Source organism: Heterostelium album (assembly GCF_000004825.1).
Source record: "Heterostelium album PN500 unplaced genomic scaffold PPL_contig6, whole genome shotgun sequence".
Classification (NCBI taxonomy): Eukaryota; Evosea; class Eumycetozoa; order Acytosteliales; family Acytosteliaceae; genus Heterostelium; species Heterostelium album.
The window spans coordinates 1-138,708 of record NW_008805083.1 but is presented as its reverse complement, the minus strand read 5'-3'; the positions used below and the strand labels follow the sequence as shown (position 1 = coordinate 138,708).

At 31.3% G+C, this 138,708-nt stretch overlaps 57 protein-coding genes and 3 non-coding genes across 60 annotated transcripts in view; 34 read left to right on the top strand and 26 right to left on the bottom strand.

Moving 5' to 3' along the window:
- Window positions 1-56, bottom strand: part of PPL_03598 (uncharacterized protein) — a gene marked incomplete at both ends in the record, with an annotated part of 2,039 nt that extends 1,983 nt beyond the window's left edge. The window contains one exon of the mRNA XM_020574525.1: window positions 1-56. This exon is cut by the window's left edge and continues 51 nt beyond it. Coding sequence (XP_020435567.1) covers window positions 1-56 — 56 coding nt within the window.
- A 1,321-nt stretch (window positions 57-1,377) lies between these two features.
- PPL_03597 (uncharacterized protein) lies at window positions 1,378-2,235 on the top strand (the record flags this gene model as incomplete). The annotated part of the gene is made up of 1 exon (XM_020574524.1): window positions 1,378-2,235. One exon carries the CDS (start codon window positions 1,378-1,380, stop codon window positions 2,233-2,235), a length of 858 nt encoding a protein of 285 aa, XP_020435566.1.
- A 170-nt stretch (window positions 2,236-2,405) lies between these two features.
- npl4 (NPL4 family protein) lies at window positions 2,406-4,494 on the bottom strand (the record flags this gene model as incomplete). Its single annotated transcript, XM_020574523.1, has 4 exons — window positions 2,406-2,519; window positions 2,628-3,001; window positions 3,097-4,414; window positions 4,492-4,494. The coding sequence occupies 4 exons, from the start codon at window positions 4,492-4,494 to the stop codon at window positions 2,406-2,408; spliced, it is 1,809 nt and encodes a 602-aa protein (XP_020435565.1).
- A 996-nt stretch (window positions 4,495-5,490) lies between these two features.
- Window positions 5,491-8,777, top strand: PPL_03595 (uncharacterized protein; the record flags this gene model as incomplete). The annotated part of the gene is made up of 7 exons (XM_020574522.1): window positions 5,491-5,516; window positions 5,599-5,725; window positions 5,867-5,917; window positions 6,031-6,752; window positions 7,064-7,838; window positions 7,906-8,238; window positions 8,355-8,777. 7 exons carry the CDS (start codon window positions 5,491-5,493, stop codon window positions 8,775-8,777), a joined length of 2,457 nt encoding a protein of 818 aa, XP_020435564.1.
- Window positions 8,778-8,948: 171 nt separating this feature from the next.
- PPL_03594 (bS18 family ribosomal protein) lies at window positions 8,949-10,537 on the bottom strand (the record flags this gene model as incomplete). Its single annotated transcript, XM_020574521.1, has 3 exons — window positions 8,949-9,368; window positions 9,464-9,778; window positions 9,965-10,537. 3 exons carry the CDS (start codon window positions 10,535-10,537, stop codon window positions 8,949-8,951), a joined length of 1,308 nt encoding a protein of 435 aa, XP_020435563.1.
- Window positions 10,538-11,155: 618 nt separating this feature from the next.
- Window positions 11,156-11,743, top strand: PPL_03593 (B-box zinc finger protein; the record flags this gene model as incomplete). Its single annotated transcript, XM_020574520.1, has 1 exon — window positions 11,156-11,743. The coding sequence occupies one exon, from the start codon at window positions 11,156-11,158 to the stop codon at window positions 11,741-11,743; it is 588 nt and encodes a 195-aa protein (XP_020435562.1).
- A 204-nt stretch (window positions 11,744-11,947) lies between these two features.
- On the top strand, window positions 11,948-12,739 carry PPL_03592 (uncharacterized protein; the record flags this gene model as incomplete). Its single annotated transcript, XM_020574519.1, has 1 exon — window positions 11,948-12,739. One exon carries the CDS (start codon window positions 11,948-11,950, stop codon window positions 12,737-12,739), a length of 792 nt encoding a protein of 263 aa, XP_020435561.1.
- Window positions 12,740-13,158: 419 nt separating this feature from the next.
- On the top strand, window positions 13,159-14,718 carry PPL_03591 (uncharacterized protein; the record flags this gene model as incomplete). The annotated part of the gene is made up of 1 exon (XM_020574518.1): window positions 13,159-14,718. The coding sequence occupies one exon, from the start codon at window positions 13,159-13,161 to the stop codon at window positions 14,716-14,718; it is 1,560 nt and encodes a 519-aa protein (XP_020435560.1).
- Window positions 14,719-15,585: 867 nt separating this feature from the next.
- Window positions 15,586-15,658, top strand: PPL_03590. Its single transcript has one exon. It is a non-coding gene; the product is annotated as a tRNA-Arg (tRNA).
- A 279-nt stretch (window positions 15,659-15,937) lies between these two features.
- PPL_03589 (uncharacterized protein) lies at window positions 15,938-17,305 on the bottom strand (the record flags this gene model as incomplete). The annotated part of the gene is made up of 2 exons (XM_020574517.1): window positions 15,938-16,949; window positions 17,031-17,305. 2 exons carry the CDS (start codon window positions 17,303-17,305, stop codon window positions 15,938-15,940), a joined length of 1,287 nt encoding a protein of 428 aa, XP_020435559.1.
- Window positions 17,306-19,018: 1,713 nt separating this feature from the next.
- Window positions 19,019-20,228, bottom strand: racD (Rho family small GTPase; the record flags this gene model as incomplete). Its single annotated transcript, XM_020574516.1, has 4 exons — window positions 19,019-19,552; window positions 19,769-19,878; window positions 20,004-20,067; window positions 20,166-20,228. The coding sequence occupies 4 exons, from the start codon at window positions 20,226-20,228 to the stop codon at window positions 19,019-19,021; spliced, it is 771 nt and encodes a 256-aa protein (XP_020435558.1).
- An 882-nt stretch (window positions 20,229-21,110) lies between these two features.
- Window positions 21,111-24,955, bottom strand: PPL_03587 (SH3 domain-containing protein; the record flags this gene model as incomplete). The annotated part of the gene is given in 5 exon segments (XM_020574515.1): window positions 21,111-21,163; window positions 21,755-22,202; window positions 22,278-22,377; window positions 22,469-22,936; window positions 22,956-24,955. The coding sequence occupies 5 exon segments, from the start codon at window positions 24,953-24,955 to the stop codon at window positions 21,111-21,113; spliced, it is 3,069 nt and encodes a 1,022-aa protein (XP_020435557.1).
- Window positions 24,956-25,349: 394 nt separating this feature from the next.
- On the bottom strand, window positions 25,350-26,669 carry PPL_03586 (SH3 domain-containing protein; the record flags this gene model as incomplete). The annotated part of the gene is made up of 2 exons (XM_020574514.1): window positions 25,350-25,420; window positions 26,180-26,669. 2 exons carry the CDS (start codon window positions 26,667-26,669, stop codon window positions 25,350-25,352), a joined length of 561 nt encoding a protein of 186 aa, XP_020435556.1.
- Window positions 26,670-28,627: 1,958 nt separating this feature from the next.
- Window positions 28,628-30,299, bottom strand: galK (galactokinase; the record flags this gene model as incomplete). The annotated part of the gene is made up of 3 exons (XM_020574513.1): window positions 28,628-29,599; window positions 29,679-29,930; window positions 30,093-30,299. 3 exons carry the CDS (start codon window positions 30,297-30,299, stop codon window positions 28,628-28,630), a joined length of 1,431 nt encoding a protein of 476 aa, XP_020435555.1.
- A 1,847-nt stretch (window positions 30,300-32,146) lies between these two features.
- On the top strand, window positions 32,147-33,434 carry PPL_03584 (uncharacterized protein; the record flags this gene model as incomplete). The annotated part of the gene is made up of 3 exons (XM_020574512.1): window positions 32,147-32,277; window positions 32,534-32,579; window positions 33,162-33,434. The coding sequence occupies 3 exons, from the start codon at window positions 32,147-32,149 to the stop codon at window positions 33,432-33,434; spliced, it is 450 nt and encodes a 149-aa protein (XP_020435554.1).
- A 340-nt stretch (window positions 33,435-33,774) lies between these two features.
- Window positions 33,775-36,098, bottom strand: PPL_03583 (myb domain-containing protein; the record flags this gene model as incomplete). Its single annotated transcript, XM_020574511.1, has 3 exons — window positions 33,775-33,975; window positions 34,064-34,386; window positions 34,457-36,098. 3 exons carry the CDS (start codon window positions 36,096-36,098, stop codon window positions 33,775-33,777), a joined length of 2,166 nt encoding a protein of 721 aa, XP_020435553.1.
- A 134-nt stretch (window positions 36,099-36,232) lies between these two features.
- On the top strand, window positions 36,233-38,145 carry PPL_03582 (lipase family protein; the record flags this gene model as incomplete). Its single annotated transcript, XM_020574510.1, has 6 exons — window positions 36,233-36,238; window positions 36,359-36,398; window positions 37,031-37,186; window positions 37,269-37,616; window positions 37,709-37,914; window positions 37,999-38,145. 6 exons carry the CDS (start codon window positions 36,233-36,235, stop codon window positions 38,143-38,145), a joined length of 903 nt encoding a protein of 300 aa, XP_020435552.1.
- Window positions 38,146-38,403: 258 nt separating this feature from the next.
- PPL_03581 (uncharacterized protein) lies at window positions 38,404-39,645 on the bottom strand (the record flags this gene model as incomplete). Its single annotated transcript, XM_020574509.1, has 4 exons — window positions 38,404-38,809; window positions 39,301-39,352; window positions 39,444-39,468; window positions 39,508-39,645. The coding sequence occupies 4 exons, from the start codon at window positions 39,643-39,645 to the stop codon at window positions 38,404-38,406; spliced, it is 621 nt and encodes a 206-aa protein (XP_020435551.1).
- A 393-nt stretch (window positions 39,646-40,038) lies between these two features.
- On the top strand, window positions 40,039-41,900 carry eRF3 (translation elongation factor EF1A family protein; the record flags this gene model as incomplete). The annotated part of the gene is made up of 2 exons (XM_020574508.1): window positions 40,039-40,423; window positions 40,597-41,900. 2 exons carry the CDS (start codon window positions 40,039-40,041, stop codon window positions 41,898-41,900), a joined length of 1,689 nt encoding a protein of 562 aa, XP_020435550.1.
- A 1,799-nt stretch (window positions 41,901-43,699) lies between these two features.
- On the top strand, window positions 43,700-46,114 carry PPL_03579 (pantothenate kinase; the record flags this gene model as incomplete). The annotated part of the gene is made up of 4 exons (XM_020574507.1): window positions 43,700-44,528; window positions 44,829-45,068; window positions 45,183-45,766; window positions 45,878-46,114. The coding sequence occupies 4 exons, from the start codon at window positions 43,700-43,702 to the stop codon at window positions 46,112-46,114; spliced, it is 1,890 nt and encodes a 629-aa protein (XP_020435549.1).
- A 268-nt stretch (window positions 46,115-46,382) lies between these two features.
- PPL_03578 (uncharacterized protein) lies at window positions 46,383-47,551 on the bottom strand (the record flags this gene model as incomplete). The annotated part of the gene is made up of 4 exons (XM_020574506.1): window positions 46,383-46,416; window positions 46,534-46,792; window positions 46,851-46,879; window positions 47,451-47,551. 4 exons carry the CDS (start codon window positions 47,549-47,551, stop codon window positions 46,383-46,385), a joined length of 423 nt encoding a protein of 140 aa, XP_020435548.1.
- Window positions 47,552-47,890: 339 nt separating this feature from the next.
- Window positions 47,891-54,884, top strand: PPL_03577 (uncharacterized protein; the record flags this gene model as incomplete). The annotated part of the gene is made up of 5 exons (XM_020574505.1): window positions 47,891-47,905; window positions 48,012-52,810; window positions 53,039-54,165; window positions 54,244-54,354; window positions 54,421-54,884. 5 exons carry the CDS (start codon window positions 47,891-47,893, stop codon window positions 54,882-54,884), a joined length of 6,516 nt encoding a protein of 2,171 aa, XP_020435547.1.
- Window positions 54,885-54,956: 72 nt separating this feature from the next.
- On the bottom strand, window positions 54,957-56,464 carry PPL_03576 (B-box zinc finger protein; the record flags this gene model as incomplete). The annotated part of the gene is made up of 3 exons (XM_020574504.1): window positions 54,957-54,979; window positions 55,093-55,564; window positions 55,622-56,464. 3 exons carry the CDS (start codon window positions 56,462-56,464, stop codon window positions 54,957-54,959), a joined length of 1,338 nt encoding a protein of 445 aa, XP_020435546.1.
- Window positions 56,465-56,588: 124 nt separating this feature from the next.
- On the bottom strand, window positions 56,589-58,946 carry PPL_03575 (uncharacterized protein; the record flags this gene model as incomplete). Its single annotated transcript, XM_020574503.1, has 8 exons — window positions 56,589-56,752; window positions 57,061-57,369; window positions 57,558-57,644; window positions 57,719-58,054; window positions 58,137-58,220; window positions 58,313-58,665; window positions 58,762-58,808; window positions 58,836-58,946. 8 exons carry the CDS (start codon window positions 58,944-58,946, stop codon window positions 56,589-56,591), a joined length of 1,491 nt encoding a protein of 496 aa, XP_020435545.1.
- A 1,696-nt stretch (window positions 58,947-60,642) lies between these two features.
- Window positions 60,643-60,714, bottom strand: PPL_03574. The gene has a single exon. It is a non-coding gene; the product is annotated as a tRNA-Ala (tRNA).
- Window positions 60,715-61,333: 619 nt separating this feature from the next.
- Window positions 61,334-62,386, top strand: PPL_03573 (lipase family protein; the record flags this gene model as incomplete). Its single annotated transcript, XM_020574502.1, has 4 exons — window positions 61,334-61,598; window positions 61,669-61,899; window positions 61,965-62,170; window positions 62,243-62,386. 4 exons carry the CDS (start codon window positions 61,334-61,336, stop codon window positions 62,384-62,386), a joined length of 846 nt encoding a protein of 281 aa, XP_020435544.1.
- A 489-nt stretch (window positions 62,387-62,875) lies between these two features.
- On the top strand, window positions 62,876-64,489 carry PPL_03572 (uncharacterized protein; the record flags this gene model as incomplete). The annotated part of the gene is made up of 1 exon (XM_020574501.1): window positions 62,876-64,489. One exon carries the CDS (start codon window positions 62,876-62,878, stop codon window positions 64,487-64,489), a length of 1,614 nt encoding a protein of 537 aa, XP_020435543.1.
- A 461-nt stretch (window positions 64,490-64,950) lies between these two features.
- PPL_03571 (FAD-dependent oxidoreductase) lies at window positions 64,951-66,308 on the top strand (the record flags this gene model as incomplete). Its single annotated transcript, XM_020574500.1, has 2 exons — window positions 64,951-64,961; window positions 65,036-66,308. The coding sequence occupies 2 exons, from the start codon at window positions 64,951-64,953 to the stop codon at window positions 66,306-66,308; spliced, it is 1,284 nt and encodes a 427-aa protein (XP_020435542.1).
- Window positions 66,309-66,907: 599 nt separating this feature from the next.
- Window positions 66,908-68,274, top strand: PPL_03570 (FAD-dependent oxidoreductase; the record flags this gene model as incomplete). The annotated part of the gene is made up of 2 exons (XM_020574499.1): window positions 66,908-66,924; window positions 67,011-68,274. The coding sequence occupies 2 exons, from the start codon at window positions 66,908-66,910 to the stop codon at window positions 68,272-68,274; spliced, it is 1,281 nt and encodes a 426-aa protein (XP_020435541.1).
- Window positions 68,275-68,411: 137 nt separating this feature from the next.
- PPL_03569 (ABC transporter G family protein) lies at window positions 68,412-72,721 on the bottom strand (the record flags this gene model as incomplete). Its single annotated transcript, XM_020574498.1, has 6 exons — window positions 68,412-70,087; window positions 70,157-70,887; window positions 71,074-71,593; window positions 71,677-71,836; window positions 71,910-72,371; window positions 72,446-72,721. 6 exons carry the CDS (start codon window positions 72,719-72,721, stop codon window positions 68,412-68,414), a joined length of 3,825 nt encoding a protein of 1,274 aa, XP_020435540.1.
- Window positions 72,722-74,225: 1,504 nt separating this feature from the next.
- Window positions 74,226-75,044, bottom strand: PPL_03568 (uncharacterized protein; the record flags this gene model as incomplete). Its single annotated transcript, XM_020574497.1, has 1 exon — window positions 74,226-75,044. The coding sequence occupies one exon, from the start codon at window positions 75,042-75,044 to the stop codon at window positions 74,226-74,228; it is 819 nt and encodes a 272-aa protein (XP_020435539.1).
- Window positions 75,045-77,087: 2,043 nt separating this feature from the next.
- On the top strand, window positions 77,088-78,710 carry PPL_03567 (F-box/kelch-repeat protein; the record flags this gene model as incomplete). Its single annotated transcript, XM_020574496.1, has 6 exons — window positions 77,088-77,095; window positions 77,245-77,329; window positions 77,404-77,740; window positions 77,811-78,110; window positions 78,175-78,330; window positions 78,397-78,710. The coding sequence occupies 6 exons, from the start codon at window positions 77,088-77,090 to the stop codon at window positions 78,708-78,710; spliced, it is 1,200 nt and encodes a 399-aa protein (XP_020435538.1).
- Window positions 78,711-79,252: 542 nt separating this feature from the next.
- bzpG (bZIP transcription factor) lies at window positions 79,253-80,455 on the bottom strand (the record flags this gene model as incomplete). The annotated part of the gene is made up of 3 exons (XM_020574495.1): window positions 79,253-79,919; window positions 80,042-80,135; window positions 80,188-80,455. The coding sequence occupies 3 exons, from the start codon at window positions 80,453-80,455 to the stop codon at window positions 79,253-79,255; spliced, it is 1,029 nt and encodes a 342-aa protein (XP_020435537.1).
- A 1,389-nt stretch (window positions 80,456-81,844) lies between these two features.
- wdr61 (WD40 repeat domain-containing protein) lies at window positions 81,845-83,313 on the top strand (the record flags this gene model as incomplete). The annotated part of the gene is made up of 5 exons (XM_020574494.1): window positions 81,845-81,957; window positions 82,044-82,138; window positions 82,254-82,330; window positions 82,401-82,982; window positions 83,221-83,313. The coding sequence occupies 5 exons, from the start codon at window positions 81,845-81,847 to the stop codon at window positions 83,311-83,313; spliced, it is 960 nt and encodes a 319-aa protein (XP_020435536.1).
- A 717-nt stretch (window positions 83,314-84,030) lies between these two features.
- PPL_03564 (class C G-protein coupled receptor) lies at window positions 84,031-87,480 on the top strand (the record flags this gene model as incomplete). The annotated part of the gene is made up of 7 exons (XM_020574493.1): window positions 84,031-84,038; window positions 84,301-84,341; window positions 84,898-85,997; window positions 86,064-86,293; window positions 86,435-86,902; window positions 86,971-87,139; window positions 87,466-87,480. 7 exons carry the CDS (start codon window positions 84,031-84,033, stop codon window positions 87,478-87,480), a joined length of 2,031 nt encoding a protein of 676 aa, XP_020435535.1.
- A 177-nt stretch (window positions 87,481-87,657) lies between these two features.
- Window positions 87,658-87,992, top strand: PPL_03563 (uncharacterized protein; the record flags this gene model as incomplete). Its single annotated transcript, XM_020574492.1, has 2 exons — window positions 87,658-87,775; window positions 87,898-87,992. The coding sequence occupies 2 exons, from the start codon at window positions 87,658-87,660 to the stop codon at window positions 87,990-87,992; spliced, it is 213 nt and encodes a 70-aa protein (XP_020435534.1).
- Window positions 87,993-88,437: 445 nt separating this feature from the next.
- On the top strand, window positions 88,438-89,060 carry PPL_03562 (uncharacterized protein; the record flags this gene model as incomplete). The annotated part of the gene is made up of 2 exons (XM_020574491.1): window positions 88,438-88,822; window positions 88,987-89,060. The coding sequence occupies 2 exons, from the start codon at window positions 88,438-88,440 to the stop codon at window positions 89,058-89,060; spliced, it is 459 nt and encodes a 152-aa protein (XP_020435533.1).
- An 89-nt stretch (window positions 89,061-89,149) lies between these two features.
- PPL_03561 (uncharacterized protein) lies at window positions 89,150-89,335 on the bottom strand (the record flags this gene model as incomplete). Its single annotated transcript, XM_020574490.1, has 1 exon — window positions 89,150-89,335. The coding sequence occupies one exon, from the start codon at window positions 89,333-89,335 to the stop codon at window positions 89,150-89,152; it is 186 nt and encodes a 61-aa protein (XP_020435532.1).
- A 3,198-nt stretch (window positions 89,336-92,533) lies between these two features.
- Window positions 92,534-93,313, bottom strand: gtf2e2 (transcription initiation factor IIE2; the record flags this gene model as incomplete). The annotated part of the gene is made up of 1 exon (XM_020574489.1): window positions 92,534-93,313. The coding sequence occupies one exon, from the start codon at window positions 93,311-93,313 to the stop codon at window positions 92,534-92,536; it is 780 nt and encodes a 259-aa protein (XP_020435531.1).
- A 678-nt stretch (window positions 93,314-93,991) lies between these two features.
- Window positions 93,992-94,288, top strand: PPL_03559 (uncharacterized protein; the record flags this gene model as incomplete). The annotated part of the gene is made up of 1 exon (XM_020574488.1): window positions 93,992-94,288. One exon carries the CDS (start codon window positions 93,992-93,994, stop codon window positions 94,286-94,288), a length of 297 nt encoding a protein of 98 aa, XP_020435530.1.
- A 990-nt stretch (window positions 94,289-95,278) lies between these two features.
- Window positions 95,279-97,735, top strand: PPL_03558 (uncharacterized protein; the record flags this gene model as incomplete). The annotated part of the gene is made up of 6 exons (XM_020574487.1): window positions 95,279-95,303; window positions 95,349-95,481; window positions 95,552-95,718; window positions 95,805-95,996; window positions 96,138-96,401; window positions 97,587-97,735. 6 exons carry the CDS (start codon window positions 95,279-95,281, stop codon window positions 97,733-97,735), a joined length of 930 nt encoding a protein of 309 aa, XP_020435529.1.
- A 1,216-nt stretch (window positions 97,736-98,951) lies between these two features.
- Window positions 98,952-99,949, top strand: PPL_03557 (uncharacterized protein; the record flags this gene model as incomplete). Its single annotated transcript, XM_020574486.1, has 3 exons — window positions 98,952-99,127; window positions 99,212-99,520; window positions 99,925-99,949. The coding sequence occupies 3 exons, from the start codon at window positions 98,952-98,954 to the stop codon at window positions 99,947-99,949; spliced, it is 510 nt and encodes a 169-aa protein (XP_020435528.1).
- A 477-nt stretch (window positions 99,950-100,426) lies between these two features.
- PPL_03556 (Hsc70 protein) lies at window positions 100,427-102,468 on the top strand (the record flags this gene model as incomplete). The annotated part of the gene is made up of 2 exons (XM_020574485.1): window positions 100,427-100,472; window positions 100,553-102,468. 2 exons carry the CDS (start codon window positions 100,427-100,429, stop codon window positions 102,466-102,468), a joined length of 1,962 nt encoding a protein of 653 aa, XP_020435527.1.
- Window positions 102,469-102,661: 193 nt separating this feature from the next.
- Window positions 102,662-104,538, bottom strand: gtpbp3 (tRNA modification GTPase; the record flags this gene model as incomplete). Its single annotated transcript, XM_020574484.1, has 2 exons — window positions 102,662-102,893; window positions 102,983-104,538. The coding sequence occupies 2 exons, from the start codon at window positions 104,536-104,538 to the stop codon at window positions 102,662-102,664; spliced, it is 1,788 nt and encodes a 595-aa protein (XP_020435526.1).
- Window positions 104,539-106,457: 1,919 nt separating this feature from the next.
- On the bottom strand, window positions 106,458-110,549 carry PPL_03554 (uncharacterized protein; the record flags this gene model as incomplete). The annotated part of the gene is made up of 3 exons (XM_020574483.1): window positions 106,458-106,506; window positions 107,964-107,994; window positions 110,528-110,549. The coding sequence occupies 3 exons, from the start codon at window positions 110,547-110,549 to the stop codon at window positions 106,458-106,460; spliced, it is 102 nt and encodes a 33-aa protein (XP_020435525.1).
- Window positions 110,550-110,690: 141 nt separating this feature from the next.
- On the top strand, window positions 110,691-112,031 carry PPL_03553 (Kelch repeat-containing protein; the record flags this gene model as incomplete). The annotated part of the gene is made up of 4 exons (XM_020574482.1): window positions 110,691-110,938; window positions 111,049-111,187; window positions 111,327-111,540; window positions 111,622-112,031. 4 exons carry the CDS (start codon window positions 110,691-110,693, stop codon window positions 112,029-112,031), a joined length of 1,011 nt encoding a protein of 336 aa, XP_020435524.1.
- Window positions 112,032-112,430: 399 nt separating this feature from the next.
- On the top strand, window positions 112,431-114,743 carry PPL_03552 (AAA family ATPase; the record flags this gene model as incomplete). The annotated part of the gene is made up of 3 exons (XM_020574481.1): window positions 112,431-112,491; window positions 112,579-113,226; window positions 114,715-114,743. The coding sequence occupies 3 exons, from the start codon at window positions 112,431-112,433 to the stop codon at window positions 114,741-114,743; spliced, it is 738 nt and encodes a 245-aa protein (XP_020435523.1).
- A 359-nt stretch (window positions 114,744-115,102) lies between these two features.
- Window positions 115,103-118,815, top strand: PPL_03551 (bromodomain-containing protein; the record flags this gene model as incomplete). The annotated part of the gene is made up of 3 exons (XM_020574480.1): window positions 115,103-115,461; window positions 115,574-118,580; window positions 118,663-118,815. 3 exons carry the CDS (start codon window positions 115,103-115,105, stop codon window positions 118,813-118,815), a joined length of 3,519 nt encoding a protein of 1,172 aa, XP_020435522.1.
- A 550-nt stretch (window positions 118,816-119,365) lies between these two features.
- PPL_03550 (uncharacterized protein) lies at window positions 119,366-120,294 on the bottom strand (the record flags this gene model as incomplete). Its single annotated transcript, XM_020574479.1, has 3 exons — window positions 119,366-119,662; window positions 119,766-119,884; window positions 120,126-120,294. 3 exons carry the CDS (start codon window positions 120,292-120,294, stop codon window positions 119,366-119,368), a joined length of 585 nt encoding a protein of 194 aa, XP_020435521.1.
- A 1,194-nt stretch (window positions 120,295-121,488) lies between these two features.
- aprt (purine phosphoribosyltransferase family protein) lies at window positions 121,489-122,088 on the top strand (the record flags this gene model as incomplete). Its single annotated transcript, XM_020574478.1, has 1 exon — window positions 121,489-122,088. The coding sequence occupies one exon, from the start codon at window positions 121,489-121,491 to the stop codon at window positions 122,086-122,088; it is 600 nt and encodes a 199-aa protein (XP_020435520.1).
- Window positions 122,089-122,199: 111 nt separating this feature from the next.
- On the bottom strand, window positions 122,200-123,195 carry PPL_03548 (transcription initiation factor IIB; the record flags this gene model as incomplete). The annotated part of the gene is made up of 2 exons (XM_020574477.1): window positions 122,200-122,675; window positions 122,775-123,195. 2 exons carry the CDS (start codon window positions 123,193-123,195, stop codon window positions 122,200-122,202), a joined length of 897 nt encoding a protein of 298 aa, XP_020435519.1.
- A 622-nt stretch (window positions 123,196-123,817) lies between these two features.
- Window positions 123,818-124,263, top strand: hspL (Hsp20/alpha crystallin family protein; the record flags this gene model as incomplete). The annotated part of the gene is made up of 2 exons (XM_020574476.1): window positions 123,818-123,911; window positions 124,007-124,263. The coding sequence occupies 2 exons, from the start codon at window positions 123,818-123,820 to the stop codon at window positions 124,261-124,263; spliced, it is 351 nt and encodes a 116-aa protein (XP_020435518.1).
- An 82-nt stretch (window positions 124,264-124,345) lies between these two features.
- Window positions 124,346-125,635, bottom strand: PPL_03546 (uncharacterized protein; the record flags this gene model as incomplete). Its single annotated transcript, XM_020574475.1, has 2 exons — window positions 124,346-124,847; window positions 124,923-125,635. 2 exons carry the CDS (start codon window positions 125,633-125,635, stop codon window positions 124,346-124,348), a joined length of 1,215 nt encoding a protein of 404 aa, XP_020435517.1.
- Window positions 125,636-126,420: 785 nt separating this feature from the next.
- Window positions 126,421-128,896, top strand: PPL_03545 (phosphatidylinositol 3-kinase 2; the record flags this gene model as incomplete). Its single annotated transcript, XM_020574474.1, has 3 exons — window positions 126,421-126,846; window positions 126,934-128,347; window positions 128,421-128,896. 3 exons carry the CDS (start codon window positions 126,421-126,423, stop codon window positions 128,894-128,896), a joined length of 2,316 nt encoding a protein of 771 aa, XP_020435516.1.
- Window positions 128,897-129,070: 174 nt separating this feature from the next.
- PPL_03543 (uncharacterized protein) lies at window positions 129,071-131,313 on the top strand (the record flags this gene model as incomplete). The annotated part of the gene is made up of 4 exons (XM_020574473.1): window positions 129,071-129,218; window positions 130,012-130,088; window positions 130,381-130,567; window positions 131,132-131,313. 4 exons carry the CDS (start codon window positions 129,071-129,073, stop codon window positions 131,311-131,313), a joined length of 594 nt encoding a protein of 197 aa, XP_020435515.1.
- Window positions 129,112-129,183, top strand: PPL_03544. The gene has a single exon. It is a non-coding gene; the product is annotated as a tRNA-Asp (tRNA).
- A 146-nt stretch (window positions 131,314-131,459) lies between the features above and the next one.
- On the top strand, window positions 131,460-132,709 carry PPL_03542 (uncharacterized protein; the record flags this gene model as incomplete). The annotated part of the gene is made up of 3 exons (XM_020574472.1): window positions 131,460-131,723; window positions 132,295-132,410; window positions 132,598-132,709. The coding sequence occupies 3 exons, from the start codon at window positions 131,460-131,462 to the stop codon at window positions 132,707-132,709; spliced, it is 492 nt and encodes a 163-aa protein (XP_020435514.1).
- Window positions 132,710-133,038: 329 nt separating this feature from the next.
- On the bottom strand, window positions 133,039-134,661 carry PPL_03541 (uncharacterized protein; the record flags this gene model as incomplete). Its single annotated transcript, XM_020574471.1, has 4 exons — window positions 133,039-133,591; window positions 133,658-133,896; window positions 133,966-134,263; window positions 134,336-134,661. The coding sequence occupies 4 exons, from the start codon at window positions 134,659-134,661 to the stop codon at window positions 133,039-133,041; spliced, it is 1,416 nt and encodes a 471-aa protein (XP_020435513.1).
- Window positions 134,662-134,758: 97 nt separating this feature from the next.
- On the top strand, window positions 134,759-136,798 carry PPL_03540 (uncharacterized protein; the record flags this gene model as incomplete). Its single annotated transcript, XM_020574470.1, has 4 exons — window positions 134,759-134,835; window positions 135,556-135,575; window positions 135,756-135,925; window positions 136,790-136,798. The coding sequence occupies 4 exons, from the start codon at window positions 134,759-134,761 to the stop codon at window positions 136,796-136,798; spliced, it is 276 nt and encodes a 91-aa protein (XP_020435512.1).
- A 170-nt stretch (window positions 136,799-136,968) lies between these two features.
- On the bottom strand, window positions 136,969-138,344 carry PPL_03539 (uncharacterized protein; the record flags this gene model as incomplete). Its single annotated transcript, XM_020574469.1, has 2 exons — window positions 136,969-137,003; window positions 137,963-138,344. Coding segments are annotated over 2 exons (417 nt in total), but the record flags the coding sequence as incomplete, so codon positions are not given.
- Window positions 138,345-138,708: the final 364 nt, after the last annotated feature.

The window sequence follows — 138,708 nt, the reverse complement described above, 5'->3', positions numbered from 1 at the left end:
ACACTATATGAAATTAAAGATAATAATGATAAGATGAGGATGACTGATTTTATCATTTTCTAAGAGTCGTTCTTTATATAAAGAATTATATTATAAATATATATATAAGTAAGAAGAGTGGTTTAGGAAAATGATTAATGATATCATAAAATAGTTTGATTTATGTTTGATCCCAAACAGATATTAGTTTAAAATTTTATTAAAAATCATCAATATTGAGATTTTTTAAATAAAAACAGTAGATTTTTTAAGTAATATCATCTTGATCTTTTCGGAACTTGAGGTTTTTTCGCAAATCATCAGCTGATTTTTTTGCAAAAACCACCTTGATCTTTTCGGGGAGAAAACTATCACCCTTATTGTAGACTAAACAGTTGATGATGTCGATGATTTTGATTTGGTGAGAGAGCAGGTTATATTGAAATTTAAGATTGGTGTTATTCAAAACGACTTCGAGAACTAAAAAGTTTGTTTTTTTTTAAAAACAATTGCGAAAAAATCTTGGAAAACTTAAGAATGATGGTGGGAATAAACCTTTGTCTCCTTCGAGAGGAGCCTGTTTCATTAAAAATCTAATATTTCACTTCGTATAGTAAGCTGTATCCGTAAAATATTGACGAAGTGAAATAAACACGAATGATCTTTCTCGTGAAGTGTTGGAAACTTCCAAAATACAAATTCTCGCAGCATAGAATAAAAATAAATACAATATATTCTTTGAAAAGGTACGTCACCCACAAAAATATTTATTGTAAATTATAAAATAAAATAAAATCCTTATAAATTAAAAACACCAGTTCTGATCATTAGAACTTAACTTAAGATGACCATCTTCAATAAGATTGAAAATAAATTTCTAAAGATATTTCCTATTCATCTTCCTTTTTTTTTTATTCGCTTTTTAATATCTACGATCCATTCTTTATTTTATTCTCAACCCGAGAATAGACAAATGGAACTACCTTTTTAGAAGTTCTCGTAAGATATTGAAATAATTATTATTTAATTTGTGTAAAGTGAACAATAATGAAATCTTTTTTATTATTTATTATCCAAAAATTTAACACAAATTAAATAATTAAATTAAAAATGATTTATTTGATTATTTAATTTAAATTTTATTTTTTTCTTTTAAAACACAAATAAATAAAGAAATAATCTCAAACATTATTTACAAATCTAAATGAGTTGAGTTGAGGTGCGATGAGTTAATGAGAAATTTTGTATGAAGAGAAATTTTAAGGGCAGCAAAAAAAAAAAAAAATTAAAATTAAAAATAATTTTTTTTGCAAAAACGAATAAAACGAAATTTGATGATAATTTTTTAAGTAATGTTTAATTTAGTATTATTATAGATATAAAGTTTTTTAAAAAAAGATGGATATTGAAGTTTTAAAGAGATCAAAGATTTCCAATGAGAAAGCTTTAGAGTTGTTATCAAAGTTCAATGTAGAGCGTAAACAACAAAACGATCACAAGTTGTTCATCACCGGTAACGGTGGAAACGACGACTTCTTCCAGATCATATCGAACAATCTACAACACTTTCAAAAGTATCTCTCAAAATCGATCTACGGTGACACCGATGCCAACGAGCAGCTCTCGCTAGAGAATGCCGAGGATGGCGGTGTCGAAGCGAGCAACCAATCGATGATGGAGATCGAGGGAAACGACCCGGCCGGTGGTAGCGGTGTCGGTGGTGACGCCAACGGAATCGGTGGTGCCAACGGTAATCATCATCACCATAGAAAGGGTAGCGATAATACACCACCCGTTCCACTGGACGAACTGGTAACAACACCACTGAAATCCAACAACTACGAGACAGACGACGGTGACATCTCAGAGAGAAACTCTGACTATGGCGGTGGTAGCTACAACAAGAGAAAGAAGGAAAAGGCACAAAAATCTGATTCAGAGTCAGACTCTGACGAGAGCGACGAAGAGAACTCATCGGCTTCCACATCGGGTGCATCCAGTGACACCAAGAATAAAAAGATTAAATTAGACAATAGCAATAGTACAGATAGTAAAAAGAGTAAAAAGGAATCATCAGATTCAGAGTCAGAATCAGAGTCAGAGTCGGAGTCATCAGAGTCAGAGTCAGAGTCAGAATCAGATAAATCATCAAAAAAGAAAACAAATAATAACAACAGTAATAGTAAATCAAAGAAATCATCATCATCATCTTCATCTTCTTCAGAATCAGAATCATCAAGTAGTGAAAGTGATTAAAATAAATAATAATTAAAACAATAAACTAAAATAAAAAAAAAACAAGAAATAAATATTTATATTAAAAAATAGTAAATGTAATAATATTATTTGTGTTTTGTTTTATTTATTTAGAATATCTGTTTATTTGTTTATTTGATTGATTATTGATTTTTTTATATATAAATGATCTAATGATCATGACCAATAAGTTCACCAACATGAGCTTCAATCAACTCATAGTAAATATCTAAACTATTTGATGTTCTCGATCTAACATTATCGCAGATAAGTGGGAGATCAGTCTAATAATAATTTGATGATAAAAAAATAGATAATAATAATGATAACATTGTTAGTTTCTTAAGTATTTAGATTAAACTATTAAATTATTTATAAATAAAAACACTTACATTTAAATCAAATATACCATGCATTAATAAATAAACAAGGAAATGGAAATCTGAAAAGAATGTCAATTTGGATTGATCTTGATTGTCAATCTTGTAGGAAGCGAGATCAGAGTCAGAGGTTGGTGGATTTCTATTGTTGACTGGGAATACACAATTCAAGACAGGTTTGTCTTCTCTTGCCTTGACAGGAACTGTGACTATAAAGAAATTGTTGTCTGCATTCAGAGTCTCTGAACCTTCGACGAGTACCGGTGATTTTAATTTACAAATGGTTGGCTCCGATTGATTCGATTGGAACTCTCCTGTTTTCTCTAGCTTCATCGCTTGATCAGAGACTTGGAATGCTTCTAAATTACTATTACCTTCACTATTAACTATAATAATAATCAAACCAAATATTAATGATTAGTATTGTTTATCCTATGTATATACACACTTGACTGAGTTTTGCAAAACTCTCTTAACTTACCAGATAGAATTAATGTTACAAAAGAGTTACCAAATTTATTTTGGTAGTTGGCGGCTTGCAAGATTTCCGAGGATGACATAACATATTTTCTTGAGGGATGCGAGAATATCCATCCGACACGAGTCATTCCCAGCAAGCTGGCGAGTGATTCGATTTTGTCAATTGATTTGTCCTCGAGAAGAGTAACCGATTTCTTGTCACCCTTTTGTGGTGGTTCGTATATTACATCGACAGAGACCGATCCATCCTGCAAAAAGTTACCGTAGAGGAATCCAATGCGTTGCTCTTCAAACTTGCGACTGCTGACGTAGTGCTGGAACTCGTTGGCCGGTGTGACGGCGATTGCTGCGCCCGGACAATGTGCAGCGTCCTGACTCTTCAACTTCATCTTGAGTGACTCACGCCACTCGATACACTCGATGCAGCTACCGTGGATACCGTGGTTTTTGCATCTACGTTTGGGTGGTTCGGTGTCGTTGGGATCGTCTTTTGGCAAGCAGTTTGTACACTTTGCGTTGGCGCCGTGCAAGCACTTGGTGGCTGGAGCGGCAGCCGGCTTCTGCTTGTTGGCGAATGGCGACTGCTTCTCGACATAGTTGTTGTTGTTTGCATCCAAGTTGGGTGGAGATGAAGGTGCCGAAGAACGATCGCCGGCCGGTGAAGAAGCGCCGCTATTACCACTATTGACGTCGCCACTGCTATTGCTATTTGTTACTTTATCTATACAATTGGAACATACTGCACTGGGACCGTGTGTACATTTATACGATACTTTCTTTGGTACTCTGAGACAGTTGCTGCACTTGCCACCGGGTGGATGATTGCACAGCCACTTTAACTTCTTACCGGTGAACTTCTTGTCCTGACAGTTTGGACAGGTTGCCGACTCGGGATGAGTGCACTTCTTCTCACCCAAACTATCTGAGCAAAACACACACTTGTCACCGGGTGCATGTTTGCAAGACAATGATTTTCCACTTGAAACACTTGAGCTATTTGAACTTGAATGACTTGATGCAGGTGATGAAACTGTATTATTATTATTATTATTACTACTACTACTACTATTATTGTTGTTATTGTTACTACTATTTGTTGTTGACTGTACAGATATTAATAAAAGCATATCACCATGTTTTATACCGGATTGACTGATTGTTAATTCCGGTTTCATTGGTGGATCACGTGGGGAAATCGATAGATATGTTCCCTCTACATTGACACCCATATTCTTTAAGCTTTCGTAGATCGATCTGACTGTTGATCCATCTGGTACTTCCACTCTTTTTGTACCTACAGGTGTTCTAACTGCGATAATCTTAAAGATAAAAATAAACAATCAATTGGATTAGATAATGAGATAGATTGTTTTAGATTTCACTCAAATTCACTTACCATTGTGTTGTTTTTATAATACTAATATATTAATGTAACAAATAAAAGGTGTCTATACAAATTTGAGAATATATTGAAGAAAAAAAAATAAAATAATGATGATGTTTGTTTAACTTTAACTTTACACTCTAATATATATTAAAATGATAATAAGATATAACTAATTCTAACTAACTTTATAAAATAAATATATATTTATCGATTTATTAAAATGAAAAATATGAAATGAAATGGTTTTTAAACAAAATAAATTAAATTTATAATTTTTGGTGAATTCACACAAAAACAATTAAAATTAATGATTCATCAAAAATAGTGACAAAAAAACATATTTTTTTCAACTTCAAGTTACTCAAATTTTTAAAAAAATAAAATAAAATAAAATAAAAAAAAGAATTACCAAAAAAAAAAAAAAAAAAAAAAACTACACCTACATAAAGTAATTACTTCTTTTAACAACATGTTGTTCTCGAATAATAAAATAACTAAACTATGAAACTCAAGTTTAAAGAAGAAAGAAAAAGAATCAAATACAAATAAATAATATTATGTTGTTTTATCACAAAGTAATTTTGTTTAGTTTTAGTGTTTTTAAATTTTTGCTGATAAGGTGAACCAAACCCTCCACAAGTTTGAATTTTTTTTTCTCATATAAAATAAATTTTGTGTGATTTTTTTTTTTTTTTATTATAAGCTCCTTTTTTTTTTTTTAAAACTGGTTATTATTTTTTTGTCAAAAAAAAAAACATTCATGACAACAAAAAAAATAAGGAAGAATAACAAAATAGAATAGATTTATTATTTTAGATCTTTTGTAATTGTAGATATTAATAGCAATTGTAAAAGTTAACAAATAAACATCACATTATCAGTTAGGTTATTTATGTAGGATTACAAATCATTCGAAAGAAAAACAACAAACAAAAAAAACTTCTTATTTAGAGAGCAGCAACTTTTAAATATAAAATATATAATATATAATTGGAAGACTAATTAATAATGTCTACAACATCAATATCAAATTGGTAGGTTGTCGATTGATAGTTCATCCATCTGATAGTTTACTTATACTTGTCACCTCTATTGTTATAATGATTTTTAATATAGTGATATTACTGTCAAAGTGTTATTGGTTGGTGACCCATCGGTTGGTAAATCATCTTTGCTATGGAGAATGTGTGAGAATATACACCCATCAGTTGAACAAGCAAATATTACTATAGCTCAAACTCATGTACGTCATTATTAAAGATTCGTTTAAAGAATCAAATCATCTATTTAAAGTAATGGCAACAACCACACAGCTTACTAACTAACATTAACTTTGCTACTCACTTCTTCATACATTACTGAACTTGCTTTGCTTTTCTTTTAGAAAACAAAAGCGATACCATTTAGTGGTAAAAAACAAATAGTTGTTAAATTTGTAAGATGTTGTTTTAATTACAATTATTTACCACATTGTAAAAAAAAAAAAAAAGAAAAGTTGTTAACACAATATGTTTTTTTTTTCCTTATATATCAATATTTATCTAATAGATTGATACAGTGGGACAAGAAAGATTTAGAACTATATCTAGAAGTTTGTATTCGAATACGGATGTGGTGATTCTAACGTTCGATCCAACGAATCGATCGTCGTTCGAACGTCTGCAGCAGTGGAATACAGAGGTGGAGAGATACGCACGCAACCCCAAGCTATACGTGGCATTGGCCAGCACAAAGTCAGATTTAATTTCATCGTCTACCACGGCGACGACGTCAGGCACCACCGCTACCATCTCGACGACAACCACCGCTACATCATCGAACAACAACAACAACAGCAGCAACAGCAATAACAGTAGCATCTACAACAATAACAATACTGGTGGCGACATTGTCAGCGTCGCAGAAGCGCAGCAATTCGCACAATCCAAAGGAATCATCTATATACAGACGAGCTCGGTCAGTGGCACCGGTGTCGAAGATCTGTTGTATACGGTGGTGAAGGGTGCCGGCGAGAAGTTGTACGCCGACGAAAACTGGACAAAGTTCAAACCGAAATCGACAGTTCGTTCACCCACTCTTTTAGGTACTTTTAGCAGTAGTTTTCAAAATAGTTTTAATGGTAGCAGTAGCAACACCAACAACAGCAGTAGTAATAATAATTCAAATAATAGTAACAACAATAATAGTAATAGTAATTCACCTCAAAATAATTCACCAAATAATAATAACACTACTAATAATGAGAAGAAATCCTCTTTTTGTACAATATTGTAAACCGTTGTATTGTTTTTCATTACGATGGTGGTTCATAGCAATAAATAATTAATATATATTTTTAATTAATTTATCATTTATCAATCTTAAACAATCATATATATTTCTTTTTCTATTAAATGAGTCAGTCAAGTGTTATGCATAATTCCAAGAATAAACAAAACAAGTCGACTTATTATTTTGAGCGCCAAAGATAAATTAATGTTTTTTTTGTTTAAAATTTGAAAAAAATAAAATATAGATAATATGTTTAAATGATATATGTTTATTGTATTGTTGTTGGTTATAGTTTAAAAGTAAAGTAAAGTAAAGTAACAAGTTGTAGAATGAATAGTAATAATGTAATATCATTGGATGATGACGATGATGATTTTAAAGTAGATAATAATAATAAGAGTAATAATAATAATGATTATAGTAATACAAATAATGGATTTATAAAGAAGAAGACAACAACAACAACTACAAATGCTAATAAGAGTAATAATGTAGCAATGTCACTTGAAAGTAGTTTAGATGCAATTGATAACGATGATTTTGAAGACGAGATTGAAATGACATTCACAAGAGATGAACCGAAAAAGAGAAAGAAGACAACGAAATCAACCGCTGCTGCTTCCACTACGTCACGTGGTAGACAAACAAAGAAACAGGCAGTCAATACATCGTCAACCTCGATATTAGATTATGAAGATTCGTTTATTAGTAAAAAGAGTAACAATAGTGCATTGGACTTGGATGACTATGACGATGATTTCAAAACACCTGCACCAACAACTTCAACATCGACATTAGCAGCAACAGCAGCATCAAAGAGAACAATGAAACCAACAACAACTACATCGACAACATCGACAACCAGAGGAAGACCACGACAATTGCAATTGGACGATTCAAAACCGGCAAAGAAGAAATCAAAGAAAGAAGCACTGAAAGAGACATCGATTCATTTCGATTCGGAACTGCCGCCAGCAGAGATCGACGATCTTCTCAGTATGATGACAGAGAAATGTAGTGATATCATCTGTTCCGATTTGAAACAAGAGAAACTATCGATCGATTGTTCAATTCAATGGAAAAGAGTGAGTTTTATTTATAGATATTTTGATTATTAGTTAGTTGTTAATCAAACTTTATATTGTTGTCTAGTCATTGAGCAATGGAAAGAAAGAAGATCAAGATATTATAGTTTTAAGATATTCACCGGAATTTCTATATAGAATGGCGGAAACCAATACTTTGATTACTACCATATCTAATCTACTTGATAACTACCCAACAAAGAGATTCATCCTCTTGATTGAATCATTGGATTACTTTTTGAAACAAAAGTCACAAATGAAATCAGCTGATATCACATCAAAGTTGAATGGCAGTAGTAACCAAACATCAAGTACCACTACTAATGGTAGTTCATCTGACGTTGTTTGTAAAAAGTTCTTTTCCAGACACGAGTTTGAAAAGATATTTTTAGAAATACAGGTAAATTTAAATTTATCAATCAATATCTTCAGTTAGTTAGATATAGTGTTAGTTATTTGTATATCAAATACATACTAACATTGTTATTATTATTATTATTATTATTATTATAATAGTATAAATATTCAACTATAATGGTTAGAATTGTAAATAATAGAAGTGAAAGTTCATTGTTTTTGGTGAAATGTACAGAGTGTATCAGTATGTTGCCTTATCGCGAAGACAATTCCAAGTTGTTTCAGGGTTTCTGTCCGGATGCCATCAAAAAGAAATACAAGAATTCCAATGAGATTTGGACTTCACAGCTTTGTATGATCAGTGGTGTTTCAAAGAGTGTGGCATCTTCGATTATCATGCGGTATCCAACCATCAAATCGTTGTACGACGACTACTACAAACCTGGAATGACCGATCAACAAAGAGTTTCACTTCTCAAGGATCTAAAGATAGAGTCATCCAACAAGAAGTTAGGTCCGGTACTCTCCTCTAGGATCTTTCAAATATTCTGTGGTAAAGATCCCAACCAATTAGTTAAATAAAAACAAAACAAAAACAAAAGCAAAAACAAAACAAAACAAGATAATTTAAATATAAATTTATTATTTTAAATTGATAAAAAGATTATATTAATGTTATTGTTATAGTTGTTATTATTATAGTTATTATAGTTATTATTATTATTTTCGTTATTATTATTTTTATTATTATTCTTATTTACTGTCAGTATCTTTAATCTTAAAGAATTTACCAGCCAAGATTTGATCTGCTTCATGCTCACTGACACCCATATCCAACATGATAGACTCCTTCTGTTTGAGTTTCTCCTTTTCAACGTCGATTGGATTCTCAAAGTCGTCGACCTCCTCGATAGATTCATCTCCGATCCAATCCTTGTCTGTAAAGTCACCACGGAACCATTTGTCGTACTCGACATCCTCCTTGGGTGTTGGTGGCACTACATTTGGATCGTAGATAGTGAAAGTACCCTTCTTATATGAATACAATCCAAGATGTTTCGCTTGTTTAATAGTTCTAGCGATCTTCTTTTGATGCTTCAAACAATTTCCTGTAATATATCTCGGCAAAATATCACCGTCATTATTTAAATAGATACTTAACAATGGAACATTCTATTAGTAGTAGAAGTAAACATATAAATAAATAGTTTTAATTAGTTAAGTTAGTTTAAGTTAGTTTTAAACATTCACATTGTTGCTTTACTTACCATTGGTTCAACTTTCCATCCATAATCAAAACATAATAGACATTTGGGGAACTTCTTGTTTCCGACGACCTCTTTACCGGTGGTTGGTGAACGTGTGACTTGATCATCAAAGACACCTTGTCTCTCTAATTTGGTGATGTGTCTTAAGAGATACTCTGTCGATGATTTATCCTCGACTGCTTTGGCAGCCTTTTTGGCACGCATCTCTTCGAGCATCGGGTTGACACGATACTTTTCGATGTTTTCAGCGCCGACCTCCTCTGCCTTGGCCAACATCTCTTCGTGTATTCTCTCTTTCTCTAAAATGTCCAATCGCTTTTGGAGCAAAATTTGTTTTCTCTCCTTGGAGAGCTGTGGGGTGTGGTGGTGATGCTCGCCGTCGCAGTCGTCGTGTGCCGACTCAAACAATTCCTCAGTTGGCAAATCGTGTGACTTGTTCGTCTTGCTACGCAATCCACGATACTTTCTCATCAGATGCAAGTACATGTCACGGCTAGTTACATTCTCTGGTGGAATGACCTTGCCGTCCTCGCCAAAGACGGCGCGCTCCAGTTGCTCCACCGACAGCACGTCCGAGTGGAACTTGTTGTCGTGTCCCGATCCGAAACGACCGATTGACTCCAACTCATCTTCGATCGCCAGCTTCTTACGACGCAACTGTAGTTTCTCTTTGATGGCGGAACGGTCGAATGCGTTTTCGTTGTCGTCGTCGTCTCTGTCGTTGTCCTGCTCGTACATCTCCTCGTCGTACTCTTCGTCCTCTTCGATCTCCTCTAGTTCGTCCTGTTCGAATTGCTTGGCTTCCTGTTGCTCACGAGCGTCCATCTTCTTTAGGAGATCGGCACGACGCATCTGTATTGGATAGGCAGCGGCATCTTCGACCTCCTCGAGATCCTTTGCCGATGTTCCCATGCCATGATGATGATGTTTCTTCTTGTGACTACAATATCCATTGGTTTGAATCGAGTTGCCATTTATATAGCCAACCAAATAGGTGGATGACGATGTGGTTGATCTACTTGCAGACAAACATTGTCTTGTGAATCTATTTAGAATTGACAATGAAGATTGCATCGTTGTTTATTTATTTACTATCTGTTCTGTTTCCTTCTTGTCTATTATAAATCGATAATATAAATATATATTTCTCTCTTTTATCTTTTATAATGTAAAGTTGATAAAAGAGATTATAATAATTGATTTAATTTAAATCTAAATCTAAATTAAACGAAAAACAAGAACAACAATGATGAAAATATAGAAACTGCTTATTTGTCAGAGTAGTAACACACAATGATCAATCGAATGATTTCAACGTTTTTTTTGAAAATATAAATCAAAAAAAAATTTACAATTTTTTTGATCAAAAAAATTTTTTTGTTATGCTTATTTATTTGCACAGAAATTCCATATGTTTGATTCATTTGAATTGTCATAAAGGCAAAAAGAGTTTAAAAATTACTAAAAAAGATATGAAAATATGACACAATCTTTAAATGAGATAACAAATAAAATATTGTTAAAGCGTGAAGGTAGCTTTTGTCCCATAGACCCAAGTCAAAAATTTCATCATCAAACAAAAAAAAAAAAAAAAAAAAAAAAAAACGACATCCAAATTTCTATTTAATCTAAATATTTATGTTTTGTTTTGTTTTGTATTTATAAATATATAATTATTTATATATATATATAATGAATCATTGTTCAGTACATTTTAAAGAGTTTATATTTTTATGTTCGACTTGTTCGAAATTAGTTTGTAAACAATGTTGTGTCAGTGATCATAGCAAACATCAGTTTGATGATTTCGATTCAATCAAAGAACATGAGTTGAAGACAAATGGTTATCAAGACAAGATTTCGAATCTTTTCGATCGATTAAAGACAATCAAATCAACCATTGACTCTTTAGAGTCGACACTTAGCGAAATAACCAAGTTCTATGAAGATATACACAATGTTCTCATGGTTGAAGAACACAAGAAGAAGAAACCAGTGGAAGAGCAGTTGGAGTTGGCAAAGTCACTTATTCCATTTGTGATCGAGGAGATTAATTCACTCAAGGTCATTACCAATACAATCCACCACAACGAAAATCCAAAGAACCCAAAGGGTAGATCAGGAAAGCAAGTAACTCAAAGTCCAGACAACTCAACTATCAAAGAGCACAAACAATACGATAGCAAAGAACACAAACAATACTATAGCTCTCAAGTTGACAATCTCCTCAAGGCCGTCGAACAGTCAGTTGACTATAAGAAAGTTTTCCAAAGATTCTAGAATCTCTTTCCAATTGTTTCGATCGCCAATCCAGCAGATACAATGGACTTCCTTTCCTATGTTTCCAAGCAAGGTGGATTAGAAAAGACCAACTCACATGTCATTCCTTCTAAATACGTGACAATGTTTGACAAAGATCAAACCAAGATGATCAAAGATGGCTTAAGCTCCATGTGCCAATTAGAGAAATCCCAGGACAATGACATGATCGTTTATCATAATGGATCAGAGACAAAGTTTTTTGATTTGAAAACTCAAACAATTATCAAGCCAAACAGTTTGAAAGATATAAAGCAGTCTCATATGGTTCAAGCTGGAGATGATATCTTCTTCTTTGGTGCTGGTACTGAATATATTAAATATTCAATCTCACAGAAAAAGACAACTAAATTCAACTCTTGTGTTTACCAAAGGGGCACAATGTACTCAGCATGTTATTACAAAGAGAAAAACCGGATTTATATTTTGCACAGATACACCGACCACTATAGCAAAAGTTCACAAATCGAAATCATCGATCCCATCAATCTAAGTGTCCAAGTCAAAACAGTATCAATCTCACATATTACAAATCCGCAAATTCTTGCAAGTAATGGTTTGGTGTATATCGTTGACACATCCTATATTCACACGATGTCGGATAACTGCCAAATTACGTCTACCATTGGTTTATACAATTTCCAAATGAAGCTGTGTGCAATTGGAGATGGCCATATTTATATATTCACCACCCAAAGCACCATTGAAAGATTTGATCTGGAATCCAAAAGCTTCACGACTGTGCCTGATATTAATCAATTGTTTAGATATCCGAACAACAGCACAATCTCAAAAATTGTATATGTTCCTTCAAGTGGTGTATCTTCGAGCAAATTGTATTGTTTCTCCGCCAGCAGTACAACTGTCAAAGTTTATGACCTAATAACATATATGTTCACTGATGTGGTTATCGAAGTTTCTAATCATGCAGTTTTTATTAAAAGAAATAAAGATTAATCGCATACTATAATAATCTTCAAATAAATTAAAAAAAACATTCTTAGTTAGTTGCGATCAATGATTTTTTGATTTTGTTTTTAATAATATTTGTCTATTGTTGTTCATATATAAATCTTAGTTCAAAAAATAGATCTTATTATCATTGTTTTAGGAATATTTAACAAATATTTTCTCTATTGAATATGGGAGAAAGTAATTTGAATCGGAATCTGTAGGTTCAACAATTGAAATTCTAATTAGGATGATATTTTCTTTGGTACACTACTTTTTTTTGGTTTTGGGAGAAATGATATTTAACCTTCAACAAGCACCTTTTTCAAAAAACTTTAACTCACATATTTTAGTTTCTGTAACACTATTTTTGTTTTTAAAAAAAAGTTATAAAGATTAAAAGTAATTATTTATTTATAAAATTAATGAATCATTGTTCAGTACATTTTAAAGATTTTATATTCTTGTGTTCAACTTGTTCAAAATTAGTTTGTAAACAATGTTGTGTCAGTGATCACAATCAACACAGGTTTGATGATTTCGACTCGATCAAGGAGCAGGTGTTGAAGACAAATGGCTATCAAGACAAGATTTCGAATCTTTTCGATCGATTAAAGACAATCAAATCAACCATTGATTCTTTAGAGTCTACACTTGATGAAATTACCAAGTTCTATGAAGATATACACAATGTTCTCATGGTTGAAGAACACAAGAAGAAGAAACCAGTGGAAGAGCAGTTGGAGTTGGCAAAGTCACTTATTCCATTGGTGATCGAGGAGATTAATTCACTCAAGGTCATTACCAATACCATTTACAACAACGAAAATCCAGAGAATTCGGAGAGTTCAGAGGGTAGATCAGGAGAACATGTATCCGAAAGTCCAGACAGCTCAAATACCAAAGAACACCAACAATATAACGCTATTGGTGATCTCCTCAAGGCTGTCGAACAGTCAGTTGACCACAAACAACTTTTCCAAACATTCCAGAATGTCTTTTCAGAAGTTTCGTTCGCCAATCCAGCAGACAAGATCGACTTCCTATCACATGTCTCCAAGCATAAAGATATGAAAAAGACCAACTCCCAAATCATTCCTTCTAAATACGTGGCAATGTTTGATCACAATCAAATCAAGATCATCAAAGATGGCTTTGACACCATGTGGCAATTAGAGAAATCCCGGGACAATGATATGATAGTTTATTACAATGGAGTAGAGACAAAGTTTTTTGATATGAAAACTCAAACAATTACCAAACCAAACAGTTTGAAAGATGTAAAACCTGCCCATATGGTTCAAGTTGGAGATGATATCTTCTTCTTTGATTCTGAATATATTAAATATTCAATCTCAAAGAAAACGATAACTAAATTCCCACGTTCAACACAAATTAAGAGTACGATGGAGTCAGCATGCTATGACAAAGAGAAAAACCAGATATATATTTTGCACAGATACACCAGCCGCTCTAGAGACTACTATTCTATCGGTAGAGAAATCGAAATCGTTGATCCAAATATTTTAAGTACCCAATTCATATCAATATCAATCACATCTATTTCCGAAATTCTTGCGAACAATGGTGTTGTTTATTTAGTTGACTCATCCAATATCTATACCTTGTCGGATACCTACAAAATAACATCAAATGTTGATTTCTCCAAAAATTTTTCAATGAAACATTGTGCAATTGGAGATAATCACATTTATATATTCACCAACTTCAATACAATAGAAAGATATGATCTGGGATCAAAAAGTTTCACGACCGTTCCTCATATGAATCAATTGGTAACTAATGCGCAATCCAACCCAATTTCAAAAATAGTATTTATTCCTTCAAGTGGTATATCTTCGAGCAAATTGTATTGTTTCTCTAACTCCAGTAAAAATGCCAAAGTTTATGACCTAGTGACATTTATGTACACTGACATTGTCATTGAACCGTTGACTGATGCAATTTATATTAAAAGACATTAAAGATTAATATCATTGTGTTAAAATAATAAAAAAAAATTTCTTATTTTATTTCTCTATTATTAATAGTGTAAATCTTTTTATAATTTTTATTAGGCATCATGAAAATAAACTATTTTATAATGTACAATTTTAAACACATGTCAACATTCAATATCTTATCAAATTTGATTATTTTTGTGTTGATATTAAATTATGATTGTTTTTAGATTAAATTATGAACAATTTTTTAAAAAATGTTGGATCATTGTTACATACCTTACTCCCACTTAAAATTAGATAAAGTTCACAGGATTTGTTTTATCATTGCAATTAATTTATTTCTTTCAAAATGAAAGTTGTTTATATCTTTATTTTAGTTCTTAGTTTTAATTTTTTTATTGATATTTGTTTAACAAAAGTAGGTTTAATTTAAACTAAATGAAAAAATATATTAAATTTTAACAATTTTATTTTAGGACATTTCTGATGACTTGGTAAACAAGATAAACTTCAACAATTTAACTGAGAATGAAAAATTACTTTTAAATATTCTTACATGGGCAGATAAAATCTTTGGAGAAAAAAAAATTCAATATGACAATGAGAACACATATGACGAGGCAAGGATAACTGGAAATTTTGGTGATTATCTTGGCAATTATTTTGGGGGTCCACGTACAACTGTCATTTATTTTGGATAATTACTTATATAGGTAGTTATTTAAACAATTAAATCTTTTATATATTTTAATTCTCACTCTAATTTGTGAATAAAAAATTTAAGTTGTTGCTAAAGTCCCTTTACTGTTTCGAAAATAAAAAAGATTTTAAAAAAATCTTGGTTACTTTTGATAAAAAACTAAAGAATTGTTTCACATTCTCATCAATGGGACTTTAGCTCAGTTGGAAGAGCGATTGGCTACGAACCAATAGGTCGCAGGTTCAAGCCCTGCATGTCTCAAATAATTTTAATACAATTTTGTCCGCCTGCGGGATTTAGTATTGTAAGAAGGTTGAAGTAACAGTAGCCAACCACAGGTAAAAGAGAGGTATCTAAAAAAGTTTAAAGCAAATAAAAAAACCATATGCTAAACTAACTAATCAATACAAAAGATAATAAATAACTACTAAAAATTTTTTGAAAAAGTTAAAATTGTCAAAAAAAATATTGTTGATTTTATAAAAAAAATATTGTTGATTTTATAAAAAAAATTTTATTTGAATATGTAAATAATTATGATTAATAATCATCACAATCATAATTTGTATTACTATTATCAAAATATTCATATGGATTATTTGAATCTTCCTCTTGTAAAAGTAAACGTTTCAACTTTGATGTATTAACAAAACCACCTATGAATCGTGATGTCAATGCCAATGTTTCATTCGCACTGAATCTCCTTATGTTTACATAATCTATTTGAAGTGATACCAATATGTTTGTAACGGTTATCGGTAGTGATTCCAGTGGATTGAAATCAAAGAACTGTGGTGATACAATTAGACTGGTGATCGATGGACAAAGAACACCGCTCGGAATAGTCTTTATAAAGCTACCGCCAAACGATATCGACACCAACTTGTTCGGCAATCTGGCTATAGGTTGATTGAAATCGAAACCAAACGATAGCTGTGTCAATGATTCCGGTAGGATACCATCGATCTTTTGATTGAATCCATCGCCAAACAATATACGCTCCAAACTCTCTGGTAGTACACCTTGTCTTATCGGTTGATTAAAGTTGGTACCAAAGGAAAGCTGGACCAGTCCCATGGGCAGTGACCCTTTCTTTAGTGGACTATTAAAGTTGTTACCAAACACCAATGTTTTTAATGATGCTGGTAAGACCGATGGATGCAGCGTTTGATCAAAGTTTGATCCAAAAGTCAACGATGTTATAGAGTTTGGAAGCTGACCCGCATGTAACTGTTGATTAAATAGCTCTCCGAAACATAGCGATTCCAGAGTGTTTGGCAATGAGTTTGGAATCAACACTTGGTTAAAGTTGGATCCAAACTTGATCTCGGTAACCTTTGAGGGTATGGTGTTGAGTGGCAACGATTGATTAAAGTTGTGGCTAAAAGTGATACTGAGAACAGACTCTGGAATATCATAGGGATATAAATGTCGATTGAAATAATAGCCAAATGTGATGTGTGTGGTAGAATCCGGTATGACATTGGCAATAGGTTGATCAAAGTGTGAACCAAACACCAGATGCTTTAGATTTTGTGGAAGCGAGCCTGCACTCAGTTGATGATTGAACGACATTCCAAAGGTAAGGTGTGTAGCAGACGGAATAGATCCAGGTATAATTTCAGTGTTATACTTGTCACCGAAATAGAAATGAGTGATTGTACTTGGAAGTGTACCAACCTGAATGCTTTGGTCAAAGTAATCCGATAGTTTAAACCCCTTAACACCAGAGGGAATTACATTTGGTAAAATCGGTCGATTGTAGTCTAATCCCAACTTTAATACTTGAATGGACGATGGCAACGAATGAGGCTCCAGCACCTGATTGAACTTCAAGCCCAAATCCAACAAAGTCAGAGTATCGGGTAGTGTTCCTCTCTCGATCGGTCTATTAAAATCATCTCCCATTTCCAATATCTTTAGCTGCTCTGGAATATTCTCCAATGGTTGATTAAACTTGGCACCAAACACCAGATGTTCAATTGATTCCGGTAGGTTCGCTGGCAGCGGTTGATTAAAAGATGTTCCAAACTCTAAATACTTGAGATTTAAGTTCTGCTCAAACACATGATCGTCTATCAACTGATTGAAATTCATTCCAAACTCTAAATGAACCAGCGAAACAGGGAATATCTGAGTGTGAATCTGCTTGTTAAAAGATATACCCAATTTAAGAGTCGTCAAATACTTGGGAAGTGTAGCACTCTCTATACACTGGTCGAATTCATTGCCAAACGTCAGTTCACTTATCGAATCTGGCAGATCATTGGGTAACTGCTGATTGAATGAATTTCCAAATATCAAGTGGGTGACAGAGCTTGGTATGAATCCAGGCGGTAGTCTCCTATTGAAACACAGCTCCAAGTGAACCACCGATTTCGGAATGGCAAGTTCGCTCGGTAGCACTTGATTGTCGTCGCTATCGTATTCATCGTCATCTGGATACTCTATTTTCAAGTGAGTCAACCAGCTGGGTATCGTTGGCAGTGGTTGATCATTGTAGAGTTTCAACCATAGTGAAGTACAAATCTCCTGTTTAAAAGAGTCAAGGTGTACACCCTTGAAACTCTCAAAGTACTCAATAAAGTCATAGATACGACTTTGATTGAGAGGTCCAACTATCCTATGTCTATCATTATACAACTTCTTGCAAGTCAAAATAAAGCAAATCTTATCTATATCAGAATCAAGAAAAGATCTAAATATAATTGTCAAATTAAAAAAAAATAGTAACATTTTAAAAAAAAATTTTTGTTGGTTAATAAATAAATTGATTCAATTTATAATCTAAAAAGTAAACAAAGATACTTACAATATATACTTTAATAATAGATGTGATAACATAACATTGCCTCTAAAATTTATTGCTTTAAAAGAATATAGATATATAAATAGAAAAAGTAATATAATATAACAATAACGAATAATCAATAAATATATATATATATATATATAGTTTTTAAAAGTAACACTATCTTATTTGTTTAATATTTATATTAATAAATAAATAGTAAACAAAAATGTGTTATTAAAAACACAACAAGATCGATCCCACCTTTCAAAAAAAATCTCAAAACTCTTTCGAAAAATTGTTTTAATTTTAAATGTTATTTTATTATAATAAATTAATTGTTTCCACATCGCCAAACGACATTCGAAGTTTGCATGTTGTGGAAGATAGATTTGAATACTTGTAATATCACCAAACATTGGAATGTAATTGACTTTTAGTTTTTGTTACTAATAATCATAAATAAAGTATAAAATAATTTAAGTTGTTTTTTTCTTTTTTTTTTTTTTTTCTATTTTTTTCTATTTTTTTCTTTTGTTATTATTATTTGTTTAAAGGTGGCATTAATATTATATAATTATACTAAACAATGATTGTTATGTTATGTTATGATTTGTTTTAAAATTTGTGGTGGTGAATTATTGTATGTTAATGTAAGATAGATAGAGATATATATATATAATAAAAAGAAATAAAAAAAAAACTCTATAAACATTATAATTTGTTTAAATTATTTAACAAAAAAGTTTATAGATTATTTGGTGATGGTGAATGAATGTTATTGGTTGGTTGGTTGTTGTTTGTTTCTTTTTTTTTTTTTGTTTTGTTGATTATTTGGTTGTTTTCTTCTCATCTTTATCTTTCTTTCTAAATAATCCCCAACTGAGTTTCTTTTCGCCGGGTGCAGACTTTGAAGCGGAACTAGAGGTAGAGGTGGTAGAGGTGGTCGAACTGCTGCTGGATGCGCTTGACGATGACGATGATTTTGAAGAGGACGATGTTGATTTCGAGGTGGGTTTCTTTGAGGAGGAGGCGGGCGCAGGTGATTGTTTGTTGAAAGCTGCTTTGATCGCTTGCGCAAAGATATCATTTACACCGCTACCAGTGAGTGCGGAACATTCGAAAAACTGTACGGCACCAATCTCCTTTGCCAAAGCGATACCTTCGTCTCGTGAAACCGGCTCTTGGTTCACCTCTTGCAGTGAAGCCAGTGTCTTCTTGTCCTCTCTCAAATCGGTCTTGGTACCCACCAAGATGATCGGTGTTCCCGAATTACTCTGATTGATCTCTTTCAACCATTTATATTTAATATTATCTAAAGAATCTCTCTTCACCACTGAATAGCATATCAAAAATACATCGGTCTAAAAAATTAAATAATAATAAAATAGAAATATTAATATATTGTTATTCCTTTTTTGTTTTTTGTTTTTTTTTTTTTTTTTCAATCATCTCTTTTTCTTTTCTTCTTTTTGTATTGTTTAATCTAAAATCTATCTATCTATCTATCTATATATTTATATATATCTAAAATCTATGTCTATATCTATAATTCTAATATTTTGATGATGATGACCTACTTGTGGATATGAAAGTGGTCTGAGATTATCGTAATCTTCTTGACCGGCTGTATCCCAGAGAACTAAATTTACAGGCTTGTTATCGTACATTTCAAGACAATTAAAGTTATCTAAAGTTTGATATTGTATGTTTTGAATGTTAGTCTTGAACTGAACTGTGTTGTTGTTGTTGATGTTTGAAATGTCGTGTCATGACAATGAGAGTGATGATTATGATGTTTTCAACAAGACATACCAAAAACTGTTGGAACATAATCTTTAGGGAATGCTTTAGTAGTATATAAAATCAAAAGAGATGTCTAAAATAAAGAGATATAAACAATGTTAATATTTTATATTGACTGATTTGGTTTGGTTTCGACCGATGATCAAAACAAGTAAATCACGTGATTTTTACCTTTCCAACAGCACCATCTCCAACAACTACAACTTTTACTGTTTTCTTAATACCTGTTGCCATGGTTTATATAACTTATCTATCTATGATTATCGTAAAATTACTGTTTTTTTTTTTAATATATATTATAAATACTACTACTATAATAAAATATAATATTAAATTGTTAGTTTATTTTTGTTATAAAACTATTGCTACTATGGTACAATTTGAAATTTGATTTGATTTGTGTTGTGTTTTGAACTTATTAATTCAAAGATTTGTGAATAAAAATAGAAAAATAAAATAAAATAAATAGACTAAACAGTTAGTTATTTATGTTCTTTCTGTTTTTGTTTTTTGTTTTGCTTTTTTTTTTTTTATCAATCTTTTTTTAAAAATTAAATTTGGTGATGGATTGTTTGATTGATTTGATTGTGAATTTTGAAATGAAGAAATGTTGTTTGATTTTTTTATTTTATTTATTTTATTTTTTATAGTTGTAATAATAGTATTTATTTATTATGTTGGTTTTTTTTAATTATTATTGTTTTTGACACAATTGCTTTCTCTACTACTGTGTGTTGTTGATTTTGATTGTATTTTTGTTATATGTGGTGGTGTTATTGTTATTGTTTTGATTTTGATTGTTGGTGTTTATTTTTTGATCGATCTTTATTTTTATTTTCATTTTTTATTTGTTATTCTTTGTGTCTTGTCGAGGTTTTGTTTAATCTTGGTGATCTTGATAAATAAATAAATATTTATTGTGAACAAACAAACAACAACAACAAATCGAAAACAAGACAATTTATAAATTAAACGAAACGAATCAATAAAAAAAAATATTAATATGTTTATTATTCTTCTAGAAAAAATAGATTTAAATCATGATTGAAATGAATAACATTATGTTGACTGTTCATACCGAATGTTGGAATTAAATAAATAAATAAATAAATAAATTTAGTTGCTGTATCTACTACTATTACTAGTTTGATGTTCTGCTCTGTTTTGTACTTTTTGTAAATAATCCAATTAGATGGTTGAATGAATTTCTTTATTTGACTGTGTTGATATCCTATAGGATTTGTTTGTTTGAATATTAATTTACTATTACAATGTTATGTTTCTTGACTATTAGCTGTAAAAAAGAAAAAAACCAAAATATTAATCAAAAAAAAAAAAAACAAAAACAAAAAAGGTACTGTTTATTGATGGGTTTGCTCAATTTTTTTCAAACTTTGAAAAATTCAAATAAATTGAAAACCCTTTTTATTTTTTTCTTAATAAAATTTTTGAGGAGGGCACTGCCAAATTTGATGTTGTCCAAACAGCATAGTCATGATACAAAAAGGTTTACCACCTTTTCAATATTTCCAACAAGATAATATTTAAATCTTCATTGAAAGAAATAAAAAAAATAGTTGTTTAAGTTACGATATGACATGAATGATAAAAAAACCTTTTTTTTTTAGTTTTCTTCTTTCTTTTGTTAATATTTATATCTGTATTTATTTTTTTTTATTTTATTCCATTTTTTATTTATTTAGATAATGATTTAATGAAAAGATTACAGAATTCGTTGTGTTTTTCGTTGTTGGAAGTACTTGGTTCCTCGGGTTGTTTGGTCGAGGTTGTGCAGATGGCTACACCGAGTACGCCTGGTACGATGAGCATCATGATACCACTATCACTGGAGAGCTGTAGTACTTCATAGCGATTGGTTGTCTTGCTGCATGATGGATCACAGGTCTTAAGTGTGGTCAACATGCCGTTGATAATTGATTTGTTGTTACATAGTTTGTTGCTTGTGATTGGACTGAGACCCTCACCGGCAATGGTAGCTGCGAGCGCAGCAATCTGTGATGGACTCATTTGAATAGAATTGAGTTGATAGTAAATATCTAAAATATCATCGGGTTGCTTAATAAGACCGGCACTCTTTATAAGATGAGCAGTGGTAACTTCATCGGAACTCTCTGATTTCTGTGAAAGATAACATGCCATATCACAAGATACACTTCCATTTACCAATTGTTGAAGTCTTAAAATAATCTAATAAGTATAAATAAAACATGTTAGTCGATAATGTAATTTCTTAATAAATATAAAGGTTATTATGGTATTTACTTTTGAAATTCTTTGAGCTGCATTTGGATAGGTATTCGATAAAAGATGTGATTCAACCAAGTTTCCACCGATGCAGAATGGATTGTGTGCTTTCTTTTGGCTGGTAAATGGTTTATCAAATTTCGATTCCAGTGGAACATCAGAGATATATTTCGACATTTCCTCTTGTCCGACCTCCTCACACAAAATACAATAAATTAATGGCCATATCAGTTGGAACAATGGAATCTTGGTGGATTGAGAAAGATTGCTGTCGTTGGTCCAATTCTTGCCATCTACACTCTGTGCATATATCGAATAAAAAGTTATTTTGTAAAGCTGGATATTGGTGTTGGAAAGATGTCTCTGGCAGTGGAATTGCATCCACTTGACTGGTGATCGATGCTAATTCCTTGAAAATCGATTCAATTGGCGATGATAATGATGAGGTTGGAGAGGTTCTTGGTGTTGTCTTTGGTGTAGATTTTGGTGTTGTCTTTGGTGTGCTCGATGGTGTAGCCGATGCCGCTGCAGCTGCAGCTGGTGCTGGTGCTGATACTGGTACAGATACTGGAGCTGATGATGGTGTTGGTGTTGGTGGCTGTACAGCTACAGGTGTTTCTTCTGGTTGACTGGATGCTACTGTAGTTGGTTGTGATTCAGTAGATGGTATTGGTTCGCTTGGTGGTGATAAAGTACTTTGGGTGGCCAGGTGGTGAGGTTGAGTTTGGTGGCGATGTTGATGGTGTAGAGTTGACAGAGGACGAAAGTTTTGGATCTCTCTTGGCGACGGGTGGTGGCTTTGGTCTGAGAGGTGCTGGTGATGTTGAAGGTGGTGCATTGCTATCTGTTGATGCTGCTGCTGCTGGTGGTTGTTGTTGTTGAGGTGGTTGTCTTGGTCTGAGTACCTTCATTAATTCTGGTTTGGATGTATCGATTCCACTTTCGTTCGATGCTGGTTTGCTTGGTGAGCTACGCTCTAGATTGCCTAATGGAGGCGGTACACCATCGTCTGAAGATTCTGCAGGTTCAGAGGTGGCGACTGCTGGTGGAGATGTTGGCTTTGGTTTGAGAGTTGGTTTCAACATTGGTTTTGCTACGATTCTCTCTCTATCCTCATCGGAAAGCTGTGGAAGGTTGGGTGGAGTTGCCGAGATTCCAGTTGGTGAAGGTGATGGTGCCGAGTTTGTGGATGATTCTGAACTACCTGGAGTGGAGGAAGATCCGGCTGCCGCTGGTTTAGCTGCTGGTTTCTTCATGATTGGCATCTTTGGTTTCATGACAACCGGTTTGTCTGGTTGTCCGCCGGCAGAAGCTGCTGCGGCAGCCGATGGTTTGTCGACTACCGAATCTGATGATGTATTGAGATCGGCAAGAGGAGGTGGAAGCTCACCGGATTGGGAAATAGGACTGACTGCTCCGCTGCTCGACGCCGATGTATTGGCGCTCGAGTTACCACTATTATTTGGTACTGTACCTGAGGAAGCAGAGATTGGATTTCTTCTTGGTGCAAGTGGTGGTGGTGGTTTCTTGTCGACAGGCTGGCTTGCAGACAGTGGATTTGGTGTCGATTGTTGTGGTGTTGATGGCTCCTCACCGTCGCTGTGGCTACTTTCTATCTCTCCGAGTGGTGGAGGTGTGTTTTCATCGGAATCTTTCAGTCCGGGTCTTGGTGCGAGTGAATAGTATTGTGCTCTCATCTTTTCACGTTCCTCACGCTCGTCTGGTGGCAATAGATAGGATGCTCTTGATCTCGAGGGTGGCTTACGTCCACGAGCAGCTCCTGGTTTTCTGACGTGCTCTAGTTTTGGTGTATCCTTGATCGCTTGAAGCTTGGTTTCAACCGATTGTGGTTGAGGTGGTTGTTGCTGTGGTTGTGATTGTGGTTTGGGTGGTTGTGGCTTGGATGGAGGTGGTTCTTTCTTTTGTGACTGTTGTTGTGATGATTCCTCTTTGACTTCCTCGACGAATGTGTGTGAGAACCAACCTTGTTGACCATTTGAATTGGTTCCTTGCCACCAACCGCTCTGATCTTTCGATTGAATAGTAATGATCTCACCGACTTTCAATGGTAGTTCACCTGGATTCTCTGTTTCAAACTCGTATAATACGACTGCACGTACAGTCTTTCCATCTTTCTTGTGACCATCGTCGCTATGAATCAAATTTGCAACAGCTGTTATCTTTTTCAATGGTTTCTTAAAGAGTGATGTCAATCTATTTTCCTTGTGATCATCCTTCTGTTGATTAGGTGCTGCAGCAGCTGGTTGCGAACTCTTTGCTTGTGGTTGCTGTTGTTGTGGCGCTGCTGCTGTTGTGGTTGTTTGCTGTTGTTGAGGAGCCTGCTGTATATTTGTCATCGAGTTTTGTTGAGAAAGAATTGGAGTGATGGGAGGTGGATTATTACTACTGCTGCCTGATGATGCTGATGATGATGATTCTGTTGATTGCACTGTAGAATAGGTTCGAACTACAGGTGGAGGTTTTTTCTTCATAGAAGGTTGAACAGGAACAAACTGTTGTTGTTGTTGTTGAGGTTGTTGCTGCTGTTGAGGTTGTGATTGTGGAAGTGGAGTTATTGGTTGTATGGGAACTATTGGAGTTGGATTTGATTGTTGTTGTTGTTCTTCATCATTTTTCTCTCTTGAAAATGCTGCTGTCTTCCTTAGGAAGAGTTTATTTTTTAATTCGTCACCCATTACACTGATTCCCACTCTCTGAACTATTGTATTGTTTAATATATTCGAGATAATTGATTTTCACATGTAAATTGGTGATGATGTTTTTCAAAAAACCAAAATCAAAAAACAAAACACAAACACAATTGTTACAACCAAAAACCAAACCAAACCAAACCATTTTTAAAGCAGTTTTGGGGGAGATATAGAGTGAAGTGAATAAAGATTGTGTTGTGTGAACAATATACAATATAATATAACACAACATTAAGAAAAAAAAAAAAAAGTAATAAAAACATTAGATGATAAGATGAGAAACAAGATGAATCAAAGAATAAAAAATAAAAATAAAAAATTTGAGAAGTAGAGTGGTGGTTAGTATACAAGTATCTCTTTAGATCAAAATCAAATTCTTCTAAATCTTACCTGTATTGATTGGCTGTTGTGATTCTTCAAACTTTGTTAACTCTGAGGATGCTTCAACATCTAAATTTAATATTATTTATTGTTAAAAAATTTGTTTCTTTTTGTTGTGACTATGTAGTATATATATATATATTTCTATTCTGTTCAATTTAAACTAAATGTGTGTGTTTGAGTGTGTTTTGAAGTGAAATCGGTTGTTTTAAATTTAGATGTATGTCGATGTTAATTAATCGTATTGTAAAATATAAATATTGGTTGAATGAATGATATGTATTTATGAAATAAAATTGTAATAAAATTTTAATCGGACTGTAAGAGATATATATTAAACTGTAAAGTATTTTTGCTTGTTTGGTATAAATCAAAACAAAACATTAAAGAAAATAAAATAAAATAAAAAAAATAGTAAAAACACTTTGAAAAAAATAAACAAGAAAAAAACCAATGAAAAAAAAAGGTAAATGTAAGAAGTATGATATGGTCAAGATTCAGATTTTTTCTTCCATGTTTTTTTGCTTTTTTTTTTTTCTCTTTGCAAAGATCGATAATCACACTATCCACTTCTATATCACATCAAACAAACCATCATCGAAAAATTGAAACAAATTTCTGTCGACCAAACAAAAAATTTGTCATTTTTCGTTTTTTTTTGGTTTTGTTTTTTTGTGATTGATTTGACCAGATTTTCAGAAACTAGTGAAATGAAACTTTGTATTGTTGTAGTTGTGTCATGTCATGAGTTCTGTTGCTTTTGAATAGAATAAAAGTGTGTTGTGTTTTGTTTACAAATAGATCAGATCTATATAATGTATAACATACCTTCTTGTTCTTGATAGTCATGTTCGAAATCATCTACAAAATTGCTTGGGAATACACCTGACATTTGTAGTTTGATACCCTCCCACCAACCGCTTTCGTCTTTGGCAACGACTTGCAGTAGCTCGTTGGCGTACAGCGGTGCGAGTTCACCTTCCTCCTCAGATGCACCGCTTCCCACATAGTCAAAGAGTACACGTGCACGAGGTACAGCTGTCTCTGCAATCTCTGAGAGGAGCGCGCTCCACTTGCCAGGCGACTGTTTGTCGAGTGTGAGGATCGCCTGGTTGGCATCCTCTTTCAGGTTGACCTTGACTGTCGATTTGCATGCTGCCGACAGCACACCATCGATATGCAAAACATAGCCATCTACACCGGCCTGAAAGTTGACGCCATCGCTCAGCTCTGCAATGACATCTTCACGACTGATACGTGCAGGTGTTGAAAATGTGATGACAACTGTATTATTCGATTGATGCCAAGTATATAACATTGTTCTATTTACTTTCTATATATCTATATTCTACTACTTCTACTTCTACTTCTTCCTATCCTTTCTTTCTCACCAAAATACAACTACATGTAACTAACTACTACTATTGAATATACTCTACTTTACTCCTTCTTTTTAGTTGATATTTTTTGTTTTCCAAAAAAATCAATTCAATACCAAAAAAAATATCTTGCCAAGATCAAACAAAAAATTGATGATCTAGATTTATTTTTTTTCTTCCAAAATATCTAAATCTATTTAAAATAGTTTATTAATATAACTTTGTCGAAATTATAAAGAAAATAAATATAAAATTCAAAAAAAACAAAAAGACCAGTCGAATTATTATTAAATTGAAATAAAAAAAAACTATAATATAATGATTATAATTTTAATTTGAAATAGCAAAGTATGAAAATGATGATATATATGATAAAAGCTTATAGATTGTCAATAAATTTGTTCAAACAAATCTATTTGTTACTTTAGTTGTTTGCTTTACACTATTGGATTTTAAATTGAATTGAATTTACATTTAATAATAGTGATATTATTATTCCATCTATCTATCTATCTTATATATATATGTATATTTGGTGTACTTCCTGTCAATTTTTATTATTATTTCTATCAAACAGGTTTAAATAAAATGTAAATGTTGTTTATGATATCATATGATGTGTGTAGTAATATTATGAAATAGAAACAAACAGGTCAAATTCAATATTCAATAATAAAATAAAAAAAAAAGAAGATAGATAGATCTAAATATTTTATTTAAATTTAATTGAATATATAATGAACATACTCAACAGGTAGATATTAATTAATAGATATTATTGTTGTTTGTGGTGGTGTGAGTGGGTTGTGGTTGTTGTTTATTCTTATTCTATATGTGTGTGTGTGTTAAGTTAATTTGGACATAAATTATTTTTTTAAAATTTAATATTATGATATTTATTATTAAATTGCTAAACAATTCCCCATTTGTAGAGTTATTGCTTATTAATGTGATGTTGCCTATGTTGTTTGTTATTGACTGTTTAGTTGTTTGTTATTGTACTGTTCTCCTCTTCTGTTGGGTAATGTTAATAACTATACTTCCAATTAATTGAGAGACAATACAATAACTATACTATTCTAAGTAAACCTGTCATACAAAGTGCACTTTGTGATATTAATACTCAACAAACATTCATAAATGCTTTGTCGTAGGGAGTAATTTGTAAATGCTTGCTTGATATTTGAACTTTATAAAGTTTCTAATTAGAAAACTGTATGATCACAAATTAATTCATTACCTATTACTATTTTGAAGTGTTGTTCTATCGATTTTAATGTTGCTTTTTATTACAAATTTAAACAATAATTATAACAATAGAATAGAATAGCTATTTAAGTAAAGGATTTTTATTGGTCTTGAAATTGAACACACAAAATTAAAAATATCTTTTTCACCCTACTTTTTTTTTTTTATAATTTTTTATTTTCTTTTACAGAAATCTTTTTACTACTTTTTTATGATAGAATTACAAAAAAAATACAGATAAATAAATAAATAAAATAAAATTATAATTAACAATAATTAATATATATTGACAATGATTATTGTTCAACATTGGAGTATTTAATTTCAAAAATAAGATTTTAATTTAAAAAAATATGTGAAAAGACCCATTCCACAAAAAGATAAACAAAAAAAAAACAAAAAAACCCATCAGAAAAACTAAATCCCAACATATTGATGCCTTGTTTTGATTAACTTCTAATAAAAAGTGGGAATTTTCTCTTTGTTTAATTTATTCCGCGCCCGACTAAAAAAATATAATTGGATTTAGGATGACGATAGATTAGATAGATTGATTATAAAATAACCACAATGTTATTATTATTTAGAACAATAAATTTATGTTAATTTTCATCTCTGAGATTTGAGTTGTTTATATTATTTTATTTATTTAAGCATGTTGATCTGGTAATACTACAATACTGGCACCGGAAGATGGTGTTGTGCTAAAGAGGTATGATGATTTCTCGGCTGGAAGTTTGTTGAGTTTCGAGTAGTATTGTTGTTCGATTTGTTCGGTGAAGGCGGCGAGCTTGTCGGTGGGGACGAGTGAGATGACACAGCCTCCCCAGCCGGCACCGGTGAGACGCGAACCATAGGCACCCGCATCTCGGCAGATTGAGGTGAGACGATCGAGCTCCGGACAGCTGCACTCGAATTGCTCGGCACAACTAAAGTGGCTGGCGTTCATCAGCTGACCGAGGTCGACTGGTGACTCGTTGTTGGCGCAGCTCTGCGCAAACTGGTAGACACGCAGAGTCTCTGTGAACACATGGAGTGCACGTCTCTGAAGTTCGAAATGCTCGGCAGTCACTTGGATTCCCGAGGGGAAGTAGTCTCGGACCAGTTGCTCCACCGACATCTCCAACTCGTCGGCGACTTGCTGGCGTGTGTAGGCGGCGGGTTGAAGCAGTTCCGATGTTTTGGCAATCAGCTGTTCCAGTGTGAGAGTCGACAGGTTTTGGACGTCGATGAGACGACGAATTGCGGTCCAGTTGAGACCGAGCTTCTTGGTGAGCAGCACGGCAGCGAGACGACACTCGACCACACGAAGATTATAATAGAATGCGCCAGTAACGACTTTGTTGGATTCGACCAAGCTGTTGGAAATAACAAAAGAGACACCACCTGGCAGCTTTACATTCTTGGTTCTCAGTGGATTGAACTCTATCAGTTTGGCGGTGCTCTCCTCGGCCAGATAGGAGATGGCTTGATCCATTCCACCACCTTCGATGCCAACGAAACGCTCACACTTTACAGAGATATTGGCGAGATCCTCTTTGGTGTAGGTCAATTGATGCATATATGAGAATGCCAATGTCGAAACACATACCAAAGCAGATGAACTAGATACACCAGATCCCTAATCATAATAAGCATATACATCTAGATATTAACAAACATGTTTGTATTACTCTCTGTTTCAAATTAAAGAAACTTACAATTGGTACATTTCCACTATATAAGAGGTTAAGTGATTTGAATTGAGTGTTTGGCGATGAAGTTTGTACACCTTTCCAACCAGCCAATACATAGTTTGTCCAGTGATGTTTTGACATATCGATCTCCACCGGTTGTGTGATATCTACAGAGTTTGAAGAGAATTGTTCATTGTTTACATTTGCAATATTGAGTTGTGTATTTGATTTATTGAATGAAGCTGCAACTATAGTATCTTGTTGTAATGCAAATGGCTAATAATAATAATAATAATCAAATAAATAAATAAATATATTTAAAATCATTAAAATTAATAATCATATTCTTTTGTTTTTTTTTTCTTTTCTTAATGAAACAAACAAAACTAAAATAAGAAAATTATAAACAAAGTATTATATATATTATTGATTCCATACCAATACTGGATATCCACTGTAGTCTACATGTTCACCGATAAGGTTGACTCTGCCTGGTGCACGGAAGAAGAATGCAGGTCTGTCATTGTACAGCTCATAGAAACGATCGACCAACTCTTTATATCTAGCTTGGTTAGCTGCGGCATCACCATAAATATGCTCGACATTAGTGATAACTTGTGGTACCAAAGGGTTGAATGTGTCCATATTGCTATTTATCAAAAGATTAGATTTGAGAAGTGAAGTTAAGAAAATGAAATGAATATAAATAAATGAAATGAATATTCAAATAAAACAAGTTAAGGAAAGGAAAGGATCTGTTCTTTGAAATACAATAAGATAAATATATATAACAATAAAAATAAATATGGAGGGAGAATCTAATTCTATCTATTATTTATCTGAAAAGGTATAATAATAATAAATAATATAAGTGTGTGTTTTTGCTAACGATAATAATACTCAAGGAACAAACTAATGGTTGTTTGTTATGCTATTTTATGTTATGTCTTTGATAACTTTTCCAATCAGAAATTGATAGATATTTTTTTTGTTTTTAGTTTATGCAAGTTTATTTTTTTATTTTTATTTTTTTGTATCGGTAATTGGTTTTGAAAACCAAGTGATATTTTTTTAAACCAATGATAAAGTTTCTGATTTTTTTTATTATTTTTTATTCACATTTTTATTCATATTTTTATTTTTGTAAAGTGATGTGCTGAATGAAAGTGTGTTACTTTGAAAGGGTGTGTAGTGGGTAGCATTGCACTGCATTTAGCTATCGAAAAATAATAAAAAATAAATGTGGGTAGAAATTGTTATTTGGTTGTTTATTTCTGACAGCTGAGAATGGGTATGAAATGAAAAACAGAAATCTCGATTTCTCAATTTGTATTCTTTTGAAAATTTATATATGTCACAAGTCAATTTGATGGGATGGTGAATAATATTAGTAGTATGGGTTATTAATATCAATATTTGTTTTATTTTGAATCATATTATTATTGTTAATATTATCGTCAATTTTTAATTAAATTTCGTAAACATTTATATATTTTGTAGATCAAATTTTAAAAAAAAAATCTAAATTTTACAAAAATGGAAATTTAAATTTCCATCGTGTCAAAAATCTCATTATTTATTTTTTTTGAATTGACACTTAAGCAAAGAAAATTAACCAAAAAACATATCTTAATTGTTTTTTGAAAAAAAAATACTTAAAAGCATAACAACTGTATTGATAGAATATTGTTCAAAATATTAATAAATAACTAAATAAACAGATCTATTGATTTTGTATATATTTTGTTTTTTTTTTTTGATAAACTAAGATCTAAATACAAATATTATTAAATGAACATTGGTTAATTGAGCATGTTTGTTTATAACTAATAGTATGATTCTATTGCAAAATGCACAAATAATATACTATTTTTAAATCTTGTTTTACGTTTAAAAAAGGAGGTTTTTTTTTTTTTTTTTGCATTTTCAATTTTTTTTTTTGTTTTTTTTTTTAACATGAATGAAAGGTTGTTTTTTTTAACTTGATCTATTTGTTTTGAGTGTTTATAATAAAAAAAAAAAAAAAGAAAAAAAAATAAAGGCAAAGTAATATTACTATTGTTACAATTACAATTATCAACACTTTTTACACCAAATCGAAAAACACAAATTAATAATCAACAGAAAAAGATAATAACTGTTAGTTTAGTTTAGATACATTCAGTCATTCACTCAATCACTCAATCAATTTTCAATAGTTAATCTGGATTGTTGTCAATTTAATTTTTTCAGTTCAGGTCAGTTCAGTTCCGTTTCGTTTGGTTTTGGAGTGGATTGAAAGAAAGAGTAAAGTGTTTAGAGTTTAGAGGGGTGTCTAGTTATGTGATGATTGATTGCTAGTGGACTCGAGTCAATAGTAAAACCAATATTGTTATAGTAGCTACTAGAACTGAGAGAGAGCGCGCGCAAGAGGTTTTCATTTCAGTTTCAATCAGGAACAGCAACTAGCATCATCAATCATATCAATACATTACAATACAATATAATAAGATATGGCAAGAGTATACGAATCGACAACCAAAAGTTTTTGCAATGGCTGGATAGTTACAGGTCCAGATAGGATGTATTTCTACTCGGCCGTTGTATTAATGTTTTTACCAGAGGTACCATTTTTAGTGACAGTGTAAGTGTATCATTAAACAATCAATCAAGCAACCAATCAATCAATCTTTTTTGTAGTTACTAAAACTAACTTACTTACTTGAAACATTATCAGGTGTCCTTTATTTGTACAATATATTTCAGCGGCTATATATGTTATTTCTATTTATTTTTTGGGCATTTTCATTCTATTTTCTTTTTACTACATCGTTCACCGATCCCGGTATTATTCCACGAGGAGTATACAATGAGATGGAGAATCCATTTTCAGATCACAGACAACCATTATATAAAACAATTACCATTAGAAATATTCAACATGAAGTAAAGTGGTGTGGTATGTTTGTTGTTTTCTATTAATTAAGAAAGAGTTGAATCAATCAATCAAAACTAACGGCATCTTCTCCCCTTCTTCTTCTTCTTCATCATCTTCATCCTTTGTTAACAATTACAGAAACATGTAGTATATTTAGACCACCTCGAGCAAATCATTGTGGAATATGTAATAATTGTATAGAGCAGTTCGACCATCATTGTCCATGGGTTGGAAATTGCATCGGTCGAAGAAACTACAAGTTTTTTATGTACTTCCTGTTTACACTGGGCTTCAAGTGTCTGTTTGTTATGGCGTTCTGCATTGCGCACATCATTTTGAGTGCGAATCGAATCCGCGATGACCATCCAATGTACAGCAGCGCCAGTGTCTTTGACCATGCGTTGTCCAAGTCTCACTATCTCTCGATAGTGCTGATCGTCTACGCACTGGGTGGATTGATCTTTGTCGGCAGTCTCGGTGGATTCCACTGCTACCTGATATCGAGTGCACAGACCACCAACGAGCAAATCAAAAAGTCCTTCAAGAAGGGCAATCCTTTCAATCGCGGTGTACTGAGGAATTTCATACAGGTATTCTTTGCACCGCACTACCCTAGTTTCTACCGAACCAACCGACAGAAAGAGAAAGATGGTTCTAGAGAAATGATTACTCTACCCAATAATAATAATAACAATAACAATAGCAACAACAATAATAACAATAGTAATAACAATATTAATAGTAGTATCAATAGCACATTATCACCAAATATTGGAAGTTTATCAACGAATAGTATCAATGATTCTAGTACAAACAGTCTACAATCTCCAAGATATCCACTGGATCCAACAAGTCCAGTTTGATAATCAAATAATAATAAAAATATAATATAATATTAAAACAAACAAACAAACAATAACAAACTTTTTTTAATTTGATTGATTTGATTTGATTTCCTATTTCCTCTTCCGAGACATCATAATGAATATTTAAGTTTATTTTAAGTATATTGATTTGATTTCTATTCTATCTATTCTATTCTTAAGAAAGTAAAGAAAAAAGACGAGGATGTTTGTGACATAAAACTAACTATAATGATAAATATATATTGAAAATGATTGTTACATAGTAGTTAGATTTCTATTACTTTTCTTTTTTGTTTGTTTAGTGTTTTTTTCTTTATGTTATTTTTTTTTTGTTTTTTTAATTGGCAAGTTCTTCTTGAGTATCCATCGTACTACTATTTATATCGTCATTGTTGTTGTTGTTGTTGTTGATGTTGTTGCTATTATTGTTATTGTTATTATTTGATACAGTTTGTAAAAGGTTTGGTTGTGGTATTTGATTATATGCTTTTAATAAACTTAGTTTCTCTGCAAACAATGCTTGTCTTGATCTATCCAACTAAATGATTATTAATTAATAATAGTTAGTTAATAGATAGATCTATCAATTAATATTATGATATCTATATATATATATATATATTTACCAATAATCTTTCTCTATCAAGAGAATCTTCAAGATCTGAATAGTATTTCAATTTAATCTCTAATTTCTTTGTTTGAAGATTAACGATATCTAGAATCAAAGATTGGATCTCACGCTCCTCTGAACGTGTAATGGCTTTGGCTTTGATCGATGTAGCCGCTAGAGTGGCTGCCGATGCTGTCTGAATATTCATATCATCGGTATCTGTATGTTTCGATCTCTCCAACTCTTCATAGGCTGCCTTTGCTGCTGCCGATGCAACATTTGGCGAAACAGACTTTGATAAGAAACTAATCATCGATAATATTTCATTACCTCCAAAACCTATAAACAAATATTATTAGTTTGTTTGTAATATATATCTTAAGTATAAAAATATACATATGTAACATACCATTATCATTATGATTGTTGTTTGGTTGTTGAATATTATTATTATTATTATGCTTCAATCCAATTGCTCTGTTAAAGTTATCTTCTAGGTAGGAATCTTCGATTGGCAATCTGAGGAAGTGTAGTAGACATTGTTCTTTGGTTTTGGTTGCTACGTGCTCTGATACGTCTACCCACGAGTCACCGTAGAGGTCGATCGCTTCGAGAAGTAAGAGTGTCTCTTGGTCAGTCCATTCCTCTGGTTCTTTCGAGACCTCCTGTTCGATCTTTGTAAAGTCTGTTGCCTGATGGTTGGGTGCGTAGCTGCCACCAGTGAAGCAATTGTTACAAATGTTAACCTTGTACAACTCCGCTGGCAAATTGTTCTGTCCTTCACCGGGTGACAACGGTTTCGACAACTGATAGCGAAGTGCAGTACAATCGACACCACAAATACTACAAACTGTTTTGTGTGGTGCTTGCGGTTGTCCATAGATATTATTTCTCAACTCTAATGATTTTGAAGATGATGATGATGATGATGAAGAAGTTGTTGTTGTTGAAGATGAAGAAGTTGTTGAAGTAGATGTAGTTGTTGAAGTTGTTTGTTTTCCAGGTGATTTTAATACACTTGAATCGTTATTATTATTGTTGTTGTTGTTGTTGTTTTCTATGTTGTTATTGTTGTTGTTCATTAAGGGTGGTGGTGGAATACAACCTCCACCGTCTGGATTGACAAAGTAGTTGATTAGACCCCAATGATCCAAGAAGCTGTGAACTCGCATTATGGAGCAGACGTCACCTACCAGGTTTCTGCGGACAGCAGTCAGTGTGAGGTATTGATATGGATTCTGCTGGTATGTATTGATCATAAAGTCTCTGTATTCCTTGTAGATCTCCGGTGTCTTTGATGGCGATCGGCCATTGAAGAACTCGTTCATCTGAATTCGCTCGATATCGTGTATTTCATTCATCTTGAACCAACTGCACTGTGGAATCGGGAATTGTGTAGTCGCCAACAGTACCGATGTCACATGTGGAACCGATGCCGCTGCTGCTGCGGTTGCTTGTTGCAGTTGCTGTTGTACCGCCATCGGTGAGACGAGTGCCGCCGACGATGTAGTTGTTGTCGTTGTGGTGGTAGTTGTAGTTGATGTTGCTGGCATTTCATTACCGGTACCTGTTGTTGCCGCTGTTATTATATTGTTATTGGCAATGGTTGTATTCTTTGATATGTTGGTAGCTATAGTATTGTTATTGCCGATGTTATTCAATGGTAACTGTGGAACTGGCTTATTAGATTGTATCGATGCCGGTATTGGAATAGCAGATGGTGGTGTAGTAACTGTTTTTACTATTGGTTGTTGTACTTGTTGTTGTTGTTGTTGTTGATTAGGTGGTATTGGTCTTGATGGTGACATTGGTGCTGATAAAGGTGGTAATCCACTCATGTTTATCTGTTGTGCTTGTTGTTGTTGTTGTTGTTGTATATCATCAGACTTTTGTTTCTTAAAAGGTGTGGTATCGACTTCACCATTCGATTCCAACTGTCTCTTGTTGGCATCTTCCACCGAAGAGACAGTCTGTGGAGCAACAGCGATATTAGTAGTCTCTACACCTCCACCATTATTACTACCATTAACTTGATCAGTATTATTCTCCATCTGAGGTATCCTATCTATCTATCTATCTATCTATATCTAGTATCTACAACTATATCTATTATCTATATATATATATACAAATGTTATTTATTTTATAATATTTTTTAATAAATAAATAAATATTAGAAAAATAGATGATTGTATTTCGACTTGTTTAATTAGAAGATGTAGGAGAAGATATATATTGAATGAAAATTTTAAAAAATTCTAGATCTAAATTTAAAACTTAAGAAATTCAATGTTATCTTTTTTTCTGACAGTTGGGATTTGAGTTTGCTTTGTGTGAACTATTGAGCGAGAGTAAGTTTTTTTTCAAATTTTTTTTATTCATTTTTTTTTAAAATTTTTTTTTGAACGTTAAAAAAAAATGGGAGTGACAAGCGCCTTATTTTCGAATTCACTTATTGTACATTATTGACAAAAATGTATAGAGCAATTTATTTATGGTGATTAATACTTTATTAAAATGATTTCAATGGCATGGCACATAGAAGAAGATTAAAAACAATAGCTGTTACATTTAAATATTATATAATTCCACAATAAATGTTCCAAACATTTTACACCAATTCCATCACATTCTTCTTAGTCACCAGGCAGCGATTTATTGTGTGAACTATTTAGAATATGAATGATAGCAGTGATTTATGAAAACTTCAAATCATTACTAAGTTTTACTAACAAAAAAAATATGCATATGAGTTCTTATTATTAACAAAATTTAAAAACATTATGATTCCAAATTAAAAAACACTTCCAAATAAGCAAAAAATACAAAGAGTCACGAAATTTCGGAAGCAAAAAAAAAAATCTGATAATAAAAAATTAATCTGTGATTTTATATCTTTTTTTTTTTAGGGTTAATCAAGCACACAAACTAAAATTCAACTTTTTTTGCTTTGCTATTTTTTAAAACCTATTTATATCTAAAGTCATATTTATGAATTATTCTAATTATTTATTGATTGCAACAACATTGTTGTTTATTGTTTTTGCACATTCAAATCAACCACCATCGACACCATACAGCCAAGATGTTGGTCTCACCTATTTATTATTCTCCTACACTGCAATGTGTGAACCATCAGGTTAGTAAATTAAATAGTTTACATTTTTCAAATCAATTCTCAAATCAAAATGTTGTTAACATTAATTAAAATGATATGATAGTGATTGAATCATGGAGTTGTAAGAGATGCTCAGAATACTTCCCAACTGCAACAAGTCCACGTGTTTACTATCATAATGCAACCGATATCATTGGATACTCTGTTATCTACAACAATACAATCATTGCTGTTTTCAAAGGTACAACAGGATTTCTAAATGTAATAGTCGATATTGAGTTCCTCCGAAAAGACTATCCAAATGTTCCGGGTGCAAAAGTACACGATGGATTCTATGACAGTTGGCTCGATGTCAGATCACAAGTACAAGAAGGAATAACCAACCAATTTAAAGAGTGTCCAGATTGCAGTTTATTCGTAACCGGTCATTCAATGGGTGGAGCTATTTCAAGTAGGTATTTGTGAAAAATAACTATCCCTACATTCAATTCATTTCTAAACAAATTTGTTTAACACCTATTACTATTCGCTACACTATTATAGCTTTCTGTACATTAGAGTTATTGGATTGGTTCCCAAATGTACCATTATTCACTTATACATATGGATCACCAAGAGTTGGTAATAATGTTTTTGCAGAGTACTACAACAGTAGACAACCAAATACCTGGAGAGTAACCAACCAAAAGGATTTGGTTCCTCATCTTCCACCACAAGAATCAGTCAATGAATATCATCATGTACCAAATGTAAAGATAGATATCTAATGTTATAATCCTAATTGGATATTTTCTTTGAAATATTAATATTTTGTTTTGCTAATGAATCTCTAGGAAATTTGGTATCCTCATAATGTAACTAGCTATGTGATATGCGATGACAGCGGAGAGGATCCATCGTGTTCTGATTCTGTCAATCCATTGGAATACAGTATAAAATATCATTTGGAATATTTTGGACAAGATTGTAATTGTGTTTAAGTAGCCAATGTAATTTTAATTTAATATATACATAAAATCAAAAGTTAACTTTATTAGATGTTAATTTTGGTTTGGAGAAAGAGTGAGACTAGGAAAAAAAAAACAAAAAACAAATATTTGTTTTGTTGTAGTTATTATTGTTGTTGTTAATGTAGATGTCGATTTTAATTTAATATATAATTATATTGTTGATTGGAAAAAATAAATAATATTAAGTTATTTATAATGGAAGATATATGATATAAATGTTGTACGTATTTATGTATATACAAGTGAAATATGTTGATCGTTAATCGATTGTCTGTCCCTCAGTAGTTTTTGGTATTCTGCTTGTGACTTTCTCTTGCAGTAGATGCAAGAGATGATGGTACCGGCGACAATGAGAATGAGTAGAGCGGTGAATGGAACTACGTAGTAGAGCACTGTTTTTATCCAATGCATTGTTGACAAATTACATTGATCGCAGACCAGCACCGATGTACCATTGATCTCTGTGTATCCATAGAATACATCGTAGCAACTGTAGTAATGATATCTGTTTGTTGAGAAAATCTCTCCCGTGCACATCACTTGATTCTTATGATTATATCTTCCCTCACAGCATTCTTTTGAATTTTCACCTCCGTCATCGCCAACGCCATTGGAGAACTCTTCACTACTGCCACTAATGAAATCGGTATCGTCGACATTACCAAATCCAATATTTATAAAATTGTAAATATTAAAAATATTATTGAAATTTTATATTTATTCATTTTCTTTGTTTTAGAATAGTAATTTATTTATTTATATAAATATTATTATATGTAAAATTTAATTGTAAAATTAACTTGTGAAGTTGAATGATGTGATGTGATTTGTGATTTGATTTAATTAAATTGACATTGTCTAAATTTTATTGTTATATAAATAAATTATTGTAAATACGTATTAATAAACACATACAATTAACACACTACTTTTAATACTATTAATATGTATATTTAGTTTTTTTTATTATCAGTGGAATAAATTGTGGTTTTGTTCTGTTTATGATTGTTTATTTTTGGTGGTGTCTTGTTTTTTTTTATGTTTTTTTGGGGTGAGGTTGTTTTTTTTAATTAAGATTGGAAAATTAATAAACCTGGGTAACTATTTTTATCATGAAAAACTCACACTGGTTTGAAAAGTAATATAAAACTCTCAACAAGGATATCATATTTCCAACCTATAAATTTCTAAAACTTAGATATTTATTATTTAGAATATTTTTTTATCAATATCAAAAAAATAAAACTAATTAATCTATAAATTAATACATATATTGTTGCTATTGTTCTTGTTCTAATCTAGTATTAATTACTTTATGAAATAATATCAAACATCGAAATCAGACAGATAGACTATATTTGATAAACTAAGAAGAAAATTAAAAATTGAGAAATGACTACGTGTTAAATACATTTCGATTGTAACATTTCTAATTTCAATCGTCATTGTTGTGGTAAAAGTAGTAAACATTGTTTTTTTCAAAAAAATCTTGTAATAATAAGAGAATTGAATGACAAACACTCATTCAAACCGAACTCGTCGACACCGACTAACATTATATTACCTTTTTTTTGGATGACAAAAAAAAACACTTTTTTTTTTGTTTTTGAAACAAAGTTTTTTTTTTTTTTTTTTTTGTTTTTTTTTCTCAAAAACTGATACACCAAAAAATAATTACAAATTTCAATTTTTCAATTCCACTTTGTGTCTTGTTTATTTATTCGTTGTTTTGTTTTGTTTTGATTATCATAAATAATAATACAAACATTACTTTACATTGTTTCTCTATAAAATCAATAATAATTCAACTTAGGTTTAGATTAGATAGAAATAAAAATAGATAGATAAATTATAGAAAAAAGAATGAATCCAAACGCATCAGTTTTCGTTCCAAAGTTCCTTGTGAAACCAGCTGCAACTACACCAGCTCCAGCTCCAGCTGCCACACCAGCTCCAGCTCCAGCTCCAGCTGCTGCCACACCAGCACCAGAGGAGAAACAATCGACCACCACTACAACTACAACTACCACCACCACTTCAACACCATCAGCATCTAAAGTTACAGCTTCACCACCAGTAGAAGAACAGAAACCAACTGAATCAGTATTCAAGGTTGAGGATGACGATATCGAAGAGGAGGAAACCGACGAGATTACAAAGAAGATCGAAGCACTCCCAATTCAAGATGTTTCCGATTTCAAAGAGGATCAAAGAGAGCATGTAAACATTGTTTTCATTGGACACGTCGGTAAGTAAATCAAATCAAATCAAATCAAATCAACTAGTTGGAGAATCCAATATCAACTACTGAGATTGGTGGTGGTGGATTCTTCTCCAATCTTTTCTTTTCTTTCGTGGAATTATTATTCTAATCTTGGAATGAATGTACATCATCTTCTCGATGTTCATATTTATCTATAGATGCTGGTAAATCAACTATTTCAGGTAGAATCATGGTTCTCACTGGACAAATCGATTCACATACTTTGGCCAAATACGAAAGAGAAGCCAAGGAGAACCATCGTGAGAGTTGGTTGTACGCTTTCGTTATGGATACAAACGAGGAGGAGCGTGCCAAGGGTAAGACTGTAGAGGTCGGTCGTGCACATTTCGAAACAGAGAAGCGTAGATACACCATTCTCGACGCACCAGGTCACAAGAACTACGTACCAAATATGATCAGTGGTGCCGCACAAGCCGACGTCGGTATCTTGGTGGTCTCATCAAAGAAGGGTGAGTTTGAGGCCGGTGTCGACGGTGGTCAAACCATTGAGCACGCACGTCTCGCCAAGATGATCGGTATCAAACATCTGATCGTCTTGGTCAACAAGATGGACGAGCCAACCGTCAACTGGTCGAAGGCTCGTTACGACGAGATCTGCGAGAAGATCACTGGTCACCTGAAAAAGTGTGGATTCAACCCAAAGAAAGACTTCCAATTCGTCCCAGGTTCCGGTTACACCTCGGCCAACATCAAGGACACCGTCAGCAAGGAGCTCTGTCCATGGAACACCGGTGTTTCACTCATTGAGACACTCGACTTGCTTCCACAGTTTGAGCGTAACGAATCCGGTGCGTTGCGTGTGCCCATTATCGATTCTTTCAAGGATCGTGGTATCGTCCACGTCATGGGTAAAGTCGAGTCTGGTTCGATTACACTCGGCCAGCAAATCTTTATCATGCCCGGAAAAACCAAGGTCGAAGTACTGTCGCTCTCCAACGAGAGTTGTAACTTTAGAACCGGTCGTACCGGTGAGAATCTTCGTATCGGTCTGAAGGGAATCGACGACGAGCAAATCCGTCAGGGTTCGATTCTCTCTGAGATTGTCAGACAGGTGCCAGTGGTCACTGAGATCGAGGCGATCATCGTACTGATCGATCTTCCCAAGGACAAGCAGTTGTTCACCGCCGACTACGAAGCGATGTTCCACGCTCACACCGCCGTCGAGGAGTGCAAGATCAAGTCGTTGATTGCCACCATCGACATGAAGACCGGTAACGAGCTGAAACAGAAGCCAACATTCGCCAGAAACGGTGAATCGATCAAGGCACGTGTTGTCCTTTCGCGTGCAGTCTGTCTCGAGGAGTTCACATCGAACCCACAACTCTCACGTTTCACTCTCCGTCAATCAAACAAGACAATCGCATTTGGTAAAGTAGTCAACGTCGGAAAGAAAGTTAAGGAACAACTGGCAGCAGCAGCAGCAGCCCTCTCTCCAAAATAAATAATTTAATCGATCAAAAAAAAAAAAATAAGATCAAATTAATCCCAAAAAAAACCTTTGACAAAAATAGTAAAAAATAGTAGTAGTAGTCATAGTAATAGAATCATAGATCAAATGGACGCAAACAACAACCATCATCCACCACTTGTTGTTGTTGTTGTTGTTGTTAAACAGATTATTTAATTAATTAATAATCTGTGTGCATATAGATTACAAGCCAATCAATCTATACTCCAACAATAACACAACACAATACAATCTATGGTTTAGAAGTAGTGCTACCAAATTATTATTTTTCATTTGTATTTTTTTTTTTTGATCTATCAAATTCATTATTCCAAAAACAATTTAACTGCAGCTTCATCTTCCTCCACTTAACTTTCATATGTTTTTATCCCTTTCTTTCAAAAAAAGATCAAAAATGTGATTCTTAATCGTAATATTAAGTAAATATAAAGAATATCCTTTCTCTTTAATCATTGATCTTCTTCAATAACACTACCAAACCAAAAAAAAAGATAGAGATACATTCATTTTATAACAATAAATTTATTATTATATTATTCTTCAAAAGTCTTTATTGTTTGTATGAATTTAAAATAATAATTGTGATGTCACCTTTTGAATCAACAAGAGGTAATATGAAGCTTTATCGTTTTCTTTTTATTATCTGAATATATCTTTAAAGGGGTTATTAAAGTATGATATCAGCTGAAGAATAAGAATGCTTGAATAAAAAACACAAAAAGCATTCCCCCTCAAAATTTTAATATTAAAAATTTGGTAACCAAGGGATTTATAATCTAAAGTTAAATGATTGTTTAATCGTTATTGTTGTTCCCAAACTATTCAGTTTACAAAATTGAAAATTTAATACAGCATCAATAATGATGTTGTTTTAAAATTAAATTTATATTTCCTTTAAAATAAAAGATTTAAAATACTGTAGTATTACTATTTTTTTATTAGTATATTTAAATAGTTGGAAAGTAGAAACAGAAACAACAGGATAGTTTGTATCTAAAAGATGAATAGATTAGATAGGTAGATTTAAAAATAAATAAAAGAATTTTAATAGCCTATTATTATTAATGTTATTGTTACACACATTCAACTCATTAAACATTTGCAAACATTTGTGTTGATATTTTATGTCTATACATGGTTATTATTTGATTTTTTTTATTTTTTATTTTTATTTTTGATTGTCACATACATCACACTGACAAACCAAACACCCTAATAATAAAATAATAGATATATAAAAAATAAAAACAACAATAGTGTTGTCGTGAATTTGTTTTATTATTCGTGTTACCAAGACAAGAAACCTCCAATTACTGAATTGTTCACATATTACTATTTTAATTTATTTTTATTTTATTTTCATGATTATCATTTAAATATATAAATATCTATCACATATTAAATAAATAGTTATATATATTTTTTGTTGTCTTTGCCGCACTACATTTCATACCAAAACAAAACAACTCACAAACTTGTTAATTTAAAGTTATTTTTATTTATTTATTTAAGTTTACCATTCCTAAATATCAACTTATTATTTAATTAGACAAAATAAACTAATTTTATTTATAATTAAAACATATAATTAATTAATATATATTAAAAAAATAGACATTTGTGAAGTGTTTTGGAAAAAGTTGACACGAAATTTGATGATCCAATTGCAAATGAAAAAGAACCTCTGAGTTCCCATTCCCAATAACAGTCGTCAAAAACAACCTTTTTAATTCAAAAAAAAATTGAAAAATTTCAAAAAAGAATTAAAAAAAATGAGCTTGAACTTGAAAGGTGCCTGCATAACCGATTACCACACCAACAACAACAACCATACAGATAATAACAACAACAAGAACAATATTCTAGATATTAATCAGAATAACAATAATAATAGTCGTAGTCATCATCATAATCACCATTCACCGTCACTAAATTTAATATCGATTGCTTATGACAATTTAGGTTTCATATATCATCACCTATTCAATGTTATAACTTTAAAAAGTGGATTATTAACACCATTATTAATATCATCATCATCATCAACAACAACAAATACATCATCGCCAAAGATAAAATCGATATTAAATCAATCTATATATAGAAATAATAATAATAATATATTTGTAAATAATAATAATAATAGTTCTGCATCATCTTCGAAATCAACAATGGAGTCAAACAGTAGTAGTAGTAGCAGTAATAATAATAATAATTATAGTAGTAGTCAACCTCTTGATAGTGGAAATCAAACACCCCCAATACCAACAACACAACAGTCTTCGGATGCCACACACAAGCACAATCATCATCAACATAGCGGATCACCACCAAAGCAACATCATGTAAAGGACGAAAGACCTATCTCATTGCCAAATCAATCTAGTCCAATCAAACACTTTGCTTTGGACATTGGTGGTACTCTTTCAAAGCTAGTTTATTTCGTACAGAACAACAGTCATAACAATAACAACAACAACAATACATCAACATCAACCATTCCTTCCTCTTCAACAACAACACAAAACGAATTAGGAGGAAAGTTACATTTTATTAAATTTCAAACAAAGAACATTGAAGATTGTTTAAATTTCATTATAGGTAAATATTAATAATCATTCAGTTTCATATAGCAAATTAAACAATCCTATCATTCATTCAACTTCCGAATAACCGATTCGGTTCCACTTTATTTTGGTATAAAATTTATTTTTTATATGGGTAGTCGATTTTAAAAAAAAAGTGTGGATTTTTTTGTTAAATCCCAAAATATTTAGATCTATTTTTGATGACACGATCAATCAATCAATCAATCAATCTCAATCTCAATCTTTGCAATAGTTAAGATTAATTAATTTTAATATTAATAATATTAATTTTATACATATCATTTAAAAATAGATAATAAATTACATTTGGAAGATGGTAAACCAAAAGATGTAAGAGTAACAGGTGGTGGAGCATACAAATATGCAGATCTTTTCAATGAAAAACTTGGTTGTAGGTTGATAAAAGAAGATGAGATGCACTGTTTGATCGTCGGTACAAACTTTTTGTTAAACAATATACAGAGAGAATCATACACCTATTCACCTACACCAAATGCAATTACACCAAGAGAATTTGTAGATAAAGTTGTATGTATATCATAGTTATTCAATTGAAAACATGATTGATAATATTTATTTATTAATTTGTGTTTTGTTTGTTTTTTTTGTTTGTTTTCATAGGAAAATCCATATCCTTATTTGTTAGTGCAAATTGGATCGGGTGTTAGTGTTATCAAAGTCGATAGTGAAACCAGTTTTCAAAGAGTCGATGGTACCAGTTTGGGTGGTGGAACGTTCTGGGGATTGTGTAGTCTGCTGACCGGTGTCACCGATTTCGATGAGATGCTCGAAATGACAAAGAATGGACATTCCAACAATGTCGACTTGGTCGTCGGAGACATCTACGGCACCGACTACTCCAAGATCGGACTGTCGTCAGAGACTATTGCCAGCAGTTTCGGTAAGATAATCTATCAATCCAGTACAGAGCAATCGTCAGATTCATCCGACGGTAACAACAACAACAAACAGCAATTCCGAAAGGAAGACATTGCACAATCGCTACTCAAGATGGTCTCTAACAACATCGGTCAGATTGCCTATCTCAACTCACAGCGCTACGGACTCAACAAGATCTACTTTGGTGGATTCTTTATTCGCGACCACCCCAACACCATGCAGAGGATCTCATTCGCCATCGACTTTTGGTCGAAAGGCAAGACCAAAGCAATGTTTCTGGTGCACGACGGATATCTTGGCGCGCTCGGTGCATTCTTGGCGCCAAACGAAGTGATACCCTCGGCGAGCGGAGCTAACCACGGCGAAGACGGCGGCAGCAGCAGCTACAGCTGGTTGAAGCGTACCACCCGAGAATTCCAAAAGTTGTTTTCCAAGCCACAGGTTGCAGCAGCACCTTCCTCACCCTCCTTGTCATCCTCCTCCAATTCGACACCAACCACCACATCCTCAACCATAACAACATCAACAACAAACAACAACACAACCAATTCAACAACCACCAAAAATGCACACGATGACGATATCATTTGTGATTGTGGCTGTGAATTCTGTGAAGGTTTAGTATGTAAAGTAGATTTAAAAATAGATAATGATACACCTACAACATCAACTAAATAAAAGTTAGACAGACACACATAATAATAATAACAATAATAATAATAGTATAATATAATATAAAAATCAATGGTATTAAAAATTGATAATCAAATTAAATATTGTAAATTCATTTTTCATCCTACATTCCATTAATTCATCTCAATTCTTTAACTTTGTTACTCTACACCCTATTATTTTTGTTTGTTTGTTTGTTTTATAAATGTTTTTATTTTAATTTTATTTATATATATTCAACTATTCATATATATAATATATATATCTATATAATCTAATTTTCACCTGCTGTATCCTTTGTTTCTTTTCTATAATTAGTTTATAACATAAAAATTAATATTAAATTTTCGTTCGTTTTTTATGTTTTTAATTTTGAATATTGAAAAAAAACAATGATTTAAATTATTTATTAAAAATTTACTTACTTATCTGCTCTTGGGAATAAAGCATCATAATATCTAATAGGGTAATTTAACATACAACTTCTAAGCTTTGTAAAGTTCTCTGTACAAACATCACGATTTTCGGTCTCTTTTTGGAAACAAACGAATGCTTCGATGATAAGGTCACCGCAGGGACCTTTACCCATGCTTCTAATACATGGTGGACACGATGCCTCATCGGCCTTTGATGGATATGGTTTGGTATCTACAGCATCGACCCAAACCGAAATATTCTTTTCTCCTTTAAACAAATCCATGTTATCTTTCTTTCTGTAATGCAAATTTGATTATATATATACTAATTATAACTAACTTAACTTTACTTAAACTTTATAAAAAATAAAACTAAAATAATACTTTTTATTATAATAAATAAATGTGAATGTGTTTTGTTGATTTAAGTTAAATTAATTTAAGTTGAAATTAATTAAAGTTGATTATATATCTTAATCAATTTTAAACAAAGTAATATTACTAAAGTCAGTGGTTATTTAATCGATTGATTATTAAAGAGGCTGAGTTTTTTGAATTTTTTTTTTTTTTAAAAAAAAACTGACAAACATGTAATTAGGCTTCTTCACACATAATCAATCGTTGTTTCATATATATAACTTTATGAATATTAAAAGATTCAAATTATTTCTTTTCTTTTATTTATTTTTTGATTTTCAAATAAATCTTAAATCTTGATAGAGATAAAAATACATAATGAATATATTCATTATTTTAATATATACATGAATATGAAGTTCTCTATTAATATTCTTCTTCATATCTTCCCCTATTTGATCTTATCTTGTACAATGAAATATATATATATACTAAAAATGAATTCATGTTTTAGTTTTTTTTTTTTTTTAAATAAATTAATTAATTGCAGAGATAAAAAAAAACAATACTTGTTAATGTAATTCATGCCAACTAATCTTATAGATTCAATTGAACTGAATTGATTTATTGCAATTTCATGATATAACCTTTGATTGTCACACACATCCATTCCAATTTGTTTTGTTTAAACTTGAAACAATCTAAATTTATAACATTTTATAATTATAATTTATTTTAAAAATTTATTATTAGTTTTTTTGTTTTTTAAAACTTACAAAAAAAAAAAAATAGTTTGTACACATATTATTTATTTATAAACAACAATGAATTGAAAATTAAAACATAATAGAATAGTAGTAATAATAATAATAACAATATATTAATATAAAACACCAGTTAATTCTTAATGATATCAATCATATAAAATTCATATATATATATTTATTATATTGTTTGTTTTTCCTCATACTATTTTATATAACAATATTCTAAATCAATATATATAGCAATGAATCCAAATAATGTATGTATAACTAACGCAATTCAATATAATGAATGACTAATTACTAATTATATACTATATAATTATATAATTCAAAATAAATAAATACTTTTAAAACAATAAATAGCCAAACAACAATAATAATAATAATACAAGAAAAACAAACAATGTTAACAATAATACATTAGAGAATAGCAGCAGCAGTGGTGATATTCCTATACTTGTTACATCACCTCTTTTAATTGGAGAGAGTCGAGCCAGAAGTAATAGTAGTATCAATCTCAATCTTAACAGTACCATTGTCAACAATTCAAATAGCAAAAATAACAACAATAGTAATAGTAATAAACATGTTAAAACATCACCAAATAGTTCATCACCACCTGTACCTTTATCACCATCTTCCGCCAAACCACCTTTATCACCAACAATACAATCTAACAATATTAATATAAGTAACAGTAGTACGAGCAGTAGTAGTAGTAGTAGTAGTAGCAGTAGCGGTAATAGCAATCCAAATACACCTAAAATACAAACACCACCACTTTCAACATCACCAGCAACAGCAACAGCAACAGTCTCTGCAATACTGACATCGACGACAACACTACCACTGGTGACTTCATCAACTATCAAACTATCACCAAGAAACTATATACCAAGTGAAGATCATCAAATACAACAAATAAAGAAACAAGTATTACAACAACAGCAACAAGCAGCACAACCACAACAAAGAATGGCATCAAAATCATTGTCATCCAATAGCAATCCAAATGTGGCAGGATCATCACCTTTACAGTCACCAGCTGGCTCAGGTCAGAATTCACCACTGAATTCCAATGTAAATTCACCTCGTTCCGTCAGTACTCCAAACATCCTGGCGATACCACTCAACTCTAGAACCTCTCTTTTATCTTCACCAAGAAACATTTCACCAAAAACTGTATTGAATAATAACAACAACAGTAGTGGTAACAACAACAACAACAACAATGATAAACCAAAGTTACAATATTCAAGTTCAAGAAGTAGATTCACAAATTTCGATGAATTGATGGATATGAAACAACCACAGCAGCAACAACCGCAACATCAAGCAACAGTTCCAAAGAGTTATAGTTCACCTTCAATCGGTAGTAGTAGTAAAAACAATAGTAGTACTGGAAGAATTACAAATACTCATTTGATTGGTGGTGTGGGTGCTGAAGATGACGAAGAAGAAGAAGAAGAAGATGATACAGATACAAATACCGATGAAGTTAAGAAAAGAATAGACGATGCAGGTGGTGAAGATAATAGCAGCTTCTCAGATGACTCTATAGATTTGAATTCTGAAGATTTCGAATCTACTGATTCGGAAGACTCTGATTCCTATGACTTTGAATCAACAGTAAAACTACAGCAACAGAAGCAACTACTACAACAGCAACAACATCTATCACATAAACTACAATTTCCACAACTTCAACTATCAAACTTACATGTACATTCAAATTTAGAAACAAACAACACGGCAGCCGCTACCACCGTATCATCTCCATCCTCTCACAGAGTAAAGAACTATGGAGGTAGCATCAGTGCCAATCCATCACCAAAAGATAACCCGAACAACAACATTAATAATCAAACACAACAGCATCAGCAACAACAACCACAGACAAAAGTATCACCAACTTCAGCAACAACAACAACAACATCAACAACTACAGCAACAACAACTACAAATAGCAATAGTAATAGCACACCAACGACAAGTTCACCAAATAGAAGACCACTGAATCAGAGTCAGTCTACGTCGTCTATTCTCTCTGGCTGGGCGAACAAGTCAAAGGAGTTCATGGTGGACCGCAAGAAACAAGTGGTCACTTCAACGACCAAGCAACAACAGCATCAGGTCGATGATACAATAGAGCTTGGAAGCAGCAGTGAGTTCGAACAGAGAGATGGAAAGTTGAATCTTATACCAATTCCTACAAAACCTACCACACAAACAACTTCACCATCCAACAATGAGATTGACAGCAATCATTCACTTTCTACATCACCTATCTCCACTAATAATTCGATGACTACATCTCCAATTGCATATTTTACTTCAACTTTTAAACAACAAACAACAGCAACCGGAACGGAATCATCAACAGAACAACAGCAACAACAAGAAGATAATACAACAACAACAACAACAACCAGTACAGGAACAGTAACAATAACAGGTACAAGTACAGGTACAGGTACATCTCCTAGCCTAATGTCAAATCATCGATTGCTTAATAATAATAATAACAACAATAACAAGTCATTATTACCAATACCAAAAGTTGAGAGTGAACAACAACAACAACAACCACCAAAACAATATAAATCATCTAAACATCCATTACAAAGAGGATACTCTGCACCTATCATTAATAATACGGCAACTAGAAAGCTTACTTTACAAGAGATATTAAATTCCTCACCTCCTTTGATTGCCTCACAGAATCGTCCGTTCCAAAAACAATCACTTCTTAGTGTACAAAACAAAGACAGCACCTCGCCAACCACAAAATCAACATCACTGCCGATCACAGCAGCTTCATCTCCAGTCAGACTAACACAACAACAGCAGCAACAAAGTGGCGTTTATTCATCTCCAGCTAATACAAGTCCATCTACATCACCTGCTTCCTCGCCCTCAATGAAATCTAAACCAACAACCACCACTCCTACAACAACATCAACAACAACAACAACTATAACAAATTCAACTAGTGTTTCACCATCATTAAATTCAACCATACAAAATGTTAGTAAATCAAATACAAACAGTCCAATTCCAAGTCCAATGGTGATGTCACCGAGTGGTGTTTCACCTCCAATGTCCACTCCATCAATGCCATCTTCACCGATGCCATCAAGCTCGCCACTTGTGTCGACACCACCAATGTCAGTGTCCTACGCTATTCCAAAACGACTGATTCCACTCTCGGCCTATTCACCCACAAGCAGCAACAGTCCGGCAGCTGCCATGACACCGACACTCGAATCCACTTCACCACCCATTGGAAGAGCTGTTCATAAACATCAAAGAGGTGGCGTAGGAGTAGCAGGATCAGGTCAACAACAACAACAACACTCCAGCACAACACCCAACATTAGTCCATCGTCGTCACCTCGCTCTTCACCACCTCACACACCTATTCCACAGTCACCGGTACTCCGATTCAAATTCCCACACCCAATGCGATCACCACTCTCCTATGATTATCCATCATCCTCGAGTGACTATCCTTCTTCGGTTGGATCACCATCGTCCGCTTCATCCTATCAGAGTACAACAACATCACTCAATCCACCCAACAACAAAACACATCCATTTGAATCGCAAACATCGAATTCGCCAAATGACAAACTACTACGAACCATCAACCAGCTGATACACCAACCAGAACAGCTAACTAAACTGCGACAGTTCGTACAAAGTTTGGTTTATGAGAATGTCGACAAATCAGTACACATCGAAATCAATACAACTCCAAGGACTCTACTCAACATTCAACGTAACTACTCTCATTCACTTATAATCAATGATAAAGATGAAATCCTAATAGCAAACAACAATAACAACAATAACGATAATCTTGATAATAATAACAATAACATTAATAATAATGATGGAGAAAAAGAAGTTATTTCTACTTCTACGACAACGACAACGACAACAACAACAACCTCATCATTTTCACCAGCTACAAATATTATAATAAGTAATAATGATAATAATAATAATAATAATAATAATAAGACAAGTAATATAAATAATAGTAATAGTCATAGTTTTAATTCAACCATTAAGAGGAGTAGTAATTTATTACCACCTTTATTTACACCGGTTCCAATTTATAAATCAAAACCTCATCTTTTGGTTTCAAGAAAATCGACATCCAGTATTCATAGTGAGTATAAGTATACTCCCAGTTCATTAATGCCATCTTCATCCGCCTCAACAACCAACTCACCTTCGACCTCCACCAATAGCTCTGGTTCATCATCGATAAAGTCTTCACCTCAGGAATCACCGGTTCTCTCTCCGACTCCCTCACCCAGAGCCGGTGACAAAGTACCACCTCCACTGGCCACTGGATTCGATATATTCGACTTGGTAAAGAAAGAACGTCCATCTGCTGCTAGAAAGCGATCGGAACCACTATTGATGTCTCCCAATTCACTGACTCCTCGCAGCCATCAACAAAAGACAGCGGCAACAAATACTGCTAATACAAGTGGATCTAGACTATCACTTTCACCATTAGAGTCAAACACTACCAATAGTGCTAGTCCAAACAATAGCAGCTCATTGCCAAGTCCTACAGCATCAGCAAATTCCTCGCCTATAAAGACATCGGAGCCACCACAAATTGGTGTTCTATCTCCAACCATTACCAGACCATCGTTGTGTAGACGTCTCTCTGGTAACATCGTTCGTTCATTACCACCTTTGAGTTCAACATTGATCTCCCCGAGAAGAGTTGATCCAACTGTCATTGTTACCAATAATGAAACATCGAGTTCAACAACAACAACATCGACAACCACATCAATATTCTCTAACAATACCTTTGAAGTACATTCTATTCATAGTATTGGTCAAACTAAATCAACAACGCCGATATTATCAAAGACACCAACAGCAATAACAACATCATCATCAGGATTAGTTTCAAACAATATCTCTGGATCATTACAAGTACACGATTTAATTGAACCCTCCATTTCAGATCCATCAATGACATTCTCATCTGAAAAACTTTTACAACAAATACAATCGATGAACAACAAACAACAGCAACAACAATTTGATCAAGATTTGGAGGTGTTAGAGTCAAGCCCAACAGGTCAAGTAATGGTCATCACATTATTGTCGAATTGGGGAGATACTCAGTATATTGGTTTGTCAGGTGTTGATATATTCGATAGCAATGGCAACTATGTTACAATGACAGATCCCAAGACACAGTTAAAGTCGTCGAATGCCTCTGACGATGACAGATCCATCGAGAAGATTATCGATAAATGTCCGAGAACTCTGGATGACAATCATCTTTGGGTGGCACCTTACAATCCCAACCAACAGCAATCTAGTGAATCCATCACATTTACCTTTGATAGTAGCATCACTCTGGCAATGATTCGTTTTTGGAACTATAATAAATCGAGAATACATAGTGCACGAGGTGTCAAAGATATAGAGATTACTCTTGACAATTCACTCATCTTCAAAGGTGTGATCAAAAGAGCATCTGGAATGTTGAGTGAATGCGATGAGTGTGCAGAGTACATTATCTTCAACAACGACGATTCAGTGCTGGATTTGATTGAACAGAACGATCCGTACTCTCCTTCCTCTCTGGACGATGAAGAGGAAGAATCTTTCTTGGAGCCTGTCAATAGCAATGCTCCGACAGAGGATGAAAACAATCTAAACAAACTGCCCAATCATCATCGTATTGAAAATATGTTCTCTCGAATGAATGTAGAGAGGGATGGCAAGCTGGCATCGAGACGCGCCAGTGAGAGTGATTTCACAACGGTGCTCAAGCGCGAGCAACTACAACAACAGGAACAGATGCTCCAATTAGAAAGAAAGTCTAGCAATACCAAGGATATCTGCAAAGAGGAGATCAACAATGAATCACTTCCAAAGGGTAGGCTGTTGAAGATTCAATTCAAATCGACATGGGGAGACCGCTACTATCTTGGATTGACATCGATTGAAGTCTATGACGAGAATTACCAACTCATTAAACTTCAACTTTCCAATCTCATTGCCAATCCAAAGGATATTAATGATTTGCCTGGGCACAGTGGTGACTATCGTACATTGGACAAGTTGATCGATGGAAAGAATGTAACAACTGACGATCAACACATGTGGATGATTCCATTCCGACAGAAACATCAACATGATCAAACAGACTATCATCTCACCTTAGATCTTGGTGTAGAGACTACTCTCAGTTGTCTTAGAGTTTGGAACTACAACAAGAATGCCGACGACGCTTCCAGAGGAGCCAAAGAGGTTGTGATATCACTCGATGGAAAATGCCTTACCTCTGGATACATATTTAGAAAGGCACCTGGTGAGTCCAACTTTGATTACGGTCAAACCCTATCATTTATTCACCATGACAAACACTCGCAAGAATCCATATCGGAATCCTACGATAAGATGATGATATTCTCCAAACAATCCTATATTCCTCAAGATTACAAGACTTTATTTATACCATCTGGATGTATGTAACACAATTATAATTATTATTTACAAGTAAATTTCAAATATTAATCTTTTATTTTGTTTGATAATTAATTAGTTGTTTTCAAATTTGTTTTATTATCTTCTTGGGGAGATAAAAGTTATCTTGGTCTCAATGGAATGCAATTATTTGATTGGAATGAAGATTTAATAGATGTATCTAAAAGTCGTATGTATAAATAGTTACTTTACTATTTTATTTGATTTATTAATTTTTTGTTTCTTAAATTTATAGGTACTGTACTTTTACCACCAGCATTGAATAATGCTAGCAATGATCAAACACTTTCAAGACTATTCGATGGGATTAACAGTGGTTTTGACGAAAAACATGCTTGGTGTACACATGCATTGTATCCTTATGATAGATCGTCGACTGGCCTTATACCGATCAGTATTTGCTTGTATTTCGACTATCCAATCTCCCTCTCGATGGTCAAGATTTGGAATTACTCACGTGTACCAACCAGAGGAGTTGAGGAATTTGCAATGTACATTGACGATCTCTTGCTCTTCAAAGGAAAACTTTCACCTTCACCAACGTATCCATCCACTTCTGTAGATAACAATCACGATTTTTCACAAACTATACTATTTAGTCACAACTCTGAACACCTACAAAAAGAAAAGATTTATCGATTCACTGGATCCAAACAAAAAGTCAACTTTATCAACAATAATAATTCTGTTAAGAACTGATATTTATGATTTATTCCTCCAATAAACATAATGAAGAGTTACTTTTAAAGTTTATAAAATGATTTTATTTATTTATTTTGATAAAGTTAAGATCTCTGAATATAAATTGCATTGCTAACGGTTTCGAAAGATTCATCAGTGAATAATAAAAAGGAGCTCTCGTATATTCTCACATTCTTATTGGTGTTTGAGAAACAATACAACTTGCTTGGATTTGTACCACTTGAAGGAACATACACAATCTTGGAATATGATAAACTATTTGTAGGTTTCTTTATCAAACCGGAAACGACTGAGAAGGTTTTTGATTGCAAATCAAAAGTTTCCCAAGTATTGGTATTTGTACATATAATAATACAATTATCTCCTCCTGTGCACAACCTCATATTGAATTGTTGTAGATTATATATTGGTGTACATTGGAAAGTATCTGACATTGTATAAATACAAGAGGTGTCCACTATATACACTAAACCATTGATTACAAGTAGAGTTGGGTTTGATAAATTGGGAATTATAGGGTTGACTTGATGATTTAAATTGATTGGATCAATGGATTCAATTTGAGAATTATTGTTGCTGGATTTATGCAAAACATAAATCCTCTTAATAATATTATTATAGCATACTGATTGAATATTGATTTGTTGAACACCTTTTTTAAAGTTGGTGATAGTTTTCTTAGAGATTGAATATTTAAAATACTCTTTGCCAAAGAAAAAAATATCATCCCCTACCTGAACCATTTGAGAAGGTTCTACATCTTTCAATGTGAAAGTTTTATGAGTTTGTAAATCAAGAAACTTTACATAATAACTATTATGATAAACGATAGTTCGATTGTCTTGGAACTTTTCAACTTGGCACATGTTATTAATTTTTGATTTAATGTTAATGGTTTGGTTATGGTCAATTATCGCCAAGTATTTAGCAGGAGTGATGAGTAAGTTATTCTTTTCCATTCCACCTTGGCGGGAGACAAGTGAAAGGAAGGTCATTGTATCCACTGGAATGGTTATCGGAAAGAAATTTGGAAATTCTTGGAAAACTTGATTGTGGTCAACTGATTGTTCAACGACCTGGAGGAGATCACCAACTTCTTTAGAGTTAATGTCATATTTTTGGTGTTCATTTTCTGAGTCGCCAGGACTTTGGATCACATGAGTTCCTGAGCTACTTTCGTTGTGGTGGATTGTATTGGTAATGACTTTAAGTGAATTAATCTCCTCGATCACCAATGGAATAAGTGACTTTGCCAACTCCAACTGCTCTTCCACTGGTTTCTTATTTTTGTGTTCTTCGACAATGAGGAAGTTATGCATTTCTTCATAAAACTTGATAATTTCGCTAAGTGTCGACTCCAAAGAATCAATGGTTGATTTGATTGTCTTTAATCGATCGAAAAGATTAGATATCTTGTCTTGATAACCGTTTGTCTTCAATTCCTCATCCTTGATCGAATCGAAATCATCAAACTGATGTTTGCTATGATCACTGACACAACATTGTTTACAAACTAATTTTGAACAAGTCGAACACAAGAATATTATTTCTTTAAAATGTACTGAACAAAGATTCATTTTATAGATAAATAATTAAAATTTAGATTATTATAAATAATAAATAAAAGTTAATTAAAAAACAAAAATAAAACTACTGAAAAGAAAGAACTTAAATGTGTGAGTTTGTTTTTTTTTTATTTATTTAATTTAAAATTTTTTTATTTAATACCACACTATTACATTTCATTTGTTCATCTCTAAATTCTTCTTCTTTGGACTTTCTATATGTATCTGAATCTGTCTCTGATTCTGATTCTAATTTTATTTCTTCTTCTTTCTTATTTTTATGTGACATGTTATAAAAAACTTAAAGAAAAAAAAAAGATATTTGTATAATATAGAGAAAAATTAAAAAAAATAAATAATGAAGGAAACAAAAAAAAAAATATAAAAAAAAAATTAATAAACTAAGAAGTTCCGTTTCAGAAAAATTTTCAGATTGTCACTTGTAGCCCAAATAATATTGATATTCAAAATAATTATGAAATTATTATTTTATTTTACACCAACAACTAGTGACAAACTGAAAATTTTACCAAAAGTTATAAAAATCATTTACAAAATATCTATTCACTCCATTCTTACAATATTATAGATTCAACATTTTTATTTACATATTGTTATCTTTGATTGTGATTGTTTAATTAGAGTATTGAGTTTAGTGTAGCTATCCGATGAGAGTTTTGATTTTGGCGTGATATTGATATAGTTTAATATATGTGCTGATCTTGTAACATTCATTTGTTGAGCTATTGAAAGTTGACAAGTGGTTGTTTGCAGTCTAAACGGAATTTTCAGAATGAAATGAAGAAGTGTTATCAAAGATTCTAATTCTAATGAGTTTCTAAATAAATTTAAACTCTCCAATGAACTATTGAAAGAGAGTATATCTATAAGTGGATGTATATTTGAGAAATGATTATCTTATTATTTTGATAAAAAGAAACAAAAACATATTAATAATCAAAAATGTAAATAACATAACCCATTAACAGTTAACATGTTAATAAACTTGTATACGTATACATACTGGAGAAATCAATATTTCTTATAGTGGAATTCTTTAAGAGTGCCATGGAAAATAGATCCAAATGATGATTTCGCAAATTACAATCATTCATTACGAGTGTATCTAGTTTCTTGTTTGATTGAAAGATATCGGTTAAATTGATTAAATCCAATGTACTTATATCATTTCCTATTATATTTAAACAAACATGTTAATGATATGATATTTTATGTGCTCACTGTTCATTGTTTTTCTTTACTTACTTGATAAATTTAAATAGGTAAGAGTTGGGTGTGAATGAAGAGCACTGAATAGATGATTAAATGAATCACATGTAAATCCATTGCCAGAGATGTCGAGGTGCGTTAAAGAGTGATTCAGTGCCAACTTTTTCGCTAGATTGGTTGTTGCACCATCACCAAATCTGTTATCAGAGATGTCGAGTTTCGTAAGAGTTTGATTCACTCCAACGGTATCACCAAGACTGTATGCACCGGAACCTTCAATCTCGCATCCTCTCAGTAAAAGTGTTTCTAAAATATCATTTAATCTAACACCACTACTTAATGACATTACATTATTATAATCTGATGGATTATCTATAAACTTTGATTAGTATATATTTGGTTGTTGTTCTTTACAAGATCGCTTTAATATAAAATACATAGTTTGTAAACATACATGACCAATCTAAATATTGTAAACTTTGATTGTTTTTACCTATGATATCACCAAGTAATTCTAAACCATCTTCAGCTTCACAACCTATGTATAAACATATATATATATATATATCAGTTAATTGAATCATAGTTTAGTTATTCATTTGACTTTAAAATGTATGTATTGTAACTTACATTGTAAAATTAATTCTTGAATTGAATTTGATTGATCTAAAAGTTTACACAATAAACTTATTCCTTCGTTTTTAAGTGGGTTTGATTGTAGGTTTAACTTTTTCAATTGTGGTTTCGATTGGTTGTTGATTAGCGAGTCGACGATGAATGTCATATCTTCGGGTTCGAGGTTGGTCATTGAGAGATCAAGACTTGTTAGTCTCGATCGACTGTCGAGTGATGCAAGTAGTGTTCCTATCGACTCTGAAAAGACATAGATATCGCTAACGATGATCTCTAGAGTGTTCACCGATTGAAAGTACCAAGGAAACGTAGACATACAGGCACGCAGGTTGCTACTGGTCAACGTAAGGCTGTTACACAAGGATTTCGTTAGAGTGTTCCATCGTTTGTTAACCAGTTGCTGATTGGTTCGTTGTACGTTGTCCGATTCCCAACAGTTGATACACAGAGTGCCAAGACGTAGTTCTTCATCTCGCAATGCAAACCAAAGACACTTTAATAGCTGTTGATCCGTTAATACCTGATCGATATTTCTTTGATTCTTTATGTATTTACATATATAGATAGAATCTTGATCATCATCATAATCTTCATGATCAATATCCATCATTTGACTATCATTGTCATTCATTTGAATTTAGATTATTCTAAAGATTGGAATAACAATAATCAAGTTTTTACAAAAAAAAAAACAAAAAATCTTATTTTAGTTTTTGTCACAATTTAATTCTGAAAAAGAACATCATTTGAAACTGGTGATGTATAGTAGGTCTAGTGATTTCTTATGGAAATAATGTAGAGAAAAAATCCAACAATGATAGTTTGAACACAATTTAGTGTCTGTCAACTATAGTAATCGAGCGATGCTATAACTACTTTATTAAAGATGTTATTAAACAAGGAACTTTTAGTGTACTCTTATCTGGAAGTCTAGTCATGCCCCATCACTGAAGCAGTATATAGGTATAAACATTCTGATAAAGACCGATTAGATCGTTTTCTTTTACAAAAGAATCCATTACCACTGACAGGGATTTAATAAATAGGTAGATGATCAGTCTATTTATTTATTAATTATCAACTCAAATAATTCAAAGTCTATTCAAAGTTAGTGTAAGAACTTGTTTTTATGTTTATTAAATATAAATTGATCATACCTATTCAAAGTTAGTGTAAGAACTTGAATAGTAAAGTTTTTTTTTTTTTTTTTTTTTTTTTTGCAAAAAAAGATTTGTTGACTCATGATCAGTCAACAAATTGCAGGTATTGATATTAACCTGCTAGTTCGTGTTTTATGTTCTATTTACATTCTCACACAGGCCGTGAGAAATATAGCCAATAAAATGTTATTATTATTATTATTATAATTATTATTATTATTATTATTATTATTATTATAATTATTATTATTATCAATAAGTTGAGTAGTATTAGGATAGAATAGATCTAACAGTAGTTGCGTGTTGATGAACAACAGTATAAAGTGGTGGCACGTAGTTGGAAGGATTAAGATTCCAATCAGATTTAAATTTACGCGTTAATGCAGAGCAATCGACAGTGACTCCTTGGGAGATTGAATTAGCTATCGTGAAGTTAAGCTTGTGGTAATTGGCATCGATTAATTTGGTGTAATGGGTGACTGCTCTCTTGACGGTATTTTCCAGCTTGTAATGGGTACCATCACCAAACATTTTACAGTACAGCGCCTGCCATAACGAATGTACGATAGCAGCAGTAAGGTGGGTGAAGTGGACAGTAGTACGAATAGGACCGTCGAACTTGATGCACGAGTGCTTCCAATTACGAAGTCTATAGTTACAGTACTTGTGGTATATACGTTTGATAAAGGAAAGGAACTGCTGTGAGACTACAATCCTGCATTTGAAGAAGAAATGTTCATGTGGGTTGCAGAGTTCAGTGAAGGTGTCACCACAGAACTCACAGACATGACCAGTGCGCTTGTGGTTGATGGGGAAGGTGTGAGAGTACAGCCGGAATATGCTGTTACGTAGCATAGGCGCTTTGACCTTGGATATGTGCAGGAACTGAGATTGGAGAACCAAAGAGTGACCAATCTGGATGGTTAGTTGACCTTCAGTACGGCGGACTCGAGGGTACTTGTGGCTGAACAGGACAGAATAGATTTCCTTCAGAGTAGATAGTAAAGTTGATCGTTCGTTTTTTGAATAGTCGTTGAGTTTTTAAAAATGAAAAATAATTTGAATTTTGAAAAAGTGGTAATGTCGTTACAGGGACCTCATCAAACTTTGTGTAAAAACACTTTTTTTTTGTTAATCCGCATGCGGTAAGATGTTATTATAAAACTGTGGAGAAGCCGGGTATCGATCCCGGTTTTCAAGCATGCAAAGCTAGCGTTCTACCATGTATACCACTTCCCCATTCTGTGTTTTTTAAATTAAAAATTAAAATATTTTGATATATAAGGTTTCCAAATGTGTGTTTTTTAACAAACAAAATTATTTATTGTAAATAATAGAAATCAATATATCTCCTTTTACTATAAAGGTAATTTTTAACACAAAAATTATAATATTTTGAGATAAAAATCAATTTTAAAAACGATAAAAGTGAGAACACCATTTTTTGTGATTTTGGTAACTCCATTTGTTCTATATAGGTTATCATAAAGCTAATAAAACACCTGAATGATTTCATATTTAACTTTATTACAACGTACATTATTTCATAATTAACATTCAATTTCTGTTGAAACTAACAAAAAATTTTTTCTGTTTCGATTAATTAATGTTTTTTTTATAACAAATCTAAAATTTGAAAACCATGACAGAATAAAATAGTAAATCATTTTGGTTGAAATATCTTTGCAATTACACTGGTTAAAATTCTTGATCGGAAAGTTTTTTGTGTCGGGAACTGACTACTTTTTTAAACCAAAAGATTTTAGATATTTTTTATTTTGAGTGATTTTAGTAAAATAATTTTGAAAGAATAGATTTACAAAAAGATTTTTTTATTTTTAATTCATTCAATTTAAAAATGAAACCAGCAAGTTTATTATTACTATTAATATTTGCATATGTATCAATTTTAGTACGAGGCAATGAACCTCCTCAAAACCCATACTCCTCTCAATATGGTATCGATAATGTTCTTATGAATTATGTTGCATATTGTGATGCTGAACAGATCATTGATTGGAGCTGTTATAGATGTCAAAACTTCCCACATGCAACAAACGCCAAAGTGATTCAAAACAATGAAACAAGTACAAGAGGAATTATTACAACTTATAATAATACAGGTAAAAAAAATTAATTATATTGAAAAAAAATTATTCTGTTTCTAACAAAAAAAAATAAATTTTAATTAAGTTTATGTTGCTTTCAGAGGATCAGTATCAACAACAGATTGGATTGAGAATTTTGAATTCTTCCATGTTGACTATCCTAATGTAACTGATGCCAAAGTTCACTATGGTTTTTATCACTCATGGTTGAGTGTATCCGAGGAAATTTATGCTGGAATTGTAGATTCTCTTAAACAATGTCCAGATTGTAATAAAATAACTGTTTTAGGTCATTCTTATGGTGCAGCCGTTTCAAGTAAATATAAATATAAAACTCAATAGTAAAAAAACAAAAACTTATTAATTGTTTTTCTTTTTTAGCTTTTTGTACAGTATCAGTTGTAAATTGGTTCCCAAATATCAATGTTTATTCAATGACTATTGGATCTCCAAGAGTAGGTAACGACGTTTTCGCTCAATACTATAATAGTATTCATAGAAACAATTGGCGTATCGTTAATCAACAAGATCCAGTTCCACATCTCCCACCTGAATATACCATCTATGAATATCACCATGTACCAAATGTAAGTTTTTTTTTGCTTTTTCAACTACTTTCTTTTTTTATCATTTGTTTTAACAAATTATTTATTTTATAGGAAGTATGGTATCCAAATAATGTAACAACTTATAGAATTTGTAATGATAGTGGTGAAGATAAATCTTGCAGCGATTCAGTTGACCCATTAAAATATAACACTTCTGATCACCTTGATTATTTAGGTCAACGATGTTGTTGCTAAAGATGAACTCTACTTGTTAAAGCATGGACCTTTAAGTACGAAAAAAAAAAACAAAATTAAATTTAAAGCCCCATTCTTGATAATTATTATAATTAGATAAATTTTATAAAATATCAAGATAATTTTAAATTTCTCTCTAAAAATAAAGATTTCATATGTTTCTTGATGATTTTCTCTGCTGTTGTATTCCTCATAGATAAGATTTAGATTTTTTACTTTTCTCGAATATCATGACCTTTCATTTAAAATTGATTATCAATTTCATTTTATTCGAGATCACCTTTTTCAAAAAGTTCACACGACAATTTTATATAAAAATCAAAAATATCCAGATTTTGATAAGGAGTACCGAGATTTTTAATAAAATGGTTGTTTGAACTTTCCAATTTTTAATTCAATCTTATAAATATTCAGAATTTGAAACAATTGAAAAATTATTAAATTTCTAAACTAAACTTGTATATATATATATATTTATTTCAAATAAAAATGATTAAATCATTATCTATATTTTTATATATTTTTGCAATTTTCCAAATATGTATTTCAACCGATCAAATTTATGTGGATTCGAGTAAATCTTATAGTTTGGCATGTGGTAGTACTCTAGATCTTGCTTGCTCAGATATTCTATCTGGTTTAGCAGCATATGGAAATCTTGAATCGAAATCGGATTCTTTGATTTTAAGTTTGGTGGGTGGAGTATACTCTGGCACCAATAACAGTTTTATCAATATATTAAATCAGGATATCACAATTACCAGTTTAAATAGCAATTCATTGGCAACAATCGATCTACAGTTCCTAAATTCTTTCATCTCCATTAAGGATGTTTCTGCCACTGGAAATACCAATACCAACTTGACTCTAAGCAATTTGAATATCATCAATGGAAATAGTTCTACCAATGGTACTGTTGTCAATATCAGCACTCAGTGGACACCTACTCTTTTAACTTTCGACAGTGTTTACGTTGCTGGAAACCTGGCTTTTGAAGGTTATGGTGGTGTCATCTACGTTCAAACCAGTGTTGCCAACACCAAAATAGTTCTCACCAACTCTACTTTTTTCAATAATACAGCATATTTGGGTGCGGTTTATTACTCTGAAACTCAAGGTCAGCTTGAAATCTCTAAAAGTGTAATCAAGAACAATGTTGGAGTTATCACTGGTATTGTAGATGCCTATCAAACATCGGTTAGTGTTACCAATTCAACAGTTGCATACAACCTAGGAAGATCAGCGATTTTTACATTCATTTCAAACGTAGGAACCGTTGAGGTTTCCAATCTCATCGCTTACAACAATTCACTTCGTTCGAACTGGGACGGTGGATTTATCCAAGCCAATGAGAACAATCTATCGGTGTTGGATTCCGACTTCCAATGGAACAGTGGATCGGCTGTCATCTATTTTGAAACCGAAGGATCCGGATCATACCAGTTGCTGGTTGGAACGAGCGTTTTCAACGAGACCATGGGATCTCGTTATGGTGGAGCTATCTATGTTTGCGGTGGTTCATCGAATATCTACAACTCTTCATTCATTGAAAACTATTCTATCTACAACGGTGGAGCTATCTACTATTCCGATACACTCCAAGCGAATGCCACCAATTTGATATTCATCAACAACCAAGTTGGTGTTGGAAATGGTAGCTCTATCTACACAAACAATGCGACCGTCAACTATTTCGATAATCTCAGTTTCATTAACTCGAATAACATCACTACAGCAATGTATTGCAACTCCTCATCGATTTATCTCAACAATATCACTAACGACAATGTTACTCCGTTAATCTCTTGTGACAGCACGAAACCATCTGACCAATGCACAATTCACAGTAGCAACAATGCCATTGGTCAACAATGTAATAGCCAAGTAAATTCGAGTGACAACAATAATAACAACAGTAGCGAACATCACAACAACAACAATAGTAGTGGTGATAATAAAAAACCAAAGAAGAAAGGATTAACCAGTGCGCAGATCGGTGGTATCGCTGCAGGTTCTGCTGTAGGTGCAGCAGCTATTGTTCTTGGCGTCTATATAATTCACAAGAGACATCACAATCGTAATAAATACAAGAGTTATTATTAAAGGATTTATATTTAATAACATTATAATCTAAAATAAAAGTAATTTAAAATAAAATGTTTAAAAAAAGTAATACGACTCAATATTTTTTTTAATTTTTTGTGTTAGTGAATCACAAACTATGACTCACCAAAGTTATATTTAATCAAAGGTTGTTATTACCCCCAAACAACTAACACAATAACAACAATTTAAAGTTTACATTTTACGTTTATTTTTGGGTAAAAGATACAATAATGTCGGTGATATGATATCAAGTCAATCAATATCTATCATATTTATAATGTTCTCTAAAAATAAAGAAAGTAAAATTAACAATGATTAAATAAACATTAGTTGTACAATTACAATGATCACTAAAGATCAACTACCACCATCATCATCATCAAAGTAAACAATATATATATATTAATTTATTAATTAATGTATTTATTATCAAAACAAACAAACAAAGAAATAAAAAAATGAAAACAGAGTATGTATCTTTTAATTAAATTTAAAATTCTACAAATTTTTTTAAAATAATTTCTCTAACTTTAACTTACTCAGTTTAAAGATTATTATTATTGGAGGTGGTATTGGAGGTGTTACTTTAGCAAATGCGATAAAGAAATATGGTGATGGTAAATGTAGTGTACATATCTATGAAAAAGAAATGACAGTTTCATCGACTGCTTTCAAGGGTTATACGATCGGGTTGAACCAAATGGGCAGAGATTCATTGAGAGAAGCTTTGGATATCGAGAAATATGATAGATTAACATCGGAACTCATTCAATCCGGTGGTCAATACGTTGTTACCGATCGTCAGCTCAATCCGCTCATCAACTTTAGTTGTTCGTCGTATGTCGATAGAGATCGTCTGTGTGGTCTGCTACGCGAAGGCATCGATGTTCACTATGGAATGAAGTTCAAGTCGTATACGGAGGACAACGATGGTGTCTCAGTGTTCTTTGAGGATGGTTCGTGCGAGCGAGCAGATTTCCTGGTTGGTGCTGACGGTGTTCATTCTGTGGTGCGTCACCAGAAACTGCCTCTCTTCCAAATGGAAGATGTCAATGTCTATAGTATCCAAGCTTTGATTCCGAATGTTGGCGATGACGTTATCGATCTATTGTTCAAGCAGGACAACACACTCATCACAAAGACATTGGGAAACAAGAGGAATACCATCATGTTTGGAAAAGTAAAGGCGCAGGCCGACGCTATCAATTTTGGAGTCGAGGACATCGCTTCCATCGAGCGAATAATGGAGCAGAACGAACCAGGAAATACATGTTTGGTGATCAACTATGAGTGGAGACCTTTGGTTGAGAATGGTCGCGTTGATCTTCCAACCGGTGGAAGACAATACATGCTCAACACACTCCGCAGAGATACCGGTAATTTCCATCCGTTGGTTGTCGACCTACTCAATAGAGTGGCGAAACCAGAGCATTTGATAAATGACCAGCCAAAACCGATGAGACAAGCACTTCCATGTAGATGGCCAGCCGCTTCTAGAGTGACGCTCATCGGCGATGCCATCAACGCCATGACCGCCACTAGTGGCTGTGGTGGAAACTTGGCTATGCGTGATGCTATTGATCTTGGCTATGCACTTACGGATATCATCAAAAACATTGCACCACTCTCCATTAGAATGACTGCACACGAACAAATGATTGTCGAGCGTGGACAACAACAAATCAAACTCAGTCGTGATTGCACAGAACACATGCACTCACAGGAACTCTCGCATTGCTCCGAACTCTTTAGAAATACAATCATGCGAATATTAAACAAACTATTAATTTGGGGTGTAGTAAAGATACCAAATTAATTTAGAAAAAAAAAAAAATAAAAAAAAGAATCAACTAACTTTTGTATATTAAAAATAAATTTAACTATAGTTAAAGTAGATCTATCAAGATCATTACAATGTAAATATTTACTTTACATTCATTCTTTGAAACAATCAATAGCGTTGATATTTGCCTACGTTTCAGTTTAATGATGAAATTTTATTTAACATCATAATGACATGGCTTAGTTTTTTTAAAAATAACTAAAGGCATGTATTCTATTTTTAATAAAACAATTTCTCTCTTATCAAAGAAAGTTAAAATTTTAACTTTAACACTGATATTAATAACTGTAGATAAGATAATAAATGATGTATTAATTAATCATACATGTTTCCTTATAATCAAGGTTTTTGAGACCAAAATATTTTTTTAACCCCACACATTTCGAGTTAACCAACAACAAATGATTAGATGTTCTAATTAATTAAAAATAAATTAAAATAATCTATTTATAAATAGACTTTGGATTTTTTTAGTAAAAACAATTCAAAATAATATTAGATTTAAATTTAAAAATAATTAAATTATCTTTTAAATTTTATTAAGTTATTAAAATTTATAATTGTGTATAAAAATGACGGAATTAAAAGAGTAAATTTATTATTTTCATTGAGATTTTAATTTTTTATATTAATTTAATATTTTTTTCTTTATTATTTTAATTTATTTATATATAGAAATAAAGTATTAATTGTTGGAGGTGGTTTAGGTGGTTTAATTCTTGCAAATGGTTTGCAAAAACACGGTACGAATCAGATCAATGTACAAGTGTTCGAAAGAGATCAAACTCCGGATACAAGATCACAAGGTTATATCATTGGCTTGAAACCAAACGGTATTGAAGCAATCAAGGAATCAGTATCAGAGGAGAAGTTCACAAGAATCGAAAAACTATTCAAACCTGGCCAATTTGTCATTTCCGATAGGAATTTGAATGTTCTTATGAACCTTTCAAGTGGAAATACAATCAATCGTGGTGAATTAAGAAAGATCTTGATGGAAGGCATCGATATCAAATTTGGTAAAAGACTGAGAACCTACGAGGAGAATGAACACGGTGTCTCTGCTACCTTTGAAGACAATACTTCGGTGGAAGGTGATATCCTGGTTGGAGCAGATGGTGTCAAATCAGCTGTAAGACAAAAGAAGATACCGGATTTCAAATTCGCCAATGTCAATGTATATAGGATTCAAGCATTGATTCCGAATGTCGATGCGGAAATCTTTAAAGCTATATTCCCAACAGAGAATGGCATTATCATTAAAACTCTTGGCAATGTTAAGAATACTATTATCTTTGGAAGAATCAAAACTTTTCAGGAAGCTATTAGCTTTGGTTTGGAGAAAGAAGAGGATGACGAGGAGATCGATGAAGATGAACAAGAAGAAGCTCAGAAATCAGGTGAAATGATATTGGTCAACTATGAATGGAGACCAGAACCAAACACCCCACTCCCACAAAGTAAAGAACAGCTGTTGGAGTGTATGCGTAAAGGAACACAGTCGTTTAATCCATTGGTAATTAAACTTTTCAATGAACTTGCCAAGCCTGAACATCTGATCGAAACGAAACCTGTTGAACTTACACAAGCTGAACCCTATGCCAAACAACCAACTTCCAGAGTAACTTTACTTGGAGACAGTGCTCATGCTATGACTTCGCATGCTGGTATTGGTGCAAATACTGCAATGAAGAGTGCCTCAGATTTGGCACATACATTGGTCGATATTTTCATTAACAAGAAACCATTCATCGAAACATTGGAAGCTTACGAGAAACAAATGATCACTCGTGGATTCCAAGCAATTGATATTAGTAGATCCAACACTGAGAGAATGCATAGTAGTAATGTAGGTGTAATAGGTGAAGCTATTAGAAATACGATGATGAAATTTATTGTTAAATTAGTAGATTGGGGAGTAATTAAACTTCCAAACTAAATAAAAAAATAAATAAATAAAAGTTGTAATTTATGTTTATTCAATTTTAATTAAAACAAGTAAAGTCTAATTACTATTTCTATACACTTTAATAGTATCATATTATAATGCAATATTTTATATAGTTTATTTATAATTTATTTATTTTGATATCTAACAAAACGGAATGATAAATAAGTTAGAATAGATAGAATTAAACCAAAGGAAACAACTACTGCGAAATAACTGTAGAGATGATCAACTTCGATACCGTAGGATTCTAGCACTTGTTCGCCGGTTGTGAATGGACAGAAATATTTGATGTGGGTGGTACCATTGTTTTGGATGGGTATCGGGATGGCACCTTCGTAGTTTGTACAACGGAATCGTTGATCCTTGAATTCATTGATATTCAGCACCTGCGTAGCGTATTTCAGTAGATTGATATCAAAGAACCATTTCCATCCCTTGGGAATCGAGGGTCCCGGAATCATAAATCCAGCAAAGAGCGAGGAAATTGCCAGAGTTACACCGACTGCACTGTAAGCCATCTCTTCGTTGGGTAGAACCGATGCCAATGCCACTCCAATCATTGAGTAATTGATATAAGTGAAAATGAGAACAAGTGTAAAGTAAAAGAAACGTCCGGGCGTAGCAAATAGATGCGTCAGGAAATAAGTGATCACACTAAACACTATGACACTGGCTGCTAGGAACGGTAGATCCGTGACAATAAAACTAAATACGTAGATCCACACACGATACACTTTGGCAGCTTGTTCACGGTAGAAGAAACCACGCTCCACTTTGATCACTGGAATCATAGACATCGCAGCCATACCACCATAGACAGCACAGAAGAAAAGGATGGATTTTCTATTGAAGATGTCAACCTGTTGATGTCCAATACGTAGGAAAGTGGTTCCAAGTACAACTGCCAACAACACAGAACGGAAGAAACGAGCTCTCATATTGGCGAGCTCTCTTATCTGATTCTGGAAACAACGCTTCATCAGCAGACGGAATTGGACTCCGACAGACGAAGAATAGTCGCCACTGAACTCTGGAGGTTTGATACCCTCTGGTGTGATACCACTGTCCAACTCTTGAATCATCACCTCATTCTCTTGCGACTGTTTGAATGCGTCGACCGGATCGAAATTCGGATCTACACCATTGGCAATGTCCAAAATGAAATCGGCAGGATTGGCCAGCGGATCACAAATCTGTCCTCTCTGAGAGTAGTAATCGAGAACAAGTTGACTACCCTTACCCATAGGACCGAAATATATCATTTCACCACCTTTCTTCAATAGCAAAAGATGGTCGAATTGTTTGAAGATGGAGGTTGACGGTTGATGAACAGTACAGATAATGGAACGACCAGAGTTGGCAATTCTCTTGATGTAGCTCATCACTTTGAGGGCAGCCGAAGAGTCAAGACCAGAGGTTGGCTCATCGAGGAACAACAATTGTGGATCAGATGCCAACTCTATTCCGATATTTACCTTCTTTCGCTGAGATGGTGTAATTGAGGTTTCACCGGAACCAACTTGTTTGTCTTGAATCTTTCTCAGGTTCAAAGTATCGAGAATCTTGTCGACAAATCTTTGTTTCTCATCGAAAGACATCGATTCTGGCAGACGATTCAAAGCAGAGAATTCAATGTGTTCACGTACTGTTTGCTGAGGTAAAAGAATATCCGCTTGTTCTACATACGCCGATGTTCTTGTAAAATATTTATTACGATAGTCACCATTAATCTTTATGGTTCCCTCGATATGACCACCTGTTTTACGATCTGCCAAAACATCTAAAAGTGTTGATTTACCAGCTGAATAAACAAGAAAGATTAATATTAATATTTGAATTATTCATTAGTTTCGTAACTATTTTAACATACCACCAGATGGACCCATCAATGCAAGTAGCATTCCAGGTTTAACATATCCATTGATTCCGTTGAGTAGACGTAAACGTGAACTCTTTCTACGACGTTTGATATCGACTTCATAGCTGAGGTTACGCCATTCCATGTAGCATCCACTGGGCTTGTCTTCGTCTGAGAGATGGATGTTGATTCGAGACATTGAGTTTCTGAGTCTTGGTAGTTTGATTTGACTTCCCGTTGAACGGAGCTGACGAACTTGATTTGCCTTCAGAGTTCTACGTTCTGAGTCAGAGTTCTTCTTGATGTGTTCGAATCTCACAAAGTGAAGGAACATATAATTCAACACACTGAAAACTAATACAAATCCAACACAGATCAAAAGGTTATACCATTTCCAACGATACTCTGTGTAGTAGTGCAACTCGTCTAGGAATTGATCACCATTGGTATAAGGACATATCTGTTGACCTTGGAAACCAGCTGGATAGGGTGCAGCGAAATTCTTGACAAATGGAGGCGGCATCTTCTCTTCATCGGTGCAGTGATAAGGTACACCGGCTTGTTCATTGATGAGCAATCCCTCCAATCCGTACTTGGATGGCGAGATCCAATATGCCCAAACCCACCAATTTGGAATGACAGGCTTCTTCACAACGAATCCCGCGAAAAGAATGAATGGCATGAGAACGATGGGAGAAACGGTTGCCGCAATGACACTAGTTGGTGAAACCGATGAGACTGCTCTAAACAAAGTTGTAGAGAACAAGAATACCACCCAAGATATCAATATGAAATAGAAAAAGTTATCGGCGTGCGGCTGCAGACCACACAACCAGTATACAATGGTGGAAAACACAACCGATTCCATCAAACAAAGCGGGAGAGTCGACCAGAACAAAGAGTTAAAGAATGCAAATGTATCGTAATACTTGACTGCTCGCTGCTGATAAAAGATATCACGCTGTTCAAACAGAGTGGAGATGGCACCGAATCCAGAGAAAAAGATAAACATCAAATTATAAAACATCAGACCCTGTCGATTTCTACCGTCGGTCTGGTTGGTATCGAGCTTATAGTATAGAGTACCAAGCATCAATCCAACTACAATATTCTTGAGGACACGCATCTTGATCCACTGTGTTCCCATGAATTCCATTTTCATGGCTCTGCTTGTGCATCGTAAAGTTTGATACCAAGTGGAAGTTGTATACTCTGGCAAGCCTACACTATCTGTGAATATGAATCCAGCATCCCTACTGGTATCATTGATAAAGTCGATACAATCAGTATAGACCTTCGATTGTTTATAGGCATCTACAAACTCGACCGTTCCTCTTAAAGGAGGCTCTCCTTCACCTGGAAAGTATAACCATGGTTCATCAACAATCTCTTGGAAGAACTCCGCTGGATTATGATGACTTGGTAATTTAAATCCTAATGATTCAAAATCTAAGAAGATAAAATAAAGAAAAGAAATATATTATTAGTGAATGAACTTTAACAATTTCTTTTAATAGTAGAATTCTACTTACGAGGAATAGCATTTTCCATTGGACCAAAAAATGCAATTTCACCATTGCTCATAACCATTAAATAATCAAATAGATTGGTTATTTCAATTCCAGGTTGTAACAAAGAGATTAAACATGATGATTTTCTAGTTACAACAGTTTCTTTTAATTGTTTTAAAATCTATTGTATTAAATGTTCGAATATTAATATTTCAATTTCTAATAAAGTAAATTAAATAGCTATTGATAAATACACTTAAAGATGTAGTTGAATCTAAGCCAGTGGTTGGTTCATCCAACAGATATAGTTTGGCATCCTTAACCATTTCAATACCAATTGAAACACGTTTCTTTTGACCACCACTAATTCCACGAATGAATTCATTTCCAACGATTGTGTTTTGATGTTCTTTCAGTCCTAATGTCTCTAGAATCTGATCAACACGCTCATTCTTTTGTTGTTCGGTGCTTCCTTCTTTCATTTGAAGATCGGCACTGAATTTCAAGGTCTGTCTCACAGTGAAACAAGCTACATGAAGATCCTCCTGTGTCACATAGGATACATCTCTATGATGTGTCCTGGAATCCGCTGGCTTTCCATTGAAATGAAGTTGACCAACCAATTTATCCTTCTTTCCCATTGTATGGGCGAGTGCTTTCATCAAAGTGGTTTTTCCACAACCCGGTGAACCTAAAAGTAAAACCATTTTTCCTGGCTACATATAAATAACATTAAAAATTAGATACCATACCATTCATTTAAAATAACTAACTACTAATTGATAATTACCTCTAAATAAAAATTTAAATCATTTAAAATTCTTTTCTTTGAACAATCGTATGAAAAATTCTTTGCAATAACTTTCATTCCCACGACAGTTTGGTTGTGGTCACCAAAATTGATTGAAGTCATCTCGATATCATTATCGCCATTATTGTTGTTATTGTTATTATTATTATTAATATTGTTATTATTATTATCGTGATCATGAATTTCGTGATCATTATTTATATTTTCCACAACGGGAATATCAATAATTTCCATTGGAGAATCTATAGACTCCATTTTTGAAAACTAGAAAAACTAAAAAGTTTCAATGTCCTCCTGAAGTTAACTTTAAACTAAAAACTATTATTTATTAATAATCTGTTTGTCTATCTATATTTACATGTAACTTTGGATTTACACAAGTATTTGGAAATTATTTTATTGTCAAATAATAATAAAATCAAATCTAGTTTAATGATAACAGCATCGCGTTATTATTACTATTATTACACACAAATATGGTTCTATGTATTATAGAAAAAAGTGACAAAACGAACAAATAAGATGGACGTGTTAGCAGTAGTGGAATTGTTGTTGTTGGTGGTGTTGCTGTTGTTTTTGTTTTTAGAATGAAAAGTAATAAATTTTAAATCTTTCCAATATTTAAGAGATGCTGTAACATCAAACAGAGAGAAAAGTGATAAATATAAATAAAATTATTATATATAAAATATTAATTTTTAGTTAAATTAAGTTTTATAATTTTGTATGTTAAAAATTAATATTTTTATAACGAATAAATTGTATTATTATAACTGTTCGATTATCTCTTACTTACAAAAGTATAAATAAAATTTATGTTCTGTTTTGCACTGTTGTTAGTTTTTAATTGTGATATAGAGGTTCATAATCATGCATGACAATATTTAAGTGTCAGTTGGAAATGGCATCACTCATTAGCATAGATTTTAAAAAAAAAAAAAGCAAAGTAAGAAAAGGTATCAAACACAGTATAGCAAACAAAAAAATACTGATGATTCCAATCAGATTGGCACAACACCATCCATTAATTAATACAAATTTTCAAATTTGATTAGATCGTTTATTTTTTGGATATATTGAGTTCTTCACTCTATATTTTATATTTTTATGTTTGGTGATATGATGATGAATATTATGGTCTTATATGAATCATATTATTCGCTTGTGTGTTATACAGTTATTACTCCACACAAAACCCCACTCATCATTAAACCATCATTCACCCAACACCACTACCACCACAAACCACTCTAATTTGAAGAGTCAAAACTTAATATTAAAAATATATTAAATATAAATCATGTACAAACTACAACCATATTTTTTTTTGTTTGTTCCAATGTTTTTATAAAATTAATATCGTTTGGGTGTGTTGTTTGAACAAAAATGGTTACTGTTATTAATATATTATATTGATTTGGATTAAAATTCACTATTATTGGTTAATTTTTTTTTGTTTTTTTTTTTGACAAAATTAAGGTGGTTTGGTTGTTTTGAAAATAAAAATACACAAGATGTTCTATGAATAATTCTGACAATAAAAAGTAGTACTTGTTTTTCAAAAGATATCGATATCTTTAGATTAAAAACACACATTTAGTTAACAATCATGAATGACTTTATGATTTTATCAACATTTGTAATTAAATGTCGATGTGATGATGAAATTGTAATAAAATATAAAAACAAAATATTATTATTTTGGAATTATTAGAAATAAATTATTGTTTGTTTGTTTGCTGTTTATCTTACTTGAATATTATATTGCTCTAATCGATATATGTAGAGATTGAAGTGGCATCCAGGTGTAGAGATTCTTAAGATCGTTGGTACTTTCGATGCATTGTTTAAGTTGATCGATCAATTGCAAGAGTAATGTGGTGGACTCACTACCAACACAATCACCAAGTATGAATGCAACTAAACTTGATTCCTCTACGTAATCGTTGTAGTGTTTATAGTGATTTCTATTATCCTTAAGCAAAGGTGTTACCTTTTCATAGTAACTCTCCAAGTGTTTAGTCTCCTCCACTATTTCATTGACCAGCAACTGACTGTCTCTATTAAATGTACAATCCACACTGTTTTTACTTTCACAAACATTGCTATTGTTATTGTTGTCATTATTATTATCATTATTCTCCAAACACAATCTTTTCACTGATTTAAAAGGTGGATTTAATGATCTATTGAAATAATCTACTATTGATAGATTTCTTATACTAATTTTAATGTCTTGATTATTATTATTATTTATAATATCATTACATATATTTGATAATAATGATAATTGATGCTTTGATAGATATTGATTGTCGTTAAGACATGCTATTGTAATCTTTGGCCATTTGGTACCAATATTCTCTCGAGGTAGATGAAATTCATCGTCAGCATCAATATTGTTTAGGATTGACTTTAAACTCCAAATAGACTTTGTGAATGCTTTGAATACAATCGTTAAAACACCATTGTAAGCAACGATTATCGAATGCACAACCAAATCTGAAACCATTAGATTACCAACTAACTTTTCTTTCATGATTATTGAAAACACTCTATCACTATTACTCTTTATCATATTATAACGGTTATCTTTCTTCATCTCCACAATTTTACTTTTATAACTATATCAATAATTAATTATATCTAGCTATTTATTTATTTTCAAGTGATCATTTAAAAAAAAATATCATAATATCAAAAAAAAAAAATCAAATCATAATCATATATTTGTTTACTATGTTTTGATAATCAATTGTTATAACTTTTATCTATCAACTCAAGCTATACATATGTATCAATCAAATATCATCAATATAACAAATTAATAAATGATCTTTCACTTTACCGATGATTAGAACATCTATCTAAGATAGATAAAAACATAGATAAATATAGATAAATATAGATTAATGTTTTTAGATTTAAGGTTATAATGATAAATAAAATAAAAGTTTAAAAAATGAACCTATTTCAAATGTATATAATTTTAAAGTATTATAATAATGACATTATCTATATTTAAACTAATGCTATTTTAAAACAGATAGATTGACTTATTAGAATAGAAAAGCTAGAGACACTGATACCATTGCACTGTTGTTTATTGAACTTATTACCATTGTCGTTCGTACCGACGGTCAGAACAATACAATATTATATCAATGCAAAAGAGAATTTAACACATTTTAAGATTGTCAAAAACAAAACAATTAAACACATTATGTTGTTTATTTGAATGTTTTAATTAATGTGGTGTGGATGTATAAAAGAGTATTTAGAACCTCTTTTAAGTTTTAAATAAACCACAAGACATGTATCTCTTTTAAAAATTATTATTGTTTTTTAAATTTTAAAAAAAGAATTAAAGTATATAGTAGTAGTGTTGTATCAAACACACTTATTTTATAAAAACACTGTGTGTGTGTTTGTATATATATTAACACTCACAAACTCTATATATTTTTAAGGTGTGGTGTTTGCAAAACAGAAATAGAATTTAAAGTGTGGGTTAATCAAACAATTAAGTTTTTTACAACAACAATTTTTAATATGTTTCATTTTTAATCCAAAGTTAGTAAGATGAATAGGGGTACTCTCAAAGATAGAAAACTCTACCACCCACACCTAAACATACACATCAAACAAAACACATACAATCACACACTCACAACTTTTATAAATTCAATTTTATTTGTTTGATTTGATTTATTTTATTATTTATTTTGTTTTTATTTAGATGATGTTGTCTCTTTTTTTCAACAATTGAATTTGGTTGGTCAGTTGCTTGGTATTTGTCTACTAACAAATTAATAATACTATTATATTATATTATTACTTTTAATACATTTAATAATATTCATAATAACAATAACAATATTCACAATTTATCAGATTAATCAAAAAAATAATAATAATATTTTTTTCCAACTTTTTTTTTTTTTTTTAGACGTATAAATAATTTTATTGATATATCCTTTATATCCATCTATTTAAATACTTAAATTTAAGATTTAAGTTTTTTTAACCTCCTTTTCAACAATATAAACAAAGACAAGAAAAAACAAATATCAAGATAACCCCAATAATATTCAAAACTTTTTTATACTTTTCATAATTGATACTATCAATAGCAATAGCAACCAAAACAAACCAACTACTTAAAAAATAACAAACACATAATCCAAGTTTAAATATTAATTAAACACAACTTCTTAAAAACAATTATAATAATAGCTGCAAATTATAATAATTCACATTGATACAAACTCAGAGTTCAGGTTTCAATTGGTGAAAGTACTTCTATTTCTCCCGCCAATTCTAATCTCTTTGTTGTTTCAATTTCAATTCATTGAAGCTGTTGGTGAACACAAACCTCCTAACTGCAATAATTCATTGAACAAGAGACACTGATACTGAATTCTATTTCATCATTATATCTATCCAGCAAACAGCAACATTTTCCCGTTGCTTTAAATAGAATAATTACTTATTCTAAATTTTCATAAAAAATATCACTACTCTAAATCAATTTTTAGTTTTTATTGTAATTTATTAAATATTTTAAAACTACAAAATTTCATCACTTTACCTTTTGATTTATTTTGTTTGGAATATTAAAATGGTAAAGTATATTCAATTTGAAAATAAAATTCTCAAGATTTAAAAACTAATTTTCCAACTTTTTCTTTTAATTTTAATCAGATAAATAGCCCAATCATTCAAAATATAATATCATTATTCACTCGAGAAGATGATAGCTATTTTAAATATGATAGAAAACCTCGACAACAAATATTACTACCAATCAAAAAAGATCAAGAAGAAATCAATACTACAAAGAAACACAATGAAAACTATGTGGTAAGTTCAATTTGAAAGTAAATTTATTAATTTTCTGGAAAATCAAATACTAATAATATTTTTTTACAAAACAGAAACATTTATTAAACTTTCCGGATGAAATTATTGTATTAATATCGAAAACACTGTCACTAAAAGATATAATGAATTGTAGATTAGTTTGTAAAACTTTTAGTGAAACCTACAATGATTTCGAAATGTGGAAAGGAAAATTCTTTCATCTCAACCCTAACAAGTCAATTGAAAAACCATTGTTAACTTTGACTATCAAACCCTCTGGGAGACTCTGTCCATCAGCTGCATCATACAATAACTCGATTTATATTTATGGTGGTGACAATGGTTACAAAGATCAAGTAATGAATCTAATTGGTGAAGTAAAGAGTGATGTTTGGCAATATAATATAGATAGTAAGATATATAAAATTATAGATATTTAAAAATAATTTTTATTTATTAATCTGTTTTTTTTTGTTTTTAGCAAACTTATGGAATAATTTAGAGATAGTAGGAAATGCACCAAAGCTAACTGAACATAGTGCTGTAGTTTGGAGAGATAATATGATATTATTTGGTGGTAGCACTGGATCTGTACCTCAATACTCAAACTCTGTCTACAGCTTTAACTTTAATACCAAAATAATTACTCATCATACTACTACAGGCAATGGACCGACTGCTAGATCAGCTCACTCTGCAATTTGCTATGAAGACTCAATGTATATATTTGGTGGTTGGGATGGATATGAATCAAATAATGATATTTATAAACTAGACCTTAGTAAATATAAAATATTATAATTTTATTTTTGATTTTATCACTAATTTAAAACTATTTCTTTTAGAAACAAATGTTTGGTCACAAATTAAATCTGAAAATGCTCCATCGAAAAGAAGAGCACACAGTTCTGTAATATATAAGAATAATATTTATATTTTTGGTGGTTTTGATACAAGTAAAAAACCAGAAACATTTAATATACTATATAAATTTTCTTTAGGTAAATAATAATAATAATAATAGTAATCTAAGATAATATTTTCTAATCAATTTATTTATTTTTTAGAAAATGAAACATGGAGTGAAGTCGAATGTTTTGGAGATATTCCAAGAGGAAGATCTCGTGCTTCAATGGTCGAATTTAATGATAAGTTATTTTTAATCGGTGGATGGGATCGAATCGATTACTTCCAAGAGCTCCATGAATTCAATATTGCAACGAGTCAATGGAAGAAGTTGGATGCCAACATCGAAGAGATGAGCATCGGGCTGGGCCAAAACTCAGTCTCTGTCTTGGAGAATAGAATGGTTATTTTCGGTGGATATATACCAAAGAAGAAAGTATCTACAAATGAATTATTCTCAATAAGATTGGCATAATAAATTAATTAAATAAAAATCTTTATTATAATTTTAACGTGTCAAATATTAAAAAATTATGTCACCTGAAAAAAAATTTGTAAAATTCCAGATCGACTAGAATAATTTATGTCATTCTGGTTCTATTTTTTTTTTGTTGTTCTTTGAATAATTTCGATTCCGATTTAACTTGCAATCAAATTAGGTATTACTTTATTTTAATTTAAATTTTAATAATTATTTATTTTATTGTTTTAATGACTATACACAAGGTTGTTTTAATATTTTGTTTTTTTAGATTATTTTTGTTTTGTTTGTTATTAGAGGAAACTAACTATAATATTTAAATATATAATTATATAACCAATAAACAGAGAGAAAGAGAGATTTGGATAAAAAAAAAAAAAAGATTGTTATGTTGAAAAAATTAAATTGAACACTATTCTATTAGGAGAGTGTCTGCGTGAAATGTCTTGGAATTATTATGTGGTGGTGGTGGTGGTGAATTAATTAATTAAATTAGGCGTAGGCGAGTCTCGAGACTGGTATTGCAAAGTATAGCTTTAGTAAACGGTGGCGGTGGCTGACTCCTTGTCAGAGATGGCAAAGAAGAGGGCAGTCAACACTGGTGAATCCTTGATGACGTCAATCAATTGATTGACTTCGGCTTTGAGAACCATGTTTTCGCTTTCGAGTCCGGTGAGGGCCTTGTTCAATGAACCAGAGTTGTGAGTGAGCTCCTCGACACGGTGCTCCAACTCGGTGAGACGCTCTCTCTTACGCTGACGAGACAAATGAGCAGACTCACGATTCTTGATGAGACGCTTCTGTCTCTTGAGATCCTTCTTCTCCTGGGAGGAGAGCTCACGAATGTTCTGATTGACATGCTCGTACTCTTCCATCTCTGTGCTCGAGAAAGTGTTGAGTTGGTCCTTCGAGAGCGATACCAAAGTGGATTGCGAATCCTTCTCTTTGGATGGCTCGTTGGTGTTGTTTCTCATTGGACCAGCGCTGGATGTGGATGGCTCTTGTTTTACATAGTTGTTGGTGGTTGTGGTGGTGGTAGTAGTAGTGGTGTTATTGATGTTGCTATTGGATATGCTATTTGGATTGTAAGTTGGATTGGAAGTATTGTAAGGCATGGAAAACAGTGGATCCAAGACAGAGGTGTTGGCTCTGAGTTCGTCGAGTTTGGACGAATCGATTTGGAAGGTGGTCAATGGCAACTGACTGAATTCGTTGAATGACTTTGGTGGCTCGTACAGGTCGAACTTACTGCTCTTCAGTGGAATGATTTCGACCGGTTGGAACTCCTTGTTTCCGCGGTTGATCTCATTGATCACCTTGCTAACTTCATCGCCGTTTCCAAGCGATTGGTCCATCTTGTCGTCGATACCGGTGGAGAACAACGATTGGTTGTCGTAGAAGAAGTTGTCCAACTGCTGGCTGGAGGTCAAGAAGGAACGACCGTTCATCTTGGCTGTCGAACTCGACAAACCGAGACCAGAGTTGGTGAGGAGCGACGATGGTGTTGGAATTGGCATCTGTAGGTATGAGCTGCTGCCACTCATAATCGAGGTGAGGTCGGCACGCAACTGTTGGTTCGATTGCTGTGACTGAGATTGCTGCTGCTGCTGTTGCTGCTGTTGTTGACCGTCCACCGGATTGTTATTCCAGACCACCAACATCTCGTTCAATGTCTTATTGAACGATTCAATCTCATTGGTGCCAATGATATTCAAGAGATCTGATGAAAAATTCAACATTTTTATTATTTTCGTATTATTACTGATTACTACTAAAAACTTAAAACTGCAGTATGTTTGTTATTATTAACAACTAACTATTATTATTTTTTACTATTTAAATGAAAAGATTTAACTATTGTTATTATTAATAATATGAACTGAACTAGCCGAGCTTCTTCGTTGATAGTAATAACAATAGGTAGATCTTTGTTGATGAAGATAAAATTGCATAAAATCTATTAAATAAACTATTTTTTTTGATTACTTGATTTAAAATTAAACTAAACTATTAAATTAAATTAAACTATACTAAACTATATTACTATTATGATTATTATATTATTTTAAAGGTATTATTTATATATAATTTTTGATGTATGTATGTATTGAAGTATTTCGGTATATATACTACTATGTATGTATTTATGTACTATATTAAAATGAAGAGGAGAGAAGTGTGAATTATATTATATTATTATTATTAATATTGAATAAATAAAAGGAAAAAAATAAAGAAATGTTTAAAGAGTAACTTTATTTTATATTTAAATAAATTTTTAATTAAATTTTAAAATGTGTTGGTATTTGTTGATGTTTAAACAAAAATAGAATCTATTTTGTTTTGTTTTGTATTTTTTTTTTTTTTGAAAAAAATATAAATTAGATATAATTATTTTTTGATTATATAAATAAAATACTTTTCACAGGTATTTTTTATTTACTAGTAAACAAAAGAAAAAAAAAAAATATATTTAATGTTTTGGGAATTTGAAAAATAAAAAATAAAAAAATTGAGAAATTAAAAAACAAAACACTGCACCCACACCCAAACTCACCTGATTTTCAAAACTGGTTTGGATTTTTTATTGAAGGTTATAATAGTGTTTAGGTTACATCATTATGATGCTTATTGTTTTTTGACTCACCAATTTTTGAAAAACGTTACTTTTTTTGTTGCTTTATTTTTTAAAATTGAAGATAATAAATAAATTTAAATCTGATTATAAAATTTATATATTTTAAAAGATATTAGATTCGATTCTGCTATTTATAATCTATCTAGATTTATTATTAATCAGAATACGAATAAACAAATGAGTTATATTTTTAGACCTAACTCTTTAATTTAAGAATTCTTTTTACAATAATAAAAAATAAATAAATAAATAAATAAATCAATAAATAAATAAAAGAACTTTCTTTTTTAGAAAATAGAAAAATGATGTTTATAACTTGATATCAAAATTATCATTCATTATTTCATTGTCTGCTGAGTCTTTTTGTGTGATCAATCAAAGATGAAGTTCTGCTTTTTATTTTTATTTTTTTAAAAAATTCTTAAAACAATTTTAAATTAATATTAATATAAAAAATAGTAATAGTAACTATCTATAATAATAACAAGAGATGTTTGAGATTACAAAGAAGGTTTCGAATGCACATGACGATGGTATATGGGCTGTTAGCTGGTCAGCCGACTGTATTGCAACTGCTGGTATGAGCTCAAGAGTAAAGACATGGTAATGTTTCTTTTTAGTGGGGCAATCTATCGATCAAATGAACATGTTTATCAGTATATATTAACTTTTATTATTATACATTGTAGGAATACATCACCAGCAAACTTTTTAACAGAGAAGAAATCATTTGATAAACATATATTGGGTGTATCATCATTGGATATAAATATAGGTTCAAAATGTTTGTGTTATTATCAACTCTAATTGAATTCAATTTCAAATTCAATTTAGAATCGAATCGAATCGAATCGAATCAGCTAATCATTCATTTTTCATCATTATTCTGATTGATATAGATTTGGCTACAAGTGGGTTGGATTCACATATAAAAATTTGGAATCTTCAAGATAATGCATTGTTTAAAGATATTGATGTTGGACCTTGTAAGTTGGAGTTATATATTAATATATAACTATAGTTTATTTGTTAAATATTATAAATAGTTGTTAACATTATCTTTATCTAAACCAATAAACAATAACAATAATGATAATGATAATGATAACAATATAGTTGGAACATGGGCACTTGCATTTTCACCAACAGGCGAACAATTTGTAAGTGTATCTCAAACAGGTTCAGTCAATATGTGGATCACAGAAACAGGTGAGAAACGTGTATTACAAGCACCGAATGAACAGCGTCCTTTGATGAGTGTTGCCTATGCACCATCGGGTAAGTTGATTGCTACCGGTGCCTCCGATGGTACCGTCGTAGTGTACGACATCGACACTGGCAAGCAAGTCAATACCTTTGAGTGTCATGCGATGCCCGTCAGAACACTCTGCTTCTCACCGGACTCAAAGCACTTGTTTAGCGGTAGCGACGACTCCAAGATCAATATATACGATCCACTCGGTCAGGGTGTGATCGCTTCACTCCAAGGTCACTCCTCGTGGGTTCTCTCAGTGAGATGCTCAAAAGACGGTAATAAACTGGCATCGAGTTCCAGCGATAGAACCGTCAAGATTTGGGATATCGCAACAAAGAAATGTGATCATACATTCAATGATCATGCCGATCAGGTAAGTCAGTCGCACACACACAACAACAAAATAATATTCATATTCATTTTTATTATATCCAACCCGACAAACTAACTCTACAAACGAGTGAGTGTGTGGGAAATCAGAGCAGAAAAATAACCTAAACCGCTAATTTTTAAATTTTAACTTTAAACAAATCAAACCAACCAATCAATGATCGATCATTTCATTAATTCAAATCTCTTTCTTCTTTGGGATATGTAATTAATTAATTTAGGTATGGGGTGTTGCTTGGTCACCTGTAGATAGTTCCAAATTGATCTCCGTTTCTGATGACTGTAGTATGATTGTATACTCTATCAAACAATAAAAAACTATAAACTATAAACTATAAAATAAAAAACGATAATCAATTTGATAAAAAGACAATATACATTAATTATACGGTTGAATGAATGTTGACCATGACTTTTATTATTATTATTATTCATTCAAAAAAAAAAAGGTTGTTCATATGCGAAACGGTTCTTGATTGGTGATAGCAAAGGTGTGACCATTAGAAATATTATTTAATTATAATAATTGAATTAACTAATTAAGTTTTTTATTCATTTTTTGGATTCTAAAAATCGAAAGTTTTTTTATTATTGAGGACCTCAATGTTTAATGTTTTTTTGATGGTTTTTAAAAGAGAAAAACCGAAAAAAGAAAAGTGGTTTATTTTTTGTTTTTATTCAATACCACTTTTGACATACCGCCACGCAACTTCTCACCAACGCACTTTGAAATTTTAAAACCACTAAATTATTTTCAATTAAATTTTTTGGTTTAGTTTTTTTTTGTTTTTTCATTTTTTTTATTGGGCTCAACAAGATTTATCTAGTTTTGGAAAAGTACTGGTTTTTGCTTTTTCAATCGAATCGATATCTTTTGTGAGATTTTTGAAAAATTAAATTTACCAATCAAAACTTTCAATAAAGGAGTTTGTGGTGTTTTTGTTTTGTTGTTTTTCAATTTTCAAAATCACATCTTTAATTAAAACCGTACCCCAACAAGTTTTGTGATCACATATTAATCTTAGTCGAAAATGAGTGAGTATCTGCCCACTATAGATTCAAGACAACAACAATGAGCTGTAGTCTAGCCACCTAAACAACAATAACAACACACTCGACTGACACCAGTGCTCATTTATATCCCTCATTGATATCAGTTCACAACATCCTATATAGAATTTGATTTATTGGGGTGTTTGTTGTTGTTGTTTTTTATACTCTGAAAAGAGCAAACTTCTTTTTTTAAAACAGTTTATATTTAACACTTTTTTTTTTTTTTTTTTACAATTTTGTTAAATTAGATTCATTCTGGTAGCAAGTCTATGTCTTATGTCTTCTGGTGGTCTATTTTTCATCCAAAACCTAATTAATTATAAATATAGTGGTTTTTGTCTCTTCCAATTTAACATTTCAACTACATTTTCAAACTATTTTGTTAATTGTTTGCTCGGAATCAATCAAATCTATCCGCACATCAAATTCCATTTATATCTTGACTTAAATCACAAATGTTTCTAAACATTTGAGATCAACAAACTGCCAATCAAACTTTTTGGATCAACACAAGATCTATATGGATTACATATAAAAAATACTAAATCCTAAATAGTATTATTTTTTCTTTTAATTTTTATTTTAATTCTTTTGCTATCATTGCAAACTGTCAACACAATATCATCAAAAAAAGTGACTTACGGTATCCTTGCTTCAATTTATTTATCTATTAAATAATTAATCAAATCGAATCGAATCCTTATTTTAAATATTTAGTTTTTCTTTTTTTTTTTCATTATATTGTACAAAACTATAGATTTGTAAATTATTTATATATTTATTAAATATTTTATATATATATGTAAAAAGAATGAATATTACAATTAAAATATTTTTATTTTTAGTTTTAATATTTGGAGTTTGTAAAAATGCTGCTGGACATATAAATCTAGCGGTAATGTTAAGTGGTGTAGTAGGTGACTTGGGTTTCAATTACATGGTAAATATTGCTCGTGTAAATACTGAACGTCAATTAAATTTACGTGGAACTCTTCTCCTTGAAAATATTTTGACGGAGAACACAGTCGATACCGTAGAGGGTTTGGTAAAGAAAAACTACCAGCTAATTATTTGCTCGTCGTTTGACCACACCGGTGGTTGCTACAAAATGGCTGCAAAATATAAAAATGTTAATTTCCTGCTGCGAGATATTCCATGTCAGAAAGTTGGTGACGGATCATGTAATAACCTGCCATCCAACGTCGGAACCATCATGATGGATCTCGGATTTCCACAATACATCATTGGATACATTGCCGGTTTAGTGTCAAAGAATCACTCCGTTGGAATTGTTGTTCCAGGTCTACCTACATTCTCTTATTCCACCGCCAATGCTTTCATGATTGGTGTAACCAAAGCAGTCGCTGACTATGGTTTGCCAGCTAGCAAAGTCTACACCGTCGAGACTGGATCGTGGTTGGACGTCGACAGAGAACGTGGTGCCACTCAAAAGCTAATCGATCTCAACGTCGATGTCATCGGTATGTCTTCCGATGATCTCACCGTACAGCAAGTCGCCATTGAGAATGGAGCTTACACCTTTGGAACCTCTGGATATCCAGTGTTCAACGTCCTCGGAGAATCGATCCTAACATCGGTTCTCACCGATTGGACTGCCACTTTTATCAATGCAACTCGAATGGTTATGAATGGTAATTGGTCTAGTTACTCTTGGCAAGGAGAGTATAGCACCGGTGACTTGACAATGGATATCTACTCACATATCGTCGACAACGTAACAATGTCAAGAATCCAACAGGAGTTGACCAACATTAGAACCTCTGTCAACCAAACCATTCAACCATACAACTGTCATATTCTATACAAACAATCTGGATACCCAGTAGACAGTAATAACTGCGTACCCTATCAATCGCTATTGGATAGTCCAACATTATTAAAAGGAATAGAGGGTCTTGGATTATATGAAATTCCAGTTGTTCATGTATGTTATCATAGTAATATTAAAATAATTTCATTATACTAATTTAATTATTCTCAAATCTTTTAGAAACCAATTGGTAGATCTATTACTCTTGGATTTTCAATTACAACTGGTATTGTTGCATTCGTCGCAGTTCTCATGCTTCTTGGTGTAATCATATTTAAATCTACAAAGATATTAAAGTCGGCCAGTCCAGTATTCTGTATGGCCATTATCGTTGGTGGTCTTCTTGTATTCTCAGGTATCATTATTTGGGTACAAGAACCAGATACATCATTGTGTCGTGCTCGTTATTGGTTATTATCTTTGGGTTACACAATCATGTTGGGAAGCATGGTAATTAAAAACTTTAGAATCTGGTTAATCTTTGAGTATGTATATTACCTAAACAATAACAACAACATTCTAACTTGTTAATTTAATTATTGAAAATATAGTAATCCAAGATTAAAGAGACTAAAGATTACAAACAAAACATTGTTACCATACATTCTTGCTCTGATCATTTTGAATTGTATTATCTTGGCAGTGATGACCGGTATTGGAAAGATCGAATCGATTCGATCGTTCGGTACCGACGGTCTGAGTACTTACCAATACAGAAACATGTGTGATCAAAAACTCAGTGGAAACATCGTTCTATATATCTTACTTGGTTACCATGGTATCATGTTGTTGGTTGGTTGCTTCGTATCTTGGAAGATCCGTATCGTAGAGATCCCAGAGTTTAACGAATCGAAACCGATTGCCAATACACTCTATGCTATTTCATTCTGTCTCTTCATTATCATACCATTGATAGTCTCTCAAAACGGTTTGGATTCACAAGTAATCGTTATTTGTGCAAGTGCACTCTTCACAACAGCATCTTCACTCGTCATTCTATTCGTACCAAAATTCTGGAGGTAAGTAGTTAGTTAAGATCTTTTTAGAATGTTTGATTATTAATAATCTTTATCTTTAATAATTATAGATTATATACAAAGGGTGTCAATGCCGATCCATTCTCATCATCTTCGACCAATACATTTGTTGCATCTGTTGGCAAATCGAATGCAGTTGGTATGCAAACAGTGGTCGCTGCTGGAATGGACGAAACAAACACAAGTGCTCCACCAGAGATAAAAGACGATTCTGAATCAGTATAACAACAATAATAATATTTATAAAACTATAGTTAACTATGTAATATATATAGAAAGGCAAAACGATATAATATATAATAATATTCTTAAGTTTTTCCCTCCAACTTATGAATACATAACAAACAAAACAAAACCAAACAAAACATAACATAACATAACATTTATATAGTAATCATACCGAATGAGTAAGAACTCAACAAACACATCATATATTCAATCAAAAAAAAAAAAAGTAAAACAAAAAAATAATAACAAACTTGAAAACAAAACAAACAACTCTGTATAACAATTATTTAAAATAAAAAATATTATATTATTTATAGATTTCAAAATCTTGAATCGGATCGATTTAGAAAATTGGAGTGTGAAATTAATTCTTTGAAAGATCATAATTCTTTTTTTTTTTTTTTTTTTTTTTTAATTTAATTTGAACATTAACTAACTCACATAAAATACTTATTAATAACTCATGTGATTTATATTTATTAATAATGTTGTTTTTTTCTTAAATAAATATGTCTTTAGTTGAAAGTAATAGTAAAAATAGTTGTAGTAATGTTGATATAAATATTGTATATAGAGTATTTAGAAATAAATATGTTATAAAGAGAATTTTTAGTTTTGTAAGATATTGTAATTTGGCATCGCTTTGGAGATCTGGAGGAAATGAACATCGATATATATCACCTCACTATATGGTATCGAGACAACAGTCGGTAGTGAATAAATCGAGATCCTACGATACTATCTACAAGGCAGAGTGGATTCTGAAATACTCGTTGCTTGGCCTACTCAAAGACAAACTGAAACAATCTCTAGAGAATCAAAAGAATCGAAAAGTCTATCATAAATATTGTAATGACAAGTTGGAGATGGAGATGCTTCAAGAGGAGAAAGAGAAGGAGGAGTTGGAGGAGCAGCAGCTCGACACGGAAGAGGATCAATTGTTGCTGTTTGAAAACTTTGATCAATATCATAATCTAGAGTGGAATGACAACTCAATTAAGATGTTTACACAGCTGGTTAGAGGGGAGAATTCGTCAGAGTTGTTGGATTTGATGGTTGCTACTGTACCGTCATTCCATAGAGATTCACTACTGGAGTATTCGGTTATCTACAATAACTACCCACTGTTTTGTCTACTTGCACAGACCAACTACTATAGCGATCAGTCCGATCTCTTCTGGATAAAGATGCTAAAGATCGCTATTCATAATAGTTGCATACAGATCATCAGACACTCGAGATTCAGTGCGTTGGATCGTCGGGAGGTGATACAGTACGAACCAAAAATGATGGAGATTGCATCGAGCACCATGAATATCGACGTTGTTCGATTCGTCTACGAAAACAAATATAGAGATCTGACGCGAATATCTTCGAATGTCTCGTTTTATGGGCTGCTCATGACACTGAGTATTGAGTTTGTCGAGATTCTGCTTACCAACAACGTCTACAATTATTCCCAACAGGCATTCATTGATTTTACATTGCAACTAACACAAATGAATCCAGAAAAGTTGACATGGGATCATCTTCAAATGTTTAATTACATTCATAATCGATTCGAATCAAAGTCATCAATGTCGTCATTATCTTTGTCGCTGTCGTCGTCATCCTCCTCGTCGACCAATCAGAAAAGTGTTATGGACTTTTGCTGTGAAGCTATCAATTTGTTTGGTGAATTCGATATGCTTCCCTACCAGAAATACTACTTGTCATTGGTTCTGATGTTGTTGGAGTACGACTATCACGTCGAGAAGATATCGATGCTGCAAGCCGCTGAGAAGATGATATCGTTTGGCAATCCCGTGGTGATAGAGTTTGTCATCACCAACAAAAAGATGAATCTCCACAAGATCAGTTCGTTCTACTTCAAGTATATAGTTCTGCATTGTCCTTTCAAGATCGTCGATAGATTCAAGTATATATGCACTGGTAGAGATATCTATTTGGGTGTGTCCACTCACGATACTCTTAGAACGTTGAAGCTGGTTAATGAAACGCTCAAAGGCAACATCTATCCGGTGGTTCTGCACCGTGAGATCGAACGAGGAAATCTAGAGACGATCCACTATCTCTTGGAGAGCTGCAACATACCAAGGAACAATGAGTACATAGAGAAGGCATTCCAGTGTAAACGGCTGGATATTGTTGAGATACTGCTGAGATACAATCAGCAGACATTTCCATGTTTCTCAAGACACAAAGATTTCATTTCCCAACACTTTATTGAGCTGCATAGTATTGCTCCGACCATTTTCAAGCCGGCTCATGTCTTTCTAGAGATGATGGTATTCCATGGCTTAGACGAACAACTTAACTACGCACTGAAACTGGTTGATCTATCGAATTTCGAACAGATACCAACTTTCAACCTATTTATTTCCGGTAATATGCGACTGGTCGCTCGAATGATCGACGGGAAATTCACCAACGGAATATTCGACCCAAAGTGTTGGGAAATCGCTGCAAAAAGAAGATCCTATGAAATGTTGGATTTCCTAATCCAATATTCAGACGTGAAAAAGTATAAACATCAAACTATAAACATGGCAAACAAACTTGGATATAATAATATAGTTGATTATATTCAAAATAAATCTGCTTAACATGTATATATGTAATAATTTATTTTTTAAAGTTTATTTACAAATTAAAAATTTCTAAATTAATTTATCAATTATTATTATTATTATTAATTATTATTTTACAATATTTAGTTTTCCCTCCATAGGAATATATATATAGCATGTTATAGGAACGTTTTCAACTATTATTATTTTCCAGATAACCTTTTATATTTTCAACCATTGTTCTGTAATCTATGGTTTCGATTGGTTCTCTTGAAATGATTGGATTGTTTCTATATAGGTAGGCAAAGAAATATAATTTGTTTCCGATGGTGTGGAATCGCAAGCCTTTGTTTAGCTTCTCCATTTGTGGAATGAATTTGGAGAGGGTGTCATGAACCAGTGCCATTTGGTCGCCGTAGTCAGTGAATTCAAATGCGTAAACCAATACACTCTGATAGAGGTTGTAAGTGCCTGGCTGAAGGTTTTGGTGGTTCTGATGTCTCCAGGCCTCACTGACGCAGTCAAAGCTGGTGGGAGACGGTGGTGACATTGTCTGATATTCGTAGCCCGTCGTAATGAACAGTGTTTCATTGCAATTGTTGATGCCGTTGAGGATCGACAGTTTGGTGGCGAACGATGCTTTGAAGTCCGATGTAAATCCGAATCTCTTTGTCAAGTTGAGTCCAGAGGCAGAGTTGGCGCCATCTACAATATCGATGGTCTGAATGTGTTGAGTGAAAGCACCAACCGGAGCAACATTGTAGGTGGCATTCATCATCAGTTGGCCACCCAATTTCAATGGAAGTTTGACACGTTGTTTGTCTCCATTGATCAATACACAAGGCGCCAAAAGAATTTGTTGATCTATTTGTGTGTTTTTATCAACAACCATTACTATTTATTATTAATAATAAATTAAATTAATAACCTTTTATAAATACACTAAAAATAATAAAATTAAAACAAAAAAGAAAAGATAATACATACTATTATTACTATTTGTACAACTTATTTCAATCATTTTTATTTTTAGAATAGTATGTATTAAACTAATTTGTTTAAGATGTGTAATTAATTTATTAATTGATAAATCAGATGCTTGTGAATGAATGAATGAATAAATGAATATTTAAAAATCAGATATAAATAAATATAATATTAATAAAGAAACTAAAATTGGGTGAATGAAAGTATAAGGAACTAGTTTTTTTTGGATATATATGTGATCATTGACCCTAAATGAGTTAAAAGTTTGAAAAGTTGTTTGTGTGTTGTGTGTAGTTTAAAATATAGTGAAGGATCAATAACACCCCTTTGAAATCACAATAATCACTTTTTGTTTTTAGTTCGTATAAATTAAAATAAACATTGAGTTGCAGTGAGTGTGTGACCTATAAGAGTATTTGTTGTTATTTATCTATCTATCTATTAGAATGTTCGAATGTGTGTTGTTTTATAAATAAGAATGAACAAGATTGATTTATTTGGTTTGTTTGTTTTTTTTTAAAAAAACTATGAGAAAGGAAGATTAATCAAAACTGGTTGGTGGTTGTTGTCATCAAATTTAAATTGTGTTGAACAACTTAAAGAAGGAGTAATAACAACCGATCATTTTTTTCTACAAAGAAACAACATTATAAACCTCCTCAATCAAAAAAATTGTGTTTTACAAAAAAAAAAAAAAACAAATTCAAAAAAAATGATGATCATTGCTTTGCTGACTGTCAAAAAGGTCATTATTTGTCATCAGATTAAGAATATCACCTCCTGGTGACCAATTGAAAGGTTGTCATCTCATATCCACAATTTCAATGTTTATTAGTTTTTTTAAATTTTTTTTTAGATTCTTTGGTCCAAAGAAGAGGATACAAATTCCAATCTATGAAAAAAAAAAAACAAATCAAACAAGTCTTTCTATCTTTCACCAAACAAACAATCTTTTCAATGTTTTTAATAGAAAATCATATGAAATTGTTTTGTTTTTTGGGGTTATAATTGTAAACCATCGAAATAAATCATTAGTTTGCGGGGTATCATCATTTGAAGAATGTCACGATCTTTCTTTTAATAATAATAGATTCGTAGGAATCTTTTTTGCTTTCTTGTTTGAATTTAAAATCATTAAATAGATTTCATTGTATCAAAGCAAAAGTATCTGATTAACTTTGCGGATGCGAGTGAAAGGGGATAAAATGTGGGAGTATTTAAATCATTCATAGAAGTGTAAAAAATTTTCCAAAAATAGATAAAACCATCACAACTTCACTGTTTTGTGTATGGTTTAGTCCAGGACAATGGATGCGCATGAGATTTTTTTTAGTTTTTTTTTACCACAAATTCAGCATTTTGATAGTTTGAAAAGCCTGGATTCAGATTTTACCCTCGATTCTTATTTTTAACCACAAGAAAAATGATGCTCATCAGTAGGTTTTTGTTTTCACTGGCCACATAAAAAAAAAGAAAGAAAGTTGGAGATATTTACATTGTTTATAAAACAGTTTTCAATTATTTGTTTATTTATTGGTTTAAATAGTTTGTTAATTATTACTTCCACCAATCAAAGTTGCATTTTATAGTTATTATTGTTTTCTTTCATTATTAAATAACAATGATCAATGAATAATTCAATTTTAGTGTTGTAGTAATTGATTATTGATTGATTCGATTCGATTGTTTTTTTTTTCTTTTTAAAAAAATTATTGGTTATTTTGCTTGATCACCAAGGTGTAGGAGGATAGAAAAAAAAAAGGTAGAGAATAAGGAATGAAGAAAACAAGACTTGATCCTCTTTGTGATGTAGATGACCGAGGCATTTTCATGCGTTTGGGTCAAAGTCTGCAATGTGAGAGTTTGTAACTTTGGTAATTCTTCTCTTTTTGTCTTTCTTTTCAACCTTTTTAGCTTGGATAGTCTTGGCAGCCTCAGATGATTCCACCATGGAAAGACCTGCATCTTTCATGGTTTGCTCGAGATCGACTTCCTTTGGCATCACAACGGACTTCCAGAGGTCAACAAGATCGCTGCTGCAAGGAATACGGTACTTCTCGTCGCTGTAGAACAACATCTCGCTGTTGGACTCTGAGTTTCGCACGGCGTAGATCTCTTTGGAGTCCTTGAGCTTCTTGACGTCTTGCTCGACCGCCAGATATGACTCTTTCAAGTCGGACAGCATGATGCCGTACGGATGCTTCGACAGCAGCTCCAAGATGCCACGGTCATCCTTGACGTTGTGCAGCGGTTTGTAGCAGAGCGTCGTATCATTGAGAAACTCAACCTTGATATTGGTTTTGAGTTGGTCGATCAACTCTTGGTTTCCGTAGATCTCGTGACCGGTGGAGTCACGCAACTCCTCGAACGTAATATAGCTACCCTCCAACGACTTGAGATGATTTACAATATCATAGACCATTCTTGTGATCGATGGTTTATTCTTGTTCTGCATTGCAATCGTAGTGGACAAGTACATCGGCTTTGACGCTAGACTGTTCGAGATCGGTCTCTTGTGACTACTAAGAAACGATGGTTTCGCTTCATCTTGTTTCTTATGCTTCTCTAGATTCTCCAAAGCTCTTAAATGTAATGATTTTGTATCCATAGCTAATAGTTATATATATCTCCTCTCTCTCTCTCTCTCTCTCTCTCTCTCTCTCTATTATATTCAACAAAGTGATCTCCTATCTCCAATCTATCTATATTTCTATCTATCTATCTTTTTCTATTTCTAACTTGTTTTTAATTAATTGTCAATTTGTTGAAACAACAACAACAATTGTTTAATAAATATTCTTTATTATTAGACTATTATTATTATTTATATTATTGTTGAAATCGAATTGTATTAATTTATAAATAGTTAAAAGACAGATAGATATGATTGTTATTTTATTATAATGATAAAATTTTCTCAACTTATTTTAAATTATCAAAAAAATTGGAACTATTTTTTTTATTTTTATTTTTTTTTATGATTTAAATATTATTGAATCAGTTAGTTTTATTTTAATTTATTTATTAGGAAATTTATATATATATAAAATCTAAAAATAAAAATATAATTATTCGAATTTAATACAAATAAATTTCATCTTTGAACCTCACATTGAATGAACTTGGAGGTTTGTTTTTATTAATAAAAAAATAGATTTTTATTTGTTTATATTATTTTTTGTATTTTTTTTGGATTCAAGATTAAGATTATATATTTCTTCTATAAATATTAATTGTTATTCATTGTTTCTATTAATTATCGTATTATATAACAAAAAGCAATAAAATGTTTAATAAAACTATTATTCTAGTACTTGCTTTACTATTTATCATTTCTGTAACCTGTGAAGCTGAAAAAGGACCAAATTGTTCAACTGTTCAATGTTTAGAAGTAAATCCAACACAATGTGAATTAGAAGGAGGAATATTTATTGATTCTCATCCAGAAATTGGCTTATGTTGTGGAAGGTGTTTATCCGGAATCTTTAGACAACCTGACTGTTCAGGAGCTATCTGCGCCGATTGTATTGGTACTGTTCCTCCTGGAGAATGTTGTCCAATATGTGGAGGAGAAGAATCATAAATAGTGAAGCTAGAAATCACAACTTTAAGCATTAATAAAATTCTATAAAACAATTTTATTTTAATCCCACTACCTATCAATTTCTTAAATAAATATTAATCCATTTCCTATTTTGATTTCAATAACCCATTTGGTATCTTTTATTTATAAACTAGAACAATAAAGATCCCTATAATTCTTAAGAATTAATCCAAAGAAGAGTAAGATAGAATTTTTAAGAATATTTAATAAATATAATTTATAATCATTCCTATACAACAGCTCTAGCCAAATTTAAATAATATTTTAAATCTTTTTCTCAGAAATTGAATCAATGGTTGGATGAGTTTTTAAATTATTAAACAATCGCGAAAAAGAATGTTTTTTTAGTGTTAAATTTACTTTGTGATCTTCAATAGCTTATCGAGCCTTTCATTTGATTTAATCTTAAATTAAAAAATTTGATTATATATAATCAGATTGAAATAATCGGAAAAGGAAGAGTATTTATATATTAGAAAATAAAAATATTTTTTCTATATTTATGACTATAACTATTCTTACAGATACTTTAACTAATCAAATTTAAATTGAACTCACACAAAATTTTATCATGAGACAACTATTGTCGTTCCATTTCCTACCACACCCACCCTAAAAACACACCTTCACTAATTTAGGTAATAGTAGAAAAAAAAAAGATAATATTGGTTTTTGGTTTTTATTACAAAAAAAAAAACAATTTATTCAGTATTTATTGAATATTATATTATGTTATAGTAACAAATTTTGTTATATAAATAATAATATCCATCGTTAAACTCAACTCAATTCTTTCTTTTTTTTGTATTTTTGTTTTTTTTGAGTTAAGATTTATTTAAATACTAATTAATATAAATATATATTATATATTTATTATTTTTTTTAGTTAAAATCAAATTTTATTAATTTGTAGTTATTTTTAATTATATATACAGAAATTCAAACAAAATAATAATAATAATAGTAACAATGAAGATAGTTAAATTTAATCTATGTATTTCTATATTTCTTATATTATTGTTATTGTCTTTGTATATAGATAGAGATTGTGTATTAGGAAATGAAACAAACGATATCGAAGGAATCATGCCAGTCTCAAATATATTTAGTGATATCTGTTCAATACCTATTGTCTCTTTAAATTATAATTATGATCTTTCAAAATTAAGATAGTATGGAATTTATCTAAAGTAGAATTTATCTAAAATGTATATTAATTTATAATTTTAAAATTATGTAAAGTAAACTTTTTACATATGAATCCAATAATTTAGTATACTATGTAAATCTTTGTTCAAATTATACATCACCCTGCTTACCCCAAGACTCTGTCTGTATGACACCCAAAGACAATGTTCACAATGTTTCTGATCTTGCATATTCATCAACATTAGATATATCATCAAATGGTAAAGTTAAATATTACTAATGATAAAGATAAATTAGAAGAATAAGATGTTCTAATATTTATAAAATCTAATAATTATATTAATAGGTGTTGAAGGTCTAACTTTTTATTATAGTGGGGGACAATGTTTTAGTTCCAGATACAACACAACGATTATTATGATATGTAATGATGGTGGAAATTCACAGATAGTTGACATCTTGGTGAACGGTTGTCAAACCAAGATCATCATTGAATCGGAATATGCGTGTGGATCATATATTGATCCTTCGAGTTCATGTAAGTGGACAAACAATAATAATTTAACTTTTATTTTATTTATTATTAATTAATTTTTATTTTTAAATGTAAAAACAAAAGTTAATATAGTGATATTTTTAGCAACACTGTTTGGTACTATTATTTCATTTATTTGTTTAGCCGGATGTATTTACTCGATTGGTAAAATGTTTACACGCTGCTGCAGAGATAGAAATGAATCGAATAATTATCAACCGATCTCCGAGGCATCTTCATCTTCACACACAGAGAAGATTCAACATGAGTACACTGATGGCAAGCTTTCTCAACAAGGTGAACTCTGTACAATATGCTGTGAGAATAAAGTGAACACCGTCTTGTTAAACTGTGGTCATGCTGTACTCTGTGTGGAATGCACCGAAAAACTAACAAAATGTCCTCTATGTAGATCGGAGATCGTCAAAGTTGTCAAAATTTATCAAGTTTAGTAAAAAAAAATAAAATATTAAAAGAGATCAATAAAATATATATTCATTTTTAGGGTTTAATATAATCTCTCTAATCATAAATAATAAATTGTTTGTTTTTTTTTGAAAAAGTAACAATTATTAATTTAAAAATAGAATATATAATAATATTTTTTTTGTAGATTAAAGATAAAATCGTTGAATAAATTAAAAAAGAGAGATTTATACTATGGAGTAAACAGATTTAATATATATACTTAAAAATAATATGATGATGATCATACAAAAATATATCCTATTTTAGTATTTATATAAATTTTCAATTTTTATACCAAAAATATAAACCAAACAAATAAAATAAAATTAAATAAATAATCATCCATTATGATGTATAAATATTTAAAAGTTTTTTTTCATTTTTTGTTGTTGATTTTTGTTTTACCTGCTTTAGGAAGTCAAAAATGGTTGATGATTTATTAATTTAGTTTAGTGTGAATTAGTGTCAAACACCAAAAAAAAAAAAAAAAATACTAACACACAAACCAACACTAATTTTAAAAAGTTATTGTTATTTTTGTTTACAGTACTCTAGTTTGTTAAGGTATACCTAACACATTCACTATCAACATCAATTATAAAATGATAGATAGATATTTAAAAGTATAAAATACCAAGAAAATAAAGATACATTCTAAACAGTTCTTTGCAGTAAATAGTAATATGTGTGTGATGTACATACACCACCTAATTTTAATAAATACCACCACTACCATACCAATAACTTTCATACAAAGGTATCATCAATAATTATCATCATCAAACTTTTTTTGACATTGATGTTTGACTTTTTACCCACCTATTAATTCACTAACAACCCCAACCCCTATTCTACCCAATTCAACCAACAACAACAACAAAAACCAACATCATCAAAATTATTACCAATAACAGTAATAAATGAACCACAGTCTCAAAATATTTTCAACATTCTCATAGTTATCAACTTAATATAAAGAGGTGAACAAAATAAATGATGATGAACAGTTATGGATATAACACCTCTTATTAATTCAATTAGGATTGGTTTTTGGGTTGTATGTAGAATTAATGGATGGTTTGGTTTGGTTTTAATTTGATTATTTGTTTTTTTGTTCAATTACAGATTCTAAATCTAAAGAATTGGATAATAATCATTCAATGGATGACAATCTCCTCCTCTTATGTTTCCCCCCAGAAGCATTCAAAACATTATTTCCTATGTGCTTTGCTTCTTTAACCAATCTTAAATATAATTATACTTCAACACTCTGAGCACCACTACCAATGTTTGTTTATAATCAAAAACAATTGTTAAAGGTGAGATATAATACATTACGAAATTACAAACTATTAGTTTAGCTGCTTATCTGTTTTGGGTAAATTAAACTTTTTAATTAGCATTCACTACCTATCTGGTTGTTAATAATCAAATATTAATCATTATTAAAAAGATTAATGAAAATATGGATGAATAAAATAAATAATTTTATAACAAAAAAATAAACAAGATAAAAGTGGTAGTTTCCAATTCCAATATTATTTATATCTTTATTCTTTTTTCTATTTCCTTCAAATTTTCACCTTTTTCCTTTTTGTAAATATTAACATTATTGTTATGTTAATAAGTTTTTATTAAATTATACAAATTTTTTTATATATATATTTAACTGTTTTATGTTTTTTTACACAAAACAATATTTAGTGAAAGTTCAAAATCAAATACAAATATCGATAATCTCCCAATCAGAGTGGAGTAATAATAAATAACATAACACACATCAAAAAAACAATCCATTAAATTTTCCGAATAAAAATTCCCACTCTCATTCGTATCTATCAATATCTATTTTACTTCTTCTCTATCTATCTAATATTAGTTTTTCAAATTGAATAACAATAACTACAATAACAACAACACACCCTCCCTATATATATATATAAAAATAACGAAATATTTCCATCAACATCAATCAAAAATAAACTCCAAATACTTCTTAAATTGGTTTTTACATTTTTTTTAATGATTCATTAAATTTCAATCAGTTACTACTACCATCAACTGATATATTTGTTAAAAGTTTTAAAATCAATAATTCTCTTTGTTGATTCATTCCCCATTATTATCCAATCAAACCCCATTTTAAATATACCCCAACTGTTGAACAACAACATTCACACATCCAAATCCACTCAATACTAAAACCTACATAATCAATCAATCAAAAATTTCTAATTTTTTTTTAAAAAACATTTGTTTGTTTTTCCATTTTTGTTTACTACCATTTATTTATCTATTTATTTATAAATAACCATTTTAGTAGTTTATTATATTTATTTTTTGATAAACAAGATCGATAAGATCCTTTAGATAGAATTCTATATATTTTAGAGTTAAAATATAAATATACATATTCGAATTTCACATACTCTAGAAAAAATGATTAAAAAAACAATACAGTTATTATATATATTTATAATTATAATTTCAATGAATGGACTGCTGGTCGATTCTTTTATACTATCTTCAACTAAACATAACGATGCCAGTACACCACCTCCTGTCACACCTCAAGCAACAACTTTACCACCAATACTCAACCAAGCCTCCTCAGAATCAAACGAACAATTTATTACACCTGAAGGTGGAAACTGCTCTAGGGAACTGTCAGTTTATTTCATGGGAGACTCCCCTCTGATCCAAGTAATAGTATTTCTTCCAAATGGCACAATTGGATACACAAGAAATAGAATGTATCCAAATTCACCTCTAGGTCTAACCAATGGAGACAGATTCCAATTCTCATTCATAGATCACTGTGATAACATTGCAAATCAAAAACAACTACAACCCTTCAGTGTCAATAATATGAAACCTTCTTTTAGCAACCCAGGTGGTCTTATTATTAACAAAAAAGGATTCGTTTATTTCAATCCATCATGGTTGACTACTCCAATTGAATTTCAGCTAACATGTCAACCAGGTGGACACAACTATGCATTCACTAAAGATAATATCTTTATTTCAATTGAATTTGTTTTAGGTAGACCAATATCTACGTAATCAATTAATTTATTTTTTAATATTCTTATTTAAATGTAAATAAAAAAATCGACTTTTATTTTTCCCAACTCAAAACTTAGGTATCATAATTATTATTATTTTTTGTAAGAATCCAAATCTATTTTTTATTATTTAACAACTTCTTTAATTTTTTGATTGAAACAAATTAACAAATATTAGTTAATATAGTGTTTGACTCAAATATTAAAGAAATCAATTTGCAAATATTATTTATTAAATAAAATTAAATTATTATTTTCTAAAATAATATAATAAATTGATGGATTTAGAAATCTTCTGAAGATTAATATAATTAAATATAAAAAATTAAATAAAATATTGAATCTTGATTGTTTTAATATAAATTACATAAAAGGATAGAGTCTAATTTTTTTTTTAGTATTTATTTAGGTACCGATTCTTAAATTCTGAAACGAAATAATAGTTTATGAAAATAAATAGATTTATACCTATAAAGTATACTTTTTTATTTCCTTTTCAATTAAATTTCAAGGGCAAAATCAGTCGATCTAAAACTTCTAAAATTGTGAAAAGTTTTCCTAAATTGTTGAATTAAAAAAAAAATAGTATTATCTCAGTGAAATTCACCACACTGCAAATATCATCGAAATTTTGCCGAAATCCACGTTACAATCATGTTAAATTTCATTACTCAATGTGTTAAAACTAAAATACATTTCATTCGGAGGATAAATAAATTAAATTTTTAATTTAATTTGAGTCCACTTTGACAATTTAACAAACTATAAATATTAAAAAGATAACTAGTAATTAGATATTATTTTTATAATTAATAATAAATATATTTATATAATAAATATAAATAATAAATTTAATAATATACATTTTTTAAAATATAAATAGATAGATAGATAGATAAAATGTCTTCCATTGGAATTGATTTAGGTACAACCTACTCTTGTGTTGGTAAGTAAATAAATATAATAAATAATAAAAAGATAAAAAGAATAAATATTAATAATATTATTTATAATTAAACTATTTAGGTGTCTGGCAAAATGATAGAGTAGAAATTATTGCAAATGATCAAGGTAATCGTACAACACCATCGTATGTTGCCTTTACAGATACAGAGAGATTGATTGGAGATGCCGCCAAGAATCAAGTCGCTATGAATCCAACCAATACAGTTTTCGATGCCAAGCGTTTAATTGGTCGTAAGTTCTCCGATTCCGTCGTACAATCCGATATGAAACATTGGCCATTCAAGGTCATACAGAAGGAGGGTGACAAACCATTCATTGAAGTCGAGTTCAAGGGAGAGAAGAAGGTGTTCCAACCGGAGGAAATATCATCGATGGTGCTCTTAAAGATGAAGGAAACCGCCGAGTCATTCCTTGGAAAGACCATCAACAACGCTGTCATTACCGTGCCAGCCTACTTTAATGACTCGCAGCGTCAAGCCACCAAGGATGCCGGTGTCATTGCCAAGTTGAATGTCCAACGTATTATTAACGAGCCAACTGCCGCCGCTATTGCCTACGGTCTCGAGAAGAAGGGTGCCGGTGAGAGAAACATTCTCATTTTCGACTTGGGAGGTGGAACTTTCGATGTCTCTTTGTTGACCATCGAAGACGGTGTCTTTGAAGTAAAGGCAACTGCTGGTGACACTCATTTGGGAGGTGAGGATTTCGACAATCGTATGGTCAACCACTTTGTCGAGGAGTTCAAGCGTAAGCACAAGAAGGATTTGATGTCCAACCAGAGAGCTTTGCGTCGTTTGAGAACTGCCTGTGAGCGTGCCAAGAGAACTCTCTCGTCGAGCACTCAAGCCTCAGTGGAAATCGACTCGCTCTTTGAGGGTATCGATTTCTACACTTCCATTACTCGTGCTCGTTTCGAAGAGTTGAATGCCGACTTGTTCCGTGGATGTATCGAGCCAGTCGAGAAGGTCATCAAGGATTCCAAGTTGGCCAAGGGTGCCATCAACGATATTGTGTTGGTCGGTGGATCCACTCGTATTCCAAAGGTACAACAGTTGCTCCAAGACTTCTTCAACGGTAAGGAGTTGAACAAATCCATCAATCCAGACGAAGCCGTTGCCTACGGTGCTGCAGTACAAGCTGCCATTCTTTCGAATGAGGGTGGTGAGAAGGTTGCCGACTTGCTCTTGCTCGATGTCGCTCCACTTTCTCTCGGTTTGGAGACTGCCGGTGGTATCATGACCAACTTGATCCCAAGAAACACCACCATTCCATGCAAGAAGTCACAGACTTTCTCTACCTACTCTGACAACCAACCGGGTGTATTGATCCAAGTATTCGAAGGAGAGCGTCAGATGACTCGTGACAACAATCTTCTCGGTAAATTCGAGTTGTCCGGTATCCCACCAGCTCCACGTGGTGTCCCACAGATTGAAGTGACCTTTGATATCGATGCCAACGGTATCTTGAATGTATCCGCTGAGGACAAGTCCACCGGTAAAGTCCAAAAGATCACTATCACCAACGATAAGGGTCGTTTGACAAAGGAACAAATCGAAAAGATGGTTGCCGACGCCGAGAAGTACAAGGTTCAAGACGAAGCTCAAAGAGACAAGGTCGAAGCCAAGAACAAGTTGGAGAACTACGCATACTCTGTCCGTGGTAGTCTCAAAGAAGAGAACATCTCATCCAAATTGGACCCAGATGACAAATCCAAGATTGACACTGCCGTCGAAGATTGCATCAAGTGGTTAGATTCCAATCAGACCGCAGAGAAGGATGAATTTGACCACAAGATGAAGGAGCTAGAGTCCATCGTCAACCCAATCATGACCAAGATGTACCAACAAGGAGGTGGTGAAGGTGGTATGCCAGGTGGTATGCCAGGTGGAATGCCAGGTGGAATGCCAGGTGGTATGCCAGGTGGAATGCCAACTGATGGTGGAAAGAAGAGTGGTTCAGTTGATGAACTTGACTAAACAATTAACAACCAATTATAATAGATTGGTTTTAAACAAAACATCAACTCCACTCACTCCTCCATACAAATTGTTAAAAATCAACAAAATCATTTAAATAAAAATAATTTACCTTTTCTTTGTATATAATTAAAATAAATATATCTTTTTTTCTTTATTTATAATTATATTTACTTTACTTTGAACCAATATCTTATTTACCTATACAAAAATCTTTAAAAATAACATCTAAAAGATCATCAACATTTACATGATAAGTTATTGAACCTATTGATCTTATTGCACTTCTCAATTCTTCTGAAGCAATGACAACATCGGTATCACAGTATTCTAAATAGTTATTTAAAGATTCAACACAATTGATCAAGTGTTCTTTATGTCTCATTCTTGTTAACAATGGTGCTTCTTTCTCATTAATTTCGAATCTAAATAGATATATAAATAGATGTAATATGTTAATGTATAAGTCTACTTTATGTACAACAATAAAATTAATTTAATCTATAGTACTTACAATTCTTTCAAATACAATTCAATTCTTGAAAGTAGATCCTTTATACCTGTTTGATTAGAACACGAAAGTTCACATGAAAATACATTGTTTACTTTGAAGAGTGATTGTCTTAGAGGTTGTTGTCTTATCGCTTCATATATTTGTTGTAATATCTGTTGTTTTGTTTCTTTCCATTTGTTGTTGTTGTCGTCGTCAAGAAGTAAATCGATCTTATTGAATAAAAATATTGTATTGCAGTCTATGAGATCCAATAGCATTGGTTCTATCTTTCCATTACTCTTGATGAGTGCATTACAATCGAATACACAAAGTGTGATCTCAGAGTTTAACACTCTATCGCGTGCCATCGATACACCTTCACGCTCAATGACATCGGTCGACTCTCTGATTCCAGCGGTATCACCTAGGATCACAGGATATCCACCGATATCCAACATCACCTCTACTACATCCCTGGTGGTTCCTTCGATCGGTGAGACAATCGATGCTCTCCTATTCGCCAGCAGGTTGATGAGTGAACTCTTGCCTGCGTTGGGTGGTCCGATGATTGTCACCGTTGCACCGTCTCTAAGTTTCTCACCTCTCTTGCCATCGGTGAGATGCTTCATTATCTTGTTGCGAATCGCGATGATTCGCTGTTTCGATTGCTCGACTACCGCCGGTTCGATCTCTGCATCGTCGCCAAAATCAATGTATGCCTCCATGTATGCCGATGCCCTGATTAGCTGGTCGCGCAACTCTGTATACAACTTGCCAATGGAGCCTTGCATCTGTTGAAGTGCAATCTTTCGCTGTTGGTTGGTCTGGGCATCGAGAAGATCGGCCAGTCCTTCGACTTCGGTCAAATCCATTTTGCCATTCTCAAAGGCACGCTTTGTAAACTCACCGGGCTCTGCCATCCTCAGACCATCCACTTTCGAGAGTGCCTCTAGCATATCGTGAATGACAGCACGTCCACCGTGAATATGCAGCTCCAGAACATCTTCACCTGTGAAACTATTGGGACCTTGAAACCAGACATACATTCCACGATCCAATTGCTCGCCAGACGTTGGATCATAGAAATTTGAAAGAACGGTCATTCTCGGAACAATATTATAATCTGACGATGTTGTTGTTGTTGTTGTTGATGTCGATGAATTGGTTACTAGTACTTTCCGTGTGAGTTGTTGTAGTGCTGTCATTGATTGTGGACCTGAAACACGGATTATAGCAACACCACTCTTTACTGCACCACTCGACAGTGCATATATAGTTTCTTTTAATTTAGTGTGCGTTGTCTTACCCACACTTGAAAAATATCTAAAATTCGACAAAGAACAAGAAGAAGAGTCGGTACCAGTAGATCTACCAACTATTGACTTTAAACTACTACCATTATTAATATAATAACAATCATTGTTGAGGGTTGTTGTAAGTCGACGATAGTTTACATTATAATTTCTAATTGTACTATTAGTACTTCTATTTAAGATAACATCTGTATATTTATTACTACTACCAAAATTGAATAAATATTTGTTATAATTATGAAAATTGAATAATCTATTTTTCATTTTTGTAATAATTAATCAACAAAAAAACAATCAATCAAAAACTAATCGTGATTTTAAAATCTTTTTTTTTTCAATTAATTTTATTACAAAAATGAATATTCTATTTACTTTTTTTTTTTATCTTTTTTAAGATCTCTTATTGTTCAAGCTCCTTGCAGAGAGTTTGATCGATTGGATTTAAGTTTATGGTCATCAAAATGATCATCAACAGTTTGAAAAGAGAAATTAAAAAAGATATTGTTTTTAACATCCCGATTTGTTTAAGCTTGGTTGCAAAAAAATGTTTGCAATTTAAAACACTGATGGTTGAATTTCGAATAATCAGAGATCAACCAGAGTGTCGTGCTCAAAATATTAATCCATTTACACTTTTGGATAAAGTTGTTCTCATTCAAAGGTGGAATTGCATTAATGGGTTTAGATTTTTTTTTTTTTTTTTTTTTGTTTTTGTGTTATTGCAATCATCATTATTCAATTTAATTCCATTTCAAATTAAAATTAGTACAATTCCTTTTATTAAATTTTAACAATTGTTACAAGAAAATATTCTTTACCTATACATACATTATTTATATTATTTTAGTTTTTAAAAACATAATAGATTTTTGCACACACAACAATTAAAATACTAGTTTCTAACAATTGAAGTTCAAACACACACCGACACACACTGACTTCACATCACTCACACATAAATAAATAAGAACAAAAACACTCATAATTTAATCTTTTTTTTTATTTTTATTTTTTTATTCAAATAATTTGCCTTTTTAAATTTTATTCTATAAAAAGCATAAAAATAATTAAATTAAAAAACAACAAACAACACACACACAGTTCATCTTAAATTTAATTAAAATTTTCACTTCAGGTTTGGTTTTAAAAAGAAAAAATACAGGAACAACAAAATCACCGAGCAAGCAAGCAGAACCTGCGACACAAGACAACCAGTACTAGTAATAATCTTTATTAGATTAACAAACAACAATACAATATTGTCCATTTTTAATCAAATAGCATTCATACAATACTTACATACGTACATACTTACAAGACAGTAAAGTTCAATGATGAATGATGGGATGAGAAAATGAAATAAACCACACCGAAACAACACCGTAAATCATTCAGTTAATATCATTGCAATTCCAATCATAATAATACTGCCTTCACAAGATAGAATCTTTAAATCATAATTTATTAAAACAACAATAAACAAACAAAAAAAAAATAATAATAACCAATTATCAATAATAATAATATTGTATAGTAGGTCCTCCTCAATGTAAATAGCTTTTTAATAATAATATTTTGTATATATTTTTAAATCATAATAAATAACTTCCAAACTTGTAAATAGTATTTGTTTAATAGATAAAGTGGAGTAAATCAATAGTAGATAAAAACAACAACAATAATAATAATAATAATAATAATAATAATAACAATTGATAGAAATAACAATAATCCATTTTAGTATTATAATATTCAATAAAAAGAGTAATAAGAAGTGGAAATAGACTTTGACATCTTACCAAGAGTAGTCAAATAAATCATTGTATGTATGTTTTAATAGATTAATTGGTGGTTGTGATTGATGGTACAAGGTATATTAGACTAAATCAAACAATTGTTTAAACTATATCATCATCATCATCACCAACAACAGCAGAATTATTATACTATCAGTAATAATCAAACATAGACCAGATTATTTACCTACTACTTATTAAATGTAAAATAATATAGGTAAAGAAACAACAACAATAAATTGTATATAGAATCTCGATTATTTGTAAATAAAAACCTGAAAAAAAAGTTTGAAACCAATTTAAAGATTTGATTGATTGGATTTCCTCTGAAACAATTAAAGTAAGTAAAAACAATGTCAATATGAAAATAATAATAGATTGTTTTATTTAATGATTGCTATTGTTAATATTGTTATTATTGTTGTTGATATTATTACTATTTATTATTAAATGAGTATATACATATACTTCGTAATACAATCAAATCAAATCAAATCTAGCGAGAAATGTTAAAATTTCTACTTTGTCATTCCAAATTTATAATAAACACTTTTTTTTTTTTGTTATTGTCAAATGTTACTAAAAGAATGAAATATGCATATGTAAACCAATTACACAATCAAAAGCTTGGGTTGATTTGTTTGGCTGGAGATGAGAGTGTTGGAGATGTAAAAACAAGTCATAATCAATGTTGTTTTTGCTCGCTAAACAGAGGACCATTCGTTATAATAATACTAACTAAGGACTATTGGTATCAATCGTAAAAAACCGTTTGGATTTGTAAATATTTCATTATCAAAACGGTTAAATGGTAAAAGACCATTGGATTTCCATATGTCTTTGAAAATATTATTTGGTCAAATTTGAATGTTTTTACAACTATACATATATACTCTTATATATTATATATAGTTAAATTGTTTTAAACTCTCCTAATTTCATTTCAGCATTTAACAATTTTAAACCTTCAACCAACAATCAATCAATCCATTAATCAATCAATATACTAATGACACAAATCAAAACCAACTCATTCAAAAGAGTAACAATCAATCAGTAGAAGTAATAGTAATAGTAATAATAATAATAATAATAACAAACAAAAATACTTTCCATTTGTAAAGGTAGGATTACCATTTTTCAATATTATTAATATATACTTGCTTGTTTTGTTTGTTTTTGTTTTTTATTAATCGAATCCTATCAATAACGACTAACCTTACCTTATTGGTGAGTGGAAAGTATTTTGTATCTTTTGATGAATATTCAATCATTTAATCAATTGATAAATTAGCAGACTTGACAATTAGCTAATTAACTAATTTATCATCCAACAACAATAATATAACAAACAAACATACTATCTATAAAATTAAAGAGAGAAATAGACAGTCGATACATATAATAATACCCCCCCAACAACAATACTTTGCAACCTTCATTTTTGGTATGGATAACAATAAAAAAATAAACAAAGTTTAATGATATTGTTCCTTGTTGTGCTATACTTGTTTTTTCAATTTAATATATAAAAATATATATATAGTCAATTGGCACACACAATCAATATAATATAAAAGGTTTTGTTGATCAATTATATTAAATATTTCGTTTTTTCAATCATATGACAACACCCAATAATACATCAAATCAAAAAAAAAAAAACAGATGATGTACATACACACATACACACTTTCAATGTCATATGAAAAACAATTTATTTGTATTTTAGCTATAAAAATTGATAAAGTGTTGAATTCACTATCTATTTTTTTAATTTTTCAATAATAATAATAATAATCAAATGTAGTGTTCTAGTTTGCACTCATTGCAACTACAACATCATAAACAGTAGATGTAAAACCAACCACACACTCACTCCATTAGATTTACACATCGATATCGTTCATCTTCATCGATCTCACTATTTATTTTACAACTCGCGAAAATTCATAGACATTCAACTCTCACATACAACTACTATATTTCGAAATATTTAATATTAGCTGCAGATGTTTGAATTTCTGTCTTTGCGGTGTGCACACAAGTGTATGTCAATAATTAGAGTGGAATACTACGAGTAGTTCACAATAAGCACCTCAATTTGCGAAACACATACAACTCAACTCTTTAGTATTTTAACAAATCGATTTAGTCATTGTCAACTTTCAACAATTTCACTTACACCCACACAAAATAGAATATCTACAAATTTACTTTTTCCATCTCTTTCCATTTAATGTTTCGTTTTTGATTTAATTATTTTTTTTCAATATCCTAAGTGGATAACATATAGAATAATTTTTATCTCATATATAATTAAATACTAATAAATAAAAAATCAAGTCAATAGAATAATAAAAATAATATCTTTTTTTTAATATTATTTTCATAGTTTGGAATAAATAAAATCAGTAATTTAACATAAAACTGTTTTTTGGTAAGTTTAGATTGCACACCTTTTTGATTGTTATCAAAAGCAATCATCATTATTGGTTATATATTAGAGATGAACAACAAACAAACAAATAAACAAAAATAATAATAATAATAATAATAATAATTGTTTTAGATTTAAATTGTGTTTAATTATTTGTTGTATATTTATTTAGCGATAGCAATTTCTATTAATATACAAAAAGTAGATTTTTAAAGATCATTTCCATTTGGCATCATTCTAAACATAGATATATAAATCTACAGACTTTTCATTATCACAATCCACAATTATTATAATAATAAATAATTAAAAATTAATAATACATCATCGATAGACAATAAATAATAAGAATAAAAAAAATTAAAAAATAAAACCAAGTCATCAATTCAATCCAACCAACCAAATTTAATAATGTATTTTCACACCTTTTTTCAATCATTTATCTCGCTTTGTTTGACAGTGCATATGATTCTATTGTATATATGATAATGACTACATTCATCAAACAATTCTCCAACTAGTTAAATTGACTAGTTATAATATACGTCAATCAAATGTAATAGTATAAAAACAAAAACCTAGGTTTGCCTTTCAAATTCAGAATTGTCACAAAATTAAATTTTTGAAATATCCAACTCTTTATTTTATTTTGCAAAGCATATTTTTTTTTGAAACAAACTAATTTATTTCTATATTTAATTATAAATCAATATCCACTTGTATATATTTAATTTGGCAATGGCATATGTTATGTGTTTTCGATCAACATAAAAAAAAAACAAAAAAAACAAATTCTTTCAAATCAAATATTTCAATCAGTATCACTCACATCTAATTAAGAGTGTTTGCTTTGTGTGTTAGTGTGTTAGTGTGTGATATGCATATAGGTGGGTGTTTGTGTGTGTATGTGAAAAATCATCATTTGTATGTGGTTGGAACATGTTGCTCCATATTGGTACTACTGAATTCCAGGTGTGTATGTTGGTATTATTAGTCGAAGTTGTTGGTTATTACTACTTAATTTTATTGCTTTTGTTATTGCCCACAATAACTAAAACAAACTAAAACTATTACCATTTAGTTATTTGTTACAGTACAGTAACAAAAACAAAACAATATGTGAATACATTTCATATATTCCACTAAACCTATACAAAACTTGTGTGTTCAGTTATTGATATGTAATGACACTCAGTTACTATCAACCTCACACACACTCCAATTCCAATTGCACACTAACTCACTAACACTCACATACACACAAAACCTTTCCTCTTTCTAACTCTCAACATCGATGTCACAAGACAAAAACAACAACAACAACAATAACCTACCACAATCCATCCAACTATCCCACTATCTATTCTCACACTCTTTCAATCCATCTACTTTGTAATTATTAAACAATATATATGATAATAATTGAGTGTATCTCACATATTTGCACTCAACAAAAATATTACCCATTGATCTCTAATCTCTGGTTGCCTATCACATTTCTTTCCAACACTGCATTTGTTTTTAAGACAATTGATTTTAATTCTCTCAAAAAAACTATTCAATTTAACATGATGTTGTTGTTTTGATACTGTTGCTTGTCACTATTTCTGTTGTCTTTCAAAGTTTGGAAATTAATTCCAATCCTTCCAAAATTATATTCTCACAATTTAACAAACATACAAACAAACTAAAACAATAACTTTAGTTGTGAACAATCAATTTTTAAATAAGAAAGTTTCAAACATCTTTATATTCACGTCTCGACTCAATACAATAATAGCCTGTTTTTTTTCATCTCTAACCAACCAACCAACTATTCATTGATTTACATTTGAAAGATGATGATGATTCTATAGTGTGGAGAATAGTAAAAGTTGTCAGTCTTGTTTAGTTTAGTTATTAATAATCCTATTTATTTATTATTTAATATTATTTAGAAAAGTAGAAGTATAGTATAGTAGGAGGCAGCAATCAACATTTTTAAATAATTGTATTTTATCAACATCGACCTACATACATAGATAGCAATATCGAATCATTTTGGTAGTCATTGTCATAGCAACCAACTTACAATTGCTCAGATATAGAAGGAGCAACCAACCAATAATAATATAGTTATAGTTCTTAAACTTATACATACATATACATATATATAATAGAAACACTTTGAAACAACAAAGATGGGAATTCCACAAGATGAAAATGTAGTTCCAAATGGTTGGAAACTGATACCAACCAATGCAGCAGCAACTATCACCTGTACAAACTCGAATTGGAAACCAATGGATATAGATCAACAGGTAACTTTCAATGCTGGCTGTGTTCCAATCGAGAGACACGGACACACCACCTGTCTATATAAAAATGTTCTCATCCTCTTTGGTGGAACACCCGATGGATCGTCGGGACTGAACGATCTCTTTTTTATGTATTTGGACACCTTCACCTGGGTGGAAGTAAAGACAAAGGGTGTGTCGCCAATGGGTCGCTACCGTCACAGCGCCATTATAATCGATGATAAGATGTTTGTTTTTGGAGGATACCGATCAAAGTGTCTCAACGATCTGCACGTGCTCGACTTGAAAACACTGACTTGGAGCGAACCACAGCAAAAGGGCGAAGCGCCATCCGCTCGCTCCTCACACTCGGTGTGCAACGTCGGCAAGAAGATGATTCTGTTTGGCGGAAGTGGTGCGCGATACTCGAACGAGCTCTTCTCACTCGATACTACAACACTGCGTTGGACCAAACACGAAGTGCTCGGCACTCCACCATCGGAGAGATGGTGTCACACCATGTGCAGCTTTGGAAAAAAGGTGATTGCATTCGGTGGATCAAACGACAAGCGAAAAGACAACAAAGTATATATTTTAGACATTGACACATTGGAATGGTCGCAGCCACCTACATCCGGTGTTTGTCCATCGCCAAGACAACTACACACCGCCGTTGCAATCGGTGAGAGCATGATAGTATTTGGAGGTTGGGGAAAACACCAAGAACTAAATGACTTATATATTTTAAATACAAGTAAGAATAGATATTAAAAGTGTTAGTTATTGTTACCATGGTAAAAGGAGTGATATTAATATTGTTAAATTGCTATTATAGGAACGATGAGATGGGTATCACCAAAGATTGAATCAGCAATTTCACCTTGTTGTAGGCAATTACATAGTGCATGGGTATATAATGGAAAGATGTATATATTGGGTGGATATTCAAAGAGCAAACGAATGAATGATGTATATAGTTTCACACCTGAACAAACGGTATCGAGTCTGCGCGATCTATGTGTCGAGAAGATCGTTGAGGACATCTCTAGCTATATCGATTACTTCCGTTATCTGCCCGAGGAACTGCTCTATGTTATTTATTCAAGACTATCGCAAGCCGGTAAAACCATACCGATCCAACTCGATCAAATGATCAAAGAGTCGTATCTCGCCGAATATGCCCTGATGAATGCATCCAACAACAACAATATAGGCACAATCGAAGAGACATTAAGTTATAATTGATTGGTCAAACAAAAAACCATACACAAATATTAATTAATATTTAATAATAATAACAATAATAATAATTTTAGTTTTAGAAAAGATTTGCATAAATATTTATCTTTTCCAATCAATCCTATAAATTTATTTAAAATAAAAATAAAGAAAAACAAAAAAAAAAAATCATAAATCGACAAAGCGATTACCACTGTTTGTTTGATTATTTAATTTAATTTTAAATTTATTTTTATTGGTGAAAGACGAGGACTATGATAATTTCCAAGAAATTTTAATGATCATCATAACAAGTTGGTTTATAAATACTGTCAGTTATATTGTTTGTTTTTTCTTTTAAGTTAATATTGTTTATACCAATATATTATTATAGTATAATTTGTAAATAGTTAAATAAATATAGAAATGAGTTCATTGAAGAATATCGTTTCAAAGATAACAGTTATCTGTTTAGAAGGATGTCATGGTAATTAACAATATTAATACTATTATAATCTTAAAAGTACATCTTTAGATATTTATATTATTATATCATCTATCACTTTAATCATAGGATCAGGAAAGACAGAACTGTGTAAATATCTCAGTAAAAAAGGATTCAATGTGATGGATGAAGCATTCTTGGATATGCCTAGATACACTCAGATACCACCACAATCTCTCACAATGGAAACCATATGGGTATCGAATTGGTTCAACAGAATTTTAAAAATAAATCAAAATATTCAAAATAATAACAGTAGCAACAACAATAATAATAATAGTAAATTAAATAATCATATATTTATTGCAGATAGATCACCTTTTTCAGCTATTCTTTATGCACGTGGAAAAGGACATCATTTAAATCCACTGATAAGTTCACAAATAGAAGAGCTGCGTTCGTACGCTCAAATCGATATCAAGACTGTCTATCTGCAGGTCGATGACGATAAACTGTGGCAGAGAATAGAGGATCGTTTGAAACGTGAACCCGAACGAAAGAACTACGGTGAAGATAAACGTGCTTGGATGGAAGATTCCGTTAGGTTCTACAATCAATCAAAGTGGGATCTCACCATCAACAACGACGATCTTCAAACCTTTCAACAAAGAACAGAATCAATATTTAAATCATTTAATTTAGAATTACCAAATAATATTTCATTAACAAATAATAATAATAATAATAATAATAATTTAGATAACAATAATAGTAGTAGTAATAATCATACAAATAAATAAACAAATAATTGTTAACAGTTATAATTTGAGTCAAATCAAAAAAAAAAAAACGTTGATAATATCATCTCATATAATTATGATTGTAGTAATTACAACGTATTATTCTTTTTTTTTTTTTTTAATTATCAAAAAAATCGCGCAAATTTTATTCTATTAAATATTTATTTCGAAAAAAAAAAACAAAAATTGTGGGGTAGTTACTACTTGTTTTCTGGTGAGGAAAGGGGGTAGAGAAGATGCATGAGTCACAGGTTTTTTGCATCTAAAAAAAAATATACATATTTGATGGTGATGATTTTTTGTTTTTGGTTTGTTGATCCATTCACCCAAAAATTCTTTTTTTTTTTTTTTTAAATTAAATTAATTTTTTTATTATATATTTTTTTAAATTTAAAAAAAAAATAAAAAAGTCACAACAACTCACCCTTTTTTTTTTTTCTTTTTTTTTTTATGAAAATTATTTTATTTATTTATTTTGGATTTTTTTTATTTTTTTTTTGGTGCAATACAGAATACTACCAATTCAATAAAAACAACAAGCATCATCAGCAATAACAAAAATTAATAAAATAATAATATAAATTTTCTTCTTCTTTTTTTTCAGCAACAGTTTCGAAAAAAAACCAAAAAAGTAGAACTTCAGTATTGTTATTTTATTTATTTAAATTGTTGTTGTTTTACTATTTTACCCGCCATTTATATAAAACTAGAACTTTTTTTTTCTCTTTTTCAAATTTCAATTTTTTTATTTTATTTTCTAACAGTCACACCAAAAGCAACACACAACCACCCACTCTCACAAAACATCTAACCAAACTAAAAACAACAATTTCATATTTTTAATTTAATTTTAATTAAACTCAACTCTCATATCCTCATATACAATAGTTTTTTTTTTTTTTTTTTTTTTTCAGTTCACCACCTTTAATTTTAGGATTATAATGGTTCATTCCAACTAGTCACTTGCTACCGAATACATAGATTATATATAATAATAATATTATTAAATTAAATATTTGTATTCAACAATATTATTATTATTATAGAAAGAACATTAGTGTTGGAAAAAAAAAAAAAAGTAAAAGATAAAGATAATTATTAAAAATAACAAAATATAGTTATAAAATATTTCAATATATATTTTTTAAAAAAATAAATAAATTCAATAAATAAGTAAATACAATCTATTATATTCTATATTATATTATTAGTAGTAGTAATAAGTAATAGTAATAATATTAGTAATAGTTGTAATAATATTCTCAAATAAATAAGAAATATCATTTTATTTTTATTATCAAATTTCTTACCACACCACATATTACACAACTCACAACAACATAATTATTATTATTTTGCAACAACATCATTTATATACAATTATTATTAGTATATAAATAACAGGAGAACAGTACAGTGCCAGTAGTTTTTAGCATTTTTTGGTTTTTTTTATTTTTTCATTTAGAAGAAACTAAAGTTCAATATTGGCAATAAATATATATAGCATAGTATGTCATACAGCGTTGGATTCTAGGTTAATTGTTTAGTTATCAAGAATCAATCATCAATCAATATAATTCAGTCAGTTAATCAATCAATTAATCAATCAACAGCATATTGGGCAGAGTGATTTAAAGATAGGCAGACATATCATAATCAACAAGTTGCAGAAGCAGAGAAATAGTGTATAACCGTCTAGATTCTTTAGTTTACACCTTTAACAATCTATTCAAATTGTACAACTATTCTCTCTCTCCAACTACAACCAACAACAACACATATATATTTTCAAGTAGTAGTAGTTGTAGAATAGACATCATCATCATATCACAATCATATTAATATACAATAACATGTCTGTCAATGATGTTGAAATGGGTGGTGAAACACAACCACCTGCATCTGAAGTAAATAACAACAGCAGCAACAGCAACAGCATCGACGCCAACAATGACAGTACCGACAGCATGGTTGAGGTTGACGTTAGCAGCAGCAGCACCACCACCGATACCAACAATAACAGCAGTGAAGATACCACCACAGATCCCATGGCTATCGAGGAAACGACATCAACTTCTCCAAAAACAACCTCTGAGACTTCAACTACCGAAGAGTCACCTACTGAATCACAACAAAATAAATCGATTGCTTCACAGGAATCTTCATCTCCTCTAATCACCCCACTATCAAGAAGAAAACGTATTACACTTGTGTATGTATTAAATAAATTTAAATTGTTGATGAATGATTTCACAATTGATATTGTTAAACCAGAGAGAAAGAGGGAAACTAATAGTTTATTATTTCATTATGTTTTATATCAGTGATTCAGAACAGAATAACAGGGAAAATAGTAATGGCAATGAAGAAACACAGGATAAAAATAATCAAGATGAAAAGACTGAGGAATCGACTACAGCCACAGCTTCAACAACAGCAAAAAAATCAAGATCTGTATGTTTTGATCATCGATTGACTCATCAAAGTAGAATTTATAATATTAATGATTCATTCTTTACACAGAGTGTTATAAAGATTAGTACCAATAAACCAAATAAAGGTGAACTCTTATTGACACCGACACAGGCAAAAGAACTATCAGAGAAGAACAAGCGATGGATATACGTGCCAGTTACCGAAACAAAGCCGATCGAGGAACAACCTCTACCAGCAAAGAGAGACAGAAAACCTATACATTTAAACGACTATATAACTTCGTCATCAAGGAAGAAGGGCGAAAAAGATACTAGCACTCCAGTAAAAGAAGAAAAACCAGTAGCAGCACCAACACCATCACCACCCCCAGCACCCACACCAACCAGATCCTCTCGAAGATCATCGAGTAACAATAACAGCACAGCGAGCAGCAGTAGCATCACCAATCATAGCAGTACAACTACAAACACCACCAAAAAAACACCAACGAGATCATCCAGAAAACCAGCAGCAACAGCAGCAGCAGCAACATCAGCAGCATCAGTGATCATAGAGGATATATCGTCACCAGAGAAAGTCGATATCTCCAAACTACAAGAGACCATTGTTGGATTGCAGGATGAGTTGAGACATGTAAAGGAACAGATTCAGAATACCTCACCCAAGATTGTAACCACCAGCACCACCAGCACCGCAGTATCACCACCATCGAAATCCACTAAACAAACAACCACATCCAACCGATTGGCACCACCACCACAAAAGCTTTCATCACTATACAGCGATGACGAAGATGAAATGGAAGTTGCACAACCAGCATCGGAGCTGGAGCACGTCGAAGAGGTGGTGGAGGAGGAGGAAGAGGAAGAGGAGATCGAAATTACAGAGACACCAACAAAGAATCAACGAAAGCGTAAATCAACATCGTCAGTCACACCACCCATTCAACCACGATCGAAACCTCAAATCAAAAAACCAAGAGCATCCACCTCACTCCCCAACACACCGGTCAGCAAGCCACTCTCATTCCCAGGTGGCACTGGCACATCCGAACGTGCCCAACGTCCTACTAAGGGTCGCCGTAGATTCCCAAGTGGTGACAATATATCATTGGTGGGACCAATGAAGCGTTGTCTCGAGATTCTCGACTTCCTCATGAATCATCAGATGGGTTATCCATTTTTGGTACCGGTGGATCCAATCGCTTTGAACATTCTCGACTATTTCACATATATTAAACACCCAATGGATTTTGGAACCATTCGTAATTCCTTGCTCGATGGAGTCTATGAGGCACCCGATGAGTTTGCAGCGGACTGTCGTTTAGTTTTTTCAAATGCAAGATTGTATAATCCACCAGCCAATCAAGTTCATATAATGGCAAAGACACTGGAGGACCTGTTTGAGAAGAAGTACGCCAAGGCATTGGCTGAGCCACCTTCACCAGAGATTCAACCAGAGGAGAGTGAGAAGATCAAACGTCTCACCATGGAGATGAAGACCATGACCAAGGAGTTGGAAAAGATGAAGAAGGAGAGCACCGGTGGTGGTAGAGGTAGATATCGTGAAGCCGCCAGACCAATGACACTCGACGAGAAGACTCATCTAGGTGCTGCAATCAACGCACTTCACCCAAGCAATCTACCAAAGTTGATTCAAGTAATTTCACACACACTCGACCAGAATACAGCACAGGAGGAGATCGAAATCGATTTGGAAAAGTTGGATACCGGAACACTCAGACGTCTGGAGCAATTTGTTATTTCATGTTTCCAACCCGGCCAGTACCATCAATTCCAACCACACATGGCTGCCGAGCAACAGAAACAACGAGAAATCGAAAATGTAACAAAGCAAATTAACCAACTTAATCGTGGTTTGAATTCGAGCAAGCACAAAAAGCACAATATATCAAAACCAATCACAAAAGCACACGGACGCAAGATTGCACCTCCTCCAAAGCGCGAAGAAGAGGTGGTAGTTGATGACATGACCGAGAAAACCAACTACCCTCCTGTGGTAATTGACAGAGATTCAAACCTAAACGATGATGTTACCAGTGGTGGTTCCGACTCTTCCGATTCATCTGACTCGTCTGACTCTGATTCAAGTAGCTCATACTCTGATTCAGAATACAGTGACAGTGAAAACGATCAATCAGCCAACAGAAATAATAATAACAACAATAACAACAATAATAATAATAATAGTAATAATAGCATTCCAAATGGTTCAACCAATTCTACTTTAAAATCATCATCAACAACTAACACTACTACTTTTGAAAAAACAACAACAACTACAACCTCATCCACCACTTCAAACACTGCGTCTACTTTATCTTCTTCGGTAAACTCTACACCAACCCCTCAGATTATCCAAGCAGCCAAGAAGACAAATCTACCCACCACCGTTGCATCGTGGAATTTCGATAGTTCATCGTCCACCTCCACCGAGCATGCCGCCTCACCCATTTCATCGTCTGCATCCCTTCCAGTGTCGTCGTCGACTCCACCCATAGTTCCACAAAGTTCACCGCTTTCACCTCACTCACCTACCATTCCATCAAACTCACCGACCTCCCCCAACCATCAAAACAATACTACCAGTAGCACTGCCAACAACAACAACAATTCTACCGACTCTACATGGGCTCACTATAAGGCAAAGAATATGACTTTGCAACAAAAGGAAAAAGAGAGAATTGAGCAAGCCGAGCAACTACGAAAAGAAAAAGAGGATCGTGAGGAGGAAGCACGTCGTGATGAGGAGAGAAGAAAGCAGGAAATTGCAGAGGTCCAGAAGAAACAAAAAGAAAAAGAGGAAGCCGAAGCCGAAGAAACCAAAAAACAAATAGAAGCATCAAGACAAGCAGCAAGAGAAGCAAGAGAAAAGGTAATTATTTATTTTTCTCGTATTTGTAATGTAATTTAACATTGTGTACTAATGTTAATATTATTATAAAACATAATTATAGGCAAGCGGTAAAAATAACATGTCATTCCAATACCAAATGGAAATGATGGCTTCATTTGAAAATAGTTTTAGTGGTAACATGGAAAATCCTTTACTTAATTTACAATTCAAACCAATCGAAGACAGTTTTGATTCTCCTGCTATTAAAGAATAAATAATACAACAATAACAACAACAAAACAACAAAAAAAAATAATATTAATAACAACAATGATAATTCTAAACAACAAAGATAAAATAATCTTCATCATTATTCGATTATGTATCTTGCACCGATATTTAAAAACAACAAAAAAAAAAATAGAAAATAATAATAATAACCAAACCAAACAACTCTTACACAATCCAGTCAACCCAACAAAGTGTTGTTTGTGTTAGTTCGAACTAAACAAAAAAAAAAAAAAGAAAAACTAAACTTTAAATCAAATATATATGTAAAATATAAAAACAAAAAAAAGAATTCACTCTTAACCAACAAATCAACAGCTGACACATCGATGCTTCTGTACTCTTTTTGATTCCAACAATGTTATCTATGTTTTTCATTTCATTTTCCAAACTTTATACATATAATATTTTTCCCAAAGGATAAAAATACTTAAAAACAAAACAAAAAAAAACAAAATCTTAATCCTTTTTTTTTTCTTTTTTAAAAATAAACAAAACATATATTTTATACAAACAAGTTATCTTATCTTACCATACTATTGGTTATTGAGTCTGGTTTTTGAGATGAGTTCATTTATGATGTTGATCGATGTTTTCTCGCGTTGCTCGAGATCACCCTTTACAATGTGATAAGGTATGGATCTCTTTTTGAGTTGTTGCTCAAGTCGAGCTTGGAAATCTATTCTCTCGTTGGAATCTTCGATAAGACGTAGCTCTCCGTCATCAACCCATTTCACACCATTGCAATCGAGAAGCAAGTACAGATGATAATAAGAGTAATCAATATATTGCTCTACCAAAGGATCGTGACTACCAATTAAAGTGTCACTCCACTATCAAAAAAAAAAATAAATAAAAAAATTAAAATAAAATATTAGTAAATTTGTTTTAATAATTAATCAATAGCTATAACTATTTTAATTATATTATACATACAACTAAAGTTGCCAGTGGACAAGTATCACACATCAATAGGTTTTGAGTATGATTATCAACCATTAATTGTTGTTCCAACTCCAATTGACCTTTACAAACATTTATAAAATCATTATTTACTATAAATAATAATTAATATCATGATTAATAAATAATATTAAAAAAAAAAAAAAAAAAAAAAAAGAAGAGAGAATTAATAATTAATTAACTAATTTTGGTTATGCGATTCAATAATATTAAAATTTATTAAGATTTTGTTTCAAAACGCAAATAAAAATAAACAAAAGTTAAATGATAAAAAAGGCACAATGGATACAAAGATGAACAGATAGACTTTGAGATCAGAGATTAAATAATTACCAAACGGATTAAGGTTGAAATCTCTATCTTTGAAATATATCCTTGCATACTCTTCGACATAGCTTGTGTTGAAGTGAGTAGCCAGCCTCTTTGAGACAGTTGTCTTAAAAACTGATTCACCTCCAATAAAACATATCTTTAAAATTGTTTCTTTTTTGTTGTTTATCATTCTACTTTTACTATTTTGTTTATTAATTGTGTTTCGAATATAATAATAAATATATATTTCAACTTTTAATTAAACTTTTTTTTTTTTTTGTTTTTTTCTTTTTTACTTTTTTACTTTTTTTTTTTGCTTTTTGATATGATTTTTAAACACTCAATTATTATTGAATTCAAGAATAAAAGGGAATATATAAAATATTTATATTTTATATTTTAATATATTCAAACTTAGCATTGTTTGATAACAATTAACAACTTGGTCAACAATAAGTTTAAAGTTTTTAAATTATGGTATTTATTTTATTTTATTTTATTTTATTTATAATTTAATTACAATATTAAAAAACAAAAAGAGAAGGATTTGTGAACCCACTCTTCTCCAATGACGATCACACACTTGGTAAACAATTAACATTGATCACACTTTGGAACAACCACAAAAATATCATGATTATTCATGTTTTTTTTTAGAACTCAATTAAAGCATCATCAATTCCCAAAAGAGTTTAGCATCACCAAAATAGCCATTTCTATCATTTATTTTTTTTATTTTTTTTTTAGGTTTTTTTTTTTTCGATACAAATTAATGAGTTTACATTATTTCTGATATTTAATCTCAATCGGTATTATAAATGTGAGTACGCTGAAGAGGATTGTAATGTTAGTTGTGTGTCTGTTTTTTTTTTTTTTTTGTGTGTGTTTATTTGTGGTAGTGGGAATGGGAATGACATCGTTTAAATATTGTGGTGGTGACAATCTTCACTTCATAACATAATTTCTTCATATGAACTGAAATAATTCAACAACTCTCAAGACAAACAGCAAGAGAGCAAAGACAACAACAAAAAACAAAAAACAACAACAACATCCTTAACAAACTAAAAACCAACCAATTATTTTTTTTTATTTAACAAAAGTCTTTATATTTAGTATTACAAATACTTTATATTCTCTTTTTATTGATATTAATTCATTCATTAGATTTAATAATCTTATTTTTATCACTCTTTTATCTTTTTTATTTTATAAACGTAGGTAAAATTTTATAACTAATAAGTATTTTATATGTATATGATTTATAAATGAGCAAGTTTTGTTTGATACATATAACTTGACAGATGATCTGTATAAAACGAATATTAACATTTTTGTTTTTTTTTTTTTTTTTTTTACATTTTGCAGCAGATTATTTTACAAAATGGATGGTTATGAAAAACTTCAAAGCTGTGCAAAGAAAGCTGTTATCAAAAGATCAGTGACATACCCAGATTGGCCAAACAAAGGAGTTTCCTTCCTCGATATTTCACCGTTGTTCCTTTCATATGAGGATTTCGATACACTGATAAACTACTGGCAATATAGATTCCAAGATGTGCAACTGGTCGTTGGTCTTGAAGCCCGTGGTTTCATTCTGGCCACTGCCATTTCACAACGTCTAAAGATCCCAATGATGATGATGCGTAAGAAGGGAAAGCTCCCAGGTAAAACACTCTCTGAGTCATACACCAAGGAGTACGGTAAAGACGAGTTTGAGATCCAGGAGGACGTCTTCAGACATCTGTCGCCAGCCACCAAGAGTTGCAAGAATTTCCACGTACTGATAGTTGACGATATCCTGGCCACCGGTGGAACCTTGTGTGCCTCTATAGAGTTGGTCAGAAAGCTGTTGAAAGCAAACAGCATGACCAACGCCAAGATTTCAACCTCGTTGATCTCCTCTATAAAGTGTCTCAAAGGCAAAGAGAATATCTATGAGAAGTACAATGACGTTTCAATTGATGTCATTCATGAGATTTAAATCATCTTTTGAATGAATGTTCAAATTAATAAAATAAATAAAATCAAAAAAAAAAAAAGAAAATCGTTTGTTAAAGTACATAAATAATAATAATCTAAAGATTTTTATTGGTTAATTTAACATTTCCAATTTACTCTTTAGATTTTGGCAATTCGGTGCTAGTAGAGATTGTTTAAATTTTAACATCTCTCTATAGTTGTTTGATATGGTCACTGATGTAATACCACTTATATCTGAAACCATTTTGAGGGTTGTTTTTATTCCGTAGAGTTTGGTAGAAAAGTAAATACTGGCAGCTGCACAAGACAATGGATTCCTACCGTCCATGACTTGCAGTTCGGCCAGTTTGTTTGTAATGAATGTCGAGTATTTGACTATATCTTTAGAGAGCCCGAGATTGTTACAGAATCTACTAACAAAATCGTCGGTGGTAAGTGATTTCGTTGTCATTTCATCCGATGGCAGTCTGGATTTCATTATCTTCATACATCTCGAGATATCTTTCTTTGAGACTCTGATGACGTTGATGATCTCTGCAATGGTTCTTGTCATTCCTTGCTGTCGACTGGCATAGTAGAATGCAGCTGCTATATATCCATTTGGACTTCGTCCTTTGTTGGTTGTTAGCTGGTCGTCGATCAATCTAAACAGCTCGTTGGCTCGTGTCGCGACAGTTGCCGGCATACCAAAGTGGTCTGCGATTCTTTCGATCTCTGAGAAGCCAGAGATTAGATTCTTGTTGGATTGTGATGTATTTATTTTCGATTGTTGGCGAGCTAGATTGCTGCCCGTAGTTGAGGAAGAGCTTGTAGAGGGTTGATAGGAGATTGTAGTTGTGAGGTCGGCAACTCTCAGCAGAGGGTCAGCAGTGTAACCAACTCTACTATTGTCATCGAGAGAGTCTGCAAAGTTACGAAAGTCGGCACCTTCATCGATGATCCTATCGGAGACAACATAGCCACAATCTCTACAGATAAGGTCACCTCGTGCATAATCTTCGACGATATCAGGTGTTTCAGATTTACAATTATCACAAAAATATAAAGAAATTTCAGTATTCAAATTAGCAAATGATGTTGGAAATGCAAGAAAAGTTGTGTCAACCATTTTTTATTAATATAATTTATTAGATTAAATAAAATAAACAAAAAAAAAAAAAAAAAAAAAAGAAAAAGAAAAAGAAAAAGAAAAAATTAACTTTTATTTTAAATTATATATATATCTTTTTATATATATAATAAATTATTATAGGTATCGATATAGAAGAACTTATAATATTATATATTTATATTGTTCTTCTTATAATAATATTTTACTTTTTACGAGAATAAATCTATAGATTATAATTAATTGATTCTTTAAGCAAAAAGAAATGTGCACTTTTCTAGAAAGGATAGAATAAAAGCCGATACAAATACAAATACAGATAAATATAGATTTATTTGGTTTTTGGAGTTTTTTAAAATGAATTGATCAGCGTTGCAACACTTCTATTTAAAGCTTTAAAAAACCTTTCTTTCAAATTTCACAAATTTTTTAAAAAATTTAAAATTTTTTTTTTTGATTTCTTTAATTTTGGGAACAAAATTATATAATTCAAATACTTTAGTATGAATGATGTCATTTTTAATTTTTTTTCATTGCAAGATTTATTTTTGATTAATTTGATTTCTGATTCATTCATTTATTTCAAAATATTATCTCTTAACAAACAACATTCAGATAGAAAATGAGTGATTTGCGTAACTTTTTCAATGAATTGTTTCAATTCAATATTCCTTTCGATGAATATCAAACAAAAGATGAATATATTTTAGTTGGTGGTATGAATTCATTCATTTTGATCTTTTATAAAAAAAATGCGATTACTCTTTGATACAGTAATTAACTATTTATATTATCATAATCATATATATAGATGTTGCAGGTGTTTCTAAAGAAAACTGGAATGTCAATTATCACAATGGTATAGTCAAGATATCAGGTTCGAGAGAGTGTCAAAAGAATATCAATATGTTCACCGAGAGATGGTGTGGAACATTCACAAGAGACTTTGTATTCCCAGGCGCTACTACCGATAAAATCACCGCTCAACTAAAAGATGGTGTTCTCGAAGTGAAAGTACCAAAATCAGAACCAAAGAAACCTGCTGGTACTGATATTCATATTCAATAAACAAAACAAAACAAACAAATAAACAATCTTCTTTTGTACATACATATCGATATCGATATCGATATCTTTATCTTTATTCAATCTATTTTATTTTCTTACTATATTTTGCAAAGAATGGAAAGTGTGATAAGAAATTACCTTGATGTGATTCTAGGATATCGTTATATTCTATTGTTAGTTGTGTTGGTGATTTCAGTGAGATTGATGCTGAACAAAACGTTTCTTTCCACTTTGGACTGAACCAGTTGCCGCTGATCATTATATTGGTATGATAGTGATCGGCGTTCGATACCAGATGTTGTTGTATATCGTTCACTATGAATGTTTTTATAATCTTTTCGATACCACGATAGTTTTCATTCTTGTAGAGTCTATCCATCAAGTCTGCCAACAGCTGCTGAATCGCTTTGATATCGTGTAGATGCAAACTCTTCAAGCCGAGCGGTTGCAACTCCAAACAATACGATTCCTTCAACTTATCAAACAATGCAGTTTCCACTTCCGATCTAGTCAGTGTCTTAAAAGGTGCAATATCCGTTACTAAATTCATTATCTTTGTATCTCTATAGATTGTCTTTGAAAAACTAATAGAATAAAAACAATGTCAATATCAATATCAATCTATTCTAACAACGTAACAACAACAACAACAAACATACCTATTAACTAATTCAATGATTTCTTCATATGATCGCTGACTGGTTACACCTTCTTTCTCAAAGTCAGAGGTAAGTATGTAGATGGCTCGGTTTGTGACTGTCTTGTTGATAGGCAAACCTTCAAAGAATGGTTCCAGTACACTGAGAACATGAGGGTGTATCTTTTGAATTTCATCGATTAGTATGACAGACTCTGGACAACCTAGGAGTTGGTCAGAGATTTTCTTTGATAGCTCCAGTCGCGCCGCTGTGATTCCTCTGTCATCGTTTGCTTTGATTCGTTTGTAGTTCTCACCGTGCACCAAGAGTAGTCCATCACCCTCAAACTCGTTACGCGACGAAACAAACATTGCCTTGGAGAGCAGCCTGGCCGACGACGTCTTTCCAAGTCCATGATCGCCCGTAGACAGAATAACGACTCGCTCGTTGGGTTGAGCGATCTTTCTCACCAGTGCCTTCCTGATGGTAGTGATTGCATAGTCTTGAACTTTATACGATTGGAGTAGCCTATCGAATGACTTTAATCTCTCCTCTTTAAGATAGCAATAGAAATGATAGTATTGATATTCGTTTTTTTGATTATATAATGTACATGTTTTGGTTTCATTCAATTCCACCTGTGGAAAAGCATAACTGAATCCATTGATTTGACAAATTACAAGATAGTATATAAAAAATGATAACAAAGTTATAACATTATTTAATTTTACCATTTTTTTAAAATTATTTTTTGATTGAAGAACAGCATTTTTTTTTTTGATAATTTTATTAAATCTTTATTGATCAGTTTTGATCATCATCATTATCATAAACATTAATTGAGAATTAAAAATTTATAAGTTTTTAAAAGTATACTTTTTTTTTTTAATATTACTATATTTTATTTTTATTCAAGTCATGGTTAAATACAATCAATCGTCAAACAAACAATCAATCAATCAAGGTCTGGTGTAATATAAAAATAACTTATTATAGTAAGTAATTATAATGATTGAAAGATAGATTCATGTTTTTGGTGTGTGTGTGTGGTGTGTATGTATAGATAAGTGGTAATATTTTAACGAGAATGTCATCAATGTTGATTTTATTCAATTGATTGAAAACAAATTATTATTATCGATATTTTAGAACAACAGATATAGATTTGTAGAATGTAATTACAAAAAATTAATTCATTTATTATCTATTTTTTGGAATTGAAATTGTTAAAGTGATCACTATCTAAACATGATACTACTACACTACACCAAATTCAATAGAATCAATCCACCACCTACAAATAATAATGACTATAAACATCTTGTAAATAATCATAATAACCTATAAAATTTAAAAAACTATAATAATAATAATACTATAAATACTGTAATTTTAAAAAATAAATAAATATCGAAAAAGAAAACAAATAAAAAATAAATAAATAATATCTAAAATAAATAAATAAATTCGATTTTTAGATTGAATATGATTAAATAATAGAATAATAATTAAATATAAGATGGAATATAAAAAATATATTAATTTAATATTCATTTTAATTTCAATTTATGTTGTTAATTCAGTTTCGTTGACAAATATATACCAATCATATGGATACATACAGATTTTTGGTGATTTGGATTCAACCACTAGAGTCGAAATAGGTGATACGATCACTAATCACACTCAACCATGTATCAATATCTTTAAATTCAATAGCTCACATATATCATGTGAATTTTATAATTCCACCTACATTGATTACACCACATTAAATATCACCGTGTATTTCAATGCTACTACACCAGGAACCAGAGTTAGTTCAGAGATTGCTATTCCTTCTCAGTTTGGATATCAATTCGATGGATGCAAACCAACTTATTTCTTTGATACAATCAACAAAATTTGTAAAAAAGCAAGTCCAAGTAATTTATATTCTTATATTGTAAGTTTTTAATAATAATAATAATGGATAGTTAGTTTATATTTAAAATATTAATTAATTTACAAAAAATTTGTTATTATTTAAAAGTGTAAACAAGGAGCAATGAAAATTACCAGGATTTCAACAAATGGCAATTTAGGTTCGACGATTTGTTCGGATTTGAAATTCGGAGGACATTTAGATTCTATGAACATTGTAGATATGATTCATTATCGATATATCCAGTATCAACGTTGTTGGAACATTGGAAATTTGACATCGTACATGGTGTTGGAAGCGGATTTACCAAACTTTAATTTTACCAATCCCGCCTCATTCATAAAGCAGATGACCAAACAACTTTGTTCTTCAGTGTTTTCCACACCGGATATAATAGATCTCGCAAAATCCAATGATCTCTACCGATATACTTGTATCAATTCATTGAATATTCCAGAGGACAGAATAGTAAACAGTGTTCCAGGTCCTCGTATTTGCGACGGAAGACCCGCCGATTCAATGGAGCGTATCATCACCAATTGGTTGACTGATATACAGTGTTTGAATGGCGATTGGAACAGCGATGGACAGTGCGTTTGCCGAGAGAATTGGAGTGGTCCGTCGTGCACCAATTTCATATGTAAGAATGGCTTCAGCTTGAATACTTTAAGCAACTCTTGCTTTTGCAATAAAACCTGTAAGGAAGATGAGATGTTGGAACCAGTTCTATGTCAGTGTATGTGTTCTCCAAATAATCCAATACGATGTAGCGATGGCAGTTGTGTCGACGCAGTCTCTGCTTGTGATTCCAAGTTGACTTGCCCGCCCGAGAGTCCATTCAAATGTTTCAATGGATCCTGTAGTGATTCTCCATGGAAATGCCGAGCACTCTCACCGAGATGTAGACATCCCGATGATTGTTGTTGGGACGGTAGTCCTGTAAAGGATGTACTTTCATGTTTGCCACTGCCAGCTTGTTTGCCACCATTCAATCATCGATGTCAGGATGGCACCTGTAAAGCTGGGGCGGATTCTTGTATCGATTTTAAAAATCCATTCTGTGAGTTATCGGTTTGTCCAGACGGTGTAAACTGTCCGCCCTGTCCACAGTACGATGGTTGTCCCATATCTGTGCCATTCCAATGTACCAGTGGAGCGTGCGGTGCCAACAACACCGATTGTAATCCTTTGAACATGCTGAGATCAGATATTCTAAATGGCGTTGCACATCTACCGATATTTGACAAACCAGAGTCAACGCAAGTCACCATCCAATTGGGCAAACCAACTAATATCAGCGTAGTCTCTGAGAACGATATTCTAATTGGACAGATCGACATCCTCATTCCACCGGTAGAAGCGACTAACTTTACGGTGGTCAGTGTCACACCATTGAGTGACTCTTATCTTAGACAGGTGACATTTAACAACTCAAAGTATAGTTTCGATAACTCTATATTCAGTCCGGTGTTAAATATAACCTTTTCCCATTTAATAAGAGATGAAAATTATCATAAAGATAGTAAGTAAAATATAAGTAAAAATTGATGAATCATATAGGCTTACATACTACTTGTACTTTTATAATAATATAGGATGGTTTGATTTCTATGTAAGCATCAAGTTTAATGTTAATATGTCGATATTATCAGAGAATATTATTGGAAATCGATTATGGGAATCAGTGGAGATGCCCTATGACGATATTCTATTAAACTATTGTCTAGGATACATTAATGAAACACTGAATCAATGGACTTGTGTACATTCAAACAATTCAAAAAAGGATCTTCTTCATTTCGATAAGGATTCGGAAATGGTTGTTGGTTGGACGAATCATTTTACCTCTTTTGCACTCTTACTACGTACTGATCCAGTGCCCAACTCTCAAAAACCAGAAAAAAGCTTTAATGATAAACTAATCATGATCATCACTGTTGTATCAATTGTATCATTTGTATTTATAGGTTGTTTGGTCGCATTGGTTTATTATTCTTTCAAGAAATATGGAAGTTTTTCGACTATGAGAAGAGCTTGGAAAGAGAAATTAAGAGCAAGATTACATAAATAAATAATAAAATATTTAAATGAAGTTATGATTAATAATTTTGGTTTACGTCCTTTTTTTTTTAAATGTCTTTTCCTTTAAGGTTTTTATAATTGTTATCAATGATTATATTAAAGGTTTTTTGTTTATGGATTGTGACGATGGTGCGGTACGGCATACGGATTGACCAGATACCTTATGCCATACCGCACCATCGTCAAATGGATAACATCATCAGCTCCCTTTTGGTCTAGTGGTGAGGATTTTCGCCTGTCACGCGAAAGGCCCGGGTTCAATTCCCGGAAGGGGAGAAACAACTTTATAACGAATGCATATTCCGCATGCGGTAAGTATTAAAATTTAAAAATTCTGGATGTTTGGATTGCCACCATTTCTATGACTCTGCATGATGAAAGAGACGTCTAAGTGGCTTAAATACTCTGTCTGCCAAACCATATCAATGGGAACATCATCCCTTACTCAAAATGATGGCCATCTCAGCCGGCCTGTGGCTGAACTGCTCCAAAAATAAATAAACACGAACTGTAGGGTAATATCAAGCTCTACACCTTGACTATCAGTAATGGTAGTATAAGGATTGTTGACTGATCATGAGTCAACAAATTTTTTTTGCAAAAAAAAAAAAAAAAAAAAAGTATAAGGATAATTAAGCAAAAAAAAAAAAAAAAAAAAAAAAAAAGAAAGAGATATTTTCGCTGAGTAATGAAGTTTTACATCAGATCTTTAAATTTTATTCAAAAATACTTATAATTCTTAGATTTCCACCTTAATAAATGGTTAGAATTTGCTACATTAAGATTGAGAGTCAAAAGCTCATTTTATCTGTTTTAACATCAATACCGAATACAAATAATAGATGTAAAGTGAAATTTTTAGTAATCTAACCTGATTCTAACTAGTTCGAGTGAAGAATCCTAACAAAAAAAAATCGATATATACGAATATTACTATGTTTTTGCCATTTAGTACTAAATTTAAATATTTGTATATTTCTTTTATATTTTTAATGTATTAAAATTTAATAAGGAAAAAGTACAAAGTAAACTGTATTAAAATATAATATTCTCAATTTATAGAAAATTAAATAAAAATAAAAAGAAATAAATTATAATTTGAAGAAGGCAATGATAATATAATTCAATCTTTATCATCATCATCAACATCAACATCAACAACAACATCACTCCGGGGACTCGTACGTCTAAAAAAATGATTTAAACCCCTATCTCACACATTGTTGGCATGTTTTTTATAAAAATAATTGAAAAAAAGCACCTATATTTGGAAAAACGTAGTAGGTACTTTTGAACCCCAAGCAAGATTCTCATCCTCACTGAAAAACAAAAAAAATTTGGCAGTTGTGTGGTCACCCACAATTTTTTTTTTAATTTTTTTTTTTAATTTTTTTTAATTTTTTTTTTTTTTTTTAATTGTTACCTGTATACAGAATATATTATATTATTCTAGTTATGATTTTTTTTTAAAAGATGGAAAACTATATGTTTAAGTTTAAGTTGGAGCAACCAGAGTCTACCAAAGAAAATGATAACAAGAAGTGTGTATTCAATGATGAGGAAATTGAATCGGTTGATTATGGCTTAAATATTTTGTTCGAAGTGATTGAAAATGAAAATAATTATATTAGTAGTATTAGTAGTAGTAGTAGTGGTAGTAGTATTAAATAGTAATAGTTCAGTTTCTAAAATAAATACATACCACGTTAATAGTGTTGAATTCAAGTGTGAGCATTGTTTATATTCTTATGGTGAATTGACCAAACTCAATAGGCACAAGAGAGAAAAGCACCCCAATGAAATGAAAAAGTCACATTGGGAGCAACCACTCCAAGTGAATGCAGATATAAATTCGAAGCAGTGTTGTCATAACAACTGTCAAGTAAAAGTGACTCTATCAAACTATGCAAGCATCTGAAAACCAAACATCCTTGTTGGGAAACGAATAATAAACTGGAATTAGACGAAATCACATGTTAAGGGTGCAAAAACAATTGGATAATCAGATCAAAAGAGAGAGAAATAACCTTGCTGTGTCTACTCCTGTTTGACATCTTAATAGATTTATTGTCTTCAGTGTGTTTACCTATTTATTTATTTACAAAAAAAAAAAAAAGTTAGAATTAATATACTAGTTATATAAGTTTTCAAAGTATTTGAAGGTATTGGTGGATTGACATTTAATCAAATTGACATGTGTTTGGATCGATATTTAGAACAAAAGAATCTATTTGTAGAAGTAAGAAGTTACTAAGAACTCTTGACTGTAATACTACAGAAAGAGATGATGAATATTTGGATAAGGTATTCGAATTGGAGTTGTGCTTTGATGGTGATATATGTAGTCGAAATATCAATCGCCAAATGGAAATCAACAAACATCAGATTGGAAATCAACAACATTAAGAATATACTAGATGATATTATGAACCAAAAATGTGATGATATTAAGAACATAACATTCAACGATAATTTAATCGCTTTTTTGGAAATACATTCACAAAACAAATTAACACATCCAGTCATATTTCAGAAAGTAGTTGAAGAAGACTATGAGATTTAAAAGAGAAGAAGAGAGAATTAAACAAAAGAAAAGGAAGATACAGCAAGATAGGAAACAGGATAAGCAACAAGACAAGAAACAAGATAAACAGCAAGATAAGAAACAAGATAAGAAGATACAATATAAGAAGCAAAACAAGAAACAAGATAAACAACAAAACAAGAAACAAGATAAGAAACAAGACAAGAAACAAGATAAGAAGATACAATATAAGAAGCAAAACAAGAAACAAAAAAATAAAACAAAATATTTAGTTATTTTTTAATATTATTCTTACTTTTTTAAAGTTCTTTTATTGTGAACTCTGTTCATCTTTTAATCTATCCATATTTGCTGAACTTGTTGTTCCTGATATGCTTTAAATTTTTAATATTTGATATTATCGTATAATCGATCAAAATAGATGTTAATGTGATGTAATTTTTTTTTCAAATTTTTTTTCAAATTTTTTTTCAAATTTTTTTTCATTTTTTATTATCCAAATTTGTAAAAACTGAAATAAGTGGGGTACGACTTTCTGAAGTGTAGTAAATAGTATTAAATATCTATTCATTGTCGATACAAAGAGAATATCAAGATTAAAACATATACATCAAGTTTTATTTAATAATAATAGTGATTGTATTAGTAGTGATTATGATGATCAATTAATAACTACAAACATATATAGATTGAATACTACAAATATTCAATATTCAATCTATATTTGTTTGTGATCATCATCCTGTTGAAGATATTAAAGATGATATACAGTGTTCGAGTAATACTCTGGTAGAGACTACTATTTCAGGTTCAAATCATGCTTTGATGATTGAAATGATTAGGAATCTAAAGAGATTAGTCTATCGGATATAGAGGCAACAATAATATCATTGGGAATCTATGAAGATACAGATAGATTCACATATGACGGTACAACACAATTAGAATTCAACTCAATGTATTACCTAACAATATTTAATATACACCGAATTATTATATACACTGTACATTTAATTTAATTAACCGAATTAATATTCAAATATAAATATTAAAAATAAAGACAAAAAAGGATCAATATCATTATCATTATTATTCCTAAACACTAAACTGTTACTATTATTATTTTAACTATCTAATTATTAAAGACCAACCTCTTCCGTTGTTAATTTTCCTACAACCGATTCTAACATCTTCTACTATAGTAAAGGTTTTCTTGCAATTATTTTTTTGAATGCATCAAAAACTGTCTATTTTTAAATAATTCTCACCATTTTAAAAAATAGGGTTCGAATAAATTGATAAATATTAAAGACATTATATTTAAATAGAATGTATATAACTTAAGACCAATAATATTAAAACAAAATGGTTGAATCTCGATTACAATTAAAAAACCAATGGCAAACCCTTTTTGAAAGAAATAAAAAAATATATCAGTATATTCTAAATATTCAGAATAGAGATCAATTCATGTAATTTTTATTAAGAATGATAAAGATTTGATTTTTAATTAATATTTAAATATTAAGCTGAAATAATTACACTGAATTATAAATTGAAATTCTTCAAGAGTATATAAAGATTGTCTATTCATCAATGAATTCAATTCCTCCAAAATAAGACTTATTTGTATATCCGACATTTGGTTTACGATTAAGTCGAATTATCATGTTTTTGAAGTTTGGAACAATAAATACTTGGGATTCATTGTAACCTTCATTTTCTCCTTCCAAGTACTGGTAGAGTAAAGCTTTGGTAGAAGGTGTTGTCCATTCCATCAGTTGTTCTCCTTGACCACCATTTGAATTGATTAATGAAAAGCTTGCTTTACCTTTAATCATATGGTATACTCTAATTTTGAACCTTCTTGAATGGTTTGTTTTACAATTTAGTTTAAAGGAAATTGAGATATCTATTATATTAAGATTACATGTTAAACCCCAAACTCCTGATCTCAGAGATCTATTAGCATTGTAGACTGATCCGTATCTATATTGATCAGGAAATCCTCCAAACTTGTAAACACCTTTTGCATCTGGGAACTCAATTTCATGATTAGAATTTGGATGTAAGACAGTTACACCATTTGGATAAAGAACAAGATCTCCATTAATAAATCCCATTGCTGTATCGAAATATCTATGAAATAAGGTTGATTAATACTCAATTAATGTTCATCTTTAAAAGAAGTAATAGAATACATACGGTGGAAAATTAAAAAGTCCTCCCCAACCCATCAATACTTGAAATGGATAAACACCTTTATGAGAAATTGCCATCATTTGTTCAATTTTCTCATGCAAAAGGACCTTTAATGATTTGGTATTGGGAGTACCATCAATATAGCTCGGATCAAAACCCATTTCTTTTCCTTTAAAGATAACATCTCTTTGAAGTGAAATGTAGAGTCCACCAGTTAGGTAGTAAAACGGAATTGTATATGCCTGTTTATTAATTAAATTAATATAATTGTTTTGAAACAAATTACAAAAATCAAAATAATTTGAACTTACAAGATAATCATCTCCACCAAAGAAGACTAGAGCTGTTTCAAGATCCCTTAAATAATCAAAATATACAATTTCAAGAGCACTTAATGGCATATTGAATCCATCATCTTCAAAAATTACTTTCTTTGATTGATCGAGAGTTGTTTGAACAGAGTTATTATCATACCATTGTTGTGATAATCTAAAGTATCTATCACCAGTGGTTTGTAATGCTTGGAATCTTAATAAAGATTGATTTCTAGCAAATTCACCAATCCTTTGATCAACATACTTTTCCAATTTCTCCATTATTTCTTTCATTCTTAAATGTATAAAATTTATTGAAATCTATTAATATTTTTTAAAATTCAATTTATATCTTTTAAATACTTACATATCTTCACCTTTGCTGAATAAACCTAAAGCGCTAAATAGAATGTTGAAAGCAGCAGTGAATGGACCTCCAGCTGGATGAAATGAAAATACATTTGCAAGGATTAATGCCATTTCAATGAGTGGCCAATCATCTATAGATTTAATTTCTGGATTATCATATGATTTCTTGAATGAATCCTCCAACATTTTGGTTTCTTCCTCTGCAAAACCTTTAAAATCTGGGAACAATTGTTTAAGTTGTTCACTTTGCTTTGCAATAAATTGCTTTAATTTTGATTTATACTCGGAGCATTCCGAATTATTTGTATTTGTATCTCTATCCATTAAAAATAATTAGAACAAAATAATTTTATATTTTAAATTTAAAAAAAGTGTCTCATATGTTCAATTTTCAAAACTATTTTAATATAAAATAAAATCAATGATTTTTGTAAATTGTCCAAAAGGAAAGTTGAAATTAATTTTCTTCTGTAAGAGTTTAACTTCAAAACATCAGTTGTTTATTGCCCATTATGGATGAAGCAAACAAAATTAACTAATTTTGATGTAATTAAATATATCAACAAAACATTTATTTTTTTGTAGTTATTAGTGTAGATTTGTAATGGATCTATTTTTGGGTATTGTGTGAATATGTGTTTGTTTGGAGGTTTTTTTTGTAATCTAACCATTTCTATTAATGAATTTTTTTAAGTTATTTAAAGTTGATATCTCCCTCAAAGAAGATATATCAAAAACAATTTTGATTGTATTGCGATGAGTTCATTTGAATATCAGGTGAAGTTAAATTTGTAAATTGATTGAGGTAATGAATTTATGTGTGCAGATTTTTTTGGTTTTTTTTGTAAATTGACCACTTTAAATTTATTCCCAATTAAGGTTGGTATTTTAAAACCATTTAAAATAACTCTAATAACCACACCCCAATAACATGTTAAGATATTTGATTGGTTTAAAAAAAAAAAAGATATAAAACTAAAAATAGAATAATCAACACCTTCCACTGTCAGGATATACTAAACAAAAACCAAAATATTCATTATTTTTCAAAAAATTTGTACTATACTATTTAGGTTTTAGTATGCTCTAAAAAAACAGGACCTGTGGATGTATTGATTTTATTTGGGTTGGGCTGATGGGAATTTAGTGTTTCGGAAAATTACTGCACATCATCATATTGATATTCAAATATTATTTATTTATTTATAAAATCTCAAGTGTGATGCAAGCTGAAAATAGTGTTTGGTGAAATCACAAACTTGTACATGTATGGTGCTATTTAGATATTTTAAATTATTACTGCAAGAGCACTTTTGATAATAATTAAAGTTAAATTTTTAATGTTTAATGTTGTACATCTAAATTAATTTAAAATGTATACTCAGAATTAAATTATAATTTTAATATCCATATTGTAGTGGTACTTAGAGATGCAGTTCAAGCCAAATGCCCTAATAGATTGGACTTGTTAGAGTATATTTGTGGTGGTAATGATGGTGGATCAAATGCAATCAAAATTGAAAAGAAAGTATATGAAGCATTTATATCCCGTTTTTATAGTAGTTATTGTCAATCTTCACTCGAACCAGTTAATATCTGGTTTTATTACTAAAAAATCTCTTAACATCAACTATTTCTATTAGTTAATGATCTTAAAACTGAAAAGAATGAGCAATTGACTTTAATTTTTTTTTTTTTTTTTTTTTTTTTTGCAAAAAAAGATTTGATGACTCATGATCAGTCAACAAATTGCAGGTGTTGATATTAACCTGCTAGTTCGTGTTTTATATTATATTTACATTCTCACACAGGCCGTGAGAAATATAGCCAATAAATATTATTATTATTATTATTATTATTATTATTATTATTATTGTTATTATTATTATTGTTATACAGTTTTGCTGTAGTTATTATTAATTAATAAGTTGAGTAGTATTAGGATAGAATAGATCTAACAGTAGTTGCGTGTTGATGAACAACAGTATAAAGTGGTGGCACGTAGTTGGAAGGATTTAGATTCCAATCAGATTTAAATTTACGCGTTAATGCAGAGCAATCGACAGTGACTCCTTGGGAGATAGAATTAGATGCACTAAACAAGTTCAACGATCTAGTCGCTGAAGAAAAGCTCTTTCATAGCATTCTCTTTAATTTTAAGGTACAAATGCTGAATATTAATTACGTTTACAATCATAGAATTTCAAGTATTTTTGTATAATTTTTTATACAGCAAAAATCTATGAACCCGGACAGAGGTGTCAAAATATCAAACAGTAATACATTTATTTGTTATAGAAACTAATAAATATATTCTAAGATAGATCTTTGTAAATGATTAATAATTAAAAAGAAATTGAATCTTTTATCATTTTAAAAAAAAATAAAAAAAATAAAAGATAAAATTAATTTGTGCAATATTTCTGAAGTAATAAAATATTTTTTATTATAGTACTTTTAAATTTATTTTGAAATATTTAATTATATTATATATAAGAATGATACAAAGTAAAATGTTAACAGAAAGATAAAAGATTTGTGGAATACTTGATTTGGATTACTGAACAGCACAAGAGGTTATTGGTTCAAAATACAATTCTAATTTTATACAGTTTCAAGACTAAAGAAAAACTAAGCAAAAACAAACTCAGCACTGAACACAAATACTATATGTATAAAAAAGAGTATATATTTAAAAGATTACAATTATATTTAAAATAAAATTTAAAAATTTTTTTTAAAAAAATAAAAATAATTAAAAAAAAAAAGGATAACAATACATTTTTAATATGATAAATCAATAACAATATTAGAAGAATAATAAAGGATTAAGGAATTTCTTTCAGAAATAATACAAAAAAAAACCTTTTAGACTCTTCTTCATATTCAAAATGTAAAGGTTTTTAACTGATTTTACAAAAACAAGGATATTGTTTTTTTAGAAAAGTAATTTAACAGATGAAACGAAAATAAAACAAGGAGAGAATAGTATAAAGAAAGGTTGTTCTTTAAAGGAGTTCCCGATATTAGAACAACTAATATTCTATCATTAAGTTGAAAGTGGTAGATTCAAAATTCAATCTTTTCTCTCATTAATTTAATATGGAACTGGATACTTACATTTTATTTATTTCGATTTTTCACTGACAAACTAACTTCCAAATATAGAATAATTTGTTTTTACATGACTTTCACCCACTTTCACCCACAATATATAAGGAATGTAAATGCAAATGATATATTAGAGGGCAATACTCCTAAATATGACAAATTCTCTCAAATATAAATAATAAATTTTAAAATATTTAATTTAAAAATATTTAATATTTAATTAATATTTACAAACAAATATAATAAATAAAACATTTATCAAATAAATAATAAAGAAAATTCAATAATAAATAAAATGTTTAAACACAGTTATAAAGAATAATTGTTAAATAATCTAAATTTATTTATTTTAATGTTTATTTTCAGTGGCAGTGCATGCACATCTGTGGTGTTGTCAATATACTCAAAGGTTTATATTTGGGTATTGTTGGCAACATGCTAAATATGGAAAAAAGAAAAACAGAAAATAGATTCGAATTAGCTTAAATATTTATTAAAAAAAGAATTAACATACCATTAATATGAGAGGTTGCACAATGTCCAACCTTTTTGTTTGATAATGAAATTGTGAAACATTCACATAAATTACATTCGAATCTGCTGGTGAGACGCGAAAAAGTAAAATATTTTATTAATGTTGAAAATTTATTTTTTTTATTTTCTAATATTTTGTTGAAAATATAATCTTCCAAATCAGTGATATAAATCATAAGATTCCTCTTTAAATTAAGTTGGAATTGATTTATATGGATGATGTTGTTGTTTATGTTGTTGTTATTGCTGTTGTTATTGCTGTTGTTATTGATTTCATATGTGAGATCAATGATTTCTTCTGTATACTTGTTTTCCTTTGTTAAATCAATTATAATCTTCATTCTTAATATAAATTGTTTTTTCTATACAAAAATGAAAATATGATTTGCTATTTATATTAAATTCTATACTATCAAAGTAATGAATGAGTTTACAGTAAAAAATAATATTTTACAATATTATATAAAAAGTTAAAAAAGTTAAAAAGATTACAAAATATATTATTCAAAAAATAAAGTTTTACAACAAAAGATAATTAAAATGATCAGAAAATAGTTATTTTTGAAAATTCTGTAAGTTAACATGAGATAGAGTTCTAAATAGTTTTGTAAACAAGTATATATCCACATTAAATTGTGAACAAATACTCAAGCAAATCATATAAAATAAACAAGAAGTGTGAGTAATGTTTATAAACACTGAGAAAAAAAAATTGAAAAGAAGAGA